The 138612-nt window shown below is 45.1% G+C and overlaps 10 protein-coding genes and 3 long non-coding RNA genes across 22 annotated transcripts in view; 9 read left to right on the forward strand and 4 right to left on the reverse strand.

The window, feature by feature from the left end:
• The window catches only part of cant1a (calcium activated nucleotidase 1a), a 4095-nt gene extending 952 nt beyond the window's left edge, over positions 1–3143 (reverse strand). Inside the window, exons 1-4 of one of the 3 annotated variants that reach the window (XM_077734415.1) lie at positions 2979–3143; positions 822–1469; positions 544–747; positions 1–358 (exon numbers count right to left, since the gene is read on the reverse strand). The exon at positions 1–358 is cut by the window's left edge and continues 952 nt beyond it. In XM_077734415.1, the coding sequence (XP_077590541.1) occupies positions 1–358; positions 544–747; positions 822–1446 (1187 nt within the window). In that variant the 5' untranslated portion in view covers positions 1447–1469; positions 2979–3143. Of the gene's footprint in view, positions 359–543; positions 748–821; positions 1470–2246; positions 2411–2860 lie in introns of those variants that run through there. The other 2 variants (XM_077734416.1, XM_077734414.1) reach the window with 2 other exon arrangements.
• Positions 3144–3641: 498 nt separating this feature from the next.
• On the reverse strand, positions 3642–5791 carry syngr2a (synaptogyrin 2a). The gene is made up of 4 exons (XM_077734417.1): positions 5575–5791; positions 4951–5188; positions 4740–4873; positions 3642–4641 (listed from the first exon to the last, which is right to left on the reverse strand). The coding sequence occupies exons 1-4, from the start codon at positions 5671–5673 to the stop codon at positions 4459–4461; spliced, it is 654 nt and encodes a 217-aa protein (XP_077590543.1). The 5' UTR covers positions 5674–5791; the 3' UTR covers positions 3642–4458.
• Positions 5792–6033: 242 nt separating this feature from the next.
• cenpx (centromere protein X) lies at positions 6034–7115 on the forward strand. Its single transcript, XM_077734419.1, has 5 exons — positions 6034–6107; positions 6436–6487; positions 6593–6646; positions 6736–6824; positions 6981–7115. Exons 1-5 carry the CDS (start codon positions 6072–6074, stop codon positions 6993–6995), a joined length of 246 nt encoding a protein of 81 aa, XP_077590545.1. The 5' UTR covers positions 6034–6071; the 3' UTR covers positions 6996–7115.
• Positions 7116–22562: 15447 nt separating this feature from the next.
• notum1a (notum, palmitoleoyl-protein carboxylesterase a) lies at positions 22563–28517 on the forward strand. Its single transcript, XM_077734858.1, has 11 exons — positions 22563–23248; positions 24632–24684; positions 24795–24890; positions 25080–25140; positions 25220–25278; positions 25609–25711; positions 25779–25970; positions 26477–26574; positions 26637–26784; positions 27281–27328; positions 27411–28517. The coding sequence occupies exons 1-11, from the start codon at positions 22827–22829 to the stop codon at positions 27712–27714; spliced, it is 1584 nt and encodes a 527-aa protein (XP_077590984.1). The 5' UTR covers positions 22563–22826; the 3' UTR covers positions 27715–28517.
• Positions 28518–28927: 410 nt separating this feature from the next.
• myadml2 (myeloid associated differentiation marker like 2) lies at positions 28928–30582 on the forward strand. Its single transcript, XM_077734803.1, has one exon. The coding sequence runs from the start codon at positions 29292–29294 to the stop codon at positions 30201–30203; it is 912 nt and encodes a 303-aa protein (XP_077590929.1). The 5' UTR covers positions 28928–29291; the 3' UTR covers positions 30204–30582.
• A 525-nt stretch (positions 30583–31107) lies between these two features.
• On the forward strand, positions 31108–34360 carry LOC144208589 (pyrroline-5-carboxylate reductase 1, mitochondrial-like). Its single transcript, XM_077734517.1, has 8 exons — positions 31108–31204; positions 31972–32043; positions 32111–32181; positions 32281–32460; positions 32523–32744; positions 33252–33344; positions 33597–33760; positions 33824–34360. The coding sequence occupies exons 2-8, from the start codon at positions 31977–31979 to the stop codon at positions 33993–33995; spliced, it is 969 nt and encodes a 322-aa protein (XP_077590643.1). The 5' UTR covers positions 31108–31204; positions 31972–31976; the 3' UTR covers positions 33996–34360.
• Positions 34361–34528: 168 nt separating this feature from the next.
• Positions 34529–42787, forward strand: LOC144208712 (transcription factor MafK-like). Of its 2 annotated transcripts, none has more exons than XM_077734702.1 (3): positions 34529–34681; positions 41483–41540; positions 42060–42787. In XM_077734702.1, exons 2-3 carry the CDS (start codon positions 41505–41507, stop codon positions 42498–42500), a joined length of 477 nt encoding a protein of 158 aa, XP_077590828.1. In that variant the 5' UTR covers positions 34529–34681; positions 41483–41504; the 3' UTR covers positions 42501–42787. The 2 variants fall into 2 exon arrangements, with proteins under 2 accessions (XP_077590828.1, XP_077590827.1); XM_077734701.1 differs by lacking the exon at positions 34529–34681 and adding an exon at positions 34899–35228.
• A 4247-nt stretch (positions 42788–47034) lies between these two features.
• On the forward strand, positions 47035–51227 carry LOC144208713 (ethanolamine-phosphate cytidylyltransferase-like). The gene is made up of 13 exons (XM_077734703.1): positions 47035–47440; positions 48231–48319; positions 48589–48750; positions 48820–48886; positions 48962–49046; positions 49117–49158; positions 49522–49654; positions 49803–49885; positions 50047–50124; positions 50190–50255; positions 50322–50387; positions 50471–50559; positions 50638–51227. Exons 1-13 carry the CDS (start codon positions 47241–47243, stop codon positions 50726–50728), a joined length of 1251 nt encoding a protein of 416 aa, XP_077590829.1. The 5' UTR covers positions 47035–47240; the 3' UTR covers positions 50729–51227.
• A 308-nt stretch (positions 51228–51535) lies between these two features.
• Positions 51536–54809, forward strand: LOC144208740 (guanine nucleotide-binding protein G(o) subunit alpha-like). The gene is made up of 10 exons (XM_077734743.1): positions 51536–51707; positions 52116–52251; positions 52344–52435; positions 52518–52610; positions 52689–52849; positions 52943–53071; positions 53216–53345; positions 53428–53499; positions 53737–53824; positions 53903–54809. The coding sequence occupies exons 1-10, from the start codon at positions 51669–51671 to the stop codon at positions 54088–54090; spliced, it is 1128 nt and encodes a 375-aa protein (XP_077590869.1). The 5' UTR covers positions 51536–51668; the 3' UTR covers positions 54091–54809.
• Positions 54810–62122: 7313 nt separating this feature from the next.
• On the forward strand, positions 62123–81402 carry LOC144208329 (uncharacterized). The gene is made up of 4 exons (XR_013328871.1): positions 62123–62242; positions 76676–76816; positions 80356–80451; positions 81348–81402. It is a non-coding gene; the product is annotated as an uncharacterized LOC144208329 (long non-coding RNA).
• Positions 81403–81405: 3 nt separating this feature from the next.
• On the forward strand, positions 81406–95910 carry LOC144208327 (transcription factor Sox-9-B-like). 5 transcript variants are annotated; one of them, XM_077734102.1, is made up of 5 exons: positions 81406–81464; positions 89305–89433; positions 93145–93596; positions 94335–94588; positions 94983–95910. In XM_077734102.1, exons 2-5 carry the CDS (start codon positions 89362–89364, stop codon positions 95726–95728), a joined length of 1524 nt encoding a protein of 507 aa, XP_077590228.1. In that variant the 5' UTR covers positions 81406–81464; positions 89305–89361; the 3' UTR covers positions 95729–95910. The 5 variants fall into 5 exon arrangements, with proteins under 5 accessions (XP_077590228.1, XP_077590229.1, XP_077590231.1 ...); XM_077734103.1 differs by having other exon boundaries at positions 94986–95910; XM_077734105.1 differs by lacking the exon at positions 81406–81464 and adding an exon at positions 92529–92607.
• Positions 95039–106412, reverse strand: LOC144208328 (uncharacterized). Of its 2 annotated transcripts, none has more exons than XR_013328870.1 (6): positions 106272–106412; positions 97749–97983; positions 96384–96462; positions 95989–96085; positions 95737–95823; positions 95039–95277 (listed from the first exon to the last, which is right to left on the reverse strand). It is a non-coding gene; the product is annotated as an uncharacterized LOC144208328 (long non-coding RNA). The 2 variants fall into 2 exon arrangements; XR_013328869.1 differs by having other exon boundaries at positions 95985–96085.
• A 7665-nt stretch (positions 106413–114077) lies between these two features.
• On the reverse strand, positions 114078–128705 carry LOC144209072 (uncharacterized). 2 transcript variants are annotated; one of them, XR_013328989.1, is made up of 4 exons: positions 128676–128705; positions 122331–122435; positions 117523–117607; positions 114078–114183 (listed from the first exon to the last, which is right to left on the reverse strand). It is a non-coding gene; the product is annotated as an uncharacterized LOC144209072 (long non-coding RNA). The 2 variants fall into 2 exon arrangements; XR_013328988.1 differs by lacking the exon at positions 128676–128705 and adding an exon at positions 125265–125416.
• Between the last annotated feature and the right edge of the window lie 9907 nt (positions 128706–138612).

The following is a 138612-nucleotide window of genomic DNA, read 5'->3' on the forward strand; positions in this document are numbered from 1 at the left end:
AGGCCCTCGTACTTGACGTCGCCGATTTTGGTCTCGGGCAAGACGATGCGTCCGTCCAGCGTGAAGGCCAGGATGTAAGTGGCCACCGTGCCGGCGTCCTCCTCCGACTTGAGCGCCAAGATGATCCGGTCGTCGGTGTCGGGCACGAACTTGAAAGAGGAGAAGCCCCGGGCGGGGTCCAGGGGGCCCACCCGGCTCACCGTCACGTCGGCAAAGTCCGGCGAGCAGCTCAGGAGCAGGTTGGTGCCGCGGCGCTCGTCCGCCGTCTCCTCGTAGCGCTCGGCGCTGGCCCGGCGTGGCAGGAAGAACCAGCGCTGCAACGTCTCGCTCCACGCCGCCGACTCGTGAATCAGGTAACCTGCGGGGGACGGACCAAGGGGCCGTGAGGGGAATCCCCGGATTACCATGCCCGCGACCGAAGACGTTTTCCCCACGGACTGGCTATTCCGTTTTGAGGTCACACATCATACTTCATTCTGACTTTCAACGTTTACAGTGAAGGTAAGACGAGGACACCCGCATGGTCATTTGAAGTCATCTGACCTGGAGGCTGGAGTCCGGCGGCCGCCTTGAGCGACTTGTAGACGGGCACCCAGTTGTGGTGTTCCACGTCCCCGCGGTGGCCCACCACTTTCACCCACTCCGGGTTGTCGTTGACGAAGGCGCCCGAGGTGGTGGTCCACTCCTTGCCCAGGCCGCCCACGTAAAGGCGCTCGTCCTTCACCGCCAGCCACTCGGCTTTGAAACCTACGGATGGAAAAAAAAAAAAAGGTGCGTTTCCTGGAAAAGCACTCGCAAATCATTCCAAATAGTCTTCATACCTTTGGCCACGTTGCCGTCGCCGTCGGGCAGGATGACCCAGGGCACGACCTTGTCGCCGTCAATGCGATAGACCACGCCCGTCCTGTCGTCCACGCTGTAGAGCTTTCCGTCGAAGACGGTCAGCTCCGACAGCTCCATGCCCCGCCCCTTCTCGGCCAGGTGTCCTTCCAGCTCCGTCTTGTCGGCGTCCCACTCCACGCGCAGCCGCTCGCCGCCGGGGGGCACCAGCAGGTGTCCGCGCCGCATGTAGCTGAACCACGTCTGCGCCTTGAAGCTGACCGAGTCGGCGTCCAGGTCGGCGATGACGGCGATGCGGTAGCGCGTGCCGGCCGCCGTCCGCTGGGGCGGGCTGAGCGGGTAGGTGCGGTTGTACCCCGGCGTCGTCCGGCGCTCGTGGGCGGTGCCGCCGCTCTGGCCCCGCCCCCGGCCGGGGCTCAGGTGCAAGGAGAGCAGCAGGAGCAGAGCCAGCGTGACCACGCCGGCCGCCGCGATGGGCCGCCACTTGAGGCGGAAGCGGGGGTCGCTGGCGTTGGCCAACATGGGCAGCCCCCCGACCGAGATGCGCAGGCCGTTCATGGCCGCCTCATTTTGCTCCAGTCGAGCGTAGCCCGCCGGCGCGCTCATAGAGGACGGGGGCCGCCTCCGACCTGCGCAACAAAAAGACAAAAAAAAAAGTCCAGTCAAAAATGCACATATCCTTTTATCGCCCTTAATCTCAACGAAAAGTTATTTAAGAATGGTAAAAGCAGCAGGAGGAAGAAGACACGTAAGCGCGGAAGTCAAAAGCAAAACAAGCAAAACGTGTTTCGAATTTCAGTGTCATTGTTTTAAAGAGATTCCGCCCCACCCTATAATAGCAGGAACAACAATCATATTTTGTGGTCATGTCTCAAAACCTGAAAGCAAAAGTTTCTGTAGCTTATAACTAAAAAAAAAATAGCAGACGACTATTGACATTCTCCAATGAGATAATGTAGCGTTTCAACTGTGAAGACCAGTCTTGGTCTTTTTTTAATCCATTTTTGCCACTGACATTCCACCAAACAATCAAACTACAGGACAACAACTTGAAAAAAATCTACAAGCGTCACCTGTTCTGCTGTTAGGCAACTCAACGTCAACAAAGCCATTTTTGGGAGCACAAAGTTCAACCAAATTCTCCTTGGTTTGACTTTGAGAGTTCACAAGTGGTCGGCATTGCGTGTTTACCTCCAGGGGCCAACCGGTATTCGCCAGCATTAATTATTCGCCCTAGACAGTTAGCCATGGGTTACGGGATCCAGCGTGGGCCGGAAGGCTCCTCGGGGGGAAATTGCGAAGGTCTCTGCAGCCTCCTTGCGGCCTAGTCAAAGACCCTTTCACAAGCGGCTGGGGAGGGGGTGCCGCAGTAGCCCGTGAAAAGCGCCTATGTTCTGGTGGCTTACCTGTCCGTCTCGTACGGTTGGAGCGCCGCTGACACTGCATGAGCTTCGCGTCCCGGTCGGTGTTGGACTTGAACTAAGCCAAGAGGATCACGAAGCGGTCCAAAGGTGAGAGGGCCGGCCGGGCATGGGGGGTGCATACTTTGCACTAGATGCATATCATCCAAATCTTAACTCTTAACTGACTCGTAAATGGACAAACCCTTCGAGTAGTAGTACGGAAATGTAATCATTTTTTTTCAGGGACGTGGGGCCAAAGTTCAACAATCCTTTAGTTTGTTTAGATTTGAGGCAGCTTCATGCAAACAAGGAAGAGGAAATATTCGAGGAATTTTGTTGCCGTGCCATCTATTGCAATAATTGTACAAACATGCTAGCATGTTTAGGTATGCTATTGTGTTGCGTTCAAGTGCATACATCTCATATTTGGGGGGATTAAATATACAAGGTATTTGCCTTAAACAATGACGTAAGCCAAACGTGTTTGTCGTTGTTTTGAATGTGTGGGGGCGTAAAATAGCTCAGCCATTGCTACAACTGGACAACCCACAAACAAAGACTGCCGTCCCCCCGGAAAAGTCAGTGGAAACGGTCAGAAAGCGGCAACCCTCAATTACCTGAAGCTCACACAGCCGTTCGGGTTGTTAGCTCCGATGCTACTTCCTTTCGTTCCAACACACAAGCGGCTTTTCTTTCGACATGGGTGTCATTCGCCAGGAAAGGCGGAAAACTCACCGTTAGCACACACTCACGCCGCCAGTTGTACGTCCGCCGCTGGGTGGAATTCTAAACTCATCGTTGGTCGGCGTTTAGCCGTCTTCGGTTGACACTTGACGACACCTTGGACACGAAACTGCCGCCTGGGATCTTCACTTCCTGCTGGTCCAGGAATTGTGACGTCATCTCACGTCGCCTTGGTGCTACCTTTAACGACGCTCGGAAATAAAGCATTCATCATTTCCTTTGAATTGAATGTACGTATTAAATAAAATGACTAAGGTTTTCAACATTTAAAGAACCACCTGGCCTACTTCCTGATACCTTTATTACTATACTATTAATTTGCCATCGGCTACAATATTACATATTTTCATATGTTCATCAACATGAATATAAATATGTTCTGTCCCTTATCAAATAAATCAATCAATAAAGTTTCCCTCCATTAGCTCAATGATTGGAGGACAATCATCATCAATGGCTTTCAATAATTTATTATATGCTGAGCTGTTTATTAGTTCACATTACATCAACAGTGTAGATTTACTCCAAAATATACAGTTAATTCTAAGTCCGGATGTGCAGTCATTGTCACAATCATAATATCAATATTTACCCAAGGAGCAAATGTCTGCTTAAAATCCTGTTGGGTGAGGTTATAAACGAGGAGACAAAGGGTCAGGATTTTTTTTTTTATTTGGCAAAGAGAATACTGCATAAGGCACACAAAAGTGAGAATTCTCAGCAGAACAAAAAAAATCAAAATCCAGAAAGTCATGTGACGTGATCATCATGTGATTGTCTCGTGCCTCATAAAATGGCAGCCGACGCATGGAAAAAAAGAAAATGACATTAAAGCACGGCACGCCGAGCACTAATGTGGCCATGGAATTTTTTTTCCATTCAAAAAGCAGAATACAACAAAAATGCACAAGGTTTCTAATATACCCTAAAAAAAATCCAAACAACGGGTAAAGCACAGCTTCCGTGGAAATAAATGAATCTTCTCAACTAAAAAAGTTCCTTTGGCATCAATGAAACAAGTCGGCATCAAATAAAATGACCGTTTTTTAAAGTCATTTCTGCTATTGACGGCGACACTTTAAAAAAACTCCACCAAAGCTTTTACCTTCCTTTAAAATACTAAAATATCACTATATTGAATCACAAACAGTGCACAAAATCCATTTTAGTGATTATTAAATAAAATAAAAAATAAGTACAGTAGTATGTTTTGTTTTGAGGGATAAATTGTAATTAATATTTCCAATAGATGTTTTGATACTGTGCAAATGTGCTCACATGAGCAGTGAAGTGGTTTTGGCTTCCAGAAAAGCAACTATACTGTCATTTTTGGACTATGAGTAAATATCATTTTAGGTTGAGTGATTGGACATGTCCTGCTGGAGGAGACAGGAGGACAGGTAGGTAGGTGTCTATGAATTTGGACAATTTGAAGGCCCTCACGGCTTCTGTTGGAATCTCAAAATGTCTCTCAATAGGGCGGCGGTTGGTAATCTCCAGAATTTTCCGGATTCGGGGGGAACGGAGACTGCTGGTAGCCGGTGGGGGCGGAGCTGGCGGGGTACGTCGGGTCCACGGCGGGGTCTGTGTACTGCTGGGCCACGTCGCCAACGCCTTGGCGATAGCGCTCGTAAGCAAAATAGGACAGTAGACCCTGCGGAGAGAACGGGAATTAAATGTATCAAGATTAGCCAAAAAACCATTGAATTTTTATTGTTGGCTTTTGCATGACTCATGTTGTGGAAGGCTCACCCAGCTGAGGATGGAGAAGAAGGAAAAGGCCAAGACGGCACGGGCGGCGTCGCCCGGCACGGCCACCATGGTGGTCCAAGACCACTGATTGGCCAAAACGCAGAAGCAGATGAACCACAGGAACGTCCATGTCGCTGCCAAGTCACAATAAAATCAGCAAAACACAAGTGACGACTCTTAAGTTCCAAGTTTTATGGCCTCCCCTCCTCACCTGAAAAGGCCAAATCGCCAATGATGATGTACTTCCTCTCCTTGGCGTTACTGATCCGCGGGAAGTAGACGTCCAGCACGAGGAGAACCATGCAGGCCAAAAAGGCCAGGACGCCCACCCACATGCCGTAGCCGCAAGCACTCTCTCTTTCGTTGAACATGCATTTTGGCTCCGGATCCAGGGATGAGTTGATGTAGCCCTCCGACGTGATGGTGGCAAAGACCACAATGGCGAAGAGCTAGCAAGACATCGGGCGTCCAAATCAGGATGGGAGTTGCAAATTTGACCTCAGTTCCTAAACCAGAGGTCACCAACGGCAGTCCTCGAAGCTTGGTGACCTCGAGGACCAATGTTGGTAACCCCTATCCTGAACAACAAAAATGCCTTCCGTGTTTGCACAACGCAAGATGCTATTAAAACAGCATTTGACGCAATGACGTGTGTATAGCGCAATATAAGACCTACTAACCAAATTCCTGCCTTTATTTCTCCCATACAATTAGTCCAATGGTCAGACCATCAAATGTGTTGTCCTTATTTACCAAGTCACGTTAATTTTAGTTTGGATATCGCAGCTGTTGACAGCTAACCATGCTAACAGCTTCTTTCGCTTTACTCACTCACCCAGCTTAAAAATCGTAGAATTGTCTGCGGGTTCTTCACAAAACTGTCCAAATCGAACGTGCCGCCTGCCAGCGGGGCTCCATAAGCGCTGCTTTGCATTTTTTTCTTGTTTTGGGGAGTTACAAACTTTCTTTGTAAACTAAACCGACAAACTTTCTTCCTGGGATGTCACACGGCTTCCTGAAAACTTTCGTTAAGGCCGCCCTCTTTTGTCACGTTTAGGGACCCTCGGATGTCTAAAGTTTCCTATCGTCCAAAGAACAAATATGTTATATCAAGTTTTTGTTTTGTTAAAAAAATAAACATACCCAAAACAAGTTGAACATACACACATGTATATTTTCGTTCATATTCATTGAAGGATACAATAAATGAAAACAAAAACAAAAATAACAAACGGTGAAAGTCGCATCTTTATTACGATCCCAGCAACTGCGTCATATCTAACTAACCAATCACATCACAGTGCGCGAAGTTCCTCCCGGCGAGTCAACAACATGGCGGAAAGAGACACAGAAATTACGTTTAAAAAGGTACCTTGCATTGTTTTTTTTCTTGGTGTTTCAGTGCGATTGCATTTTTATTATTTTTCATAACAATTAATCGTCATAACGACTGCTAAATCATCGTTTTCGTTGGTCAGTTCGCCACTGCACAAACCAAAACATTTTAACTATGAAAGTGCGGTCTTAACGGACATAGGTGGTATCTTTTAAAAAAAAATGTAGTGTACAAGATGGGGCTAGATGCATCGATCATTGCATTTCAAACCAACCAGGGAACATATGGAAATATATATCTAAAACGTTGTGTATGTCCTGGTAAAGGATCTCCTTTTGACTTTTTGTGCTTCACCCACAGGAGACGGTCAGCAAGCTTCTATCTAGCTTCTTCAAGGAAGACAAAACCAGATGTAAGTAAGGGGAATTAACCCATATAAACAATGGCCGACAGTGAGCAGCTAATTAATAAACATTTAGGGCATATAAACTCAACTGTTGAATCTCTTTTGTGGCAGTAAGTGTCGAGGCCACACTGCTCATGGCGGAGATGCTGAAAATATTTGTCCAAGGTAAATATTGCCATCACAAAGATAGTAGTACTTTATATGAGTCAAAGATGATGATGATGAGATTTTCATGTGTTTTTTTTTTTTGTCAGAGGCGGCCGTGCGCTGTGTAAAACAAGCAGAACGGGAGGACAGTGACCAAGTGGAAATCGAACACTTTGAAAAGATCCTCCCTCAGCTGGTGTGTACAGTTAGTGTCTTATTGATTTCATCTAAAATGTTCTCCAAAGTACACCAATTTAGCATATTACATGGTAAAAGTGGAATTTCTATGACTAAGAAGTAGGCCTCGACTTGTACATGTACTTGAACGTTTCCCTTTTCTTTCCCTTTTCAGCTGCTGGACTTCTAACTACCACCGGATGTCGCCAGAGAATCTATCGCAAGGTAAATGCACTTTTTCCCCTCCGTCCTCGTGCGTGTACCAGTCCGAAAAAAAGCAGCATTAAACACCTAGCCTAGCGGCATTGTTTTAGTTTTTGGCCGCGTGCCTCTTGTGGGGGGAAAAAAAGCGAGGCGCAGCACCCCACCACCACCTGTGCTCCCAACGCAACAACAGGTGCTCCCAGCATGTTCGCCGGGCGCCCCGCATCAAAGCTTCCCGCGGCAGTTGGAAGCAATTAGAGTAATAAGGGGAGCGGCCGCTCTCTTAGATGATGACAAGTGCCAGGAACCCCCTCCCCTGCCCTCCCACTAAAAAAAAGGAAAAGAAGTGTACCCCCTCCGGCCACTTTGAAGTTCCCTTTTGCTGTCCTGCCATGTTTAGTTAGAGGTGGAGGGAAGGCCAAAGGGGAGCTCTTCTAAAAGGGGAAAGTTCAATGTAAATGTGTGCGTATGTTGACCAAACACGCTCCGTTAGACCACACGCGTAGACTTTCCGTTTGAAGGGAAACATAAGAAAACACACTGGAAATTGCTCTAAAGACGTGCAGGGTGTCATTGGGAAGGTAAATAAACGCTAAAACCAAAATGGCGGTGCTTTTGAGGAGGAGTTCTGGTCATGTTTTTGTTTTGCTCCGTTGTGAGTTGGCGCTACTTCCCCGTGTGGCTCAACGGTCCCATCTGGAAGCGAGTCAGGCGGGGGGCAAAGGTGGAATTCCATGCGGAGGTTTTTTTTTAGGGGGTGGGCTTCAGGTTCTGCAATTTTGCCGGCACTGATTTGTTGGGGTCATTGTGGCCCGTGCTCGTTTTGGTCACTTTGCCAATGGAGCTCACCGGTGGGTGGATTGGTGCTAGCTAGGCTAGCAACTGATAGAGATAGCAGAAAAAATGAATGGACGCTAATGAATGCCCTATAATGACCAAAAGTGTTGTCAATTGGAGTCATTTTTGGGGGTATTTCTGCTCACTTTAGTTTAAGTTCAACTATTGTCGCCCCTGATTTCTTAAAGTGGAAAAATCCCACTTAAAAGGCCTTCATAGCCCCGACCAAAATGGTCTTGAGGCAGCAATGTTGGTAAGGGCAATCCAAATGGCCTCAGGGTGGCCATGTTGGCAGGGGCAACGTTCCCGTCAAAATACTGACATTTGAATGAAGTCAGAATTGCCTCAGGGCGGCCATGTTGGTAGGGGCAACACACTCCTGTCAAAACACTGACATTTGAATGAAGTCAAAATGATCTCATTTCACTCTCAACCGATTTTAAAAGACCGCACCTGACATCCAATCAAACGGCTGATAGACTTGTTTCAAGTTGTTCCTTTGCGGCGGTCTATGGCGGGCCCCTTGGCAAACGCCAGCGGGGATTAGAAGCGACACCCCAAGGCGGCACGCTCTTCTCAAAACATGCGAAAGCAGTTAAGGAGGACGAGAGTGAGGCGGGGCTGAGATGGGGAGGGACGGGGTGGTCCACCCGGTCCCGACTTGAAGCTTCTCTTGATGGTGACATTAAAGGCACAAGGGAGGGTCCAGACAGACGCTTTGTTGGAGCGCGAGCTCGCGTCTTAGCCAGCGTCTCCAGGCTTGCGGCGGCGGCGGGGCGGCGGCGGGGCGGCGCTGCCCAGACCGCACGCTCGCTCGCTCGCTCGCTCGCTCGGCCTCGGCGGGCGCAAACTTGATTTATGGTTCTTCCACAGAGGCATCATAACAAGTTCATCCTCCACTGGCAGCTTTCGCAGCGCCTCGCTCCATTTGTCATAAAAAGTGGGATATATTATGGGAAAATGACTTTAATGGCTTGTATACAAATAGTTGCTGGTGTGGAGTCTTCGTCCAAGCAGGTGTCACTTTTGATGGATTTGCCACAACGGCCTCTCTTTTTTTCTATCTGTCCTTTTGCCATTCATCCCTCCGACAAAACCTCCTAAACTTGATCAACTTCCTTTCCAATTGGCCAATGGCTAACCCGCCGGTGTCAAAGGTGCGGCCCGGGGGCCAAATCTGGCCCGCTGCATCATTTTCTGCGGCCCGGGAAAGTCAAACATGACTTCTGACTTTCTGTTTTAGGATTTCAAATGAAGAGTATAGATGTATATTACATTTCCTGATTTTCCCCCTTTTAAATCAATAATTGTCATTTTTTTTATCATTTTTTTCTGCGTTTTTAGTTCAAAAATCATTTAGTAAAATTTAAAAATACATTTAAAAAAAATCTAAAATAAATATTGTTTTAGATCTAAAAAAAAAATCAGAATATTCTGGGCCTTTAATCCTTTTATAAAAAAAAATTAAAAAAATCTAATTATTTTACCTAAAATGGTGTGGCCCACACGAAATGGAGTTGACGTTAAAGCGAGAGGTCGGTGGACCCAAACGGAAAATATGCTTAGGACGAATAATCCACAGGTGTCCCTCGTTCTCGTCACTTCAAGCGCCGCTGTAGCAAATCAGTGGTGGTCCGCGGGGGGCGGAAAAAGATTCTTCCGGAACCGTTGAAGCGCGTGACGGGGTCGGGCGACCTGGACGTGCCGCCGGACGGGGGGCGGAGTTATTTCTGGCGCTAAATCCCCCTCCCGGCGCCCCCCCTTCCCACCACTGGCCCAGTGGCACAGTAATCTTCTTACATAAGTGCGCCAACTTCAAAACGTTAAGGCGGCTAAAAATAAACAACAAAGTGGAGGTGACGTCCGCCGCGCCGTCGGGGGTCGGCGTGGCGCTCTATTTTTAGGGGACCCCCCCCCCCCCCCCCCCCCCCCCACTGGTATGACTGCCAAGATGCGGTTTAGCTCAGTGACCGTTAGCAAAGGGAGGGTAGGGGACCTCGAAGAGGGGGGGACGGAACTCTAAATTAGCCGCGGTGAGTCAACGGGACGGCTTTCATGCAGGGGAGGTCAGGGGTCAGAGGTCGCGGTGACGCCGTTTGGTTTTTAACCGCTTCCTGCCGGATAACCGCGGAATGCATTTTGAAGGAATTTTGGATTGGAACTGTTGTTTTTTAAGTGTTTGGCTCATTGAATGGACATCAATGGACTGTATTTGTCTACTTGGAAGGTGGCGCTATTTCCCCAAATGTTGAATTTTAGCAATTTGTCTTGTACAAAGACAAAAAAGGCGAATCGGTATAAATGGTCGATAACGTTTTTGACTGTAATTGACTAAAAGATGAAAAAAATGAACTGATTTTGATGAGTCACGATGGGCGCCGCGTCCAGTCACGAGGGAGCAATCTCTCTCCACCTGTGACGTAAGTCGGCAAAAGAGATACTATGAGGGACTTTTTGGGGGTTTTATGACTCTTCTCCATTTTCTTCCTCTTGGCTTTTCCATCAAAAGCTTTTATTCCAGTCTGACGGGATGTCTGGCCCTTTTTTGTGTCTATTAAAAAAAAAGGCAGTGGCGAGATCAAATGTGTCTTGACGAGGTCAGCTGGTCGCACCCTCCTCCGTTGATTTCCTTTCAAAGAGGGTGTCCAAACTTTTTTTTCCCAACTGGAATCACATTTTTTTGTCATTTTTTTTCTTGGTATCCGTTTTGACTTGGAGGTTCGACATGTCACATGACCACTCAATGTCCACCTTCCCAGTCATCCTGTAATCCTTACTGCAAAACAGAAAATAACCAACAAATAGTACATCTTAATTTGCCAACATCTACTGGCGAAAACGAGTATAGCAACACTGAAAGTCCTGTGCCCATACAAGCCCTAATCTTGATTCAGTCATCATTATTCTAGTTAAAAATACGGCTTATATGCGAGAAAATACGGTAAATACGCATAAAAACACAACCAAGATGACTCGCATTTAAATATATACATTTTAATTCCTACTGTGTGTTTACTATTTGTGTTTAGCTCCATCTAGTGTTAAAATGAGACGTTCGACAGTATGTAGGTTGGATTCAGGCTTCTTGTGGGGATACATTTGGAAATGTTCATCATTTGCTTATTGAACTTCCCCTTTATTTCCACTCAATGTTCTGTGAGTGTAAAAAATCAACAATCGGAAGTAGAAAAGTGAGAGAAAAAAACAATAGAAGGCCATGCGAAAAGTAAATAGAAGTTGTAACCGTAGTGGAGGCCAAACATTGTCCATCCAGGGCGCGTTGTGCGTTTCCCGCGCCATCAAAGCGCCGCTGGCAAATCTCATGGAAGCATCACGTCAGCCGCTTTTTGATCTTTTCCTCGTAAAGGTTATGAAAGCGGCTCCAACAAACGCTAACCGCCGTGTGAAAAGGAAGACGGACGGACGGGGACCATCCAAAACAAAGCCTCCGTCCGGTAGCCGCCGCCGCCGTCCCTCGCTCGTCGCCAGCTGAACAAACCGCACCAGTATCTTGTATCTCGGCCGCGGGGAATTTGGATACCTCCGTCAATCCGTTCGTTGGTTCGTTTGTACGGATGCGGTGGCTACGCAAACAGACCGTACAGGCCGTCCTTTCACCGACAGATTTCCTTTTGTTATTTGGGCGCGTTTGAAGTCTTGGGAAAGGGACTCGGCCCTTTTTTAATTTGTTTTAAAATACAAAAACACACATAAAAAGGTATAGAAAAGAATAGAATAGACTTTATTGCAGCCCTCTTCATTCTAAAAACCTTTTAAAGGCAGTCAATTCAATTTAGCAGACAAAGTCAACAAACTATTGCCCTGTTTTTATTGGCCAGAAGAAAATATACCGCACAAGAAGCTCCAATTCAGCCTACATGGGCTTGTAAGCCAAGTACTGTATTATTTTTTGTGGGCGTATACGCTGTTTGTTGCTTTGATGATCCATCTATGAAGGAAAATTAGAGAAAAAATAAAGCGTATCTTGCATACAATGTGATAAAAACCCTATTAAAACCCTCAAAATGGAGTCGAAACATTATTATGCATCAAATCCAAGCATTTTAAAGCCATTTTAAGGGTGCGGCTTATACGCAGATGCGGCTAATATGCGAGGAAAGACAGTCAAAATTCCAATTCACCAAAATAAGGCCTCATTCAATGGTGGAATGTGATGATGATGATTGCGTGACTTCCTCCTGGGTGTCCCCGCAAAGCAGCTGTGTTGAGACGAGCCGTCGTATCGGCGTAAACACGCTTGGCCGTGGTCGGCACGCCGTTTGTATGCGCACGTGCGATGCCGCGCCGTCTTTTCCGGCCGGACGGACGGACGGACGCCATGTGCCGAGCTTGCCGGCAAATAAATAAGACGTGCCGCTGATCAACTTGAGCGTGCCGTAAACACAAACCGGACAGAACGGAAGAAGAAGGGAAATCAAAGGATTCAAACGCCGCCATTCAAACTTGTTTTTGTCTGGGTTTAAAAAAAAAAAAAGGATTTTCAAACGCATTATATTTTGGTTAAAAAAAAAAAGTCTAATATTCACTTTGATTCTTTCTCCCATCCTTGTTTTAGCCCCGCCCGCCCGCCACCGCCACCGCCATCCCTCACATCCATCCGACGGAAGCTCTTTTGTCTCACGGCGCCCGGCAACCACATCAAAGAGAAAAAGCCGGGACTTGAAGGCGGGGGGGGGCGAGATGAGCGCCACGGCGCCCCCGCGGACAAGAGCAACGTGGATGGCCGTTTATCATCACGCGCTCACTAAAGCGCTCAACACCACCATCTGTAAGTGGCGCTTGCTAAAGTCTTAAGTCACTTTTGAAAATTAGAAAACAAAAAAACTGTCGGGAAAAATATTGAGCGCCGAAAAAGTTCACTTCAGTTCGGCCGTGTAAAGACTTTTCTTCCCGTTCAAGTCCATATTGAGTCCATTTGATGACAAAGAATAAAGTGGCATTAGACTTTGTGACGCTGTCTTTGTGGCGGATCATCAAAGACCACGAAGCGCCCGTCAAAGGCGGCTTCACCTCCTCGTCGGGGAGTTTGACGGACGGATGGCCCTCCTGTCTTTTTGGGACTCTTTGAATCTGGCCGGACGCCCTTGAAGCGCCACAATGTTAACCGGCGAGCTTTCATCTCCCGGCTCCGCCCCCTCCCCGACAATCGCTTGAGAATCTCAAGTCGCGTCGATGGGCGTCTCACTTACGTCTCACTCGAGGTCAGCGTGAGCTCACTGGCGAGGCGGACTGCACCTCGAGTCGGCTGGGATGGGCTCTAGCACCCCGTGGGTGGCGTTAAAGATGAACCAATGGCGCAGGCAGACGACTTTTTAAATACGACAAATCCATCGTTATTATTATTTGAGGACCATTGATTTCTCTTGGAAGTCTTGAAAGAGGAATCTTCCCCCAAAAGGAACGATCCCCCCCCTAAAGCCCCTCAGCCACATCTGCAACGGTCTTCTCCCTCTAAGAGCCCTCCCGATGACGACGGCGTCTTTGGAGTGTCCCGCGGCTACGGAGGCTTGACATCAAGGCATGCCAAAAAAAAAGAAAAAGAAAGAAAGAAAATGTGCCCCCCCCCCTCCCTCCCTACAAAAAAGGGGGCTCTCATCAGATAAACAAGATAAACAAGGCCCATTCCCAGCAGGCCCCATCAAAGCGGCCAAACGTTAACCCCGAGTAGGCAAAAATCAAAGACAGATGAGGTCACGTGGAAGCAAAAAAAAAAAAAACAACAACAAAAAAGACTTCCTTCCCTACTGGAAAAGCCCAAAAGGAGAATTTTGCGCGAACAAGTGCGCCGAGTGCGCAAAACACCAGACGCGCTGCAGCGTTTGATGTGAAATGTCAATAGACGTCAGCGCTCGGCGCCACATTGGCAAGAGATCTTAGCCGGCCGGCCTGCAGGGCGGCGACGTCTGTAATTGAAACGTTAGACGCCACCGGCTCACTCACGCCCTTCGTTCGCGCCGGGCGAGTTTTTTTTTTCCTGGCAGGTAAATAGAAGTCGAGCGGTGGCGGAGGCTCAAAAGCATCCTCCCTCCCTCCCTCCCTCCCTCCCTCCCTCCCTCTGAATCACCACCTCCTTTCTTCTACTGCCATTTTCCCAGACGCAAACAAAATTCCAAATGAAGCAGGTGCTTCACATATATCACATTTCGAGCACGAATCCGTCCCAAAAAGGGAGAGAAAAGGCTTCGTTATGAAATGAGATCCTAATTTTCTCAACTGCCTTGGCCCCGCCCACTCCCAAATCTTCTCACAGCGATAGATTTTTGCTAACATGCTACCGTTGTTAACCTTCTGACTTTCTGTGTTGCCAGCTGGCACGGCCATTGAATGCTAATGGCTAATTCTGGTTTTGATGTCATAACCAGCATTGCTGAAAAAATGTGGTTTGGGTGCTTTGGTTTTGGATGAAAATCTCTAGCACGGCTCTCTGTCAATTTTGGTTAATTTTGACACAAATGGTGTTTGATTTCATCTAATTGGATTTTTGTGGGCGGGACAACCGTGGAAAAAAAAAAAGCCAGCCAAGATTCTTTGGCGTCGGCGTCCAAAATTCCAACACGCGTCGTCTGACGAGCGGGGCCACCCGACAGCCCGTCGACTTTCGGGGTCGGACGTGTGGCGGCTCGGGCGCTGACTCCGCCCCCATCTCGTTGTCTAATTAAAGGAACGGCGAGGTTCCCGAGGAAGGGCGGCATGGGTGTCCTCTTCTGTCATTCCTCAAATTGCCAAATTCTGTTATTAATTATACATCTTAAGTGTCTTTGAAGAAGGCCGCACGCCATCTTTCATGTCTGGCGCCCACCAAAAAAATAAAGAGTCTTCAGAAGTGGCGTTAATTGGGCCGAGCCGTCCCCGGTCCACCAGGTTACAACTTTTTCTGTTGTCATTATTATTATTATTGTTGTTCCGCCTGGGGATTCTTTTGGTCTTTTTTTTTCCCGTCCGGCATCTGACGCCAGCACGCCGTGGTGTCAAAAGGCGCCTTGTCGCGGAACTCCGACGAGCCGCCCCCAAGCGCTACTTTGAGGGAGAAAAACCACGGAACCGCAGATAATTCTTTGCAGTCCGCCGCCTGTCGTCACGTTTTCACTTTGCGAAAGACACTCGGGAAGGAAGCGCCCTGGGGTCCCCCGCGGAGGCCGAGAAGGCGGAGCCAAAAGCGCCAAAGGACTCTGCGAGACGTCTCAGGGGTGGAAAGGCGCCGCGGACAAACAGAGGCGGACGGCTCTTTGTCGAAGGCTTTCAACTGGCGACTTCCGGGAAGGTCCAAGTCGAGCGCTTAATTACAGAACGGGCCTGCTCTGTAAATTGCGCTTACGCTCCAAAACTTTGAAGCAAATATATCCTTTGTCCCCTTTCTTGGGCTCTATTGTGGCTCTTTGGGAAGTCTGCTTCCGATTCAGTGAGGTGGAGCATGTACCGGCTCTTTTTCTCCCATCTGACTCTTTTTGAGAGTCATTTAGTTTCCTTCATTTTCCTTTATTTTCACTTCATTCTTTCTTCTTGACTGCCCTTTCACCAAAGCTTGACCCCGTCGTTTCTTTGTTTGGAGCATCCTCGGCTACAAAAAAGAGTCTGCCGGCTCTCCTCTTTGCGTTTATGAGCGCCGCGGCACATGTTCCATACATCTCCGTCACGGCGCGGACTTGTTTATGACGGCCGAAACTCTTTGCGTGTGAGCCAAAGTAACATTTGTCTGCCCGTGGGCCATGCGATGCCATACGATACGATGCCAAAGCCGCCGCCTTTGACGCTTTCACAATAATTTTATTAGCACGTGTGCAAGTGACGCCGCACATATTTCTTTTTTCTTCCTCGTTTATTGTCGTTCATTCATTTATTTCCGCCAGCCGACACCTCCGCCGGATCCCGGCCAAACGTCACCTGCGCTCGCCGCGAGGGACGTAGAGGCTGTGTTGGGAGGGGCGGGGCCTGGCCCGGCGCAGATGCCGCATCTTTAATCGTGAGCTAATCGTGAGGAAATCGTTAAAGCGGCGTCAGTCGGCCACGTACGACACGGAGGAATGAGCGGCGCTGTCCGACAAATAGCATTGACGCCCCCCCTCCCGCCGGCTGTTTTTCATTTGCGTTCGTCGTGACCTTTCGCGATGATTCACCTGAAAAGTAGCCCGTTTTAATATGCCCGTTCCATCAACCAATCGGTTGGCATTGTTGGCAACGCTACGCTAATGCTAATCCATGAGGCTCAATGGGATGCGCTGGATTATAATGAAAAAATACAAATATTCCTATTGTCTTGGCCTAAAGTTTGAAGTTGTTATGAATTTAGCGCTTGAGCACCTTCTGATCATTGGAATTGTTCGCATATGTGAAAATATCTGTTCTGGGTTATTCCTCAAAAGCACCAGGAATCTTATTAAGGCTGGAGAATTTGCCAATATTCCAAGAAAATGGCACAAAAGGCAATATTATTTGTCTCTTGTCTTTGTGCTTTTCAGAGACAAGCAGGTGTTTGTTTGTTTCCATTGTTGTTTTTCTTGGAGTTGTTATTGCGCAACTTCTTTTGATCATCACTTGATCGTTTCATCGTTTGGATTGAAGACTAAATACATCATATTTGATTTCCCTGGACAAAAGCAGACTGATTACGTTCAATTCATCAAAAGAACAAAACATCCGCTTTTGTTTTGGGATTTGCCGAATGACGTTGGACGAATAGTCACGTAATATACCCGCTACAATTTTTTTATCATACAATATATTTTGAGTCCAGAGTACTGTATTTTTGGGACTAGAAGTCACACAGTGTAAATATAAATTAAGCTGGAGTTGCATTTTTATTTGATGGGAAAGCTGCAGCTCACATATGTTAAAGTCACAATAAAAATGATGAACTATGTGCGAAATAGGCGGTTAACGTAAAGGCCCTTTTTATATAAGGAGAGACTAAAAACAACTTACTTGAACCATGCTCAAAATGAGAGAAAAAAAACAGTTGCCCACAAAAATGTGTGACTTATAGTAATATTCGCTAGTATAACAGTCAATCACATGATTTATTAGTACGATGTGTGCCTAATTATAGAAAAAAACATCTGCGAAGACATTTGATTCAAGAATTGGAGTCAATCTATTTTAGGCCTTGCTGAAAAACCCATGACTCGGCTTGTTTTCATATGTTAGCATTTCAAAAGTGGCTTCGGCACCCCCGGTGGGAATGTTGACGTTAGCTTGAAAGTAGCAGAGAACAACCAGAGAGTCTCCGGCACCCCCAAAACCAGGATACATCCTTCTAACAAAGTCCCAACGTATTTTAGCAGCTAGTTTAACAACGCTAACAATTAGCAGGGTCGCTAAAAGTCAAGCTAGCATTGCAATGGCTAGACATGGCCATGCTAAAATGCTAGCAAGAATGCGGGCGTCTTTTGCGTTCCTCTGGAGCCATTCCGAAGTGACGCTGGCTGGAAGAACAATTAAGGGCGGCCATGACAAAAGCGCGGGGCAAATTACAAGGCGCGCCGGCTATTCTGGAGCCAGACACCGACCCGGTCCGCCGGTTCTCCTCCTTTTAAGAAGACGAGCCGCGGTTTTTGTTCCACGTGACGTTCCGCGGCGCTTTCCGGCGAGGGAGGCGGAGCGGGGGCGACCTGGCCTCCGGCTTTGCCCGCCCGTAATGGCCGGCTGACACGACAGCGCGGTTTAGCCGCTATTTACGTTTGTTTACCTTCGCCTGATGGCTTGGATATTTGCACATGCCATCTGGACATGTGGGCTCAATATTTCAAAGAGAAAAGAACACGAACGGATGGAGGGACGGACGGAGAGAAGAAAAAAAGAAAAAGGCGGCCTGCTCGTAAAAAGCGTCTCGTCGCCGACGTCTGTGTTAAATGTCAAATTCCTGTCCAAAGCTCTTTTTGAGGCTAGCCAGAGGAAGACAAATGTTTCCGGCGCTCGCCAGTACAAGTTGTTGGATAGCATTTTTGTGTGGTTGGAGAAGGGTCGGCAGTAAGCTCGTTTAGGGAAAGCCATCAGTTGCTTTAGCGCATTTTCTTGTCATTGGATATTTCCTCATTCCTCTTACTCATCTTCTGCTTATCAGCTTGGACAATGAAGCCCCGCCCAGACTTCCCTCCCCCAGCCACTTCATTCATCTCTTAGTATCCCAAGGTCTCCCCAGCTAGTCCTGGGTCTTCCCCGTGCCGATGAGATGTACCCAAAAGAAGCATCCCAATTCGATGCCCGAGCCACCTCATCTACTCCGAGGCCCTCCTGCCCGAACTTCTCATTCCGTTAAGCCCTTCCCAGCCATTTTCCTCAGCAATTAGAAGAAAGCGAGTGAGACCTGGAGCCCTCCCTCCAGGCGTTCTGATCAAAATTGTGATGATTTATTTATTTTTTAAATTTTTTGGCTCTTCCCTACAGTCTGTAAAGTTTAAAGCAACATTGGAGTCCCCCCTCTTTGACGTTCACACGCTCTTTTTTTTGGCTTCCCATCAAGGAGCCGTCCATCTCGGGCCCCGGACGCAAAGACCAGGCGCCGACCTTCCACTTCAAAGCCTCGGGACGGACGGTCCTTCCAAAGCGGGGTAACCAACCCGGGGATGAGCCCTACAAAAAGGGGAGGCTACCTTTTTTGCCATCCCACCAAGATGAGAGGACGCCAATCGGTTGGCGTGCGCCACAACAAGAAGTACAAACGGGCGGCGTGGTCTTTATTGGCCGGCGGCTGGCGAAACCCGAAACCCCAAAGCGTGTCAAACATAATGGAAAATATTTGAGGTCTTCTTTTATTAACCCGCAGCGCCTTTGATGTTTGACGTCTTTATTTGTTTTAGAAGAAGAAAGGGAAGGGGGCAACGTGGCACGCCAAGCCGCCAAGCCGCCAGCGAATGAGCGCACCCAAAAAAAAAAACAAGAAGAAAAGGAAAGCCGCACGCTCATTCTACATAATCAATTAAACATAAGTATTGGCCGCATCAAAGAGCGGACAAGAACCATCAAAGTGGGGCTGCTTTTTGTTGGAGCGCTAACCGCTTCCCGCTACCGTGTCGACCCGCTCCTGCCGCCGGGGAACTTTTCTTTCCAGCCCAGCGCTGAATTTCGTGGCGTCTTCTCATGGCAAAGTAACCAGGATCATTCCGGCAATCAAAGAGGCAAAGTGCTTCAACATCCTCGCTCCTGATTGGCTCCCGGACAGAGACACAGAGAAAATTTCAAGGCCGAGCCCGTTAAAAGCCACGCCCATCAATGTCAGAAGAAAGGACGGAACAATCCACAAAATGGCCTCCACGGAGAGCCCCCCATTTCCAGTTTCCATCTCCTATGGACCTCCTCCTCCTGGTCCTTCTTTTCCTTCTTCTTCTGGCATATAAAAGCGCACATAGGGCGACAGTTGGTGCCCCCGCAGAGAAGAGAAGGAGAGCTTTGAAGAGATTGACCCCTGGGGAACAATAAAACGCCACCATCAAACGCTTGGGCTGACCCCCCGGCAGTTCCGTGTCTCAAAAAATGCCAGAATATGGGCCTTCACGAGGCCGGAAAAGCGGGATGGGGACTACTTTCCCGGCCCACGACTCAATTAGCGCTCCTGTAAAGTTAGCATCCATATTAGCATGGAAGATGTAGAGTGATTGGGCGGCGTGACGGTGAGGCAAACGCATTGGACAGCTGTGCCTTTTGCGGGGCTCTTTAAATGAGGAAATGAAGGAGAAAGTTCTCCTCGAGTGAGAATTGCTTGTCCACCTGTCCTCCAGATGTGAGGGTGCTCACGTTGATGGAATTTGGGCCCATTCAACAAGACTTTTATTCTCACAACAAAGACATTTTGACTCGTCGCCCGCCAATCAGGAAATGCCAATAGAACCTTTTAATATTGCTAGTTTACTAAATAGCTGGCAACAGATTTCTACCAATTTAGGTACATTTTCTTTAAAGTAGTACTACCATATTAGCAATATTAAAAGAAAAGGGTGTGCTAGGTCTATAAGAATATTTGAATCATTTAGTTTATTCCCCAACATTGCAAACTCTAGATTGCAAAGAGTTTGAGTGCAAGAAAAGATGTCGAAAAGGTCAATAAAGGCCAATATTTCCAATATTTTGGCAAAATCAGCATTGCCAGACATGTTTACTATTTTAGCCAATCAAATGCCAGTATTTCTGGATCCAAGAAGTGCAGTGGGATTCCCACAGGGAGACAGATTCCAGAACTCGAGTGTGTTTTTGCTTATCCAACTTTGACATATTCCAGCGTTTCGGCGCCTCATTTTTTTGTGTTTAAGCGTCATTTCCCCTCCGCCATCCCTGTCTTCGCAACCACTTTTCACATGGTCATTTGCGCTAGCTAGCTAGCTCTGGTCTTTTCCTTCGCTGTAGAACTCTGTCTGCCGAGTGTCCCAAGTGACTATTATCGCCTTGAAAGCCATAAAGCAGTCGCGTCAACTGTCACACGCGTGAAATAAAATCAACCGCTAACGTAACGTAAAACCCTCCAACGCAAGGCGCGCGTGCTAACTTGTGATTCAAAGTGACAAGCGCGTGGCAGGGAGCCAGTTGGCGGCTAGCCAGTTAGCGTGAGAAGCTAACGTAGCCGCTGCGGTGCCCCTTCTCATCAAATATTACAAACAGATGCGAGGGACTCCGAGTAAAGTCTTTTGTTTGGAAAAACGTCGCTCGACAAAAACATTGACGGCCAATTTTGATCGTTGAACTTGTTAAATTGCCCAAAAAAGGTTAAGTAAAGGAATGAATGAAATGAAGTTGAGTTGAGAGCCAGGCAGCCATTTTAGGACAGTATTGCAATAAGTCAGTGTAAGTGACTGTAAATGTGACGAGTGCGCGATATATGCTAACGTGCGTGTCAGAGGGTGAAAAGACAGCGGCGATGATGATTTAACTTTCCTCCCGGGAAAAAAAAAAAAAAGAAAAAAAGTCGACTCGTTGGAGGCCTGGACGAGCCCACGGAAAGTAATCAAGTAGCGCCGTGATGTCACGCCGCCTGTCAGACGCTTGGCGAGCCACGGCGCTCAATGAAAGCGGCTAACAAGAAAGCTACCGCTGATTATTTCATCGCCATACAGTCTAGTGTGGGGGAGGAGCCTGTTTTCAGCCTGTTTAGCATGTTGCCGAAGGATGTCTGTCCATTTTTCTTTCCCGGCGCATCCGTCGGCCAACAACAAACAGCTGAGCGCGTCCAGTCCTACCTCATGCAAGCTGTCCTCTCTTGAAAGACTCCTTCTTTCGGGGTTTGGGAATTGGGTGGGGGGCTTGGGGGGCATCATCTGCAACCAATAGATGGCCCCCTCTTACGAAATGGGAGCCTGTTACGCAGATGTCTGGTGCCTGGCTTACTCTCTCCGGCTCCAAAGCCGGTTGCACGGACATCTTAGATGGCACCAGCTGATGGGCCTGAGTGGGGATGGAGGTCATGTCTAAAGGTGGAATTTGGGGGGCCATGTGGCTGGCCCCATGGATGAAAGGGCCCCTAATCTAGCTATGACTTTGTTTTCAAAGCCCGACCAATAGCTAGCCAAATTCACTTGCGCTTTCCACCAGGTGGCGCTTTGGTTTGGTGTGCTTTTGTGGCCCCCGATGGCAAAGGATTTCAAGGAACTCCCCCGTGGAACATAAATTCTTCACGGACGGACGGGGATCTGGCCTTTGTTCTCCCAGCGAGGACCTCCACCTGTTTCTGATGATTTGAGCCAGAGAGCCCGTCCCTTTACAGAGGCCCGTCCGTCTCTTTGATCTAAACTCCACCCAGCGGACCGGCCCGCCGCGACAATGGCGAGCGGAACCCGTGGCCGTCCGCGGCGCGGTTTGAGCGCTAAAAGGCGCGCGTGCGACAGATCGTAGATGAAAGACTTTGGCCCTTTGGGGGGATTAGACGGGGGTCCATTCACAACAGCTGGGTCATTTTCAAATGAGCTCATTCCAGGACCAATCCCCGCCCGCTCGTCCACTTATGTCGGGAGGCGCTCTCTTCAAAGAGAATGCAAATTTGACTCCATTCTCGCTGGGAAAGTCAACTTGCCAAAATGGCTACTGTGCAATTTAGGACCGCCCTAAATTGCTCTCTATTCCCGAAGCGCCCCAATATGGGCCGAGATTTTCTTTAGAGCATATTGTGAGGCTAATGTGACCTAGAGCGCTGCTTTATTCTTTTTCATTATACTCCAGCGAATGCATGCTACTCCCATTGATACCCATTGATGAGCAATAACGTGAAAGAATTCTGACTTTTTGCACTTTAAATGTGACGAGTTCATTTAGCCTGACGTTAGGGTCCTTTTAGGGTACTTCCAGGTCATTTTAGATGAAAGGTGGCCCGAGTTACGGAGCAGGTTCACCCGACGAGACCAAATCAAAGAAAACAAAGCGCTCTCGGGATGCTTCGCATCTCCCGGAACGTCACCCGGGAACGTTTGTAGCCAGACAAAAGTGGAAGAAGAAGACTGATGTGGGAAGGGGGGGATGGATGGGGGCCGGGGGGCGGCTGGGGGGTATGTGATGGTCGCTTTGATCTTTAAGAGGCCCTGTCTGCATACAAAAAAAAGAAGAAAAACAAGTATGCCATGAGAGGCGGGATGAATAGTGGACAGATCCATTGAAAGGCCGGTTTGAAAAGATTGGACGTCTCCAGCCGTCAATCATAATCAAAGGGCGTCGCAGTGGGGAAATGGGCAGCTTAAAGCCAATAAAAGACACCACATGAAATAAAAGAGCCCAGATCAAGAGGAGCACGTGTTGTTGTTGTTTTTGGGGGGGGTGGGGTGGTCATCAAGCAAACCCCCCTCCCCTACTTAAAGGGTTGTGGGCGTGTCCACGGTCGTTCCTACTACGCTCGATCGTGCATCGGTCCTGCCCACCTTCTTCTGATTGGCTAGACTTACTCCCGAGGGGGGAAAGTTTGAATAAAATCCACGAGCGCGCGAGGAGGAAAAGACTTTTGCACAAGAAGAAGAAGAAGAAAGAAAAGAAGAATTGCTCGAAAGGATTAAAGATGACGGCCGTCCGGATCGCTTCGTCCTTGCTGCCGCTCCTCCTGGTGGTGACGATGCGGGTCGGGACCGGAGAGTGCGCCAGGAGATTCCGTGGTGCCGGTGGTGCCGGTACTGGTGGAGGTGGTGCCAATGCCGGTGCCGGTGGTGGCCGGAGCCCGCAAGCGCGACGCTCGCCACCGCCTCCTACCTACCGGGCGACCGGTGGAGGCGCAGGTGGTCACCGGGGCGACGCCGCCGCCGCCGCCGAGAGCTTCCCTCTGGATTTCACGGCCGTGGAGGACAACATGGATAACTTCATGACTCAGGTGAAGAACCTGGCGCAGTCGCTGTACCCGTGCTCGGCGCAGAAACTCGACCACGACATGAGGCTGCACCTTTTGGACAACGCCTCGGTCACCTGCAACGATGGAAGCCCCGCAGGGTACGTACCTATGTGGACGGCGATAGACGTCCACTCTGGTCAGTGATTGGACGTCTATCGTCTCAAATGGAATACATTGAGTTGAACATGCACAACTTTTTAAAAAGTGTTTATTGGAAGTGTTTTTCAACTTAGGGATCAGGGTCCGAATTAGGGCACATCCAGATTTTAATGGGCCAATGGTTTATTTACTTGTATGATTGACAAGGCCAAATTCTAAAGAATTTGGGTCCTCTGCTTCAAAGATTAATATTCCATTCAAGAATTTGGCACATTTTTTAGACCCTTTTTCATCACTTTATGGTTTTTCCGGGCTAAAAAAAAGTTGTGCTTGAGTAAAAGAATCATTTTAATAGTAAAGCAATGGAAAGAAATGTCGATTCCAGGAACATTGGGTCTACTTTTATTTTTACTATTTGGAGGTGGTCTAATTGGTTTGTGATTTACTTTGACGTATCCTGGACTGCAGTCGACACGTGCGGACGTGACTAAAAACGATACGCGCTCGCTCGCTCGCTCTATTGGCGGATTTAAGAGTCGTAATTCTGCGTAATTCCTCCTTTTACGGGAGCCCGTCTGCTAAAGCTCTTTAGAGAAATAGCGCTTGGCTAACAGATGGCCCCTTTTTTATTCATTTTTTTTTCTCATTCAGTACTTGTCCGAGATGCTAAATCCATCAGCTCTCATTTGCTGATGAATAAAATCATTTAATATGTGCGAGATGGCCTTCCCGGGATTGGATTCCAGTCTTACTAATTCCAACGGGGGAAAGTCACCAAAAAAAGCCAAAGTGTGATGAAGCAAAATCAAAAATTGTTCAATTAATTGGCACAATTTAGACGAGATGCAGTGACACTCCAATGACGCTAGATAGAGCAAAATCTAGACGGCACAAACCATTTTAGGGAGCGCCCTCCAAACAGATTGTGCCCTGAGCGCTCGCCCACATTGCCCATTCCAAAAACCGGCCCTGCTGTTTAGAATTTAATCGATTGGCAAACCCGTGTTTTTCCCACCTCGCAAAATCCACCCCCATATTATGGTTCTAATCTCTAAAATACCGATCCATTTGCTCATCGCTGTCGTCGCCAGATCATCGGCAAAGAATGACGAGCGCAAAAAAAGTGCAATTTGACCCAGGAGAGCGATAGGGGTGATGGAGATAAGCCATCTTTTTGCCACCGCCGCTGCCAATTGTCACCTTTTTTTTTCCCGCAAGATTATGACGCCAACATTTGAGATAAAACATAAAGGCCAAAGGCGTCTTATCTGTGGCGGGGAAGTCCAACTACGATGTTTAAAAGTGTATCTCGTTACGCTGGCGGAAGGCCAGAAGATGGCGTGTGTTTGTGACACAATGGTGTATTCTTGCTCATCCTTTAGGTATTACCTGAAAGAGTCCAAAGGAAGCAGACGCTGGCTCATATTCCTGGAGGGTGAGTCAAAAAATATTCTTCACCTCCACTAGCGCTGAGCTAACTTACATTACAGCAAGAAAAGAGATTGGACGTCCTTGGCTGTAAAAGACACGTCTTTTTGTGCGCAGGCGGCTGGTACTGTTTCAACAAAGAGAACTGCGACAGCCGATACGAGACCATGAGGAGGCTGATGAGCTCGTCCAAGTGGCCTCAAACCAAAACAGGTGAGTTCAACTTCTTTTATCAACTGCCATTTTGGCTCCAAAAACTCATTTGGAGCCAATAGATGAACACAAAGTTATTGAGTTTGTCTGAAGTCGCTGGCCTCGGCGCCCGCCTCCGTCTTTCAACGCGGCCTAATGACTATAATCGGCGGGCTAACGGTAATGATATGCGGCAATTTGTCTGCGCAGGCACCGGGATCCTGTCTCCGCTGCCGGAGGAAAACCCTCATTGGTGGAATGCTAACATGGTGTAGGTGGACTCCTGTTTTTACCAAAAAATACATAATTATGACAGGTTTCCTATCATTGATGAAATATTGTTTTGGCAGGTACGTCCCGTACTGTTCCAGCGACGCGTGGAGCGGTGCCACCGCCAAAAGCGAGCACAGTAAGTCTGATGAAAAAATATATATTTATCATTAGCGTCGCTCGACTTAGTGTCAATACCACAGTGGCAATATGACACTTCGATTGGTCACCAGCCGTTTCCATATTTTAGCTAAGAGCCGTATGCACCATCAAAAGTGCCACATGTGGGTCCTGAGCCGTAGGCAAAAGTGCCATAGCAAAATAGTCGAAAATACTCAATCGTAATTTGCTGTGTTCTGTGAACACAAAGTGAACTTACTACTTTGGCCACAAGACGGCGCTCGCAAAGGTTAAGAGAGACCGGTTTAAATTGTAAATATATACGTTTTGTCTTTTGTCCGACGAGCAGGCGGCTACGCTTTTATGGGCTCGCTGATCATTCAAGAGGTGGTGAAGGATTTGCTGAAAAAGAGCCTGGACAACGCCAAAGTCTTGCTGCTGGCCGGGAGCAGGTAAGTACGCGGTGGACGGATAAGCCCGACTAAGCAGAAGTTGGAAAAAATGTCCTTTTGCGTCCAGCGCCGGCGGGACGGGCGTGCTGCTGAACGTGGACCGTGTGGCGGAACTGCTGGAGGGCCTGGGACACGGCGCCATCCAGGTGCGCGGCCTGGCCGATTCGGGATGGTTCCTGGACAACAAGCAGTACGACTTGAGCGACTGCTTGGACGCCGTCAGCTGCGCGCCCACCGAGACCATCAAGAGAGGCATCAAGTAAGCTACAAGTTGAATTTTACATATTTAAAGACATATTTGTGTGTATGTACATGCACAGTACTATGTGAAAATAATCATCTCTGGCACTAAATTTCATTTTAAGTCGTTCGCCCATCTTAAATCCAAAAGATGTGACGTCCATCACTGTCAGAATTCGGACGCCGCACTTGAGGATGATGATGAGCTCATACGACGTCATCATTGTTTGTTGTGAAAACACACCCTCCGGTGGCCATTTGGTGTACTGCCACGCGTACTTTACATTTTTCCGATGATTTGGCTGCATATAATCGATTCAAAAAACATGTCGAAATGTTGCTTTTAGAAAATAAGTGCAGTTTCACGACGTCATAAGTCACATTTTCATCTGCGCCTGAAATTGACAGGCATTGTAAACCATTCATGATCTAGATTTTCATCCAGCTGCAAATCATTAGGCTGCACTGATTGCTCACTGACGCCATTTTGCCACGACTGGACTCAATGTTTGACCTTGTGGCCAGGTACTGGGGCGGAGTGGTGCCCGAGAAATGCAAGCAAGCCCACCCAGGAGAAGAATGGAATTGTTTCTTCGGCTACCGAGTCTTCCCCTCCATCAAAAGTAGGCTCCGGCACCTCCGAATCCACAGGAGGACAGCTGGGTTTAACGGGGACGCTTCCCAGGCCCGGTCTTTGTGGTCCAGTGGCTGTTTGACGAGGCCCAGTTGACGGTGGATAACGTCCAGTTGACGGGGCAACCGGTGCAGGAGGGCCAGTGGCGCTACATCCAAAATCTGGGCATTGAGTTGAGGAACACCCTCAAAGACGTTCCGTGAGTACGCACACTTTATTTTGGGGGGACTCAAATTTAGCCATTTTAAAATGATTATATATTAACTGTATGGCTAGTTGTTGTTATTTTTTTGCTTTTCAATGTCTATAATCGGTCAAAAGAACATTGTAGTGTAGTAGATTACAATCCAAACATGCCATATTAATATATATATTTCCAGTATTGGATTTGATCTCAGTAGTTACTTTTAGCTTCTGTTTGTTTACCAAGTTATCAAGGCCCTCCCACAATAGCACCCCAGCTTCTAATATTTCAAAACACTCAATAAATAATCCACTAAGCGAATAAAATAGACCATAATAATACATTAACATGAACATTGGCGACAGCAAGATCGGTCGTATGTCTCTACGGCTAACCGGCGACCAGTCCGGGACGCCGTCGCCCGAGATAGGCTCTGCCCGGCAACCGGAAAAAAGAAAAATGTAATCGATACGCAGCCACCACATCCGATGTATTTTTTTTCCCGTTTTAGAGCTACGTTCGCCCCCGCGTGCCTCTCCCACGAAGTCATCACGAGAACGTGAGTGCCGAAAAACGCGCGCTGACCGCCATTTAGCCTAGCTAGCGGTGAGTAAAGAGCGCCCTCTACCACCGGCATACAGCTACTGGACGGACGTGCAGGTGAAGGGCACGTCGTTGCCGCGGGCGCTGCACTGCTGGGACCGCAGCCTCCAGGACAACCGCAACAACAAAGCCCCGCCCAAAGGCTGCCCCGTCCACTTGATGGACAGCTGCCCGTGGCCGCACTGCAATCCCAGCTGCCCCGCCGTCCGGGACCAGTTCACGGGCCAGGAGATGAACGTCATCCAGTTCCTCATGCGCATGGGCTTTGACGTGCAGAAGATGGCGCAGCAGCAGGGCTTGGACCCCGCCAAACTACTGGGCATGCTCAGTAGCGGCAGCTAAGCTAGCCACAAACTAGCGCCCAGTTTTAGGAAAAAAAAAAACTGAAAATGGCCACTGACTTGGTGTCAGAACTACTCCCATTTGTAAGGCAGTTTTTGAGGAAAAGTCCAAAGAACCTCCTGAAACAAACGTCATTTAGGGCCCAAAAACTTTAGATACACTTTTTGGTTTTTAGGGACTTTGTTCATTGTCCCCATATTACAAAGCTAAAAGTTAGCTTGTGGCTAGTTGGGCCCAATCCTTACAATGAGCTAAAGGGAGACAAATATTTGTATATTTTTAGATTATTTGTATAGTTTTTTTTTCTTTGGTGTGTTGACAACTTTGTGTTTTTATTCCATCAGAAAGCTCACTTTTTTTGAAGATAATAACAAAGCCGTATGGATCATTTCTCGAACCAATCGTGGTATCATTCATTGTAATTTTATTCTGTAACATATTGTTAACAGGAGAAACTCCACATATTTATTTTGTCATGTAAATCGTATTTATAAGTGCTTGTTCTTTTGCAGAGTAGTCATTCTTTGCGAAATTGTAAATACATTTTTCCTCTTTGTGTTTGCACGTCTTGCTATTAGAAAAGACGTGTTACGTTCATTTAAAAGAGAAAAACAAATGTTCTCTTATGATCATTCATGCATCTCATTTTTGGAGCGGTGGTCTCAAAGATGTGGCTCGGGGGGCCAATGGAGGCCCGTGGGACGATGGAATGTATATAAATAAAATTAACTATTTAATTTCTCCAACCAGTTGCAAATTAACCTATTGTAATACATAATAATAATATTAATAAATACATGTAAAACAAAATGTGGCCAGTTTTCGAGTTTTTTTTCTTCAGGGCTAGCTTAGCTCGAGCTAATGCTAACATAGGTGGTGCATGTTAGCCAATTAGCATTGTTAGGTCTTGTTGGGGGAATTATTCATTCCACCCTTTAGACTTTGCCGTCAATTTTTTTTTGCTGCCATCCCTCCCAGTGAGATCAGATTGGACGTCATGTACAAGACGCACTGGTCTCTCATCCAAAGCGCAACCATGACACTTGCCATGCTTATTTTGGGAAACTGCTTATTGGCGTCCACTTGCTAGTTGCTGCTTCTGTATAATTTTCCCTGTTGGCTGCTGCGTAATTGGCGTCTTAAGTGGGCGTGTCGCCCGTCCGCCCTGTCATTACGCGCCGTATAAACAGCACTTTCTTCCGGCAGGAGTCGTGACTCACCCTCCCGAGAAAGACCACTCCCCCGCTGCCCACCACATGTAGCCTCCCGCGCTCTTATGGAACACCCTTTCACCCCTATTTTTAGCACTTTCCAGTTGGTGAGCGGCGAACACGGCAGCAACTTTTCCTTTCCACGGCGACTGACGAAAAGAACATACGGAAAGATTGGAAAAGTTTTTCCCACGACGGCGAGGGTCTCGAGTGACAAAGCAGCGCACCTGTTAGCCAAAAAGGGGAGGGTCGTCCATTCCACCGACCTTGGAATACGGAAACGGATCCGAGCCTCCCACGGAGTACTGGGTCGGCTATTAAAAGAAAGACCACTTGGCGAGGGGGTTGAGGACTTGGTTCTTCAAGATGGACGCTCACGGTGGGCATTACCTCAACAAAGAAGCCGTCCTGTCCCCCTTGGGGGCGGCTCGGATGTGCCAGTTGCTCCTGGGCTCGGCCGTGGTGGCCCTGGTGTCCCACAAGGCGGACTACACCGCCGACTACGGCTACTTTTGCATGTTCACCTGGTGTTTCTGCCTGGCCGTCACGTTGGTGGTCTTCAGCCTGGACATCACCAGACTCCACGTCTGCCTTCCCATCTCCTGGGACAACCTGACCGTGTCTTTTGCCATGTTGGCCACGCTCATGTACGTCACCGCCTCGGTGGTCTACCCCGTCTACTTCCTGGACACGGAGTGTCCCGAGGAGGGATGCGAGGAGCAAGCCTACCGCATCGCCGTGACGGTGGTGTCCGCCGTCTGCGTCTTCCCTTACGCCGCCGAGGTCTTCATCACGAGGGCCAAACCCGGCGCCGTGGTGGGCTACATGGCCACGCTGTCCGGGTTGCTCAAGGTGGTCCAGGGATTTGTGGCTTGCATTATCTTCGGGGCGCTGGAGAACCGTAGTCAGTACGAAAACTTTGTGGCCACCGAGTACTGCGTGGTGGTCTACAGCCTGTGCTTTTGCATCACCGTGCTGGTGGTCTTGTTCACCATCTCCGGGAGGACGGCTTCCCTGCGCTTCCCCTTCGATCGCTTCGTGGTCATTTACACATTTGGCGCCGTGGTCCTCTACCTCAGCACGGCGCTGGTCTGGCCCATCTTTAGCTTTGACAAAAAGTACAGTTCCAGCGAACGTCCGGAACACTGTCCGCGGGGAGAATGTCCCTGGGACAGTAAGATGGTGGTGGCTGTCTTTACCAACCTCAATCTGATTCTTTACTTTGTGGATCTCATCTACTCGCAGAGAATTCGTTTCGTCTCCAGCGCTCCCGTCTGAAATGTCCACAAAGACTCTCTTTAGGAGGATTCTTTAAGCGTGACGTCAACATGGTAGACTCTGAGGGGGTCTCTAGGATCGTTTGGGTTGTTGGTTTAGTCGGGGTGCTTAAACTTTCTTTGCTACTTTTCAAGGAACCAAACTCCCTATTTTTTCCAGGGCCATTGGCAATCGCAGAACTTCTGTATGGTCATGGGTGCTTGTTTTTTGTCAACACGCCAGCACCCAAAGAAATTATCAAGTCTAAAAGACCTGCCCGTATATTTATTTATGTTGCACACAAATAAAACAAGTCCTTCTATTTCATTATCCTCTTTGCTGCCTCTCATAGGAGACATTTGGTATTACTACAGTCATCCTTAAGTGTAGGTGTACTGTTGGTTAAGTATATAAGAGGATAATTAATCACCATGCATAAAATATGTATCTCAATAGTATATTTAATGTACAACTTGGACTATAATATGTTTTTCTGATGTTTGTTCTGTTGTGTATATTTCTAAATACATTGTTTATGACAGTATTTGTTTATTAATATTAGCTCCTCTTTTTTGCTTCTCAATATGCCTAGCAGTAAATCAATGAAAACTGATTTTCTACACATTTAATTAGCTAGTTATTAGTTAGCTGCACCAAGGTTAACGATTTAATTACTGTAAATATCACTGTTTTTGAAGAGGTGATAACATTTCACAAACTTGAAATGTTTATTTGTAAATTAGTGTATTTCCACATCCAGCCGGCAGATGCTAGCATCGCGCATCTGTTGCTAATCTTCCCCCCCGCGGCACAAAATGATGCAATTGGTTCCGCCTTGGAGACAATCCTCCCGCCCTAGTTATTTAACATGATTGGTCCTTGACGTGTCACGTTCCCAAAGCGCGCAGTTTCATTGGCTAAGATAGCCCTCGCTCAATTGTGTCGCTCTCAGGTACTGTTCATAACAAGGCGAAATCAACGTGGAAAGTACCATTTCTTTCAAGAATTCCGTCGTTTTAGACGTAAGTTTCTTTTTCTTTTTCTTTTAAATAAATGTTCACCGAGCGTTTCACTACACGTTTAACAAATGGTGTTTGTTTACTCTTTTAGCTTTCAAAAACCTTCCCTTTCATTTGTCAAACTTTGACAACTGTTTTTCGAGTTTACCCCACTAAAGGACAATTATTAATGGACTTTTCGTGTTTTATGATTTACTTGTTAAGCTACAGATAAGAGCTAGTATTAAGGATACATTCTTATGAACTTTATGGCTTATTCAATTTGGTTTACTGCACATTTAAAACAATTTTGTTATACGTATAAACCTATATTATTAACATAACGTAATAGTATTAACATTTCCTCCAGTTATTTATTCAAAACATGCACGTTATACATTATTTTTCATGCTATATGATATTTACAGCAGTATTTTGTAGGTTTATGATCATAAAACTGTTCTCTGACCAAGTTTACTTCCTAAATGATCACTTTTAGGAACAATTAGTCGTGGTTGGTTAGCTTAAACTCATTTTCACAGCAGTAGTTACAAGCAGTCCAGTGGAAGTACTCCAACTCTTGATCAAAATAATCTAATAATAGCTTGAATTATGATCTTGAAATCATATTAATACCAGGATGCGGGTGTATACTACACCCCCCCCCCCCTTCTATTTTGTTGGTGCTCATTTTATTCTGTATTGATTTACTGACTCTCATTTCTAAAATGACATCTTGGGAGATGGATTTCATCAACATTTGAATTGAACTTTCTCATTTTGCATCGCAGGTAACATGAGCGTGGGTTTTATCGGAGCGGGCCAGGTGGCCCACGCGCTGGTACGAGGCTTCACATCCGCAGGTATGATTCCCAAACTCGCCCTTTTTTATTTGGACGGCGCCTTGACCCAAAATGTGGATATGTTTAGGCGTCATCGCCGCTCACAGAATCACAGCCAGCTCCCCTGAGAGCGATCTCCCCACCGTCCAGGGTCTCCGGGTGGGTTGAAAATGACTGAGCTAGTCTATTAGCCATCAGTTAACGAGAAGCAACAGGTCATTTTAATCAGGGTTTTTTTCTGTTCCGCTTTTTTTGCAGAAACTAGGCATTCATTTCACCACGAGCAACAAAGAGACGGTGAACAAGAGTGACGTCCTTTTCCTGGCGGTCAAGCCCCACATCATTCCCTTCGTGCTGGATGAGATCGGGCCCAGCATCGAAGACCGCCACCTCATCGTCTCCTGCGCCGCGGGCGTGGCCATCAGCTCCATCGAGAAGGTGAGAAAACCCGGCTCCGGCCACCGAGAGAAGTTCCTAAAGGGAAGTGTTGGCCTCCGCAGAAGCTGCTCCAGTACCGCGCCGCTCCCAAAGTCATGCGTTGCATGACCAACACGCCGGTGGTGGTGCGCGAAGGGGCCACCGTCTACGCCACGGGCACCCACGCCCAAGTGGAGGACGGAAAGCTGCTGGAGCAGCTGATGGCCAGCGTGGGTTACTGCACCGAAGTGGAGGAGGACCTCATCGATGCCGTCACGGGGCTGAGCGGAAGCGGACCGGCTTACGTGAGTCTTTTTTATTTTTGGGGAATATACCTTTACCTCCATTTCCAGTTACGTGGCCTCAGGTCAGCTACATGTATACTTTGTTTTTTTCACTAATACAAAATTTAGCTGTAACCCTAACCCGCTCATACATTGGGGCAATTTAGAGCATGTGTGTCAAAGTGGCGGCCCGGGGGCCAAATCTGGCCCGCCCCATGATTTTGTGCGGCCCAAAAAAGACAATGATGAGTGTCGACTTTCTGTTCTTTTAATCCATTTATAAAAGAAAAATCTAAATATTTTTATCTAGAATAGTCTGACATTCTAAATTTTTTAGTCTCCAACCATGCTTTTGGAATGTGGGAGGAAACCAGAGCACCTGCAGAAACACCTGACTCTTTATAATTGAGATATTCACATTTTCAGTCGGTCTTGTTTTTTTCTGCAAGCATGGAGGAACAAACGCGTGAATGCAAAGCCACGTTTATGAAGAAAATGCTAATTTTAACCCCGAGGGCGGTCTTGCAGGCTTTCACCGCCGTGGAGGCCCTCGCCGACGGCGGCGTCAAGATGGGCCTTCCCAGGAGGCTGGCCGTCCGCCTCGGAGCTCACGCCCTCTTGGTATGAACTTTCTTTACGATTGGAAAGAATTTGAGAAATGATCCCGAGGCTTGGCTCTGTCACGTCAAGGCGAGTGCCATTTCAGAAAAGTCTTTGCTATTGCACAATTTTGAGCGGCGCCTATTTGCGTACCTTCAAACGGCCAAATGAGAGAAAACCATGGTTTTGAGCGCTCTCTGAAGGATGGCCGGCGGACGGCGAGCCAATTAACGTGGGGCCGATACCATCTTAAGCCTTTTGCGTGCTTGAAAGGGTGCCGCCCGGATGTTATTAGACTCGGAGCAACATCCCGGCCAGCTCAAGGACAACGTGTGCTCACCGGGGGGCGCCACCATCCACGCCCTCCACGTCATGGAGAGCGGCGGCTTCCGCAGCCTCCTCATCAACGCCGTGGAGGCCTCCTGCATCAGGACCAGGTAGCCAGGTCGGATCCAGGCCGCGTACGTCTGGGTTCTGACCGCCTGACCTTCTGTTTCTAGGGAGCTCCAGTCCTTGGCGGACCAGGAGAAGATCTCCCCGGCCGCCATCAAGAAAACCACCCTGGACAAAGTCATGCAGCAGCCGGGCGTGACTGTGGAAGCCGGTGGCGTGCGATCGCGAGGCATTAGCGTCTTCAATGGCGCCGACCATCTGAGGACGAAGAAGAAGTGATGACATTTTAGAGCTGCGTCAATACGGTGACTGAGTTTTCTAAGTTTGCTTCTTGGCGTGGGAACCTGAAGGGGACCTTACAAAAGTACAAGCATTGGAAAACAACAAAATTCAATGTTTGGAAAAGTGCTCTACAATCATGCGGGTCCAAACTACGAGTGTTTATTTCACTACGTTGTGATGACACAATACATAATGTCATAAAGACGCAAATCATTTTTTGCGATGGATAATAACTACTATTTTCAGCTATATATGTCAAATCCATTTGAAGTGGGAGGGCTGTCAATGACTCGCCGTGCAATTGAATTGTAAATCAGTTGCTGTCAAAAAAATAAGAATAAACTAACATTAAATGAGTAGAAACTTTTTTTCCCTAATTGGAGAGTTGTAAACGCTATTATGACGAACTTATTGTGTGGTAATTGGAAAACAATTAATTTTTTAAATATATTTTTCATTTGCCACTCTTCACTACTTTCCAAGAATGTTCCTTTTTCCGAGGTTTCATGAATGAAGTCACGTGACCAAACATGATGACGAGCAGCTGGTACAAACAACAAGCCGGAACTAACAAGGAGCGTCTTTAATTGCCTGTTTTTACCCTCCCGAAACAAAATGGAAATTTCTACGATGTACGGGGTCCAAAATTCAACCGACGAAAGGAGACGCCCCTCCTGATTCAAGTGAGTTTGCCATTGTTTATGCTGAGTCGTGTGAGTGTTTGTTTTGGTTTTGACAGCGGTGCACGGTTAGCCTCGTGGATTAGCCAGTTAGCTCCATTGGAATAAAGCTAGCACCATTTTAGCGAGCTGGCAGGCTTTCAAAATAAGAGCGTCCTTTTCCCTTTGCGAACGGCCGGTGCACACGTTTTGTCTCATTTCGAAAGCGGAAGTGCTTCGCGTGGAACGATAAAACGGGCTAGTCTTGGTGGAAAAATGTCAGAATATTAGGCTCGCTGTCACTGGGGGGAGACGCGGTAGTAGCGTGCGTTGCTTAGCTCCCGAATGGAAAGCGGAAGGTAGGAAGGGGGGTAACCTACTCTCCTTCCCTGATGCCCCGCTTGTTTATTAGTAGGCGGGGGAGTTGTTTGACACTTTGACGCGTGGAGGGGGTCGTGGAATGTCCAAAGTATTGGGCTAGCTAACGTCAACTCCTGCGAACCTGCTGCCGCTCCATCACCTCGCCGTTGAAAGAGGAGCACTCCATCCCTAACTCACGAAGCCGAGCCAGGTTGGTCGTCTTCATTATTCCCCACAGAAGCGCTTATATTGTATTATTATTTCATTTTCCTCATCAAAATATTTATTTTTTTATTATAATTTTTCTGACGAATCTGCTGTCTGGCAGCGCTAATTTGGAAAGCCGACGTAGGAAATAGCTGAGGTCTTTTGTTTTGAATGCGGCATCGTTATTCTGATTAAAATTTGCTGAATCATCACAAAGGAGCCTTCGGAGGGGGAAGAAAAGGGGCTTTTATCTTCGGCTCGAGGTGAGCATCAAGTGATGAGGATGATGATCGGATAGGCATCCTCTGGGAATGTGGCTTTGTTTGTCTTTTTAAAAAAAAGCCAAAACACTCCGGTAGCAAAGAGCTGTCAAATGTGTCACATCCGTTTGCAAAATGCACGCTAAGCAATATAAAAGTACACGTGTAGGACTTTCACGATTATTTTTTTACCTTTAAATTTTTTTTCTTGAGTTTCTTGGGTTTATTTATTCCTTTTGCGAGCTACTTTCTATTCATTCTTGCGTCCCTTTCTTTCCTTCCTTCCTTAACTTCTTACTTTCTCCATAGTTGCTTTTTTGCAACCTTTTTTTAAACCGTACTCCCCCCGTTTATTCCTCTTTCCCTATTCCATACTTTATTTCATAATTCCTTCTTGCATCACTTGCAAAAGCCCGATTTTCTGCCTTGTAGCACAATATTTTGCCTACTCTGAGGAAATATAGATGAAAATATGCAAATAGGGACATTCGCCCTCCATAAATGAACAAATTAAAAACAAAAATGGCAAAAAAAGATGTCATTTGATAGGAAGAAAACTCGGCAAATATATTTCAGTGAGGTGTGCAAAAGCCAGTTTATCATTTTTAACATCTATTAGCAAACAGTAATATTTGACCTCATGACCTTTTGTCTTTCTTGACTGACAGCTGTATTGAAGCACTACAAATGTATCTTTCTGCCCTCGCATTGTCAATATTTATTTGTTTATTCTCAAATAAAGAATGCAAATGTAGTCATTTGAAGTTGGAAATGAGCAATTTCCTCCTGGGCGCCAGCGTTCATTTGCTTTTGCCCGTTTCCCGCCGTCTCTGTAATCCAGGCAAACGGCATCTCTGTGTGGCGGCGCCATTTGACACAATTTACCAGTCCATTTCTCTTATTTTGATGGGGCAGATGCTCTTGTTTCCCCCTCTGGCCCGCCAGTGGCGGGATGACATTTTCAGCCCATTAGCGGTGGTGGAGGCCAGCTAATGAATGATCCGCCGCTCTTTTTAAAGTCACCTTGGAAACTGTTGCGCATTTGGAGGCAGATTGAAGTTTCCCTCCCCGCGCTTGCCGGCCTCGTCGGCTTATTTCATCATCATCGCCGGAGCGTGCGCGCGAGCTCGCCGCTCGCCGCTCCTCCTCCTCGCGTGGCGTGGCGTGCCGTGCATTTGAATGGATTTCCCAGGGCAGGTGCAATAAAGCGCTCGGTAGAGCCAAGTAGCTGGAGTGGCCTCTTATTATCCCTTCATTTTTCTCAACTGCTTATCCTCACGAGGTTCGCTGAGGGTGCTTGAAGCTATTCCAGATGGAGGACATCCGGATTTGGCGGCCAGCCAATCTCTGGGCACGAGGAGAGAAGCTAGCGTTAGGCAACTTCGAGCACTTGTGTCAAAGTGGCGGCCCGTGGGCCAGATCTGGCCCTCCGCATCATTTTGCGCGGCCCGGAAAAGTCAATCTTGAGTGGCGAATTTATGTTTTAGGATCAAATTAAAATGATATATATATAGATGTATATTACATTTCCCGATTTTCCCCCTTTTAGATCAATAATTGTCATTTTTTAATCCATTTTTTCTGTTTTTAGTTAAAAAATCATACATTTTTTTGTGTGTGACTAACCATAGACTAAAAGAAATACACAGCATGAAATGAATGAAGCTCCCAAAGTAGTTTAGAGTGAATTTTTATTTGTAAATTAGCGGTGGCAATTTGATCCGCCTCGCTACGGCGTGACGCCGGCAGACGGCGAGATGGACGGAAGCCATATTGGCTGTGGTGCAGCTGCGCCCGGGGAGCGCTTACGCCTATTGGGGACAATTAATAGCCTCCGGGAAGGAAGGCAAACGTGGGATTTGTCCACAAAAGTGCTGCTTAAGCTACAAAGGGAAAAGCAGGCCAGCAATGGCCCCATGTATACATATATTTCTTCTTTTATTTTATGATTATTTTTTATCCCCAGCGACGGGAAGGTGATGAAACCTCTTGCAAGGGTGATTGCTAAGCGTTGCGTACCATTTGCCCTCCGCCGCCGCCGATTGCTTCAAGTGGCGTGTCTTTGATGACTTTGCGCTTAGAAACTTCAAGCGTGTCTTGGAAATGAAAAGAAACTCCCAAGTTAGCTAAAGCAAAAAAAGAAAACATAAAATAAATCAGGGTGTCACCGGAGCCCATACGTGTACGAAAACTTAAACTTGGTCTTAGTAACACCGTTTCTTAACAAAAAAATAAAGATGTAGTTGTTCTTATTGGGTCATTTCTTTTTTTAGCAGCTTTTCAGCTTGGTATTCTTAATATTGTTTTTTTTATTTTTATTTTTGTACCCCTAATCAAACCTGACTTGATTCTCCCAACTTTAAATTCAGGGACAATGTCATATTTCAATTTTATTAACTTATTTTTTCCACCTTATACTCATTGTATATTTCTTTAAAAATGTTTTTAATTCAAACTGTTGAGTATCAACCAAATTTCTTATATTATGCATATACAGTAATCCCTCGATTGCCACGTCTTCACTTATCATGATTTTTTCCGCTATTAATTATTAAATATTATCTAAAGTCTCGTAAGCAGAAGCTACTCTTGCTAATAGGCCCCAGCACTGAAAGAAAAAAGTTCTAATAGGGGTTAGCCAACTTTGCAATTTTTCAATGGTCGCGGCCACATTAACAGGACCTGCTAACCTTTCACCTTTGCCCCCCCCCCCCCTACCAAGTTAGCCTAGGACCAATGGCATTTATCCTAGCACCTGTCGACCTTATTGAATTTTTCCCGCGGACACATTTGTATAACCCACATAGAAAAAGAAGGACCGCCTTAAAGTTTGTCTGGTGACGGCTATAATCGCGGAGGAAAAATGATCAGTGGAGCCACATAAAAGGCAAGACCAAAATAAACGCCGTCTTTTTTTTTTATACTTGACTTTAGCGGCGGTGGGAGGAGGGAGGCAAGACGGCGGCGCGCGTCTCGCTGAAGAAAGAAAGACTGGTCCTCTGTGGGTGGGCGGGCGGGCGTTTGGGGCTCCTTGGGGACCCCCTTCCTTCCACCTCCTCTTTTGAAATGAGCTTGGCTCCCGTCGTTTACTTGTTCAGATATTTATTCAAGAGGTAGTCGCCGACGGCAACGCTGTGGTTGCCGTTTTTCCTCTCGCCGTGCGTGCTTTGGACAAATCCCAAAAGTTAGCATAACATCATTAACGGCTCTCCCAACTGCTGTTGTTTGGCACGCACGCTAACTTAGCTTGTGGCTCTATATATATATTTCTTTTTTGTTCTTGTTGTTTTTCTATTTTCACCAGTGGGCGTGACACCCGGATGGCACGCCTTTTTCCCCCAATAGCGCCCTCGGGCAGCTTTTTTTTTTAATTGGCCTTGAGCTATTTAAGAGAATGTGGCCCGCACAAGAAGCTTCATTTCATCTGAGATTGCACTTCTCAGCTTTAACACTAGAGGGCGGCACTCATTGCAAACAGTGCTTATCAACATCTTTAAATCAAAAGTTGATACTTTTGATCCAATTTGAAGAGTAACATAATTGCAACAATGTATGTTAATAATATTTGTTTTTTGTAGCAGTTTTTCAGCTTGGTATTCTTGGTATTGTTTTTTGTATATAATTCGAATATTATATATTTTCTGATTGGCTTCTCCTCACAAGGGTTGCCGGTGGTGCTGGAGCCTATCCCCAGCCTTCTAACAGTTGTATATAGCGATTGACGTCTTGATTTAGGCGCCATTGTTTAGTTTTTCCGGCATCTTTCCAGTGAGTCCGGTCTGTAAAAATAGCCAAGCTTTGATTGGTCTCTCTCTCTCTCTCTCGGAGTCGCCGGTGAGGAATGTAGGCTAGAGGAGAGGCAAGGCACGCTTGCTTGTCCCAGTATTCTTGTCTGCTGATAAATGAGTCCAATCACAAGTGTTCCCCCCCCCCCCCCCCCCCCCCGTGTGACATGATGCAGCAGGTGGCAAGAAGTGGCATTCTGATGAAAATGGCGCCCATCACGAGTCACCAATCAAGAAAGAGGAAAAAAAACCTGTGCCTGTTAAAAGTTGAACCTCCCCTGTCACCCTTTTTTCACGCTCTGAATAGTTAGTAGTTAATGGAGTCCCTGAATGGGAAGCCCAGCCCACCTTCTCTCTTGTTTTTCATTTGCTGCTAAGATTCACATTTTGGCTCCTGGACAACCGTGTGGGGATCCAGTAAATAATACTATTATTTCAATCAAGTGTCATGAATCGCGACCACGGAACGGATTGGACGCCCCTGGCCGTCAGCGACAGGCCCCGCCCCCTTCCTCATTCCCCATTCCCGAGACGAGGTTCCTTGTTACCTGGACACCGGCCATTTTTTCCTCCCCATCTTCGGGCCCCAATAATCCCGTTAAGGCCGCTGTCAAAGCGGTGATGGCGCCCTCCGCCGCCCCCTCTCCGCCTCCCCTCGCCACGCGTGGCCGCCCGCCCGCCCGCCCGCCCGCGCCAGCCCACTCCCCTCCACATCCCACCTCCGCCATTTTGAGACAGCTGTTGATGGAAGACCTCCTCCTCGCTGGTACCCTTGAAGAGTCACCTCCTAGACTAAACCCCGCCACCCCCCCCCCCTCCACCCCATGAAAACCCTTGCTAAATATTCATCAGACGTGGTTGTGGTGGCGCTGGGCAACAAAGGCTCTCCCAAACTATGGGATGGGATGAGATCATTAAAGCACCCGTGGAGCTCCAGACATTTTCCCAAGGTTGTCCGCTTTGGACGCCGTTTTTTTCTTCTTCCTCCCAAGCTCCTCCTCCTCCTCTGTGGCGTCCCCTCCCTCCCTCCCTCCCTCCCTCCCTCCCTCCCTCCCTCCCTCCCTCCCTCCCTCCCTCCCTCCCTCCTTTCTGACTTTTCCACCCGGGTGGCCGCACTCAGCGTTTTTCATCTCCTGCGGGTGCGATAGGTCTCTGGTCTGGCGGCTGATTTGTCAGCATCCTTGCAGGCAATTCACAAAAATTCATCCACGCCAGCCTCGCGCTCCCGGGGGCGGGCTCACTGCCATCCACCGCCCTCCTCGCCATCCTCGCCGTCCTCAATTCAGAATTTGCCATCGTCACTTTTTGTCCGCCTACCAGTTGCCGAGGGAGAAAATAGAACTTCAAACCAAAAGTTTATCAGCGTTACACAATTTGTAGGATAATGTATGATAAACAAACACCTGAATTACTTACACTAATTTCTTCTGGATAACTATGACTGGCTTACTGTGACTAACTAACCTAAAAAAACCAAAGTCTTAAAAATCAAATGTCATATATATGTCACAAACCCATCCAAAAGTGAGACTTATAGGCCGGAAAATACGGTATTGTACATTGTATTGTGCGCCAAATAGCTAGTTTGGCTATCCCGGCTCCCCCCCGCTGAACGCCAGCAGCTTTTTCTCGTGGCGATATTGCACTTTTTCCGCGTCCACTTTTCCTTTTTTTTCTGAAGCGTGCAGACGGCATCAAGAATGCAAGTCAGCGCGCGACCTCCTGTGATGTCCCCAGCTTGTGTGATGGTGTCGTATTCAGGTCATTTTTAACAAGCGTCTGTCTCCCCCCCGCTCCCTCCCTCCCAAATCCCTCCCTCCCTTTTTCTTCTTCTCTCTCTTTGTCTCCATGGAGCAGCCCACCTGTAACACCCTTCTCTTTTGTTGCCATGGAAATAGGCGACCAGTCTGGTATTTTTAATTTCATTTTCCACACGTGTCCTTCATCCGTCGATTGAGCGCGTCTTGGGGGATCCCTTTTTAAGTCTTAAAAAGTGGCACCCAGAACCCGGGTGGCTGACTTGGCGTTTAGGGGCCGAGGTTGGAAATGCGGCGCCGGAGGATACTCCATCTTAAGGTGGATTCGCACCTGCTACGTTCAAACCCCAAAAGTTGATGTTATGTGGCTTTTGGTGAATTGGCATGCGGGCCAACATTTGCTTTTTAAAGCGTCATCCATGACATCCAATGAGTAACCAGCATTTCTTTCCACAGAGCGGCCAGCAGCGCTTGGGGGATGACGACGCCACACAAGGGAAGCAAGGCCTTGAAGGTAAGGCCACATTTTCCTACAATCCTCATCTGTACTTGAACCACTAGACCAGGGGTCACCAACTCTGGTCCTGGAGGGCCTTGGTTTCTCTTCCAAACTCACCCAACTCTTCCGTGACCTCTCAAAAAGACTGAGAACCATCCTGCTTTTTCCTTTTTGGCGTGTTGGAGAAGCCAGATGTGGAAGCCAGACTGGAGTTGGTGACCCCTGCTTTACACCAAACTAAACCCGGATTAACGCAATCCACCAATGACAAATAGTAGATATTTTTGTGAGCAAAATTTAAAAAATGGCGGTTCAGTCCGATTTTCCCCAAAGCGCCACCCCAATTTAAGTCGGTTTACAGTTCGGCGCCAAGTACCCGTTAGAGAGTTTGGCGAATACCCCGCAGAAGAAGAATCGTAGCACAGCCAGTACTCCGATCTGGAAACAATGAAAGTTTTAGGATGACGAAAATAGCGGCCACCTTTGAGACGGCCGTGGCCACTGTTACTGACCGTGGGCTGACGTGGTCGGCAGGTGAAGCGGGAACCAGGCGAGAACGGCACCAGCCTGACGGACGACGAGCTGGTGGGCATGTCGGTGCGGGAGCTCAACCAGCACCTGCGCGGCCTGACCAAGGAGGAGATCGTGCTGCTCAAGCAGCGCCGCCGCACCCTGAAGAATCGAGGCTACGCCGCCAGCTGCCGGGTCAAGCGCGTCACGCAGAAGGAGGAGCTGGAGAAGCAGAAGGCGCAACTGCAGCAGGAAGTCCACAAGCTGGCCAACGAGAACGCCGGCATGAAGGCCGAGCTGGACGCGCTGCGTTCCAAGTACGAGGCGCTGCAGAGTTTCGCCAGGACGGTGGCTCGCAACCCCGTGACCTCCGTGGCCTCCGTCATGGGGCCGCTGGTGCCCGCCAAAGTGGCCGCCACCAGCGTCATCACCATCGTCAAATCCAAAACGCAGGCCAGGTCGTAAAAAGACCACGAACTTTCCTCCGGCGGACGGCCGGTGCAGCTATTCTCCACGTCCGGGACCACGACGCCACCTAGTGGACGCTAGCGCCATTAACTCCCATTCCTTTGAACCGGGAAGCGGTCCAACCGGCCTCCCAGTTGAAATGGCTTGGACGGCTTTACAAGTGTCTTCAATGTCAAGTGAGTACCTACCACAAAGTTTATTTTCCCGGATATAAGTCGCACCCTGAAATGTAGGTCAAAGGATACGGGTGGAAAAAAATTTATATTGTTTGCACATGGGCAATCTATTATCTATAATCTAAAAATTTCAGGCCGAACTGGAAACAGGGGCGACTTATAGTCCGGAAAATACGCCAGTCTCCGAATCACCTTCCCATTCAAACAACATTGGACTTTATGTCAGCCAATGAGTTAAGAGACGTTATTTGGAAGAAAAAAAATCAAAACAATGCCTTTATAATATGTTTTAAAAACCCCAGAAGAAGAATTGTAGCACATTTGACGCTACGTTAGCTAGCACGCTAACCCGAAAGCTGGCGAACTTTTACGTGAGGAAAAATGGCGGCCGAGGTAGAAGGAGGAGGAGCCGCTTTGTCGTCACGTCAATGATTTGACGTCGCCCTTTCCGATATTATCGGTAGATGCAATAATCCGCGTATGCACTGAAAAGAGAAAAAAAAAGGTGGTGATGCAAACTTTGAATGTTATTACTGTTCAATCAATTCTTAGACAAAAAGTATGGTGGCGTTTAGCTTGTTTTTGGGTTTACACGTGTTTTCCCAGAAAAGAAAAAAAATCTCACATGAGCTTTACTGTTTTTAAGGTTAAGATGTCGACTTGTTTTTGTTTATCTTCAATGTGACTTTTACAAAGGGGTGGAGCCACCAAAGATGCCCCCAAAAACCCTAAAAACTAAAAAAATAAAGCTAACTTGGCTAATGGTCTGATTTCAGAAAAAAACACGTTCAAAATTTTTTATTTTTACGATTTTCCCCTTCAAATTAACACATTTGTACTCCCTAAAACCTTAAAAACCACGAATATGGAGATGAAAATTGTGAATCAAGAGGCGGCTTAAACGTGAGAAATTGTCAAATTCAACAATTTTAATGGAAAATACATTACATTATTTGTATCCAAAGTCGAATTTGTAGTATTTCATAGCACCATAAATCAATCAATATCCAACAATGGCTTTTGGAGGCTCCTCCCCTTCTATTAATGTTTGTTAGTTTCTTTATTGTTGTTTTTTGATACCAGGTAGATTATATTGTGTTGTATTTAGAAATATGAGGTGGAAAAAACATAGTGTAGAGGGAAAAACAAAAAAGTGAGTTCTTTTTTTGTTTTTGTTTTTCTTTTGCAGTTGTACCAAAAGTGGCTTACTATTGAAGTCTGATAGCTTTTTTCTAGTGACTCTAGACGCGTACGTACGGTGAAGTATAGCGCGCTTGGCGTGGCGTGAGGTGACGTGGTGACGTGTTCTTTAAGTGACAAGTTTTTTGGCAGTGTGCTTCACTGTATAGATGTCAATGCCGTGCTATTTTTGACGCCAGTCTGTAGAGCTAAACTTAGGTGGTGGTGATGGTGGTGTAAACAAGGTCAGCTTGTCGTCGTCGTCGTCGTGGCATCTGTGCATAGCTATCCTCCTCGCGCTTATTCTCCCTCTCTTTAAAAAGCCACGTCATCATTCGGAGGGACAAAAATGTGGCATATTTTTCCTCATTTTTTTATATGTTGTTTGGAGAGTGGCTGCTGGTCCTCAGTCGCTGTCCAGTGAAAGGGAATTTAATGGAATTTAATGCATTTTTTTCTTCTTACTGGAGGGCGTGGATGAATGAGACCCATTTTTTGGTTTTTTTTTTCTTCCAGGCTCGTCTGGCAAATAGAATGATGAGTTCTGGGAACTTTTTGTACATTTTCCAATTTTGCGTTTTCTGTCAATTTGCGTTCATCCTTGACAATCGCCTCATATGCCTATTTCCTATTTATTTTATTTTTGTTTTTTTTAACCAACAATGATACTAAAAATTGAAAAATATCTCTGTATTGAATGAGTTATAATGGAACTTGGGAAATACCAGTCAAATAATAATTTTTCAATTTTCTATCCATGGCTGTAATATTAAAAAAAAAAAATTCAATCATTTTGGAAAAAAACATGATCAACTAAATTCCTGGTGCCACCTAAAAAAATGTAATTGACTCCCTTGGATGGCGATATTAGTTATTTATAGTCAATTGTTATACCTAGGTATTAAAATAAGGCTATTTCAGATATGATGGACCATATTTGATTTAATTTCATGTTGCCACACAATGGTGCATTTTTTTCAAATTATTATCTTTTTCCGCAAAGATAAGCTATTCCGCCTTTTATTTGATATTCATAAGTTGATGGTAAAGGGCTCCAATCTACTGCGCCACCACGTATATTTCGTACAATCATCATTAGCGCTTCTCGTCTCCTGCTGGTCAGGCGAGGTATTGCGTGGCCTCGGTTCCGACTCATCAAAACCATACACAAGCGTGTATTGGATGTAGCCAGTGTGTGTATTTTTGTGGCCGTGTTGTGGAGTTTGTAAGTCCGTTTAATGTGCGTGGCCGTGTATCACATTTATTGGGAATGTTTTCCGTCAAAAACGGGACGATGACGTCATTTTCAGAGGACGAGAATTGGGTTTTTAAAACTTTCAATTGGATTTTTAATTTAAAAAACGATCTGAAAATGACTCTCAATGAAAATCTGGTTAAGATACAAAAGAAAAGATGACATTTTTTTGGAACGTTAAAGCTAACCAACCTCGTGTAGGGATGCTTTGCTTTACCACCAGAGGGGGCCAAACACGAAAAATCACTGCACTTGAGAATGTCTGAAAGGGCCACTTGCAATCTGTTTTTCTTCAATTTTACGTCCGTGTGTCCGTCCGTCCGTCCGAGCGAGGTTTTTGTGCACTTCCGCTTCCTTTTTTGGTAAACTTTGTACACAATGGACTGTGCACTTATTTACTTTTTACTCCATGCAGCCGTCCGTCCGTCCGTCTGTGTTTGGAAGCTTAACGAAAGCGACTACTGATACTTTTTTCCCTCGCGAGGGTTGTAATAAAATGCCGCAGTACTTTGTATGACAAGAGTGACTTGTAACTATTTATAAAATAAATTATTATGGTACCTTTTTGCAATCTGTAGATAAGTCCCGTATGTATTGATATATATATACGATGTGAATTTAAATGTCAAGTGTCTTAAGTTATTGATGTATATATTGTATGTTTGTCGATAAAGCTTACTTTATTTTCTATAAGATCAATAAAACCATTGAGGGGAAAAAAAGAACTGGTTGACCCACTTGTAGATTTTTTTTTCAGGCGGCGCCATCATTTTTTTTTTCCACAGGAATTTTTTTTCGCGATCCCAAAAAAGCCACCGGGCGACCTAATTCGGCTAACCTCCGCGGACGCCTCGGCGGCAAGGAAAATGGCGAGCGTGGTGAAGGATGTCTAGGTGTTTTGTCCTAGATAAGGTGCGCTGGCGACTTAGTCATCCCCGCGAACCCCCTTGGGGCTCGTACAAAAGTGCCCCTGCACCCCCAGTGGGGGTTGGGCCTTGTCTCGCCAAAGCGTCTAAAGATAGATGGGAAAAATTAACCACCTTGTCTCCTACAGGTTGTTTTAAAAAGTGGACCGAAAACAGGTTGAAATGCTAAAAATTGAGTTGTGAAAGTCATCTTACATGCTAGCTTTATTAAAACAGGCATTGACTCAATATTACGGAACATTTTGGTGGGTTTAATGTGTTTCAGAGATGGGGAGGAGACTGAAGTACCGGGACAAAACCCACGTAGGCATGGGGAGGAAATGTAAAGGCAAGATTGACCCTTGACCTTAGAACTGTGAGCAAGATGTGCTAAAATCTCGCTAGCCCGTTGGCTTGGGTTTCCTCCCACATCCCACAAACATGCATGCTATGCCGATTGGGCACTCTAAATTGTCCCTAGCTGTGATTGGTTGTTTATTTCTTTGTACCAGCGATTGGCTGGCCACAGTTCGAGGTGCCCAAAGTTAATTGGAAGGGGCTCCAGCACCCCCGAGACTCTTGAGTATAAACAAAAATGTAAAATGGATGAGTGAATCATGTTTAAAATGAAACCGGTTGTTTTTAAAACATAATAATTGTCAAAATTGCATGTTTGTGTTCATTAGAAGACGTTGAATCTTTGCTTCCATCTACTGGCAACAAACTCCAATGACGACCTTTTCTTTTCAGGCAATTCAGCTCAGTGAATGTCAGACACATTAATAAAATTGAGTTATTGATGCATTTAAGAATGGTTGTTAGAAGGGTGACTCCGTCGCACGCGAGCAAAAAGAATCACCCACGTAAGATAGCAGAGTTCACGTCATTATGTAACCCGGAATGGTCGCGTGATTCTGCCGGCATCAAGTTGGAGTGCGCAAACACGGCACACTTCCTCTCAGCGGGCTTTCAAAATAAATGTCACTGTTGGATTTTGAGGACTAACTCTTTTATGACGAGTAGGCGACTTCCTGTCCATTTCCCCGCTGACTCCAGTCGAATGGAAGCGGGCGTTTTTGGCTCGGAGTCGGAAGGAGGCGTCGTTGACGCAGCGTAAGCCAACTCCGCCACCGTTGCACGACCTGCCTCGGGCTCGGGATCGGCTTAGTCTCACGACCCGTCACTTCGGCCGAACCTCGGGGAAAGCCTTGAGCTTTCAAAAATGCTGAAAAACGGACACCATCAGCAGCGCGAGCAGTGTCACCAGCAGCAGAACCAGAAGCACCATCGCCACCATCGGCTTCCTTCGACTCAGGTGAGCAAGGATGTGAGCTCCGACTCCACACCCGGATCTCCGCGCCCGGAGGCGGCGGCCAGCCCCGAGAAGAGGAGGCGAAGGGTCCGCGTGTGGTGCGATGGATGGTGAGTACGTACAGGGGCTCTGAGAAGGGGGGAGAGGAGGGGGGTTCTGGGATTCTGGGATCCTGGGATATGGGGGGCTGCTGCGGTTTTCTAATTGGGCCACTCCATTAGGTACACCTGCATCCTTTGGATGGATGAGCCCGTTTAATGAATGCGTTATGATTTGATTGTTGTAGTTGATTGAAATATGAGATGGATTTATGGGTTGGGATTGTTCCCGTGAATATGTCCTGCTTCTTGTTTTCACTTTTCAATTAAATTCTTCATTCCTGAAGTTCAGGGCAGTCTGACATCCGAATTTTAATGGGAAAAGTGTCCATATTTTTATGCAAAGCACACAGAGTTGGGTTTCTTTGTCTTTTCCTACTCGGCGTGGCAGCAAAAAAAAAAAGGATGTTTTTCATTTTCGGGCCCCGGATTACGGCCCCTTTCTCCCGTAGTATTCGGGTTATGCGTACGCGGCTTTGAACGCCACCTCGGCCCCCCGGAATGTTTCCGAATGTTTGGGATGCCGGGAGCGCTAATAGAGTGCCGACGTCAACAGCGACGACCTCTCGGGCCACGCGCCCCACCGGCATTCCAAGAACAGGGGCTACAATGCCTCTGTGTCTCCGGTTGGTCAGCCCGGCCTCGCTAAAGTCCGCCTCTGCGTTGACAAAAAGTCATGAATTGTTTCAGATTGCCTTGATAAAATTGACACATTCAGACTGTTGCCTCCGTCAAGTCGACCTTAAAGCAACCCGCGGTCCACACCTTTCCATTTATTTCCCCGTGTTTTGTTGTCTTTCAGCTACGACATGGTCCACTACGGCCATTCCAACCAGCTGCGGCAGGCCAAGGCCATGGGAGACTACCTCATCGTGGGTGTACACACAGACAGTAAGCCTCAGTACATATCTATAGGTATTTATTTTCCACATTTAAAAGGCCGCGCCTAACTCTTATGATTTATGTTCTGAAGGCCGCGCCTAACTCTTATGATTTATGTTCTGAGGGCCGCCGGTTAGCTCGTTGTTAAACGACGTGGTGCTTAAATGCGAAGCCCAAAGACCAATCTTGTTACGAAACTTTCCCGAGCAAGAACGAGGAAATGTGGTGTCGAAAAGTCCACGCCCCTGCTTTAAGCTTTGACGCCATTTTTCGCCCAGGCGAGATCTCCCGGCACAAGGGCCCGCCGGTTTTCACTCAGGAAGAACGCTACAAGATGGTAAGGGCCATCAAATGGGTGGACGAGGTGGTGGAGGGGGCCCCGTACGTCACCGCCCTGGACACGTTGGACAAGTACCACTGCGACTTTTGCGTGCACGGCGGTGAGCGCCGAGCGCCTTCCAAATAAGATGGCGACTCGCCATCACTCGCCGTGCGTTTTTTCTTTGCAGACGACTTGACGTTGACGGCGGACGGCGAGGACACGTACCGGGAAGTCAAAGAGTCGGGACGCTACAGGTATTGCCGTGGCCCGGCGAGATAAGCGTAGGCGGATGGATTGTTTTGGTGATTGTCTGGCTGGATTTGTTGCAGGGAATGTAAACGAACGCAGGGAGTTTCCACCACCGACCTGGTTGGCCGGATGCTTCTCATGAACAAAGCGCATCACAACAACATTGTGAGCCCATCGTTTGTCTTTGACTCCGTTCCAGTCGGGCTACGCTTTTCTCATGTCGGAACTCTCGCAGGATGCTTCGGACTGCCGGCAGCGCACCGACAACTTTGGGAAGGTGGGTGGTCACGCTTAATCTTCATTCTAAAATGACCTATGTGACTCTTAATGTCATTTTTTTTTAAACCAAAAAAAATGATGACTTGCTTAAAAAGTCACCTCTTGCGGTCTGGTGGACAAGTGGTTAGCATGTCGGCCACACAATTTTGGGGTCGAGGGTTTGATCCCAGGTGTGCAGTTTGCTAATTTTATGCTAGGCCAATTTTATGCTAGGCTAATTGCCCTTAGTGAGCTGGGATACGCTCAAGCACCCCCTGCGACCCTCACTTTACTTGATCATTTTCCGGAGTAGACTAAATTCTGTGTTATTTTTGTGTTGTTTTGTTTGTTTGTGATTGGCTGATGGGACTCCAATGGTTAGAAGAGTCACAGTCCCTGGACGGGGGTGTCCCAGTTCCTGCAGACGTCCCAAAAAATCATCCAGTTTGCTTCGGGCCAGGAGCCGCGGCCCGGCGACACCATCATCTACGCTGCCGGGGCCTTTGACCTCTTCCGTATCTTTTTCTCCGTCAGAGAGGGAGGAGCCTCGCAGATAAAAACAACCACAACGGGAGAAATAACAAACTCCCATTTGGCGCATTGAACTTGTTCTAGTCTTGTCCAACTAAGACAAAAAAAGCGAACCCTTGACTCTTGACTCAGACATTGGCCACGTGGACTTCTTGAGGGCGGCGCACAAGATGGCGGACAAGCCCTACATCATCGTGGGGCTGCACTTTGATCAAGTGAGTCTTTATGGGCTGGTTTGCTATCTTGTTTACAATATGTCAAAGTCCCAGAAGCCCTAGGAGTACCATGTGGGGCCCCATTTGGTGGGACCAATCCCAGAGATGGGCCAAATGAGAAACTGAGGAATGGTCTTGATTGGCTTATTTCTCCATTTCAGGAAGTGAACCGCTACAAAGGGAAGAACTACCCGATTATGAACGTCCACGAGAGGACGCTCAGCGTACTGGCGTGTCGGGTATGTCGTCCCTCCCGCTCCCCATCCTCCGGCCTAATTTAAAAGCTCCTCCTTGGGGGTCACAGTACGTCTCCGAGGTGGTGATCGGCGCCCCGTTGACGGTCACTAAAGATCTGCTGGATCACTTGAAGGTAAGTGCCAGCGTGGGCCCCGTGGGGTGACCCTCCACTGGACCAAGATGGCGGCTTCTTCGACAGGTGGACCTGGTGTGCCACGGGAAGACCCAAACGTACCCCGACAAAGACGGATCCGATCCCTACGCCGTGAGTAGCTATGGGAATTAGATCTCATTTAGACAATATAACAGAATAGCATTTTTGCTTCTATTTCATCTTTTGACCGTCAGGTGCCCAGAAGGCAAGGAATCCTTCGCACCTTCGACAGCGGCAACAGCCTGACCACGGACTCCATCGTGCAGAGGATATCCAAAAACAGGTCCAACTCGGCGTCCGCCTCTGACACACCCACGTGAGGATAACCGGGTCATGATTGGCCTCCATTGCTGGGTTTCAGGCTGCTTTTTCAAGACAGGAACCAGAAGAAAGAAGCTACCGAGATGGCCGTGATTCAGGCTATGCAACGACACCAAGTGGCAGACCAGTGATGCTGCACCAACATTCGTTTTTTTTTCAATGGGGATTCTTATTTGTGGTTATTTTGGACTTGTTCCTTGCCTCGAAAAACATTCAAACACCCGCATTTTTTACAATTCCACTCCATTTGTTGTATCTTGGAGAGGATGTTGTTGTTGTTGTTGTTTTAACACATATACAGTTTTCTACTTATATTTTCTGAGAAAAGAGCACAAGCTTCGCCATCAAAATAAACCCATAAGCTTTATTATTTTAACAGGCAACTATTGGAATGGTTCTCCTCCATTTTTTTCATTTTATCTAAGGTATTTATTTATACATATTTTTTACTGCTTGGTTGCCCTCTTCCCGGTGGATGCTTTTATTTTTTTATCTTCATGGGTCCTTCCTGTGGAACCAGAGTGCAGTTTCATGCCTCTTGAACCAGCACTAAAGTACATATGTATTTAATGACAATAATAATAAAATGCCTGTATGCCAATTTTAGGGTGTATGGGCCCTGACAAGTTATACCAATACTGTGCAAACTACTGTTGACAATTTAAACAACACTTGATTTACGACACTTTATTTGATAAAAAAAACAACTTACGTACTACGTTTTATACCGTGTAGTTGTTTATAGTATTTTTAAGGAATTCTTAAAAATATTTTATTGTAATTGTTATTGTAGTTTTTTATTGCTTAGATTATCCCAAATAGTTTGACGATTAGTTAAATTAAAATTAAATGAAAAGCTAGTTTTAAAATATTAGTTTTTGGTTTTTACGACACTACAGTCAGCTTTACGGCAATGACAGTTTCGCGCGCACCTGTGTCCGTTAGACCTAATGTGAGTGTGACGTCATCTCTACAAGCCGAAACAGCAATGTACATCGATGTTATGGTATTTAAACAGTAAATTCAAGATTAACGGCAACGACGGAGTTTGCTAAACCTTTTCAGCAAAGGATGTTTGGTTGTTTGAAACTACTGCCAGCCCCGCTGCAGGTACGTTGTCAATTGACTCTTTTATACGTGTTTTCTTAAATCCCCCTTTAAATGTTTTCCGAATAGCAGTGGCGCTCTCGGTGAAAGCGTAATATGTATTACATTTCTGTTATAATAAACGTTTGTTGGCGAATGCTAATCAAAAACAAAAGGGAAGAACGAGACAAATGTTTGCTTTGGGAAATGTTGTAACTTAGAGCATCAATTGAATTGAAATGACGATAAAAGTATCTAATTCAAAATGGCGGCCCTTTTGATGTCTTCAAAGTCATCCCGAGAAACCGTTTAAAGATGACATTCAAATCATAATCGCTCAAATATGAGTCGGCTTTCCTCTTATTAGTGATTTCTACTGATTTTTTTCCCCCCTCGACAAAACTTTTGTTACTTATTTTGCCATCTTTTTAGACGTGCATTGCTATGTGCCTTCGCCATGACGTCACCGAAGAACGTAAAAAGGCGAAACTGCGGAGTTCCAAAATCGAGCAAGACCTATCTGAGCAGGCCCGGAATGAGATGAACGTGGTTAAAATTCTCATCCTAGGTAAGTTCGAGGCATTTTGAGTTTTTGTAAAACTATGACAACACTTTAAAGGGCAGTTTTCATTGCGTCATTTTTTGTGCGTTTGTTTGAAGGAGCTCCAGAGAGCGGAAAAAGCACTCTTATTAAACAGATAAAGATTATCCACAGTCATGGCTTCTCCAAACAAGAACTCCTTAGCTTCAAGGTAAGGGCAAATCCACTAGCACTAAATTGGGAGAATGTATTCCTTGCTAATGACACACTTTTTTCCCCCTGTCTAATGGCAGCCGGCAGTCCTCGACAATCTCCTCAATTCCATGAAATTTGTCCTCCTGGGAATGGGGATGCTAAGGATAAATTTAGCCAACAAAAAGAACAAGGTGCCTCTTTGTTTAATGAGATAAATGCAAATATGATATCCGTCTGCTGTCAAATTTGAACCGTTTCCTTTCCCTTAGGTTCACGCCCACGCCATCCTCTCGTGTAACGAGTGTCTAGACGCAGACCGGGAGCTCCGCCCCTTCGTGGCGCACGCTTTCTGCGCACTGTGGGCCGACCAGGGTGTCCGAGCGGCCGCGGCCAGGGGTTACCTGTTTGAGCTCAACGACTCCGCCCTCTAGTGAGTCCGCCGCCCGCGTACAAAAGGAACGCCAGTCGAATTTGGCGTCCATGTTTCCAGTCTGAACGATCGGTTGCACTTCTATCTTTTCAGTTTCTTTGAAAACATGAGTCGCATCATTTCCCCCAATTACTCCCCGACTGAGCGAGACGTCCTCCGGGTGAGGGTGAAGACATGCGGGATCATTGAGACGCAATTCCAAGTGGACGGTACTGTATTCAGGTATGTCATTTCAGCTAATGGCTCCAAATCCAGCCAGATCACGTGACTTGAGACCATTTTTAGTTTTTTTTTTACTTTTGATGGGCTGCCACAATATCTGTTGATATTAATATGTGGTTAAGTGATCTTTAATTCTGTCTACAGGTTGTACGACGTTGGCGGTCAGCGCAGCGTCCGTAAGAAATGGCTGCGTTGTTTTGATGGCATCCAGGCCGTGATTTTTGTGGTGGCCCTCAGCTGTTACGATGCCACGCTCCCTGACGACCCCACTGTGGTATGTTATTATTAATTTTTTTTTGCCATCGTTCGCGTACAGGTTTTTGAACCAAAATTCTCTCTCTTTCCGGAAACTCAAGAATCGACTGCAGGAAAGTTGCCAAAACTTTGCTTCCATCTGCTCCAGCTCCATCTTCCAGCATACCTCAATGGTAGGCTGGCTTAAAAATGTATTAAGAGGAAAAAGTACTATAGCCAAATGTCTTTTGTCTATCCAATTTAAATAGAGCTTAGGACTTGGGTATAGCTCTCCATTTTTTTGCATTATACTTCTGGATTATATTGTAAGACAAAAACATTGGTGACTAAAGTAGTGTTTGGGGTCCAGCATATCATTCTAATTTAGCCATAAAATCTAAATTAGAATTTTTGTATTTTCCATCATACAGATTTTGTTCATGAACAAAAGTGACTTATTCCAGGATAAGATTTTAAACTCTGGAAGACACTTGAGATTTTATGATTCCACATTTAAAGGTATGGCTGATAAAAATGTCCTTCCTCATTATAGAAAATGCAGAAATAACTGAGTTTAATTCTTCTTGATCCGTGCAGGACCCGATGCAGACGTGGACTCCGCAGCCCACCACGTCACCGCCATGTTTTCAACGGGCGGCGGGGGCCACGGACCCGTCTTCCACCACTTCACCACCGCCACGGACACGGCCAGCATCCGGGTGGTCTTTCAGGTGGTGGTCCAACAGATTATCAAGCGCAATTTGGCAGCTGTCCCACTCCTCTGACAGTTGGCCTATTTTTAAATCTCTCCTATTTATGTTTTTTAATAAAATATTTATCAATGTTTTTTTTAACAAAGTGTCGGTCTGGGCTTCTTGCCTCCAAAAATGGGCTTTTACTCCAAACTTTTCTGACCTGGTTATCATTAATTTGTGTATCAGGTGATGTAGGATTCTGAAAAGTTTTTTTTGAGGGCAAGAAGTAAGATTGTCACAAGCACTCAATGGGAAATGTCATACAATCAAATTAATAGCTGGATAGTTTTATTTTTTGAAAGTTGGTTTCTATACAAAATGGATTGGCAAAAGTTTCTATCAAGAAATCTTCAAGTTGTTAAATGCAACTGAAATGTCAATTTACATGAAGCAATTGTACAATTTGTGCTAAATTTATTAGCAAAAAACACTGTACATACAGAACACATTTACTATTCATCAATTTCTCTCATCTACAGTTAATATACAGTACAAATGTTACATGCCCAATCTACTACCCAAAGTATATATTTTTGTGAGGATGTCATTTTGAAGGCAGAAGCCCGAGGCCATTTAATAACCGAAGCTCATTTCTAAATACATTTTTACAATGCATGCGGATTAACCTCTTGATAATGGGGTGTATCGGGTGCTGGAGCACCAGGTAACCATAAAAAAACTCATTGTGGAAAGTTATTAACAAAATGCTTTCCTAACTTATTTTTTTGGGCTATTTCACCGATTCATGACTATTTAATGCCATCTGCCCCATTTTTAAAAAATTGCCATTTATGGCTGTGAATGAATAAAATGTCAAATTCCGAGTAGAAATTGTTAGTGAGGAATAAGGAAATCCTTGAGTTGTTCTGAGCCCAAAAGGTTTGCAAATGTCACTCCCCACCTTGACCTTTCACCCCGCTTCTTTCCCCCCTTCAGCACAAATACACAACACCTTCTCCAGTTGCACTCCATAATATTTATCCTCCATTTTAATTCCACAGATTGTGAAGTGGACTCTTTTTGGGGGGCGCCATGGCGTGTTACGCAGCCAGCGACAGCCAGACAAAGCCAGAAGGACCTTGAGGCCCCTTCAGCCGTCCATCGGAGGCCTCCCCCCCCCGCCATTGGCTGAGGTGAGTTTCTGCGAGAACCCGAGACAATTGGCATTCTCTTCGGGCGGTACAGAGAGCAAAAATAAGCAAGGTGGGCCATTAAGAGCTCCTGAGAGCGTCTGAGAAAAAGGCCCCGTGTATATTTATCCTCGCCGCGAAAGGCGAAACCGACCGTGAAATGATTTGTTTTTGAGCGCCTTAAAACCTGTCACCCAAAAAACTGGTCCGCGCCGACATCTTAACTTGAATGCGTGGCCGAGTTCCATCCAACAAATTAATTGTTAAAACCGTTTTATTATTTACAGCCATTATTTAAATGGGTTAAACATTTTTTGGAATGGGTCGCAACCTATCATCAATTTGTCTTGTTTGTTATTATTATATATTAGGAGCTTTAGTCTGGTGCCTGTTTTATGTCATGTGATGCCTTCTTTGACTCACCTATTTGTCGTGATGAACTGATAAAGCGTCTCTAAATCTGTCTTTTTGCCCCTTTTAGTCAAACACTAACGGTAGGGAGAAATATGTAACTATGAGCCAGTATTTAGCTCAAGGCCCTTCTCTTAGCCCCCAAACTAACCCGGAATCTAACCGATTCCGTTAATACCGGCCTGCCATTTGGACAGTGGCACCCATTTGAAAGGGTCTATTGAAAATGCTAAGCGTAGCCTTGTCGTCGCCCTCCCGTTGCTGACACGTCCCAAATCTCCGAGGGAGGAAACGGCGCAACCCCCCTTGAACGACTTCTGTTTCGGGTTGATCTGTCAACGCCGTTGCTTTGTGTTAAGAGAAAAGGAAATGGCAGCTCAATAGTGCTGGAATTGGACATGTCCATCCAACAAAGTGCCTTCACGCTCGGCCCTTCGGTCAATCATTCATTTTTTTTGAACCGATTTATCCTCACTAGGGTGCCGGAGCCTATCCCAGCTGACTCCGAGTATGTACGCACTATTGTAGCTTAGCACAACCCGCCCATCCAACTTCCCGCAGTACCCCCGCTCATCTCTCGATGGCAGCCTGGCTCCATTTATCAGGCCAAAAAAAGTCCCTGGGCTTCAGCATGCCTGGACTTGCCCACCACAGTCAGGCATGTAGACGCAACAGCCAATGGGAGCGCACGTCTTCTCCAGATGCAGGGGAAATGCTCCACGCTGTAATTAACATGTGAGTCGGTCCGCACGCTTCACGAGCAGCTGCCGACAGATGAGCGTGTGATTGGCGTGCTCTTTGTTTGTCGTCACTACGACGAGCAGAAACACCCTTTCCCCCTAAAAAGTGAAAGAAAATGCACTAAATGTATGCTTTGTTCTCACTTGCAAAGGGGAATGGCCACATGCAGATAAGACGAGTCACTTAGCCCCTGCCGCTAGTTCTGTTAGTGTCGTCATTCAATTATGATGCGGTAAGTTCCAATCAATACAAAACTGCATAAAATGAAATGCTACTACACAAAGTGCGTTTTTTTCCCCAGTAAAAACATAAATAAGTAGTAGCAAGTCACCCAAGCCCTGCAGCGTCAAAGCAGCCCCAAATTATTACACCATTGATACAATGTTAAAAAAAAATTGTTGTGCTGTCTTACATTTTCTGACAGCCGTAACGACGTACTTTGCAAAACAAACTGACCCTCCAAATCCTCAACATATTTTTAAATATGTAAAAAAAGCATTCCATTTAGGATATCCACTTACGTTATACACCAAAAGTTTTTTCTCGCCATTCATTCCTTCACGACTATTTGTATGACTGACAGCAGGGCGGGTTGAAAGGTTATCGGGTACCCGGCCCGTTCTCCCAGATTTCCCCGATAGCCTCCAAAGGAGAGCGACTTAAGTTCTTAAACATTGACACCATTTCAGAACAAATTGCCCTGCTGTGACCTGGCCCGCCGCAGCCTCCCAAAAACGAGGGGAGTTCGGGAACATTTTTCTAGAAAAGCCTATCTTCTGTCACGATGCTTAAAATGAAGTATATTGTCGGATGGCAGGACGGCAGCACCCATTTTCGTCGTCTGTTTTATAGCTCGTAATAACGGCTAAGCTCATTTGTAGTCGTTTAAAAAGCTCCTCATTGGCATGGCCGCCAAGCAGCTGGAAGCCATTCCCAAAACACGGCATCCATCGGAGGAGGAGAAGGAGGAGGCTTTGGGAAAACCACACGGCTTTGACAGCGTTCTCGGCAATTTACGGCTAAAAAAGCTGGCCGTGGCCCCGTCCTGACTCGGGATCCCGCGGCGTGGGGGGGTGACGGAGCGAGAAATACGAGACGTGTAGCTACTGTAACCTACTGTATGTGTTTATATCATTCCGTAAAGAGGCACCTCTGCTTTCTTCGTATTCTTTTTAGTGACTACAATAGTTTCTTATTTTAATGCGCTGACATTTATTCAATTGGAAAACCAAAAGTGGTCATCTATTGCCACCCAAGAGTTAATAAACGACCTCCCCCAAACTAAATGCCCGTTGTTCGCTGTTAAGTTGAGCACGTCTAATAAGCCCAGTGAGATTTTTGCTATCAGATTTGCCCCTTTTTAGTCAAGCCATTCTCCAATGAGAGGGCTCGGATCAATCTTGTCGTTTCCATCACTTTGAATGGCCCAACGGCGCTAATGGCGCTTAACTACGCCACGCTCCCTTAGTAGTTTGGCTCCGCCCCCAGCTCCGAAATCTCAATACCTCCCACATGTGCGTCTTATCGGCCTCGTAAGCGTCTTTTTGTGTCGTTTTTGTCTCAAATGTTGGTTCGATTGGCGCCTCCCAGCCCAGATGGATTGGACGTCCATCGTCGTGAATGGCTTAAAGTGCAGCGTTGGGGGTGGGTGGGCGGTCATGGCAGTGGTGGCGGTCCGGGTACACGCGTGGCTGTGTGTGGGTGTGTTTTGCCGTCATGTATGGAAAGGGCGAGCATCTGAAAGTGCAAATATTTTCTTTACTGATTTTCTGTCAGCAACATTCTCCAAATTGCGCATTTGATTCATTCTGTCATGAATGAAAAGATCCTTTCTTCGGAGGGAATGGACTGCCTACTCCACTGCGACCACATACGTACGCTCAACTCCTATACAAAGCGTTATATTTATAACATATATGTATTTTGAAAAATATTCTTATTTGTCGTACCATCTACCTTCTAGGTTTTGCTTTGATCCGAAGAGAGGGACCTTATTTCTTCCGACTCTGGCTGCCAAAAGCAATCCGTTAATCAATTGCCCACTTTTCCGATTGTGCTTATTGATCGAGCATTTTTTGACAGTAGTAGGCTCCTAATAGTAAATATTTTGTAGTTGATTTTAAATCTGAAAACAGGGCAAATATTAAATTTATCATATTTTTAAACCTTTATTATTGAAAAGGAAAAAGAGTAAATTGTGTTTTTAAAAATATGTGGATCAAAAGGCCTAAATATTCCGTTTAGATTTAAACTTCTCCTAAAAGACATTCTCTCCCCACTCAAGTCTGCAAAACATTTTGATCTTATACAGTTATTTTCCCAAAAGCGATTTGGCAGGAATTCACTGAGTCAATTGAATTTGTCTGATTGGAACAGCGCGCTTTCTTTACGTCTGTTTATCCTCCACGTCGACAACACAAACGCTTGTTTCTCCACCAGGCGGAAGAATAGCCTCGCCGATACCACACCGCACATTTATTTGGTGTCGGCGGCCCTGGTTTCGACCAATCCTCGACCATTTCCCAAACAAACAATTGATTGTCTTTGGAGCGTGAGTTACAATAGGGCGTTATGAAGCCAGCCTACCACGGCTCACGGCTTACCAGTTACCCAAATGATTAGCCGGTCGGGACAGGACGCCACGCCGGGTGAATGCGCTCATTGACACCCGGCGGCGGCGTTGTCAGCGTTACGAGGTGACTGACACGAGGCAGGCCGGCTGGGCAAAACAGGTGGAGGCCCGACTCGGGAGGGAGCCGGCCGGCTTCCTTCTGGGACAAGCTATTATCCCGCACGTAAGGCGACGGCGGAAATTCAATTTCCTGAAATGCTACTGTTCAATTCCAGCTGGGTGGTGAAAAAAAATGACGTTATCTCAAAAAAGTCCATTTAAAAATGCATTTTTTGGTAAAATTGTTCGTCACTCGTACCTAGAGACAGATTAGTGTAGAGTAGTGTAGTGTAGAGACCTCGTGTTTTCCCTTACTGAGGAATAAAAATTAACATAATAAACAATGTTTTAGATCTGTAAAAAGAAAGAATATTGAGGGCTTTTGATCCAGTTCTTTTAATCCATTTATTAAAAAAAAAAATCTTCTATCTAAAATGGGCCGGCCCACATGAGATCAAGTCCCCCCTTGACCAAAAAAACTGAAAAAAACCCCGAATAGCGTCCGCTCGGTTGAATGAACGCAACAATCAAGTGATTGGCCCTTTGCGTCGTTTCCTCATTTTTATGAGGACTACTTAGTCGGCGGTTTGGCCCAGTTGGCGTCTGGAGTCCAAAATAATAATAAACGTGTCGGGATTAAGATAATTGTCGGCGGGACGGCGCTCAATTCATCAACGCTTGTGACCCCAGCGTTTTTGTAAGAAGCACAACAATCACTTTTTAGCAGATGGCAATCATTTTAAAGTCAAATGAACAGGGCAAATAAACAGCGCGCCCTGTGACAACACCAAGCAGCTCCTCTGCTTGTTAGACGCACTCCACAGTCGGGAGCAATCAAGGCCTTTTTATCAAGAGCGTATTTTTATGACTCATAATTTGACGTGGGCTCTCTTATTGTGAAAAGCTAGTGTGAAAACATGGGATTTAACCCTTGACAGGTAGAAAGCTAGCCATCGTGCCAGGTGGGGGATTTTTTTCCATCCAGAAAGATGGTGAAGTTCCTGACCTTAACCCCAACTTTCACCTTAAAATTTTGGGGGCTTTTTTTCGTTTCTGTTTTGGGCGTATTGGTGAACGTTAGAAGCAAAGTCGATAATTTTGAAGGGCGTCAAAGCTCTTAGCTCAAAGCTTTACTTAGGATGCTAATATACTTTTTACCTTTTTTTCCTGTATTTTAAACATTTTTTGATCATTTCAAATAGTGTACTTTGGTATGGGATTATTTTTGAAGTATGTTTTTTGCAAAAGTTGTATCGTTTTACACATTTTCGGCTCTGGTAGGTAGCATGGCGGCGGACCCTCGCTCATCAACTGTTTGCTTTGGCCTCCCATCACCGTCTTCGCACGTGGTCTCTTTCCCCCCGGTTAGGAAGCCCCCCTCCAGGCACCCCCGGCCTTGTCATCGCGCCGGAAAGCGCTTCCCGAGCCTGACGAGACGTGCGCGCCATTGACCCCCGCCCGCCCGCCTCGCTAGCATGGCTATGTCTTTAAAAAAAAGTTGACTTTTGGGGATCTGGTTACCTTGAGGAGTAGCAGGAGAATTTCCAGCCCATAAAGTTGTGGATTCTCAATTGTCTAATCTGCGCCGCTGTACAAATAAAGCCATCTTCTGGCGCTGGGCAAATTCATATTGGACGGAGAAGGCCATTTATCACTGTCACCAGCGGCGCTGTTTTGACAGCCCAAAGTGGGACGCTGCCCGCGGGGGGCCGCGGACGCCGCGTGCGAGTAGAGCCCTGGGCCTGCAAAGGCGGTGGCGGCGTCGGGTTAACGTGTCCCGGCAGCGCCGCGCTGTCTGCCGCGGGGCCCCCCGACTCCCCTCGCGCCACTAAAATGGAAATGGGGAACCCGTTAACCTCGCGCCGAGATGTGGCCACGCGACCGTCACCATATTTATCCCGTTTGTCATTTTAACCACGCTCATAAAGCGAGTCCACACTCTATTTTTTAATTGCGTTGATGCCTTTGTCAGGATGATTTGACAGACATCACCGTACTCAAGTCGAGTTTTGCACTCATTACTTATCTTGTACTTGCACCAAAACTCCATAGGCTGCTAATCACAATATTCTCACATTTTGTACTTGACTCAATATTGATGTGATTACATACTTATGTTGATGACTTCTTCCCTACAGTAATCCCTGGAATATGGTGGACAATGGATCAATGGTCACAAGAAGACATAAGACTTTGACAAAAAATCCCATGAACCAGTTTCGGGAGATTTTTATCAAGTGGAGAGGAACTATTTTCACTGTGAGTACAATATTTCAAGTATTTATATACATATATAAATAGATTAAATTTAGATATGACTACATTACAGTCTTTTGGTTTACATATTGGCAATTGATATTAGATAGTGTTTTTAAAATGAGGCCAATCCTTTATTCTACTGTACTTAGTGTTTGTATGTATATTAATTTTATGATTTATTATAATTGTTCTAATTTTTTATTATATTTACATTTACTTCAATTTTTATGTAGAGAGATTATATTTAAATATTAATACATTACATCTGTTGGTATGCTTAGAGATGTAATATTAAATTAATATACACTTTCTGCTAATTGTATTTCTGTATAGGCACCAAAACATGAATTGTGGAGGTGGTCTTATATGTATGTGTGCACTTTCTGGCAAAGCTTTAAATCAAATTTTACTTTTAAAGGCATTGAATAGAATTTTTGGGTGAAAATGATGGTGAAGGCCTGACTTCTTTCTATTGAAGGATATGGGATCTGTTTCCCCCTTCTCCTCCTCCGACGTCATTAGTGTCTCCGCTCATTTCCCTTTTTCAATTGAGGACCGCTCTCCTTAAGGGGACCTCCCCACCCCGAAAACCCACCTTGGAAAGCGATCTGTCAAACGGACTGACGATGATGGCGGACGCGCCAACGTACAGTGGCCAAACGTGCATAATGTAAAAGCAACATCCATCCCAGCCGCTTCTTATCAATTTGGGATTCAATTTCCCGAGATTCAATTCCCTCTGGTCAATAAAAAAACTGCCTCCGGTGGCTTTTTTCGGGGAGGGGAATGAACAATTATTGTTGTTGTATAAGGAACAATATCTAATATTGTTTTGGAATTGCTCCCGCAGGAACACGGACGATGGAAGCCTAAAATTGTTTTCCCATTTGACCCAGTGGCAAAATAAGATGGAACAAATTACTTAAAGGAAGTGGGACAAATACTTGGATGGAAGGAAGCGGAGCAGCCTGTAAGTACTTGAATTTTTTTTAAATCAAAACATTGTACTGAAGACTGTATAGACCGTTGACAAATGATAACCAGGGAAGTGAAACATAGTGGCGTCGCCTAAAATAGTGCTTTGCGTTTACATTTTTTTTTTCTCATGTATTTTTAAATAGCCTTTGCTACCTTCCTATCATTTAAATGGTGTGTAAAACTAGCAAGCCTTAAAGTATCTCCCCGTCCGTCGTTTCCTCAGCCTAAAACGCGGAGCATATTTCCAGGCCGTATCGCCCTGCGTAGCGCTAACATGACAAGACCACACGCTGTTTTTGCCGGGGCCTCCGGACTAAATTGCACGTCACCTAGGCGCGGCGGCGGCGGCGGCGGATGTTTCCTTATTACAGCCGGCGTGGCTGACTGGCTGACTGGCCTGGATGGTTGTGGCCTTGTCTCGCTCATTATAGAAACCCAGTAAGGACGTCTGCTAGCTTGCGTTGACGACAAGCAAAGGAGGACGGCGTAAAATCCCCTCAACGTCAAGTCTGTAAATAAGCCCGCCATGGGCCGCCACCTTCTCCTTTCCAGACACGCCAAAGCAGAAACGCTCTCTCGGGCCGAATCAACGCCGCATGAAGGCCGTCTTTGTCCTCTGATAGCGTTAGCCGTAGTGGCGGCGCTTTAAAATCTCGCCCGCGTTAAGAATAGGCATTGAACCGAATCGGACCGCCATGGGCGTCCAATTTGTCTCCGTAGCGGCGCCAGTCAGAACGCCAACGTAACGTAACTCCTGACCTTTTGGCGACATTGAGCGCTCGAGTCGCTCGTAAGGCTTTACGGGAAAAGGTGAGAGGTTCTGGACAGAAAATCGGGTGCGCTTTTTCCTCACCATTGTTTTGACCCCCATAAAAACGGGGCGCCCTGGCTACCGGGGAGCTTTTCCGCTCGCAATGGCTTCTCACCCTACCCTTATTATCGGGGGCCCCCCCGGGAGCCCCGGGACTAACTTGGTTAACGCTCAATTGATTGTTTCTCAGCCTTAAATAGGTGGCGCGTTGGCAGCGATATTATGACCCTAATGACTAATTAAGGTTTAGGTATGGGCCATAAAAGGGCATCGAGCCGCTTCGTTATTACTGTCAGGCTAAATAAATCGTTATTTCGACTATTATTGGGTTTCCCAATGGCCTGTTTTATGTGTGGAAGTCAAAAGAAATGATAGTAAGTTCCATGCAATCATTTTTGCTGTCAAAGCTGTTTGGTCCACTTAAACATGTCGTTTTTGTGACTGTATTTCTCAGAATATAATAAGTCTCACTATTTTTTATAGCATGTGCGACTTATATTACAGTGCAACTTATCTTTGTTATGTTGTCTTTTTAGGGTATAGGATATCCCCCTCATAAGCTTACTAAAAGTTACTATTCTTAGCTTATGGGATCATTATGGGATTTCTTTTCTTGGTTTCTGTTCAATTGAGCAAATTGCCGTTCAGAATTGAGACTAATACAGTAATCCCTCGATTATCGCGGCTTCACTTATTGCCTTCTCTCTCTAATCGTACATTTTCTCTTGCGGCGTCCAGCCTAATAATGAAAAAAGATTAGAACGTATTCGTATCAAGTGTGAAGGGGCCACAACACAACTTTTATGAACGTCCACCGTCTGTCAATCAAGCTGGCGTAAAGAAGGCAGTTATGAAAGTGCTCTTGTGTCTGGACGCCATGGGAGGGACAATTTTCTCTTCCTCCTTGTGTCAATAGCACACGCACGGCGCTTTCTCCGTCACAATCCCGCGCTATTCGCCGCCCGCTCGCTAATGGAAGCGCGGTCTTGACCGGACGTCACCGTGGCGACCCCGCCCCCTTCCCTTCGGGCGTCCACAAAGAAGCCCTTTCTGCGGGCGGCGAGGTGCCGAAAAGCCGGCCGACCGGGCCTGGCTGTCCGCATCCAAAAACCAAGAGTGTCAAAACTCGATTTGGTTGGCGGGCCAATGGGATCTCGTGTGGGCCGCACGAGTTTATTTTTGGCTTTTGAGTGGGAGGGGCTTAGCGTTGACCATCCAGTTTTGGCGAAATGAGTTCATTTTGCGTCACTTTTGACCTCATAACGTGTGATTTTTGGATCATTTTTCCATCTATTTTTGGCCTGCTACCTGTTTATTGGTCAGTTTTTGCTAATTTGGGGGCATTTTCAGGCGACTTTATCTTGATTTAGGGCTTCCTTGGTAACTCATTGGCTATTTGGCTGCTATTAAGGCAAAAGAATGACTTGTACACTCCATCTTGACTCGGAAAATTCCAGTTTTAGGGCGGCCGTATTGAAAAATGTCAAGTTTTTGCTCCCATACGTACAGTAGGAAAGAAAGACATGACAGCGGAAAAGCGTGTCTGACCTTGTTACCCCGTTTCAATAAACCAAGTACTTAGAACGTCTATTCTACTCGTATTAAAGCAAGCTTTTTATGATCCCACATTCATTATGGATTGAGGAAAATGTCTCTCTTATGTAATGGAGACCACATGTTGCCAAGAAGTGGACGTCCCAGACAATTACGGCTACAAAACTTAGTCGGCTTAAAACACAAACATGGGTTAAGTGGGGAGGGGGGGCGGGGCCAAGGCAAATGTCTTTCTGTCAGTTGTTTCGCAGTTACGCAGAAATTAACGAGCAGAATATCAAGTGACCCAAGCCAGATACGCCACGTTGTTTCTCTTGTGTCAATATGGACTTTCCCCACGTATCTTTTTGTGTTGATCTTAGTCATTCATTTAAGTTGCGTGTCTAGCTTCTTCTACGTGTGGTTTTGGTGCAAATGTAGCGTTTTTTTGAGATACGAAGCAATACTTCACCGCTCCTTTTTACTGGAAAATAATCAGGAACAGCGAACAAGATGGCCGCTCGCCCTCACCAATCCAGATGAATTGGACGCCCATCAATTGCGAGTTGTCCAAGATTTTTGTAAGGCCACACGCCTTGTTTGCCATCCAGTCACGCATTGACCTTCACTGGCGTGCACAAATGGGAACATTCTGTTTTTCCGATGGCGCCTTACCTCTGACCCCAGCCCCCCCAATCCGATTGGGCCTCGGCGAGGACGCACGGTAGCGCCCGCTCGTATTATTATGTTGTCAGCTAGTTTTTGGACGGACAGGTCTTTCTGTAGCACAAACATGGGCCGATTTGGCCAAACGTGATGCTCCTTGTTTGGTGTTTCAAGCCGTGACTTTTTAGCTTAAAGAATAGCATGTTTCATGTTCGGAAAGGCCACACGCAGAGTCAATAAACCCAAAGGGAGCACATCCTTGACACCTCGTGTGTGGTGGCTGCTTGGGAAAACAAAGCCGGCTCAAGTTGGCCCACTCCAACAACTGACAATTTCACACATTGTTTCTTTTTTGGGAGAGATAGCTAAACACGGCATGAACAAGGATACCTTTTGACTGGGGAAAAAAAATCTGTTTTGGACACGGATAATGGTAATGCAGTTTAGATGATAGTTTTTCACGTTTTGCTCATTTTTAAGTCACGGATGGCAATTGGGCGGGTTGTCAAAGGATGGTTTTAGGCTGTAAAGGCGCGGAGTTACGAGGGAGTCTAATACAAATGTAAAATATAGTAGTTAAGCCATACAAGAACCATGTCATGTAATATTTCCAAATCAATTTTATTTTCAGTTACTACAGGGAGGTATAGAAGTGAAAGATCTCGGTGGGATTCTTTTGGGATTCCGTCTCCGGATTTTGGCAATCTTGCTGCATTTAAAAAAAAAACACATAGCGTCTGTAGATCCTCAATCAAGTGGCCATCAAGGAGTACTTTTCCCCCGTTGGCCCCGACTCCCCCGCCGTCACAAGGCGGCCGGGAAAATTGCCCTTACAGTATTCCAGAGCCCGGCGAGCCCACGTCAACGGGATTGAGAACGACAACGTCGACGACGCGTGCCCGAAAAAAAAGGCCGTCCGCCGTCCCCGGCCGGTCGCTGGCCTCGGAACTCGCCCCGCGCTCTGTTTGTTGTCGTGGCGTAGACTTTAAATAAACACAGCTTTGATAAGTTAGGGGCCAGACGGTCACCTCTGACCCGTGGCACTTCCCATCCGGGTCCTCGGGACGTGAAGTTCAGCAGGTGACGGGGGAGAGCGTGCCTTCAAATTAGCGCAGGAGGGATTTGTAAACAGACACAACGGACCCAAATGGACTTTGTCCAGATTACGTTGACCCGGAGAGCGCCGGGGGGTCAAGAGGAGGAAGGACCCCGCAGGAAGTGCGCTTGTCTTTTAGCCTCCTTTTTATTATACGTGCTCAATAAATCTGCCCAAAATTCGCCGACAACAAATGAGCTACGATTGGCTTGATTCATTAGGCATTTTTATTTACTATTCCCTCAGTATGATGACAGGAAAAAAGTATAGAAATGTTTATTTGACCACAGTTTTTGAAATAGGACCATATCTTAACAATACTTAAATGTCCAACCTTACAAAAAGGTACAGTCTCTAACTAACAAAGCAAAATATACTTGGTAATTCAGCATAAATAATCCTTCTAAATCTTCACATACCAACCATAGGGTGTCGCCATTGCGCTTTCAACTGTATTACGAGACACGGTTAAAATATCTATGCTTCTTTTACTCTTATTTTGAGCAATGTTTTAGCCTAACTTGGGGGGCCATGGTAGCTTGGCGGCCTGCCAGGCTTATAAAGCACTACAGGAATTCCTGTTACAGTTAGATATACAGTTAAATGCAGTTTACCTTCAGACTATGCTTAAAATGCCCGTAAGTATTTTTTTGAATCAAGTACAGGGCCTTATTTTTACTTTAAATTGAGCTCTTTATTGAATGTGGTGATTGAAACAGTGGCAGATTTACCCATGGGCGACACCAGGGGGGTGCCAATAGACGCAACTTTCTAGAAGCCTGCATAAAATTCCTTCTAATTTAATAGTTAATGCCATTTTTACCCATTTATGCACGGCGGTTATGTTTTTGATGAACGTTTGTTTGAGTAAAATGACAGCAAAATACTTGTATCTGTATCCTACGAATCTTAGGCCACCCCCGCGTTTCCTCAACATTGAATCGGTCCAAGCAATTTGGCGGCAAAATAAAGTGAGCAGAGGGAAAAAGACAATATCTAAAGAAGAAAGTAGAGCAAAACAAAAGCTTGAAAAATGAGGAAAAATTTCTTTTCCAAAATGACTAGATTGTAATTCATCATCCTGTCTTGACAAAGATGGACATTTTTATGATGGATGAAAAAAAAAGAAGGCCAAAATGTAGATTTTTATGTCTGTGGTTTGTGTGCGTTTTAGTGGGGGAGAAAAAAAAGGAAGCATGTGTGGCGTGATGGACAAGCCGCTTTGCACTCAATAGTGACTTTTTTGCTGTATATTTGTCCAGTGAGCTATTTGCCCAAAGACCCTGTTGTAAAGGCCACCGGCGTCGCTCTCCGAGGGCGTTTCGGACGCCGACGCGTCACGTCCATCATCTCCACTTTCCGTGAAGGGGCGCCCTTGCTTTTTTTTTTCTGCTGGCGCGGCAGGAAAAGCCCGCACAAACTTACTTTTTACGTCCTGACGTGCTTGAAAAGTTGCCAATTTCCTGCTGAAAATGTTTGCCCTCCGCCTTAATTAAAACATTGACATTTTTCAATGCCCCGAAATAGTCGCAACTCGCCGTTTAATGCCGTCGACGGCCACCAAAGTCAACGATTTCAACATTAATGAATACAATCATTTAGGAGTTAGCAAACGAGCACTTTTCATCACGTCGTCGAATTCGTTTCACGAAAAGTGCGCTTTTTAGGAGGACGCCAAAAAAGCGCGGCCAAGGTGAAAGAGCTTATTGTACGGCGACACCCGTCGCCGATAAGGCTAAAGGTTACCATGGAAACGTAGCCAGCTGGAGCCAGGCACGGTCCAATTTGGCCCAAACCGCAAAGTCAACATTGGCGCGTGCTGCGAGCGAAGAAAAAAAGAAAGAACGCTGCGATTGTACGCCGTCTAATGACAAATCCAAATATATTATATGGTGGAAAAATGCTCACTTTTGGCCCCGTTTTTGGAACAAATTAGGTTCAAATCCCACTTTTATCAATTTATGAATTACATTTTTTTGACTTGATGAAGACTTTTTTTGGACGTCAGTCGTCGTCCATGGCAACCGACGTGTAAATCCGTAGCAACGGCGAGCAGCGTGACGCGTGCCTGTCAAAAAAGCGTTTTCCTGCGACACATTGTAAACTCTTCGGGTCACCCCATAAATCCCCAGTGAGAGGAGGCGGAGCTAGAAAACACAACAGGAGGCATATTGGCTATCGTTAATGATCGGCGAGGTGTAGCGGGGCGGGTTGGGGGTTTGGGGGGTGTATTCCCCCCATTCCTAACCCCGGGCTCGACCCCGAGGGCCCACGCACACAAGGGCTTACAGTCTCAAGGGGCTTGATTGTAGGCGGGTGTCGTTAAAGCCGCGGGTGGCTGGAAAAGACTTTTATTTACACGCCCATTCAGGTAACGAGGTGAAATTATTTGCCGTGACGGGGATGCCATTTTCCTTTTTTTTTCAAATATTAAGAGTAACATGTCAATTTGTGCTTTCCCAAAGATGATGTTTTTTTTAAAAACTAGTTATCTGTATAGCTTTTATATGCTAATTTAGTCTGTAGTTCTCCCTTTTACTAACTTTGATCAAAAAGAAAAGAACAAACATATGTTAAAGTCCATCTAGAAGTCAAGTAAAGTAAATCTTTAAAGAGCTTTCAAAAAAACCACTTAATTTGAACCGTGGGACTTTATTTTTTCTTTATTTAATGCTCTCTTCCAGAGAGCCAGTGACTTTAGTCTCACGGGTGAAGTAAAAAAAAACTCCTGTGTGACATCCATCTTCCTTTTTAGAGGCCCCTTATTAGCCCTCTGTGTTCTTTTAATTGCCATTATTATTCTTATTATATATTTGAACATATGGCCCTGCCGTTTCATCATGATGAAAGAGACTAATAGCCTTTCCACCAGCGCTGTCTGCTGGTAAATCACGGCGAAAAGAGCGGTCTCCAAAGGTATATCGGCACCGTCGAGGTCGGCCAATTGGCGCCGTCCGTCCACATCAAAAGACAACGGCTTTTATCACGCAAATCAAAACGTATTGTTGCAACAAAACCTCATTGTTTTTTTTATCTCCGATCAAAAAGCTTCCAATTTTCAGGCTTTGTTTTAGTCCGTCACTCAAATCTTGTCGCCATTGATGTTGAATTGCGGTCCGGAATCTTTGTTTATTCCAAATAAATCGCAAATTTGTCACGACCAACGTCTGAACTGACCCGTCAAACCGGGACTCGCACACGCGTGCCAATGAATCACCGGCGTTTGTGTACGTTTTGAGCCAATGAATGCTGACCTCATGCCTTTTAAACACTTCTAAAAATAGCCTGTTTGCGCCAGTTGCGCGCCACACCCAAAGCTGGCGTTACTACTACGATGAAAACCACTCTTTTACTTTTCATTTCTCCGAGGAAGCAAAACTATTGTTGTCTCTAGAGAAATTACAGATTTTTCGGCACCTGAGTATAAGTTGCACTAGTTAAATAATGCACGATGTGAGGGATGCGGAAATAACTGGAGGGATTATCGTTGTTTCCCAAAAATTATGGAAAATTTGTGTTTTGGTTAACTATGCCTAAAAACAATAGAAAAAACAAGTCGGTGGTCAGAGTGAAAAAAAAAGTTGCAGGGCCCAGCTAAACTACTGAAAAACTGCGGCTTATAGTCCGTACTATGCGTTATGTTATCGGAGAAAATGTTTTCTTGACGTCATTTTGAATGACCATTAAGGAAGTGAAACTGAACATGTTGAATTAGGTTCATTCACAATGTTAAAAAACAAAAAGAGCACAGCTAACAACAAAACAGGCTTTATTATGGAGACGGGGCGTATCACCTAACGTGCTTGGTCGTCTTAAAGTTTTACGTTTTAATCCGGCGCGCCCACCATCAGCGCAGATGCGCCGCCACCGCCACCTAAGTAGGCCAGTCACTCGGGGCAGTCTGGATTGAGGCCAAGAGACACCGTGTCCCAAATCTGTCACTTTGCAGGAAAATAGATAGCCGGCCGGTCTGGAAAGGAATCCCAATCATTATTCCTCTTTTCCTTTGTCAACACCAGCTACAATAATAAAATAGGAGAAGGAATATTTCAGACTTTACATACCAAATGAGGGCCTCCATTAGCATATCGCCCCGTGTCCCCATAATCCTCGTCATCAACGTCTAGTCGTGTAAACATTGTAGCGTTTAGCCAAACCTGGGCAAAACTTCAAATGCTAATCGTGTAGCATCCGTCAATCAGCGGTAGGAATTTCAATGCACAGAAAATAGGCTGATACGTACGACAAGTGGCAAAAAAAACCTGGAAAAAAACAGTTTATTGTATCTAAATCTATTTATGACTACGTATTTGTGTATGCAAACTTTAAGTTTCATTTTACTTGTAGAATGACAATATCGGCACTCAAATGACCGTATTTACCAAAGTATTTACCCCCATTGGCCCCATATTGCAATTAATGGCAGCCTGGAAAATGTTGGAGAACAATCCGTCCTTGTGAGTCTTTAGCAAATGTTTCAAAGTTGTTGCCAACGTCACTCTGCTTCGACAACAAATTACCGGTGGTCCTTTTTTTATGGACCTGACACCTTGGGCGTTTACAAGGCGGGCGCGGTCACCCGGCCAGTCCAGTCTTAATACTGGCCGGTCGGCCTCGCCCTTGTCGTGTTATTAAAAAAAAAAATGGCTAAAACAAACACTGGGAAAATGGCAAACTTTTCTGGGCTAACCCATCTTGCTAGCTGGGGTTCGGGACGGGGTCTGACACGCCCCCAAGCGTTGGACACGTTGAAGCGGCCTTTTCTGCCTCCCCAAAATATAAATGGGGGAGCGCTTAGTGCGGTGGGAGCGAACCAAGCCTCCATTCACCTGGTGGCGATGGCGGCCTGTTTATTTTCAGAAGCATTAGAGGAAACAGTGGACACGGCTTATCAGATCCAAACAGTGGCACGTCTTTGTTTTTCTACACACGAGTCCCACTCTTGCCTCGGCCTCATTTGCCCTAATTGTTTTCTTTCTTGCTTGTTGGAATAACACGGCGGGCTGCTGCGTTTAACGCCGCCTTCGCCGCCGCCGCATTCGCCGCCGCTAAGCCGTAAGGGAATCCCTCAGTGTAAACAGCCTGCCTACAATGCACACTGGGAATTTTGACACCACTTTTATGTTATTCTGTGTTTTTAAGGGGCGTTCGGCGACGATAGGGCGACCCGCTCAGTGACGACGACTTCAAATTGGGTACGACTTTTGTACGGGTTATTTTTGGAAGTACGTTTTTTGCAAAACCGATCTCATTTGACCCGTTTCGTCTCTATTCCAGATTGTTTCGGTAAATGTTAGCAAAAGAAAACGTCATCGTCGACTGCTAATATTGTAAAGCTTAGAGTCGGTCATTTCCGTCTTTTCACTGTATACAAATATAGCGCGTCAGCAAGCAATGTACCCAGACAGTCAAGGGTCATACAGCGACAATTCAATAGTCTGCCCAATATGTGCATAACGGAGATGAGTTCTTTATCTTGTGTGCATTAAAGTAGTAGTAATAGTAGTAGTAATTTGTGTCTTTTGACCCTGTAGTACGCACCCTCAACATAGTGGCAGTATTGCACTATCCCGACCGGTAAGCGAGTGAGTGACAGTCTGTCTTGGCAACACAGGCAAGTCTTGTTTGAGTCCAGCCGCCTTTGGCCAAGCTTTTTAACCCCCCACCCCCCTCCAAAATCCCAACAAAGCCACGCCATTCTCCTCGTAGACACACAAGACAAGACCACGTTACTAGCCAATAACAACAAATCACATTTATACTATGTTACTCTTAGTCAGTTAGACACAAAGAGCTAAAATTTCAAACTGTATATTTAAACATTTTTTTGTAAAATATCCTTTATTATTTGTTTTAAACTGTCCCTGATGAATTGGAGTATATTTTATCACCGGATAAAAATAAGGAGACATGAAACAAGGCAAAAAGCCAAAGTATATCCAAAATCTAGAGCCGCATGTAGCTGGAGAGCCACGTTTTCGCCCACACAGTCCACGGCACTTGGATGAACGTACATTGACTTCAGTTGGGAGTTAAAATCACAAGATTAAACGCTAAGAAGGGAGTCTCGATTGGTCGCATTCTTTCCCATTGAGTAAAAATGTTAAATAAGCAACAAGAGTGAAAAGCAAAAGGAAAAGCGGTCGGTCGCTCGCTAGGTTGGTCGCCGGGTCACGCACAAGCGACAACGGCGGCCTTGTTCGCCCGGGCGCACCTTCCAAATCCCGCACTTTATTTTGCGGCGCGGAGGCTCCCCTCGGTCCCCGATTGCGCCCCAAAAATAAACACGGGCTAAATCCACCTCGATTAACGTTAATCACCGGCGTGGCGCTCTTTTTAATGCCACGGCCTCAATGCCGTCGCTCATGAACGCAAACCAGTGGCTCCAGGCAAAGCCCTTTTTGATATGATTTCATAAATGAACTCATTCGCGCCTCCAAATGTCCAATCTCTTTAGACTGGGAGGGTCGTGGCCATCGTACGGACCCCGGCAGGCTTCCAATTGTCATCAATAGTTCAAATATGTTTGTGTAGAAGGCCAAAATGCAAAAATATAATAATAATTAATCACAAAAAGTCATTCCAACTTTTATTTCCAGCCCCTAAAAGTGCATGCCCTCTAGTGGCCTACTGAAAACCTACAGGCAACAATAAGTGCGATTAATCAGCGCTGAGGAGGAAAGCACTGTAGTGGGTTTATATATTTAAAAAAAACAACTGAACTCTTAATCGAAGCACTTTTTCAGTAAACACTAGAGGGAGCCCGTGTGCAACTGGTGGAAGTCGCTTTGTAAACACTTGTCACTTGTAATCAAAAGTTACTCTTTTATGCGTATAAGGCGGATAAGATTTTACAATAGCGTTTGAGTGCAAGTAACTACTACGTGACAGTTGCTGAGCTTAACTTGACCTTTGGGGACTGGTTTTACTGGTCCGACTGGGCCGGCACTGCGACAGCGCCAGTGCGACAGCGCCAGTACGACAGCGCCCGTCACACTTGAGCTTCTATCAACAGCTTTGTCTTGGATAGGGCTATCAAACGCGGCTAGTTTTCCTTCGCTTTAAGGTTCCTGCTTCACTCATTGGCTGCTGACCTTTTGAAAAGAACCAATTGGACGCAGAAGAACCGCTAGCATTAGCAATTAGCGTCCTGGCTACTTTTAGGAAGAAAGTGTGAGCCGGTCCGTCGTTAGCGTCTGTCCAATTTGTCCAAAAGTGTTGAACACCGAGTCTCTCGGGACTACTTATGGTGCGCCATTGAAGTGATTGATGACAACATTTAGTAAACATCAACTTGTAACGCGGATGCTAATGCTAACATTTCAACTGTAAACCATACGTCGTCGAAACAGGCCAACTTGGCATTGGATCACCAACATTGACTGCTCTATTTATCATTATGGCTGTTTTTGTGGATTTGATCGGGGTTTTTAGAAATGAGTCACGCCCAAAAGTTGCCAGTTTGAATCCACCGATTGGCTAAACCGTTGGATTTGGAACTGTAGGGTTGGGGGTGAATTTTCATGTTTTTCTACATAGATTAATGGCTACAGCCGTTTCCATCTTGTTACTAGGCAGAATTCGTGGGGCACAAACATAACTGCCCCAAAAATTGAAATGCGCAAAGACTACTAGATTTTTTTTTTTCAATACCAAAAATACATTTTATGACAGAGCGACGATGGGCCGTCCTTGACGTGGCGCGGTGCATTCTCTTCTTCTATTGGTCGCCTTTGAATGGCTCCACCTGCCGAATCACAGTAGTAGACCTCCTTCCCTCTTTATCAATAATGTTGACAATAATTTTTCATCTCCAGCTGGGTCACTGTACTGGTGATAAGGGACATTAATGAGGCCCAACGCTAAAATTCGATCGGCTATATTTGTTTTGACGTAGGAGGCCGGACGGCTACAATCGGATATCAGTTTGCGATAAGCGCAGCCTTTTTATTTATTTCTAGACCAAGTGGAGCGACACGGCTCTGTGTTGTCCACCGCCCCTCGTTACATTCCTCGGAAGGGCAAGTCGGATCAAGGTTCAGCACACAGTTGCGCTTTCAGTCATTTTAAAGGGGAAAACCAAGCATACGTTTACTGACTGACTCATCTAATGACTGCATTTTCCGGACTATAAGCTGCATTTTGTTTTTCATTGTCAGACTGGGTCTGCAACTTTTTTTCCACTCTCTCTCTGACTGTTGTATTTTTTAGTCCAATCAAAATAGGGCCTTAAGCTTACTGGAGCGTCATCAAGCGGGGAATTTTCCTGCGCATATTTCACGTCTGGTCTTCTATCCGATCTGAATAGACTTCCGACTTGCCCCCTCCTCCCACTCGTTTGACCCGGTGGAGCCTATGGATTGGCCGCCATTGAACTTGAATGTCAGGGGGTCGCCAGACGCCAATCAAAGCGATACGGCGCCCCTTGGGAAAAGATAGATGGCGGAGCAAAACAATGGCCGCTCACTTCCCTCCGCGGCGAGAAGGAGGCACTCGTCCTGGGCCGTCCGGGACGCTTTTAGACCGGTCGCTGCATTTCCTGTCTATAGAAGGCGTCCCATTTACTCTGATGGATGAGCGGATGATGGCCATCTTAGTCCGCCCCCTTCGCTACAACTCAAATGACGTGGCGCTTAAAAAAAATGGTGTCAAGTAAGAAAGCGTCCGATCAGACAGTCAAACAGCGTTTTCTTATGCCCCGGAAAAGTCAAAATGTCTCAAGTTTCAGGTTTCGAGACTGATTTGAAAGGAATCTTTTCTCGTTGCCGCGTCGACAATACGACAATGCGACAATGTGACAATGTAGTGAAATTTCCCCCTCGCGCTACGCACGGCGCTTATTTACGTCTGCTCCACGTCACGTCCACACCAGACGTCGTCTGTATTTTGCAGACCAGACAAAAACATGCGGTTTTCATTTGATTGACGGCAACAAACGTCCAAGCCAGCGGACAACTTAATAAGTAAATCACATTAAGGACATTAGCATACTTGTTGATGTACAAAAAGTCTGTTTCTTTAAGCCACCAAAAGCATTTGGGCATGCTATTTATTGGATTTTGGTATTGACCGCTCCCCAAAATCATTTGCCAAATAACACCAGGTCGCACGAAATCCTCAAGTCAACCTTTCCCTGTCCAAACAGCGACTGGTCGGCGGCGAGGTGTTCTGCTCGGCGTTGTGCTCGGCGTGGCAGCCATGGAAGTTCTCAGCCATGAAATCCACACCGCGGAACCCCGCCCCCTCCGACTGCGCTGATTAGCACGCACGCTAGCGTCTCAAAAATCCGAGACAAGGCTGTCGCTTCCAATTGTCCCAATTGGACAAAGAGCAAAGTCACCAAAAGCCATATCCATCATTTCCATTTTCGGACGCCGTTTTCAATCGTAGCGTAAAAGTGGCGTGCATTCTCAGCCAGCTACGATTTAAATAATATATTTTTGGGGTGCTTATTTGTATGGGAGGTAAAATTGAGGGTGCTGCGGTTGTGCCTGCCACTACTAGATGGTCTTTCAGGGGGCCCGCAATTTAGCCGTGTTGTGCCGGGCGGGCGGGCGTGCACGCTTGGGTGCTTTGATTTCAACAAAGTGGCTTCTGGCCTTTGTGAGGCCACGACGCCCACAATCCTTGTTGAGGGACCCCAATCAGGACGCCTCAGCTCAGACCACCACACTCAAATTTCAATTTGTTTGCTTTTCCCAAGCAACGTTTTCCTTCGGGGCGTGTGGCTTTTCTCCGGGTGCTCCTGTCTTCTCTCATATGCTAGGCCAGGCTAAGTGTAGGCTAAAATGCTTCTGTTCTGTTGGAGTACGGGCTTTAATGACAAGGTTGTGCGTAAGGGGCGGGGTACGGTAGTTTTTTCCCTACTTTCTGCGTCTATGGTTATTAACAGGTGATGTCATTGGCGCTCTGTTTACAGGGGGCGGCAACCACTTTGATCCGGCTGTAAATCTGGATTTGTCATTGTTAATCCTGTACTACAGTCATCCCTCGATTATTGCGGTAAATGTAGACCAGACATGGCGGCAATAAACGGGTCACCCCTATTTAAAATAATTATATATATTTTTTTATGGACTTTTGTGCTGAGTTCTAGTAGCAAGCAAAGGACAGCTGGCGAGTTTCAGTGTGGATTTTCACATTTTTATGAGTTCACAAAAAAAACATTTAAAATTTAATCCCCCAAAAAATCATTTGCGCTCTCGTGAAGCCGCAATATTCGAGGGATTACTACAATTAACTGATGTTGGAGCAAAAGATGACAACTGCTCATGTTTTCACAAAACTAATAGACAATTTGTGTGTCTTTTTTGTTCCAGAAAGAGTTCAAAATGGGATGTCGGCAGCGGGAAAGAGATTGGACGTCTGGTGCCATCTTGGGGCAAAAGTGAAAGAAACTCGACGTCCGTTGGAAAGACGGGAATCGGACGTCGGGACGCACGCTCCTAAGTGCTCAGATGGTAAACAAATCCCAGTTTATTAAATACACACTTGTCACTCTCCACTAGCCATGCGTAGCCAAATTTATTTGGACAAAAGTTGCCCCGCTAGACTTAAGTATCCCAGGCTGACGCCAACAGATAAATAGCCCACAGTAAACCCCCCTAAACCCCCCCCCCCCCACACACACACACTCCCTCCAATTAGGAACTGTTTTGAATTTAGTATGCTTTTAAGGCGGCGACTGTAGGCAGGCAGTTAAGTCCATATCTCAGGTCAATAAACAGTCAATGAGTGACACGTCCAATTGCGCCACCGTATTGTGATGCACAACTCCTCCTACTGTACTTTAACTCTTCTTTTCTCCTATCCCCTATTTGTATATGTATTTAACTTCTGCTGCTAAATTTACGTGGGATTCAAAGCCAAACACCCCCCCCCCCCCCCCCCAAACCGTAACTATCGTCCCTTTGTGGCGTACACGAGGCGCAAATTTGTGTTTAGCGGCCTTCTTTCCGAGGAGGCGTAACGCTGCCCCGATGAATGAAGCCTTCTTTTGCTCTTTGTTTCCCGTGGCTTTCCCCTTCTTTCAATTTGCCCCGCAATCAACTTTTAACACGGCCTTTTTTTTAGCGTGTCACGCGGGCCGCCCCATTAGCATCACAACGGGGGGGGGGGGGTATACTAAAGACCCCCAAGGCCCCCACAGTAGACCACGTGACTCGTAGGAGCCCGTCGAGTAAGCGACGATGCTAATATGTCATCTGCAGCTGGCCCTCTTTTTTGGTTGTTTTGTCCCCCCTACCCCGCAGCTGGGAGAGACGGGAACGGCGGCACCCGGATTCCCGCGCCCCTCCGTCGGCATAAATCTGGGCCCGGTTGTACCCACAATGCCCGGCGCTCTTTTTGCGGCTAAGTTGTTGTCGTTGTGGCGACTCAGACGTCTTTTGTTTTGTTTTTTTCTTTCGTTTGTTCATTCATTCCCGCGGGACGCATAGATTTGTCATTTATCTTGGAAATGAGAACTCTAATTATTCCTTTCAGTCCCGCCTGCTATTGTCCGTAGACGGCGGCATTGCCAGACGAGATGACGACGGCTACGATTCCGTGGCGAGCATCAGAAACCGGCTTTTAAAAAATCGACCTACTCGTTGACGTCGGCCATTTTCCCTCCTTTATTGAAACAGCCGTCTGAGCGGCAAAGTTTGAAAAGCCCGACGTTTGTCTCCGTCTTTTCAGGCCGCCATTAACCCAGTGATAAAGAGCTCTTTATGAGCGACGGACAGTGGCACGTTTTTTTTTTTTTTTGGAGGCGCAACTTTGAATGGCGCGATGCGAGCTTGAATGCGTCGCAGCTGGGCGCGCCGGGGCCACGGCCACGCCGGGTACGGTGGCGGCGGCGGCAGAAAGGCCACCTTTGTTGGGAGCCCGGCCCAGGTGCTCTGCGTGGATGGATCCCGGCGCACATGGCCGCCCGCCGCTCATCCATTATGCATCTGGCGCGTTGGAAATCATGAGCTTCCTGTCAAAAGCTAGAAAAGGAGCAGGCGGAGCGGCCAAGTTGGCGGCGGACGGGGCATGCGGCGCCGCTGTCGCCTTCAAAGACTTGATGTGAAAGCCGTTGTCACTCTAGCCCTCGTTAAATAGAAAAAAAACAACATTAAGATGCGACGCTTTTGCGACAAGAAACAAGGGAGCCTCCATCCTTTTCTCATTTGGAACACTAATTGTTTGTCATTTTTTGGCCCACAAACATCATTTAAGAACTCCAAAATCATTGCGCGCATCTCCATCAAGCCTTTTTAAATATTTTTAACATAGTGTGTAATGTCCACCATCTGAAATCAGGTCAAAAATATGCGTTTTTATGTATTTCTGTGTGGGCAGTCCGTTGGGGGAGTGGTGAGTATTTTGGGCTCGCAGTTCTAGGGTCGAGGGTTCGATCTCAGGTTGGTCTTCACTGTGTGGAGTTCTCCCTGAGCTTGCGTGGCTTTTTTCAGAGTATTCCGGTTTTCCTCACGCCTCCCTAATAGTCCTAAGGTAGGCTAATTGTAGGCTAAATTGCCCCTAGCTATGATTGGCTGACCACCGAGTCGGGTTGTTCCCTGCCTGGTGCCCATAGTGAGCTGCTCCAGCACCCCCATTGTGAGAATGAAGTGGTTCAGAACTTCAGAGTAGCGTCTCCAATCCCTCATTTGCCGCCAGGGATCGTAACTTGTCCACAATGAGGAGTAGTAGCCCCAAGGCGCTGAAACAATTGTTCCGACACGTTAGCAGTTAAAGACCTTCCCGCCGAGCGTCTGACGGAACGCCGCGGTGTCTCCGGACCCTCGTGGGGCTTGACATGATGGGCCAAAGAATTTGAGGATAGGATTGTACCCGGTGAGACCCCTGTATCGGGAGGGGGGGCTTTGGCAGGATGAGAGCGCCGAGCTGCTTAAGCTAATCAATCCCTGTGGAGTGATCCTTCCCCACGACAGATAGGATCAAAGAATAAGTAACAGTTGCTAAACAAGAAACTCCAAACAATACTTAAGACAGCAGCAAAATCCGGACCAAAAAGCTCATTCTGTACTTTGGGCGCTCTTGGCCATTTGGCTACTTTGCGCCTACACGCTAAAAGCCCCAATGCTACTTTTTAACCATTTTCTGAACCACTTTATCCTCATTAGGGCCGCAAGGGGTGCTGGAGCCTATCCCATGGGTGGCCAGCCCAGGACAACCATGCACACTCGCACCGGTATTAATTTAGAGCCTTTGCATACCTGGGGAGAACATGAAATGGCCTGGATTTGAACCCAGGACCCCAGAGCTGTGAGCCCAAACACTTTTTAACCATCTTCTATTGATTTTGTCCGTCTCAGCAGCCTTTGACACTCTTTTCGGACCGTTTTGTGTAAGCGCCTCCTCCACATGATGTCGGCCACATATGCAGTCATAATACCCGTAAAGAATGGCATCAGTCACAGTTAAATGGAGTCGGGATTACAACAAACCCCCCCACCGTCATCTGTCCGTCTCCGTTGACCCACCGGACCCCGAGGCCGGACCCTGGCGGCCGGCCGGGTCTCCTGGTCTCTGCCTTTGTCGTCCCTGGTGACCCTTTGCTTCTGGGCGCCCGTGTGGGGACCCCGAGGGGGGGGGGGGGGGGGACCCCGCTAGGTCCTGGTGCCACTTATTGGCATGAATTTTGTCAAACGAGCGAGCCATTTGAACTCTGCTTCTTTGAAAGTGGCCCCGATCACGCCAACGGCTCGCAAGGTCCACTTAAGAGCGCAGTTAGGTCAGAAGTAGACCCCCCGCCGGTAGTCCCACCCCCTCAGGCGCCCCTCAATTTAGGAGATGAGAAAGTCGTGCATCTTCAGGCCTTTTTTGAAAGTCTAAATTAGCGAAACTACAATGCCAAATACTCTAAATGCCGTCATTTGTAGACGCGTCACTTTAACGAGTGTCAAGAAGAAGAACATTTCGAAACAATCACTCAAAAATGAAGACTAACATATTTTAATAGAAATGAAATTGTGTTGTGATATTAATGATTCATTTTTCTTGTTCACAGCTCAAGTGGGTCGACTGGGAGAATGAAAGAAAGTCCAGCCGCCCCTTTCAGTCAAAATCAATTGGACATCCAATACTACCATTGACAACTACTGAGGTAAAGTTGATTACTTTATTTTATTTTTTTTAAAAACAGTGTATATTAAATAGGAGAAAAAAATCTATTTTGCATGGGTTTCTAGCACTTAGCACAACACGGGTGTTGAATTAGAAGTCGGGGTGGGGGGCACCCGAAAAAAAGCGGCTATCTGATGACGGCCAGCAAGCACTTAGCCAGCGCTTGTGTTTATGCATTAAGAGAGAAGGAATAATGAGGTGCGGCCCCTCCAAATGGAATTCCCTGGCCAATTACCAGGAGATTTGCTGGACCGACCTAGCCACGTTAATCTTGTCTTGCCATCTCCACCATGTTTGTGTATGTGCCTTCTCTCTGGTTTACATCCTTTTTTTGCATTGCCTGTAGCGTCCATTTGGCGTTTTTTTAGCCCCTGGCCTAGCTCAAAGGCTACAAAAAGGGAGGATCGAATAGCTAAATATTTGTGTCGGTCGCATACGAGCTGCCACAGCGTCAAATTTGGAGGTTTGAGACCTCAAAAGTGGTTTGGCTCGGTTCCAAAAAAGCTTCTCTTTTATTCGCTGAGCTTGGGTCATTCCAAAATTAGGGAGAGAGTTTTAGAGGATTAGATTTGGACCTTGAATTCTTTATAAAACAAAAATGCAAATTTATAAAAAAACTAAACAATTGTTTGTTATAAACAAATCCGTCAAAACGGATAACAAGAAGACAGAATTAACTCAGTAAAATGTAAACCACATTTGGCTATGGTTCAGTCTGTTTTAATGATATATCAATAAAATGCCATCATTATTTTCACGTAACTCATTATGTTTAATTATGCTGAGATGGCCAACAAATAACAATGTTTCTCCCTCCATTGTACATGCAATTTTCATGTGGCTTCACATTTATGATATCAAATCTTCTTTTTCCAGGTATCTTCTCTGATAACCTGACTCCGCCTACTTGCTGATCCCACAAAGGACAGATGAAATGTGACCCCGAATGACGTCTTATATAATCCATCCCTCGAAACATCCCCCCCATTCCCGGTAAGTGCGGGACCCCCGCCGCTGTGCAAGCCGACCTCGGCTCTCGTGCAAACAACGTCGGCGGTTCTCACGGTCAACACCCCCCCCCCCCCCCCCCTTCTTGTCCCGCGTGCTGGGACGACAGATAGAGTTGCAAATGTGCACTTGTAGCGGGTCCGAACGAAAGAGGGTGGCACACCGCTCTTCTTCTCCCAATAATTGACGGCCACTTGATCTCACGGGCTGAATCGGGGGCCGGTCTCTCGGGTGAGGTCTCCCGGGTCGGTGGGTCTGGTGGGCCGGGCGCCGCTCTTGCTGGTATGTGTGGGAACCGGCGCGTAGTCCACCCGGGCGCACCTGCCAAATGGCCGTGGGCGACTATTCCCAAGGCGCCCTGGCTGGCCATTCTTTGCTATTTATACTGGCGTTACGTCTCGGATGGCCGCGCCGCATCGCTTTACTTTTCGAAAGTCGAACCTTTTATGGTAGATGTTGACGGCGGATCGGTTCAATTTGTGTTTAACGCATTTAACGCATGAGTGGAATGAGTAGGGAGGTCACGATACGCAAATTACTCGTTTTTAGATTATCCTATTCTGTGAAAAAGACTGTTTTGAAAGGTAATTTATTGATAATGTATATATAATGTCCGCCATCTGAAATTGGGTAAAGGAGTTTTTTTTTAACTGTATTTTCACATGGGCAGCCCGATGAATGAGTGGAGAGCATGTGGGGCTCGCAGTTCTAGGGTCGAGGGTTCGAGCTCAGTTCAGTCCTTGCTGTGTGTTGTTTGCATGTTTGGGTGGGCTTTCTACGGGTACTCTGTTTTTCTCCCACATCCTTGCTGGGCTAGCTAGATGAACATTTGAAATAGCCCCCAGCTATGATTGGTTGTCCTTTGTCTCCTTGTGACCTACAATTGGCTGGCCCTCGATTCAGGGTGTCCCCCACCCTAGTTAGCTGGGATAGGCTCCCCCCCCCCCCCCCCCCCTGCGCTCCTAGTGATGATAAAGCAGTTCAGAAAATGAGATGATAGATGAGATGAGTTATTAGCAACCACATTAAGCCTTAATGACAGGAGCATTGGCCCTTCAGGCCTCCCTCCTTCTTGGATGACCCCCGTGTCGTGACAACCGGGAGGGCTCCTCTGTCAGTGTGGGCTCGCCTTTCCATTCGAGGTGGTCGGCCAGATCAAAGCCGCAGGTGGGCTGCTTGAAATCCTAATGACAGGCAGGTGCGCTACAATGGAACGCTAACGCTAGCCCCAGAAGCTCATTTCATCGCTTTGCTCGGTCCTTCCCGCCCGCGTAGGAGGAGCGGCTTGAAGATCGAACCTTCTGTGAGGCGGACGTGCTAACTACTAGCTAGAATGCTAATGATTACTGGAATTTGTCTAAAACCACCTTGGCAATAGCTCCAATAAGGCTGAATTTAAATACGTTTTTTTACGATGGAAAATCGATGAATCCTGGAGACAAAAGGTCCAGCGGCACGCATGGCCACTCCAGAAAAGTGGCCAGAGGAAATGGCATCATCCCAAGGCCAAATAAGTGGAAAGGGGTGAGCGAGGGGTGACGTATGCCCGAAGCCGGTCGGCCGGCGCTTCCAAATTAAGGACAAAACAATGTGTCAGGCCATGATGGATCAGCGCGGCGGGGCTTTTTGTCAAAATTCAGCCGTCTTGGCCGGCCGGGCACTTCCTATAATCAAAGGCCGTGCCCACCCATGGCTAATGAGACATTAAGCAAACGTCAAGAAGGAGAGTTTGAGTGGGGGGGCGGTGGGCCGGGGGTTTGATTTAAAGCAGACCCCCGCAAAACAAAAGGGGGGCTTCCAGGGACAGATTCCGATCAATACCCAGCGTAACGCCGCAGTGGTCGGGACGAGTCACATGACCGGGCTGGGGCGCCCTTATTTTCCCACGGCTCAGGGGCTCTCGGCACACCTGGCCTGACAAAGCCCAGGAACTAGATGGACCCCCAAAACCAGACCCCCACACTCGACGCTATTAGATGCTTAGATATGATATCGGACCTTCTAGTTAGCAGGATCTCTTTTTTTTTGAAAGATGATATTGGGAAAATAACTAGAGAAGGAGCAATCCAGTGGTTGAGTGGTTAGCACCTTGGTCTCACAGTTCTGGGGTCGTGGGTTTGAATCCCGTATGGAGTTTGCATGTTCTCTCAGGGCTTGTGTGGGTTTTCTCCGGGGACTCCAGTTTCTTCCCACATTAGAAAAAAAATAGGTATGCTAGGCTAATTGTATGCTAACTTTGATCCATAGTGGGAGTAGCATTAGCTGTAGCCAGTACCACAAAAATATCCGTGCATTTTCTGTTAGATTGCCAACGTTGCCTCCTCCGTTTCCTCCTGACGCATCTGCCCGTCCCGTCCCCCCGTCCCCCCATAGCGGGCCCCCCCTGCCCCGCCAGGCCCAAAACTGTCACTTGTCACACTGTGCACCTCTGGACTCCCCTAGCTGGTTTCAATTTGAGCTCCCAGCAAAGTTAATAAGTTTGAGATCAATTCCGCTCGGCCTGGCGGGAGCTGATTTGGGGGTGGGGCGTTCGGTGTACACTTTCACCCCCCCCCCTTTCCCAGCCTGATTAGCCCTGCTCCTTAACTTGACTGGCCAAGCACAAAGAGCTTGTCTGTTCCCCCCCCCCACGCCACGCCACCTCGCTTCTAATGCGGCGTGACCCCACGCAGTGGAAGGAAGGCCAGCTCCACTTCTCGTTCCCGTTTCCAAAGTTCACGTTACAGGTGAGCCAGATCGTCCCGAGATCGCTGACAAACATGGCCACCACCTTGCGTCCCATTTGTACCTTGAGATATGAGATACCACAACATTTTGTTCGGGGAAGCGCACGACCAATCACGCTCGTCGTACCTTAAGGCCAATGTAAGATAAATAGGGGGGTGAAACATACGGCTCGTGGGACAAATGCCACCAATCGCATTCATACCTGAGGACAATTTAGACAAATGCAAATTCAAAAAAATCTTACTCTTTCAATCAAAAAGTAACCTAGAAAAGCTTGAAAATCCTCTCCATGTCATACATCAAATTTGACAAGCACCCCCTCCACAAACGTCCATTTTTTTGTATTTTCTTTAGTTTCCCAACCGACAAGACATCATTGTACCCGCCGTCTCATTATTCATCGTCAAGTGGCGCGGGCATTTAGTTAAATAAACCTCACCTCCAGCTAATATTCGTCCATCCGTAACCCCAGGGCTGGCCGGGGCGGCCATGTTGGTAAGCACCCGTCGGGGCGCTCATTAAGCAGCTGGAAGTGACTATGGAACTTTTTCTGCCGCCGCGTGATTGGAAGCAACCCCCGGTAACCTAAAGCACGGCCCAATTACAGCTCATTTAAGACCAAAGCAATTTGGACAGATTTTGGGGGGGAAATGACTGCAGAGGTCCCCCGTCGGCGTGGCCCGGCGCGCCGCGCAGGCCGCGCAGGCCGCCGGGATATTTTGACAGGTTTCCACCACAAACCGCTTCACTGATACTCGTGGGGCGGAGTTTGCGCCGCCGTGGCTAATATCCATGTGTTGATTGGGCCTAAAGTCGGGGGGTTAAAGAAGGTCTGAGGAAAGTCTGCGCTAGGCCCGCCCGGCGCCCAATTAGCGCGGCGAGAGGTTAAGCAAAACAGCGCCGTCCCGCCGTCCCACCTGTCCCCACAATTACGGCTACGTAAACACCGGCGTGCGTGCGCTCGCCTAAAATAAATGGACGTAGGTGGTCGGACTTCCCCAATTAAGGATTTTGACAACTGACCGACTAAAAATGGGCTATGCTAGTAACTGCGCTAACTCTCTTGCTATATATGTATATATATTTTTGGTTATATCGTTGTCATTCTCTGTGAAAGTGAACTAAAACTTTTGGAGTGGGAAACAAATCTATTTACCAAATTGAAGTTCTTTAGAGAAGTTTTACTTTGAAAATCCGAAACGTATCTAAAATGCATGTTGGCTAGGGTGAATCGATCGATATAAGTTCAGAAGGGAGCAAATAAATAGTGATTTTTTTCAGAGAGCCCAAGTCCAAATCCAACTTATTTTCCCCAAGCCATTCAAGAAAATCCTAAATTGATTTTCTAGATCCACTTGGCTCAAATAACCGACTTTGCTTAGGACACTGCCTCATACTGCCTGGAGCAAGACGTTGACCTCTGACCCCTAACCCGAAAGTACTTGACAATTTAGGCATGCGGTTGTAAGAAAGCCTTCTGAAATTTCCGTATTATTATGCCCACTTTTGATAGTTTTTGAATAGGGCTTTTTGAATACTGTTCCCATTTTCTGGAAGCATGTCACTTGGTCATTTCCATCTCTCTTGCTTTTCACCACCGTCTAATTGTTTGACACCCAGGTGACACGTGTTTGTGTTTCCCTTCGCCCAAAGGCCCAAAAGCCCAAAGGCCGCTTCCATTCGGCCTTTCACGTCCAGGCGACGCTGGCGGGGCAGGAGGAAAGCGTCACGGGGCGCGCTGAGTCATCCGTCCTGGCCCACTCGGGCGTCCCGGCCAGCGCCGCCAGCTGGAAAATAGCAGAGATGGCGACCGGCGTACACCAAAGGTCTGTTAGGGATCACCCCCCGGGTCCCCCGGCCCCTCCGGCCGGCCCTTCCCCCTGGCCTCCTCCTCAATGTCATCTGAAACCCAAAACTGGCACATTTTTTTTGTTTCTTTTGACAACAGCTAAGTCCCTCTTGATTATTTTCTCATTCTGTAGTCATGCAAAAAAAAGCTAGAAAACACCATTTTTTCCCACTAGATTCCCATCTAAAAATGTTGCGTAGGACGTTACATTTTAGACATAAATAAATAGGTCATAAATGAAAATAAATGAATAAATAAATTTAAATAATATACATAAATAAATAAACAAAAATACAAATAAATTGATTATAATTGAATATAAAATACATACAATAAAAATACACTAAAATACATAAATATAGATCCATAAATAAATAAGCGAGTTAATTTAAAATAAAAAGCAAAACCAAGGCAAACTACCAAACTTTACTCGTTTATTCCCGATTATTGCATGATTGGCATTCTGTTGACAACTTTGCTTCTCGCAGGCAACCAGTCAACCTTGCCATCCCCTTGAAATACAAGCGCTGCTTCGACAGTTCTGGAGATTGCAATAGAAAAAAATGAAAAAACTGTGGCTGGGGGAGAAGATAAATCTCCCGTTGTTAATTGAAATATTTCAATGTTTGAGTTTTTGCTCCATCGGTGGCCAACCACTGACGTGGCTCTCATTTCTGGCCTGGCGGGCAAGGCGGGCCTTGCGCGCTGTCTTGGCGGCCGCCTCTCGCTTAGCGTCCAGATGTTGCTTTGGCTCCGGCGCCCCAGACGTGTCAAAGCCAAGCGCGGGTGACGTTTTGGCCCGCAATTACTCTCGGCCGGCCGCCGTAAGCTGCGCAAATACAGGGCTGAAATGTGCCAATAAGTAATTGTTTCCATGTAGCTGCTCATTACTCACCTACTTTTTATTAGCGCCAATCTTAGCCGATGGATTTTGCATTTTGCCGCGTGCCCGCTAAATTGTTGTCTTATACTTTCGTCTCCATTGGCGACCGCAGGTGGAAGTGAGTCACGCACATTTCGTCTTTGGCCTACAAATTGCCTGCTTGCTTTTTTTTTTGGTTTTCCATTGGGCTTATCCTCACAAAGGGGCGCTGGAGCCAATCCCAGACAACTATGGACTGAACGGGTTCCCAGCCAATGGAAAATGGACAGCCACTTGCACTCCTAGCTAAGGACAATTTAGCTTACATTTAGCCTAGCATGCATGTTTATGGGATGTGGCAGAAACGCAGTACCCGGAGAAAATCTAGTAGTTTAAGATCCAGATTCAGTGCAAGAGTATCAGATGTGATCCAGCCGTGCACCGTAATGATGTCACCGAGCGGAAGTCGAAAAGTGCATTAAAATGTGTGTTTGCGTCAGGTTTCCTTTCTTGCAAGAATGTGGCCAGCTTCTTCTTGCTTGACTGGTCTTACCACTAAAAATGTCTGCACCCTAAGTAAATGGATTGTGCATACCAGCCAAGTAGACACGCCTGCCTGCCTGCCTGCCTGCTTGGCCACGACCCTTTACAGTAGTCGCAAAACTACATAAAAGTTGCCTCGTACCACTCTCCTGCCCTCACTTAAACACGTGATTTGAGGAAAATGAGGTCCCACACACCAAAGTACTACTACTACTACTTCTACTACTACCACTACTACTACTTTTACTACTTTTACTACTTCCACTAGTACTACTACAGTTTATTTTTGTGGAAATACCTCCAGATTCAAGGGTATGCAGTGTGCGTATATTTGTCTAGTGTATGTTTACTGTCAGCTTAACAAGTTAGCTAGCCCTATACTAAGGCTAATATGTTGCTCTTGGCAATAAAAATAATTGCGCGGGGCATTGGTATAACATTTTTGGGGTAGTTTTTGACAATGTTTTTACTGCTCCCTTAACTTTTTAAACAGTTTTTCAGGAAACACAAGATTTGGGATACTCCCGTCTACCGTTTACAAAATGCTAACTGAAAATGGAAAATACATGTTCAAAACGCTAGCTTCCATAAAAAAAGCATCACTTGACTGTTAGCGCACTTCTAGAACAGACTCTGAACAAGGACATGAAGCTAACTAACTTTAGCTAATAAACAGCTACACTTATACAAAGTTATAATGATGCTAAGGTATAATATTTGATGACAGTCACAAGATTTTTTGCTATATTATTGCCTAGAGTGCAAGTTGGCAAGACAGCTCACTAGTTAGCCCCTGGTGTTAGCTTAATGTTAGCTTTACAGAACACTATTTATTTTGGAGACGTTTGGTTTGGGAGTGACGCCGCACGTCCAGACTCTTTAATCCAGTCGGAATCCACTCGTTTTTGCGCTAACTCATGCCCGCCTTTATCTATCCACGTGCTTAGCAACATTCTAGGCTAGCTAGCGAGAAACAAGTCCAATGCAATGGCTCCCGTCTAAAAATAATTATAAAGTGGAGTGTGTGTCTAGCATTGAAGTCTCCACCGAGTTAAGCTGTTATCTTTCCCGTCCGTAAGATATTTAGGCAGGACCGCAGAGCGCTCTGGGAGCGGGAGTCAGTTTACCGCCGCGATAAAAAAGAGGCTTCGGGCGGCGCCCGCTGAGGAGGGGCCCGCCGTCCGTGTTTGCGCTGTCACGGCCAAGGTCAACCGCTAGCACCTAAAATTGGGATTTCCACCTTCACGCTCACTTAAGTTTTGCCCGCCGCTGAAACATAGCTGAAATGTGCACGTTAGGGTCTCAAGGACGGCCGACAACGCTCATTAGCAGAGGTTGCTAGCCGTAATCATCTGTAGCCCACCCTCCGTATTGTCCACCATGTTGTTTCTCGTCACCCGTCGCTTTAAATTCGATTCCCCCGGCGACAAGTCGTTCTTTTTCGCTTTCCGGATCTGGGCGCTAATGTGTCAGGGGTTGAGGGTTAGGGTTTCACGCCGGACGAGTGTCAAAATATGGTTTCAAGAATATTATATCTGTATTATTCTCAATATCATATGTGGCATATTTGTTTTTATAAAGGATTGATTTCAGGTTGGGCTCAAGTTGAACAACAATTTTGACAATTTGTTTAAAAATTTGCAAACTATTTTCTTTGGGCTCCTCAAGATGAAAAAAAATGGAATCAGTTTTCACATTTTTCACCCAAAACTCAGTTAAAATAGTAACAATCCTTTAAGTGTATTTTAGTCCCCTAACCTGATCCCAATCCTTCATTTTGTGGATGACAGTAACTACTTTTTTGACATGAGATACTGATCAGTCGATTTTTTTGTTTTTTAAAGGTCCACCATCTGCGGCACCCCGTCATTAGCAGGACAGGCCTGAGCGGACGACTTTTCATGGCGTGGAGGTCCGTCGAAGCCACAGTTCCAGATCTCCAAAGCGCGGCCGGCCAGATGGACCCGTCACAGGTAACTCTAGATTTTTAATTACATAGCGTGTGAGCTAGCGCCACGGACGGGTCAGCGCTCCTTCAAAAACCCACCCACCATTTGCTCAATAGCCGATTGTCACCCCGAGAATGGCCCAATAAACTATTTCATTCGATTTTTTTCCCTTTTGACAGAGAGAGCCTGAAACAAATCCTATTTTCAAATGTTATGACTTGAAAGCCATATTCCAAATTTTATCTTAGAGGTTAACAAAGAGCCACACGTGGCTCACGAGCCACAGATCTAGATGTAACGTGCGGCAACCCAGTGGCGCGGTGTCTTTCTTTTTTAATGAAGAGCGTCATTCCACGGCGGCAAATCTAATAAAATAGTGCAAAGCAAAGAGGCGAAATATTGGATCTGGGGGGAAAAGGGCCAGCCAGAGACAATTTCCGTCCGCCGTAACATTAGAACATTAGGTCGGGGGGCCAGCGCCGACGGGTCGCCCCAATTAGACGGCGCTTTCCCGCTGGGTCCCGAACGCCGGCCGGTCGGCCGGCGAGCTCTTGTTATGGTTGGCGCCGTTTCCGCCCGGCGTCTCCGGGTAGTCCGCCGCTCGGGCCGCAAAATGACAAAATACATTTATTCGATTGAATTTAATAAGTTTATTCTTACCATACAAGTAGAATGAGATTTAAAGCTTCACTACAAAGTTTAAACAAATAACAACAAACAAAGAGACAAATAAATAATCAATAAATAATAACGCTAAATGAACAATAAAGAAATAATCTATAAATAATAATGCTAAATAAACAATGAATCATTCCTTTCGAACCAGAAAGTTCATTTTTAGCTCTGGCAGGTCGTATGTTTAGCCGAGGTCCCCGAGCGGAACGCAGGGGACAGTCCCGTGGAAAGCGATTGCGTATCGCTGCTCTTTCATGGCGGTGGCGGCGGTGGCGGCGTGTGGGAAGAATGCCTCTTTTCATTGCCCGCTCTCAGACAAATGAAAAAAAGAAAAAAACAGGCTAAGGAAAGACAGACGTTTGTCACACTGACACATCTTCTTTCGAATGACTTCCACCTTGTCCCGTCGGCTTATGTTGTCATCGGCATGGCGGTGGCGCTATTTCATTACATCCTATAGGATTGGTTGTTTTATTTTTTGAAATGGCTTGCTTATTTTTAGGATTTTAAAAAAAGTCATTTACTTTAGGGTTTATTTTTAAACAACCATAATTTGAAACAAATTAAATTTGATGTCTTTCCATAGTTTCATTACCGTATTTTCCGCACTATAAGTTTAAACTCCAAAATCTGTATTTGTAGGCTGTAGTTATCCCCAAAAATGCGTTAATATGTGACAATAACAGGCTTATTTTGTTTCATATTTTACTATTACTTTAGTTAAAATAAAATGACATTAAAATGTAAAATTTAGCCCCTAAAAATACAATTTTGACTCCATTGCGACTAATATATGTTCCTAATATAGTATATCCCTGAAAAAGTACACTAAAAAAACAATGGGGGCCATGGATTATCTAAACAAGGAAGTACATTGAGTTTTAAATAAGATCTGATAAAGAAACCAGAAATGTAAGCGTGGGAAATCCGTCAGTTTACGCAAAGGGACGTTTGAACGTTCTGCCGCCCGCCGACAGTTTCACCTGAGATTCCAGACAGGTGGGCGGTGGGCTCGTCAAAAGTTCTCTTGTCAGATTTGACGCTGACATCATTGAACCTTGCACAACTTTCTTATCCTGTTGTGTTTATGCTTCTCTTTCTAGTATGAAATACATTAGATTAAATGAGTTCCTAATTTGTTTTCTCTCTCAGGTAACTTTACTGACTTTTCCAACCAACTGTTGTTATTTGGACATTCATTACGTCGGACAGGTCACGTTTCACTCAGCGCTGTTTAATTCCCGATGATCCCGAGTCGCTCTGTTTGGCCTTGCGATAACGAGACTGATGTTGCCGTTTTTTTTTTTAAGCTGGTTTATTTTGTTTGGCCCGATAGGCTCCCGGATTTGGATTGTGTACTTCCTTCCTTCGATAAACTATCGCGGTGCACAAAGGCAGAAGATAAGGATTACTGTCAAGCTACAATATCTCCCCTTTGAGCTAGAAAGTAACAGTTAGCGCTCACCGCTAATTCCGTCATATTTTGATACAGTAGCATCCGCTAATGTTTTTTTTTTTGGTACTTTGCGTAAACTGTAAGCAAAAACTGGTCTGTCATTTGTATTTTTTGAACCGTTTTAGTTGTCTAGCGCCCTCAACGGTAGGTAACGAATTAGCTAGGAACAGCTAGGCTAATTTGAAGGTCCATTTTCAATGGAGGTGTTGTATTTGTGGTGTTGCTAGTGCAGCAAATCTTTGAATAGTGTTCCCACTTTTCCAAAACAGAGGCTTAGGCGGCGGACTTGAAGGTCTGGGATGGAATCTCGGGGAGTCGGGAGATGTGGAAGACATGATTTGCCAGTTTACCTTCACTGTTTGCCCGGACATTTTAACGCGGCGGCTCGAAGTGGAGCTGAGAACTTTCCCAAGGCCCGCCGGTCCCGCCGTCTTGCCAGGCCCCTCCCCTCGCCGCCCGGTGGCTCCAAAACGCTTAGCCCGCCGACCCTCTGATGTGCCTGTGGTGGTTTTTGCGGGATGGCGGCGTCCTATCGCGCCGCCGTCCCGAAAGCACATACGTCAGGAACTTACACAAACGGGTGGAAATCACCAAAATAGAAACTAGCCGCTCCATTGCAAAAGCCCACCGGAAGTGATGGCTTGGTAGTCGTAGTTGAATACTAGGAATCAGTTTTTTGTATCTACGTGGAGGATAAAGAAGGTTGGAATTAATAGTTTTTCCGTCAGAAGATTGTATTTCTTAAAACATACGAATAGAATCATTCAATTTGTATTCAATCTTTGCACTTTTTTATACCAATACCTTCGCAAAATTCCAAACTATTTATACTTTAAATGCACTTTTTACTTTTACACGGAATCAAACCAAAATACCCCCCCCCCCCCCCCCACGAGCAAAACCCGCACGTTTAAACAATATAGACATTTACTTTTAAGGGTGAATTGAAGCCTGTTGATTATATTTGACTTGTCCTTTTTTTCCCTAGCTTCGTTTTTCTGGACGTTTGTCGCCTCCTGTTGGCCACCGCGAGATTGCAGCCAGTGACACCGCACCCTCCAACTAAAGTGAGTAAAATGAAAACTGTTTTTATTTCATCGATTAACACGCAATTTGACGGCTTCACGTGACAATTCCACGTTAGAAATGTAAGATTACACGTGTAAATGCGTTAAAATGATATTCTTTAGCTCCATTTTTGTAGTTGTACTTTCCCATTTCATGCAAAAGAAGCCTTGAGTGAGCGTTTTTCTTTTTTTTTTTGAAAGAGGCAGACTCGTGTTACTTTGCCCCGCCCACCCGCTCCAAGCCCCAGCCCCCCTCCCCGTTCACTTCCTGGCCCTTGGAATAAATTCTGCGCGCCCGAGAGCCGCTCCGTGAGTCACGTTCCCCCAACTTGTGGAGTAGCCATCGCACTTTTGCAAAGGACCGGCTTTGGAACTTTCTCTTTTCTATTTTTTCCGCTGGACTTTTTCCTCCTTTTCTCGGCGTCATCCTTCGCAGGAGGCCAACACTTGGGGTGGGGGTGGGGGCGGGTTTTTCTTGTGCGAGCGCGCCTGCGGATTTCAACAAAGTTTTCCGTTTTTATTTTTGTTGTCGCTCAGGGTCCGTCAGTCCACGTTCGCATGAATCTCCTCGACCCTTACCTGAAGATGAGCGAAGAACAGGACAAGTGTCTCTCCGACGCGCCCAGTCCCAGCATGTCCGAGGACTCGGGCGGCTCCCCGTGCCCCAGCGGCTCGGGTTCGGACGCCGAGAACGGCCGGGCGTCCGACCTGCGCCTCCTGCACGCCGCCGCCGACTACAAGAAGGAGGGCGAGGAGGAGAAGTTCCCCGTGTGCATCCGGGACGCCGTGTCGCAGGTGCTCAAGGGCTACGACTGGACGCTGGTGCCCATGCCCGTGCGGGTCAACGGCTCCAGCAAGAATAAGCCCCACGTCAAGAGGCCCATGAACGCCTTCATGGTCTGGGCGCAGGCGGCCAGGAGGAAGCTGGCCGACCAGTACCCGCACCTGCACAACGCCGAGCTCAGCAAGACGCTGGGGAAACTTTGGAGGTGAGTCTGCCCTTCGCGTTTGGGATTGGAATAGAGCGCGGGTGGCAAAGTGGCGGCCCTGGGGCCAAATGATGAGTGCCAACTTTCTGTTTTAGGATCAAATTTAAATGAAGAGTAGAGACGTATATTACATTTCCTGATTTTCCCCCCTTTTAAATCAAAAATAGTCATTTTTTAATCATTTTTCCATGTTTTTAGTTCAAAAATCATTTTGTCAAATCTAAAAATATATGTAAAAAAGCTCAACTAAACATTGTTTTAGAGCTATAAAAAATGAATATTTAGGGCTTTTAATCCAGTTCTTTTAATCCATTTATAAAAAAAAATCTTAATATATATTTATTAATAGATTAAAAGAACTGGATCAAAATCCCTGAATATTCAGTTTTTATAGTTCTAAAACAGTGTTTATTTGAGCTTTTTAAAATATATTTTTAGATTTTACAAAATATTTTTGAACAAAAAACAAAAAAATGATTAAAAAATAACAATGATTGATTTGAAAGGGGAAAATCAGGAAATGTAATATCCATCTATACTCTTCATTTGAATTTGCTCCTAAAACTAAAGGTCAGCACTCATTTTCTTGGGCCGCACAAAATGATGCAGCGGGCCAGATTTGGCCCCCGGGCCGCCACTTTGACACCCGTTTCATCGAACCTGCTTTTATTGTCATTATACGAGCGCCATGCATTCGTGCAAATGTGACAAATGTTCTCCTCCTCTTTCTGGTCGCAGACTGTTGAACGAGTCGGAAAAGCGTCCGTTTGTGGAGGAAGCGGAGCGCCTGCGGGTGCAGCACAAAAAGGACCACCCGGACTACAAGTACCAGCCCCGGCGGAGGAAGTCGCTGAAGAACGGCCAGAGCGAGGCGGACGACGGCGAGCCCGCCACGCACATCTCGCCCAACGCCATCTTCAAGGCTCTGCAGCAGGCCGACTCGCCCGCTTCCAGCATGGGGGACATGCACTCGCCCGGGGGGGAACACTCGGGTAAGGAAAAAAAGATTTCTTTCTTTCATTCAGTCATTTCTTTTAAAATGTTAGTGTTAAGTCTTTAAAGTTATGCACTAAATTGCAATGTAATTTGTAATTATAGCTTAAACACAGCATAGCGAGTACAAGTAGATTGCTAGTAGTACTTATTAATGTTAGTCTTATTTTGAAATGTGTTTAAATAGCAAACGTCATGCTAAAATTAGTCCTAAATGGAAAGTCACATTTTGAATGTAAAAATAAGTTGCAAACAGGTATGAAAGTAAAAGAATTTATTTGCATGTGTTGATAAAGTTACATTCATTTAGATGACACATTGTAAAGGATTGAAGCTATTGACTTAACTTTTGTTCAGGATGACAAAGTTAACACTTGTGTTTGTCTTTTCCAGCAGGTCAGTCCCAGGGGCCCCCCACCCCTCCAACCACCCCCAAAACGGACCTCCCCTCGGCCAAGTCGGACCTGAAACGCGAGGGTCGCCCGCTCCAAGAAGGGCGCCAACTCAACATCGACTTTGGCGCCGTGGACATTGGCGAGCTGAGCAGCGAGGTCATCTCCAACATGGGCAGCTTCGACGTGGACGAGTTCGACCAGTACTTGCCTCCTCACAGCCACGCCGCCGTCGTGGCCGCCGCCCAGGGCGGCTACTCCGCTGGCTACGGCTCCTCGGTGGCGTCCCAGGGGACCTGGATGACCAAACAGCAACAATTAGCGGGAGAAGCCGCGGCGGCGGCGCAACAGCGAGCCACTCAGATCAAAACAGAGCAGCTAAGCCCCAGCCACTACGGCGAACAACAAGCAGCAGCCCCCCCACCGCCATCGGCTCCCCAGGGAAGTTCCCCCCAACACGTGGCTTACGGCTCCTTCAGCCTGCAACACTACAGCGCCTCGGCCTACCCGCCCGCCAACCGCGCCCACTACGACTATCCCGAACACCAAGCGGGCGCTTACTACTCGCACTCCCCTGCATCGGGTCAAGGATCGGGCTTGTACTCCCCCTTCGGCTACGTCAGCCCCAGCCCGAGACCCATGTACACCCCCGTGGCCGACAGCACCGGCGTCCCCTCTGTGCCGCCCGCCCATAGTCCACAGCACTGGGACCAGCAACCCATTTACACCCAACTAAGCCGGCCGTGAGGACTCACCAAGACGCCACGTCCACTCCGTCCTCGGCCGGTGTCGTCTGACTTGGACACGGGGCAGGTTCGAATCCCACTTGTTGCTCTTGTACACTGTAAAAAGAAAATATGGTAAATATACTGGCAGGACAACACGTCCACTTCACAGTTTTGAGATAAAGTCCCCCAGTATGGAGTTGATACCTGTGTGACTTTTTTTCTCCCAATCGGGTCAATGCTAGCTAGGCTAATTGTATGCTTAACTAAGTAAGTACTTGCAATTGGTGGTCCTTCTGGTAGTGCCTTGCGCTTTAGCTGACGATCAGTTCATTCTGCCTTAAGTTAGGGTGGGATTGGCTCCGGCATCCCCGCGACGCTGGTGAGAAAAATGAATGAGTGAATAGTATGGTAGCTGCGGTTCCCAGAATTTTACCCTTAAAGACTTAGTGCAGTACTCGACAAATTAAGTGATTGTTTTTTTTAACTGTAAGCAAGAGTTTTGAAGAAATCTGAATACTTTTACACTGTATGGCACTCCCTTGGTCATTACTCTTGACCCACTTAGTTAGTCAAACGTGCTGACTGCTGAGCTACTGCTTAGAAACAAGTGGTGTGCATTGTTAAGAGTTAGGAAAACATTCTTTTACAAGAACTAAAATGGCAGCTAAACTTACCTTGACAGTCAGCGTTCTTGATTGCTGTCCGTCCATCTTCAAGTCTTGTGACCTCTGACCTTAAACTGGATACTTTTTCCTGTGAACACAAAGTGAAATGCAGTTTGTTATTCATTTGACACTAAACTTTAAAACCTTTTTTCAACTCTGGCAACCGCAGCTACCGCAAATTTAAAATTTGGGGGTATGTTTTACAGTGTATATATTTCAGAATGGGTAGTTCAGGTTGACGCCGGAGTTTTCTCCGCCCAGCAACAGACGGTCAGATTTTTCCGGATTGGCTCCCGACTGTGCCTTTTTGTAAACGCTTGGAACGGCGATGATATTTTTCTAGATATAATGCCAACATAATTCCTCCGTGAGGACATAGTGCTTTGAAATATTTTAGTATGTACTGTGTATGTGTTTTGCTCTTCAGCTAATCCGTGCCATGGCAAAAAAAAAACGTCTTAACTCTTTTGACGCAAACGCGAAAATTACCCGCAGTGGCCTTGTCTTTTATTTTTGTTTTTGTACAGACTGACTGAGTTGTAATTTTTGTTTTTTTTGAAAGTTTTTTTTTTTTTAAACTGTACATATTTTAATCCCATCTGGGGCGGGCTTAGTCGCTCAAATGCGGGGAGGGGGAAGTTGGGTTAATTTATGTATTTGGGCTTTTTTTTTTTTTTTTTTTTTACAACCGCTATTTTGTGGGTTTTTACCCGGTCTGCCTTGATACCACTGGTGCCTGCGGAGGCGCGGACGGGAGACTCCGCCCATCTCCGTTCCCACTTCCTGCTCTCGGCAGCCAGCAGGTCTGAGCCCCGCCCAGTCGCCACGCCCTCTCTAACCTCTCTTAATTTATTCTTTAGCATTTAATTTTATTGGAGAATTAACTTTTTCGGGGCGCAATTATCGTCGGAGTAGATTTTTTTTCTTTTCTTTCGTGGTACGGATGTTTTTATTTATCGTTTGTTAATGATATTTCATTCCGATCGTTGGAGTCGAACTGGAATTTTTTTTTTTGCAAAAAAAGTTGCTGGAAATGGACATGTTATGTTTATTTTTTGTTGAGATTTGGTTTCTGGCTTTTATATTGTGTATCGTTAGACCTGGTTTTGTGTCGACTCTTACTGCAGTTTTCCTTTTAGGTAAACATGGCGTTGTCTTTAAAAAATTGAAGCATATCTTTTTTGTATCATATTGTTTGCAATAAAAAGAAAACACTGTAAACTGTCATTGCCTCCGTGTCATTTCATAGAGTTTATCTATGGTTTTTATGATTAAATACTATGTTTTCCTGTCAATAGATGCTGTTTAAATTTTTGGAACGCTTCGAAATGGTAACTTTTAAGTCAAATTTTGTGTATTAAAATCTTTTCTTACCTTGCGTGTGTGTTTTTAAGCGAAGGGAAAGTCGCTGGGTCGCTGGGCTGCCCGCCGACCAAGCAGCGGGAGGGAGGAAGGTCGGACACTTGATGAATGATTGGGAGAGGGGATCGGAAACGAGAGCAAATTTTTCTCCTCCAGACGGGCTTTTCCACGGGCACTTTTCCCAGGACGGGGCCATTATTATTCCGAGGAGACGTCTGCCCCCATCCGAGCTCTGTGGGTGGTCTTTCTGATGAAGGCAAAAAGGAAAAGGACAAGAAAGGATCAGAAATGGACGCCCGGCCCATGGATACACACACTGACAAACTGGAAAAGCATCAAATACATCCAGAGAGAGGCCATTTACATCGTGCAAAACTCAATCTTTGGGCTTTTCTAGAAAAAAAAGGACCATGTATAGTAAGGCATTTTGATGTTCAAAAACGACATAGTATAGTAAGGCATTTTATGTTCAAAAACGACATAGTATAGTAAGGCATTTTGATGTTCAAAAACGACATAGTATAGTAAGGCTTTTTTCTTCAAAAAAACGACATAGTATAGTAAGGCTTTTTTCTTCAAAAAAACGACATAGTATAGTAAGCCTTTTTTTCTTCAAAAAAACGACATAGTATAGTAAGGCTTTTTTCTTCAAAAAAAACGACATAGTATAGTAAGGCTTTTTCTCTTCAAAAACGACATAGTATAGTAAGGCTTTTTTCTTCAAAAAAACGACATAGTATGGTAAGGCTTTTTTCTTCAAAAAAACGACATAGTATAGTAAGGCTTTGTTCTTCAAAAAAAACGACATAGTATAGTAAGGCTTTTTTCTTCAAAAAACGGCATAGTATAGTAAGGCTTTTTTCTTCAAAAAACGACATAGTATAGTAAGGCTTTTTCTCTTCAAAAACGACATAGTATAGTAAGGCTTTTTTCTTCGAAAAAACGACAGTATAGTAAGGCTTTTTAGTTCGAAAAAAGGACATAGTATAGTAAGGCTTTTTTCTTCAAAAAACGACATAGTATAGTAAGGCTTTTTTCTTCAAAAAACGACATAGTATAGTAAGGCTTTTTTCTTCAAAAAAAACGACATAGTATAGTAAGGCTTTTTTCTTCAAAAAAACGACATAGTATAGTAAGGCTTTTTTCTTCAAAAAACGACATAGTAAAGTAAGGCTTTTTTCTTCAAAAAAACGACATAGTATAGTAAGGCTTTTTTCTTCAAAAAAACGACATAGTATAGTAAGGCTTTTTTCTTCAAAAAACGACATAGTATAGTAAGGCTTTTTTCTTCAAAAAAAACGACATAGTATAGTAAGGCTTTTTTCTTCAAAAAACGACATAGTATAGTAAGGCTTTTTTCTTCAAAAAAACGACATAGTATAGTAAGGCTTTTTTCTTCAAAAAACGACATAGTATAGTAAGGCTTTTTCCTTCAAAAAACGACATAGTATAGTAAGGCTTTTTTCTTCAAAAAAACGACATAGTATAGTAAGGCTTTTTCTCTTCAAAAACGAGATAGTATAGTAAGGCTTTTTTCTTAAAAAAAAACGACATAGTATAGTAAGGCTTTTTTCTTCAAAAAACGACATAGTATAGTAAGGCTTTTTTCTTCAAAAAAACGACATAGTATAGTAAGGCTTTTTTCTTCAAAAAAACGACATAGTATAGTAAGGCTTTTTTCTTCAAAAAAACGACATAGTATAGTAAGCCTTTTTTTCTTCAAAAAAACGACATAGTATAGTAAGGCTTTTTTCTTCAAAAAAAACGACATAGTATAGTAAGCCTTTTTCTCTTCAAAAACGACATAGTATAGTAAGGCTTTTTTCTTCAAAAAAACGACATAGTATGGTAAGGCTTTTTTCTTCAAAAAAACGACATAGTATAGTAAGGCTTTGTTCTTCAAAAAAAACGACATAGTATAGTAAGGCTTTTTTCTTCAAAAAACGGCATAGTATAGTAAGGCTTTTTTCTTCAAAAAACGACATAGTATAGTAAGGCTTTTTCTCTTCAAAAACGACATAGTATAGTAAGGCTTTTTTCTTCGAAAAAACGACATAGTATAGTAAGGCTTTTTAGTTCGAAAAAAGGACATAGTATAGTAAGGCTTTTTTCTTCAAAAAACGACATAGTATAGTAAGGCTTTTTTCTTCAAAAAACGACATAGTATAGTAAGGCTTTTTTCTTAAAAAAAAACGACATAGTATAGTAAGGCTTTTTTCTTCAAAAAAACGACATAGTATAGTAAGGCTTTTTTCTTCAAAAAACGACATAGTATAGTAAGGCTTTTTTCTTCAAAAAAACGACATAGTATAGTAAGGCTTTTTTCTTCAAAAAAACGACATAGTATAGTAAGGCTTTTTTCTTCAAAAAACGACATAGTATAGTAAGGCTTTTTTCTTCAAAAAAAACGACATAGTATAGTAAGGCTTTTTTCTTCAAAAAACGACATAGTATAGTAAGGCTTTTTTCTTCAAAAAAACGACATAGTATAGTAAGGCTTTTTTCTTCAAAAAACGACATAGTATAGTAAGGCTTTTTCCTTCAAAAAACGACATAGTATAGTAAGGCTTTTTTCTTCAAAAAAACGACATAGTATAGTAAGGCTTTTTCTCTTCAAAAACGAGATAGTATAGTAAGGCTTTTTTCTTAAAAAAAAACGACATAGTATAGTAAGGCTTTTTTCTTCAAAAAACGACAGTATAGTAAGGCTTTTTTCTTCAAAAAAACGACATAGTATAGTAAGGCTTTTTTCTTCAAAAAAACGACATAGTATAGTAAGGCTTTTTTCTTCAAAAAAACGACATAGTATAGTAAGCCTTTTTTTCTTCAAAAAAACGACATAGTATAGTAAGGCTTTTTTCTTCAAAAAAAACGACATAGTATAGTAAGCCTTTTTCTCTTCAAAAACGACATAGTATAGTAAGGCTTTTTTCTTCAAAAAAACGACATAGTATGGTAAGGCTTTTTTCTTCAAAAAAACGACATAGTATAGTAAGGCTTTGTTCTTCAAAAAAAACGACATAGTATAGTAAGGCTTTTTTCTTCAAAAAAAACGACATAGTATAGTAAGGCTTTTTTCTTCAAAAAAACGACATAGTATAGTAAGGCTTTTTTCTTCAAAAAACGACATAGTATAGTAAGGCTTTTTTCTTCAAAAAAACGACATAGTATAGTAAGGCTTTTTTCTTCAAAAAAACGACATAGTATAGTAAGGCTTTTTTCTTCAAAAAACGACATAGTATAGTAAGGCTTTTTTCTTCAAAAAAAACGACATAGTATAGTAAGGCTTTTTTCTTCAAAAAACGACATAGTATAGTAAGGCTTTTTTCTTCAAAAAAACGACATAGTATAGTAAGGCTTTTTTCTTCAAAAAACGACATAGTATAGTAAGGCTTTTTCCTTCAAAAAACGACATAGTATAGTAAGGCTTTTTTCTTCAAAAAAACGACATAGTATAGTAAGGCTTTTTCTCTTCAAAAACGAGATAGTATAGTAAGGCTTTTTTCTTAAAAAAAAACGACATAGTATAGTAAGGCTTTTTTCTTCAAAAAACGACATAGTATAGTAAGGCTTTTTTCTTCAAAAAAACGACATAGTATAGTAAGGCTTTTTTCTTCAAAAAAACGACATAGTATAGTAAGGCTTTTTTCTTCAAAAAAACGACATAGTATAGTAAGCCTTTTTTTCTTCAAAAAAACGACATAGTATAGTAAGGCTTTTTTCTTCAAAAAAAACGACATAGTATAGTAAGGCTTTTTCTCTTCAAAAACGACATAGTATAGTAAGGCTTTTTTCTTCAAAAAAACGACATAGTATGGTAAGGCTTTTTTCTTCAAAAAAACGACATAGTATAGTAAGGCTTTGTTCTTCAAAAAAAACGACATAGTATAGTAAGGCTTTTTTCTTCAAAAAACGGCATAGTATAGTAAGGCTTTTTTCTTCAAAAAACGACATAGTATAGTAAGGCTTTTTCTCTTCAAAAACGACATAGTATAGTAAGGCTTTTTTCTTCGAAAAAACGACATAGTATAGTAAGGCTTTTTAGTTCGAAAAAAGGACATAGTATAGTAAGGCTTTTTTCTTCAAAAAACGACATAGTATAGTAAGGCTTTTTTCTTCAAAAAACGACATAGTATAGTAAGGCTTTTTTCTTCAAAAAAAACGACATAGTATAGTAAGGCTTTTTTCTTCAAAAAAACGACATAGTATAGTAAGGCTTTTTTCTTCAAAAAACGACATAGTATAGTAAGGCTTTTTTCTTCAAAAAAACGACATAGTATAGTAAGGCTTTTTTCTTCAAAAAAACGACATAGTATAGTAAGGCTTTTTTCTTCAAAAAACGACATAGTATAGTAAGGCTTTTTTCTTCAAAAAAAACGACATAGTATAGTAAGGCTTTTTTCTTCAAAAAACGACATAGTATAGTAAGGCTTTTTTCTTCAAAAAAACGACATAGTATAGTAAGGCTTTTTTCTTCAAAAAACGACATAGTATAGTAAGGCTTTTTCCTTCAAAAAACGACATAGTATAGTAAGGCTTTTTTCTTCAAAAAAACGACATAGTATAGTAAGGCTTTTTCTCTTCAAAAACGAGATAGTATAGTAAGGCTTTTTTTCTTAAAAAAAAACGACATAGTATAGTAAGGCTTTTTTCTTCAAAAAACGACATAGTATAGTAAGGCTTTTTTCTTCAAAAAAACGACATAGTATAGTAAGGCTTTTTTCTTCAAAAAAACGACATAGTATAGTAAGGCTTTTTTCTTCAAAAAAACGACATAGTATAGTAAGCCTTTTTTTCTTCAAAAAAACGACATAGTATAGTAAGGCTTTTTTCTTCAAAAAAAACGACATAGTATAGTAAGGCTTTTTCTCTTCAAAAACGACATAGTATAGTAAGGCTTTTTTCTTCAAAAAAACGACATAGTATGGTAAGGCTTTTTTCTTCAAAAAAACGACATAGTATAGTAAGGCTTTGTTCTTCAAAAAAAACGACATAGTATAGTAAGGCTTTTTTCTTCAAAAAACGGCATAGTATAGTAAGGCTTTTTTCTTCAAAAAACGACATAGTATAGTAAGGCTTTTTCTCTTCAAAAACGACATAGTATAGTAAGGCTTTTTTCTTCGAAAAAACGACATAGTATAGTAAGGCTTTTTAGTTCGAAAAAAGGACATAGTATAGTAAGGCTTTTTTCTTCAAAAAACGACATAGTATAGTAAGGCTTTTTTCTTCAAAAAACGACATAGTATAGTAAGGCTTTTTTCTTCAAAAAAAACGACATAGTATAGTAAGGCTTTTTTCTTCAAAAAAACGACATAGTATAGTAAGGCTTTTTTCTTCAAAAAACGACATAGTATAGTAAGGCTTTTTTCTTCAAAAAAACGACATAGTATAGTAAGGCTTTTTTCTTCAAAAAAACGACATAGTATAGTAAGGCTTTTTTCTTCAAAAAACGACATAGTATAGTAAGGCTTTTTTCTTCAAAAAAAACGACATAGTATAGTAAGGCTTTTTTCTTCAAAAAACGACATAGTATAGTAAGGCTTTTTTCTTCAAAAAAACGACATAGTATAGTAAGGCTTTTTTCTTCAAAAAACGACATAGTATAGTAAGGCTTTTTCCTTCAAAAAACGACATAGTATAGTAAGGCTTTTTTCTTCAAAAAAACGACATAGTATAGTAAGGCTTTTTCTCTTCAAAAACGAGATAGTATAGTAAGGCTTTTTTCTTAAAAAAAAACGACATAGTATAGTAAGGCTTTTTTCTTCAAAAAACGACATAGTATAGTAAGGCTTTTTTCTTCAAAAAAACGACATAGTATAGTAAGGCTTTTTTCTTCAAAAAACGACATAGTATAGTAAGGCTTTTTTCTTCAAAAAAACGACATAGTATAGTAAGGCTTTTTTCTTCAAAAAAACGACATAGTATAGTAAGGCTTTTTTCTTCAAAAAACGACATAGTATAGTAAGGCTTTTTTCTTCAAAAAAACGACATAGTATAGTAAGGCTTTTTTCTTCAAAAAACGACATAGTATAGTAAGGCTTTTTTCTTCAAAAAAACGACATAGTATAGTAAGGCTTTTTTCTTCAAAAAACGACATAGTATAGTAAGGCTTTTTTTCGTTAAAAAACGACATAGTATAGTAAGGCTTTTTTTTGTCAAAAAACTACATAGTATAGTGAGGCTTTTTACGTTCAAAAACGACATAGTATAGTAAGGCATTTTTATCTTCAAAAACGACATAGTCTAGTAAGGCATTTTGACGTTCAAAAACGACATAGTATAGTAAGGCATTTTGACGTTCAAAAACGACATAGTATAGTAAGGCGTTTTTTTGTTCGAAAACGACATAGTATAGTAAGGCATTTTGATGTTCAAAAACGACATAGTATAGTAAGTCATTTTGATGGCTTTAGGCTTTTTTCCTTAAAAAAAGGCCATTTAGAGTAATTGGAAAGCAAGTATGGCAATGTATCACCATTGCGCCATATTGTCACAGCCACGGTGTATATCGCTGTGACACAATTCGTCTGCCCGAGACACATTAAATGGACCTCGGCACCGAGTTCCTTTACAAACGCTCCATAAAATTCCTTTGGAAGCCAACGGAGGAGGAAGCCGTGCTAAATCACGGACGGGTTTCCATGGAACTTTGTCCCGGCGTTCAAGAAGCGCCGCACATTTCCCTCAAGCAAAAGCTCAAAAGACGGCCATTTTGATTCATTTCGCCACGGCATAAAACACATGGGGGATTCCACGGATTCTTACATTTTGGTGGAAACCCATTTTCGACGGCAATTTAGCCAACAAAAATGTTGGCGATGCTTTTTTTGGCGGAACTGCAATTTCACGCAAACATTGTCCCGCCCCCGCCAGCCATCCGTCTTGGGCTCGGCCCCACGGGGACGGAGGTTGGTGCCAAGTGGCTAGCCCCGCGGTCCCGAAAAGCCCCCGCGGTCCCCCCCGCCCCTCGGCCGTCTTTGTGCGGCCATGTGTAAGAAAGCTGGCAGCGGCCCGAGGTCAGCGTCCCAAAATGATATTAGCATAATCCCATTAAGTGTGTCAGAGGCCCGGCCAGGTCCGGAGACCACTGCGCCAGGAACTTTGGGAGAAGCAAAAACGGATTAAACCACAGTATTATGACCTGAAAGATTGGACACATGGGAGGTCGTTTGATCAAGACAAATAAAATACTTGAAAAACGTAGTACAGTACTTTTGGGTTGTGTTAAAAGGGAAACAATACTACTTTAAGATGAAGGTTAAGTTCCTCATGATTGAATTAATGAACTGATTCTATATACAGGGCATTTTTTAACCATTTTTAGTGAACAATATTTGCAATCCTCTATTTTTTCGAATACACAATCTTCATATAGTTGAACTTTTGAGCCATTTGCATTACTTTTGTTTTAATCGCAAAAGTGCATGTTTGCAGTTATATAAAACATGACATAACAGGCATTATTTTGCTACTATTTTGTTACTTTTTAGCATTTTTTTAACAGTCAAATAATCCTAGGCAGAGTATTCATTGTCAGACATTTTTTAAAATACAAGTATAGTATGGTATGAATAACAAGGTGATCCTATTTTGCGATATTTGAGGGATTACTGTTTTTTTTTAACGAAAAAAAGCCTTACTACCCACTTTTTTTTAAAACAAAACTATAAAGAACAGCAAATGTTTACCGTAACTGCACGTCATCGTGTCACTGACGTCAAAGTACGTCAATTTCCGAAAAAAAAAAAAACAAACAAAGCGATTGTAAGTGTGCCGAAACCAAAAAAAGGAGCGCATTACCCGCCCACCCGCCATGGACGTGAACGGCCGTCCGAGGCACGTGAACAGGGAGGGCGGGCCCGTCTCCTGTCAACGGGACTCGTTGGCAACCGCCCAGTCAAAACGCCGTCGGGCCTTGTTTTGTTACTTTGTTGACATTGGTTACCGCTGTGAAATCGACAACCCGACCAAATGCCGCGGGCCATCGGTCGGAATAATCCCGATGACAGCGAGCGACGTAGTAATTGCGCTTGTTTTGTCTGCTTTTGCGTTTCCTATGTGACAACCTTGCCTTAATACAACTAATCGGAGGATTAACTGGTGTAAGTTTCTGTCCGTTTGCATTCTTTACTTGTAATTAACGCGCTTGCTGCCCAATGACGACGCAACCAAGGCTAAGTCGGTGTGTCAAAGGTACGGCTGGCGGGTTGGAAGTGGTCCACTAGGGGGTCCGATACGGCCACTTGCTAGCTCATTCGTACAATTTAATGATTAATTTTTTGAGAATTTTTTGGTGAATTAAGTCATAAATTTCTGTTCGCAAAGGTATTTGTTCATCCGTTAAAATGGCAGCTAATGAATTAACAAAGAACTGAAAATGTCTCAAAACTAATAGAAAGTCACCTGACATGGCCAAAGAACAGCGAGAAACGAAAAAAACGCACACCAAAAGTCCCTCAAAATCACTAAGAAATGATCCAAAATTCACTGAAAGTGACCTGCAAATACCTTGAAATGGAAACAAAATGAACTTACTTGTTATTGATAATGACAGATGTCCAATTCACTTCTACCAGCTGTCTAGGCTCATCTTTCAGTGCCATTGACGGTGTCCATTACGTTATGGTTGGAAGGGTGAGTGACCTGGAAGGACCCTAAAATGACAAGAAAGACATGCAAAATTAACTCATTGCTTGCTGATGACAATAATAGAGGTCAAATTCCCTTAAAATCAAACTTTTTAGTGCTGTTGACGGCACTAGACATCCAATCCCTTTTGTTGATTAACCCCTCCAAGTCAAAGGGATTGGACGCTTAGCTAGCGCCGTCAATAGCCTCTAGTAAAAGAACTGTATGAATGCTAACCGGCGAAACAAACCAAGTTTGAACCCCTAAGCTAACTAAATTAACATTAGCACTTTGCATATTGTCAGGCCTATTTTGTTTGGTCGGTTTCTCAGGCCAATCGGCAAATATTGCGAGCCTGGCGGGGCCTCTGTTTGGTCATTCCGTGTGTGAGACAAACGGTAGCGCGGAACGCTTAACTCCAATAAGTTAATACCTCAACTAACATGTCCAAGTTCAGGGCCAAACACAAATTCCAGAGTGACAGATGCGGTCCAACCAGGCAGCAAAACCGATTAATGACATGAAGGCAGTGACTCACGCTTACTCGTGTAACGAAAATAAGATTTTTATATGCCGACGGTTATTTTTCTTGCTAAATATTTAACCCCCCTAACCCTAAGCCTTTTAGGAAATAAAGCCTTACTATACTATGTCAACCCTAACCAAACCCTAACCCTAATTTAGGGTATCTGACTAACCCTAATTTGGGGCATACTGACTAACCCTAAATCTTTTGTATTTAAAAACACACAAACCCTAACCCTAAGTCAAAGACTTTCCCAGGGCCAAGGAGTCCATTTTGAGTGTGGGAGGGGTTCTCGTTGGGACGTGATGATAAAATGCAGACGTGGTTAGGCGGTCCGGTGTAAAAACACGTCATTTTTCCAGCCATTCTGGTTGGTCGCTGGCCCAATTGAGGGAATGTCCGACGTGGATACAGAAGGAAGCGATTTTGACAAATGGGTGCAAAAGGCAGAACTGAAAGAAGCCATGTCTGCTCTTCTTCCGTCCTCCGGCCCAGAGACGCTTTTGCTAGCTTGCTGCGAAATTCCAGAGACACGTCAGGCAGGGATCAAATACATAAAAAAACGACCATTTTTGCCTCCACTGAGGTGATCGGTCACAGGTGCGTGGCAAGGACCCTGGCAAGAATCGGCACCCCCCGCCCCTGACTTCCGCCGTGGTGGTAATAAAGTCCGCCGGGATTGGCGTGGGATGAGGCCTGGGAAAATGGCTGCCCTGTCCTGATTTACGAAGGCCGCGAAAGCTTCCGAATTCTCTCCCCGACGTGTCAACAAACATCACAGAGCGGGTCCATCGGGCTCGTTTGACACCTCGTTCAGGGTACCCCCCCCCCCCCATGTCTGTCCAATTGGGGCCCTTTTAGAGCTCACCCTGACTGAAGCGTCTAGGTTAGCCACTATTTGGTCTCTGCATTATTTTTAAGTCAATATCTTAATTGTTAGGACCTACCGTATGCATACATGTACTTCTATGTGTATGTATATGTATGTGTATGTATATGTGTATGTGTATGTATATGTATATATATATGTGTTTGTATATATATATGTATGTGTATGTATATATATATATATGTATATGTATGTGTATGTATATGTATGTATGTTTTTATGCGAGTAAATACGGTGATACATTTCCTAGTTATGGGACGGTCAAATTCTAAAAAATCAGTCACATGCCAAAAAAATAGTGACATCCTTAAATTTATAGTTTTAATTTTGTTACTAGATATGCGTTGCGGGGTGCGTCATAGCGATGTGATCTATTCCCCCCGCCCGCCCAGGGAAATGCAGTATTTCTAAATTGAAGACGGATGGGAAGCCATGATGATGATCAGGCAGGCATACATACATACATAGACTTACTTACTTACTTACACTTGTGCACGCAATCCCATGAAATATGACGGCTTGGGGCCAAGCCATATTGGAGCAATCTCCTTCTGCGGTCATTAATCGCATCCTGCTGTTTCGCAGTTGGCCCTGGCGTCATGTCACACACACACACACATTCAACCCCAACCTGGTGGCTATATTGCAAACACACACACACACATTGGATCATCTTAATCTAGTCGGAATAGCTACCGATCCCATAAGACCGTTAGAGACACATCTATAACAAGACTCAACATTTTTGGTTTCTGTTTTTAATCTTTATAAAAATCAACTTGGCCGCATTCAATGTCAATTGGCACTCAATCCCACTTTTGAGGGTCGATCTGGTTTCTGTTTTTAGCTTTGTATAAAATCAAAATCTGGATTTGGGCTTGGCTTTGGTACTGCGTCCGGTTTTCGCAATGCTTTTCAGAACTGATTGATTTAGTGTGAAAGTCTTCAGTCTACAGATTGATGGGATTTCCATTCATTTCAACGGGAAAATATGATTTGGAACATCATAACGGCTTCTATGGCCCAATCTGTTTCAAATTGAAGTTCCCATGTCACTAAAGGCCTTCAATCTCACGTCTCCCGATTGTGAGGATCCCGCTACGTATTTTCATGTCAGGATTTGTCGAAGTGACGGATGGGCTCCTCGACACATTTTCCACACCGCTTGTCAAAAGCGCTCTCGGGTTTCTGGCGCCCCGGCCGTCATTTTACGCTCTCGCAAAACTGCCTAACTAGAAATATTTCTCAGTCTAAATGGCGGTTTTGCTACTAGGCCTTCCGAGATGGAACGGGAACTGCGGGTAAGTCCTTCTTTCCCGATTGGGCCACCTTGGCACTTGTCAGTCAGAATGACAAATGGCGGCGCATGATGAAACGCGGGGGTTACATCATCACTTCCCTAATGAGGCCGCTCACAGCAGGAGGGATGGGAAGGTGGGGCTCGAGGGGGGAGTTGGGCTAGCTTGAGTACAAGTAAAGATAACAAGAGGGACAGCTAGGGAAATTGCTAACCATCTTTTTGGGGAAAATGTGGATTTTTGGGGAAGCTAACCACATTAGCTTGGCACTACTAATCCCAAGCCTACTTTGAACTCTTTACCCTTACACAAGATCAAACTTTTTCCCTTAAGAAATAGTTCACCCAATCAAAATGAGGGCTACAATCATTCATTCGTACTTGGGCACGGTACAGTTAGCCTAGCATGCATGTTTTTGGGATAAGAAAACCCACAGAGAACTCTACACAGTAAGAAGCGACCTGGAATCGAACCCAAGAACACATTGGTGAGCAGAAATGAAGGTATTTTCCCCAGAGGGAGCCCAAAAAGTAGATGAGCTCCGTCTCCTCGACCCAAATGAGGAGTTGCTAGCTCCTCCACGTCAGTAAACATTTCCGAAGCCTTCGGAGATGCCCCGACGGAACCTTTAACCCCGCGCCGGGGCCGGCGGGATTGATGGATCTGGCAGACTCGGCTGGACGTCCAGCAAAAGTCCCCTCGGCTCCGTGAAGCCGCCCCGCCCATCCATCAGCGTCCCAACCCGGGGGGAGAACGGACATCCAGATGGAGCGCATCGTGTTGCCGGGCGGGCCACCCCCAGAGGACATCTGGAGCACCTCGGAAAATGGAAGGAGGTCATCCCCCAAAGTATGGACTTGTACTCGGGTCGGCCATGGACCCGGACAAGGGTCTCCCCCGTCCTGGCCCGGTCGTGTCGTGGCGAGCGAGCGAGCGTCGAGGCGGAAGGGGATTTAATTGCGCTGCGGGGACAAAATTTTGCGGCGTGGTGGGGACAGAGAATTGTACAGCGGCTAATGAGTTAATTCCAAGCCGTTCATCCATGAGGAGAAGAAACAAGTTCTCGGCGGCGCTAATTACGCCAGCGCTCATTAACCTCCGGGAAGAGGACCGCCACCGAATATGCTCACTTCACATGAAAATGCGTCTTAACTATGAGGATTTTTACAAAGCAATTGATATAAAATCATTTTTATACAAGTCAATTGACCTTTATAGGGTCAGTCTTATGAATACGCAACTTATTTGGGAACATAAACAGCGTATTTTGGCTTTACTTCACATTTTAATTATAATTAAATGCACAGAAAATGATATATTTATAATTTAGATCCTGGGACCCTTGTGAGGATCAGCAGGAAAGAATGAGTGAAATTAACAGTTTTTTTAAGCAATAAATCTCTTAGATTTTTGAAGCAATAAATGTCTTAGTTTTTTTTAAGTAATACATGTCTTTGGTTTAAACATATCAAATCTAATTTCCGAGTATTCTAAATTAAAAAAACCCTCAAACATGAATTGGACTTCAACTCAATGTTTTCCAAGCCAAGTTTGCTTGCCAGCTTGCGAGCCATGTTGACAGGTCTGGACGCATTTTTCTGGGAGGGGCTTTATTTTAGTCGGGGGGTGAGGGGAAATATTTAGGCGCGCGGGTGGGTGGGGGATATATGTAATCCCGTGACCCCTCTACGACAGGCATCACGCTGCTCTCTAGGTACTGATATCTTCCATATGGAGCCGGAGACGGTCAGAGAGCCACCCTCCCCCCTTGCAAAATGTGTTCCCGGACGAAACCCGCTATAACAAAACCACCCCCCCCCCCTCCCACCCCTTAGTCCTTATCCAAGTTCCAGTAACAAGACAGTGGCACCAAGCGACATTTCAACCTGCCAAAAAATGCTTTGCAGGCGATCTGTGCACAAAGTCAGTGCGTTTTGACGGATTTTGATTGGAAACCAATGAGCAAGTTCTGTTCAACCCCTTTAAAGGACTGTCATTGAACTCATTTTGGCATATTAAAGTCAACTGATGCTAACGGTCCAGCATAATAGAGGCAATCCCCTTTACGGGGTTGGACCTTGAGCCTGCGATGCATGCTAACCGCCGAGCTAAAAGCCCTAGCTAGCGGCGGGGAGGTTTCCACGGTTTACAGTTGAAACCGAACCGCCAAATAAAAGTCTGCGCTGAGACTAAGGAAAAGAAACAAGGACGGTAAAGGTCCGATCCATGGTGAAGGTACGGCATTTCCGCAGGAAGGGACTTGGTTTTTCAACCTGGCCGGTCTGGTGGTTTTACACGAGACCCCGGCTTCCCCTCGGGCCTCTCCGTCAACGGGGTTGCCTGACCTGGCCTCACATGCTTGGCCTGCTGGATAAATGCTGACAATTGGTGAAAAATGACCTGCTCACTGCGCGCCCGTTGTCCCGAGAGACGGGATTGGGGGGGTGTTTAGGAGTGGGGGGCTTGCCAGGTGCCTTGGAAGCGGCATGGATGAGGTCCCTGATTGGCCGTGACAGGGGCAGAGCGCTGGAGTGTGGGAGTCCGCTGAGTGCCACACACTGCTCAATTAAAGCATGAGGGGTCAGAAAAAGACAGGAAGAGGCCAAGTAGTGGGGGCTGGGGGGTGGGCGGGGCCTTTAAGGGAATGTACGTATCCTCCTGCCCATTGTGATGATTTGACAGCAGCACGCTTTGGACAGTAGAATCAAGATATGAGGGAAATGGAGATGGCGTAATATTAAGAAGTCACAATATCATGATTTTTTTTGTCTTGGAATATGACAGACTTTCACTCAAATCGATATCTACAACCCTCTCATTCTAAAACTGGAGCACCAAGAGAATACCCACAGAGGCATGGGAGAACACCCAAATACACCCAAACGTCACACATGAAGACTGGGTTTGGGATTGAACCTTCACTCTAAAATGGCTAGACGGATGAAATAACCACCATGCTGTTTTACAAAAAAAACGACTTAAAAAAATCCCCTACACAATTTGAAAAATGATCAAAAACCGTCTAAAATCCATATAAGTCGAATTAAAGCCAAAACGGAGTCAAATGAGATCAGTTTTACAAAAAAAACCACTTAAAAAAATCCCCTACACAATTTGAAATGATCAAAAAGGGTCTAAAATCCATACAAGTTGACAGGTATGTAATTGTGTAGTAGGCTCCACGCAATTAGAGGCCTGGCAGACCCTAGAAGAGCGGTCGCCACCACGTCACATTCTTTCCAACGGGCTGTCGGCAGATTTGACGGACTAAAGTTGGGCGCGTTCCCACCCCAGAGTGAAAGCCCTTCCCACATATGACAGTCCAAATTAATCAAGATTCCAGACGATCCCTACGCGCAACAAAAGCATTTTTTTTCCCTTGGCCTCACCAGGCAATTAAACCACATGCGCCTTTTCGTGCTACGCTAACGCCGTTGCGCGTTCGACCCCCGTCCCGCCGTTCGATAGCACAAATGTTATACGAGCGTGTTCGCTTACGTGTGTCTTTTTACACGGTGTGAACCGGGGGGCAAACGGGAGCGGCGAGTGGGCGGGGGCAATCAGCTGTGTGCGATTTCGCCGTCTTTGAGGGGGGGAGGGGGGGGAACCACGGCGGCCCCGCCTGTGGGAACCCCGCGCTCCTCACTTCTCATACATTGTTCTAGCGCTCCTCCAAACCGTTAATGCCACAAAAGATGCTCGGCCTATTGTGGCTCGGGACAGCTGGGGGGAGGAGGGGGAGTGGGGGGGATAACGGGGGGAGGAGGCGGTAGGGGGCGGGGCCAGGGGATCATGGGCGATATGCGAACGGACGTAGAGATGCAACGAGTGGCCAACGTGACCCGATGGGAGTCAAAATATCTCGCCGACATTTTTATTCCGTTTTGAGTAAAGGCGCACCTGATGCGGCGGGCCAGATATGGCCCCCGGGCCGCCACTTTGACAACTGTGCTCTAAGCTTTCCTAAAGTTTGATGATTATCGTACTTTTTGGTGCTAAAAAGCTGTTGGATAGTCACCAGAGTCCAAAGTTTTGAGGCATTTGTTTATATTGTAGGTATTAGATGCTACATTATTTGTCAATATGTCAAATGTAATCATATTTGGAGAGTTTGAATTCATTTTAATCTGATTTTTGGGGAACCATAAAGAGAGTTGGATTTTTTAACTATCAAAAGTCAGATATGACTCTTGTTTTGTATTAATTGCGCGCATAAAACTAAAACTAAACAAGCCCTCGGTTTTGTTAGCTTCTGTTAGCATTGCTCCCTTTATTAGCTTTGGTTGTTTTGTCCCGTTACGTGGTTTAGCTAAGTGGTGGTCATGCCACTCATTTTTGCAAAATCAATACACCCTTTGGTTGGGGTGGGGCGTGGGGGGGGCGAGTTTTTCAAGGCAGAAGAGTTCCCTCATCCCACGGCTAATCCCAGAACCTGTGAAGTAGGGTTGAGGTGATGTTGAATTTTCTTTGGAGCGGGCCGTGACAAACGAGCCACTAATGGTAAGGGCCCCCGGGGGCCATTGTCATGTAAATGCTGATTATTTCTTTAATTAAAACATTGCAGAGAGCCCCAAAAAAAGAGAGAATGGGGCGGAGCAATGGAGGCAGCTGACCCAAAACCCCCCCTTCCCCGGTTCCTCGCAAAAACCAGATTCTCACGCCTGTCCCAGACTGCCGATCTGGGGCTTCGGGGGATTTGGCGGCTCGGGTTGGGACGGATTGAGGCTGATCCTAGCGACGTTGTTAGCCAGGTACTTTCCACTTGGGCCAAAGGAGAAAGGGCTTCTTCCATCTGTCGGGAAGTGGACGCCATTTTGCTTTTGTGCTACTCGGGAGAATTGAACCCTCAACTGGGTTTGTTCGATGTTTAATTTGATAAATTTGGAGAAAACCAGACCAAAATCTAATAGATTTATCCCGCTACAATGACATTCGCAAAATATTTATCTTTTAACATCTACAAGTTGATGAAAAAGTATAAAATGTATCTTGCTTACCATAGAAACGTTCACGCTAACGGCTAGCTCCCAAGGTTATTTTCCATCGTTCTTTAGAAGCCTTTTCGCCTTTTCTGATCGTTTGAGCTAGCAAAACCTGAAATAAAACCTAAAACAGAAAAACAAAAATAATCATCAGATCACTCCCGTCTAAAAAAAACCTGTAATTTTCCCGAACAATGCACAAACAACAGCACACCATCCCGGAGCTAAAAAGATCTCCAAGATGCTTCCATTTGTTCCTGCACCGTACCCTAGAGATGAAACACAGACGGAAAGACAGACATTCCGCCAAAAAAAAAAGAGGAAAAACATTGACAAGACCCCAAGGATCTGTTTTGTTTGTCCTCACCGTGCTCGTGGGACCGCTGTGTGCGATCGCCGGGCGGCGGCTGGAGACCAGATGTTCCGAGAAACGTCACGATTCCTCGGAGAGCGCACGGTAGCGCACCGCGGCACCCCCGGGGGGGGCGGTCCATGCGCACACACACACTCAAAGGGGATGTGGATTTTCAATTATAACACCTACTTTTCCAAATAAATTCAATTCCAGACGTCCAATCTATTTAAACTGGGATGGCGACAGTGAATAGTGGACGGATGTTCAGTTCATTATGGCGACCTCCCGGGAGTTGACATCTACCGCAGATAACGCCAAAACGTTCCAACCGATACGTTCATTGATCTCGGAGCCAAGGTTCGCGGTGGGTGCTGAAGCCTATCCCAGCAGATAATTGGGGGGGGGGGGGGGACACACTGAATTGGCGGCCAGCCAATCGGGGCACAAGTACACAAAAGGATAACCAACTATAGCTAGGGTCAGGCAATTTAGAGTGTTCAACCAACTAGCCTAGCATGCATGTTTTTGGGATGTGGGGACTGCTACATGCCAAATACTTGGGGAAAACCCACGCAAGCCATGGGAGAATGCATTGAGGACCCACTTGGGGTTAGAATTGCTTTGACATATTGACATGATATTTCAAAGTAATAGTATATGTGAAATGCTATTGGCACTGTAGCAAAATGGCCGACAAGAAGTTATGACGCTCTAGCCATTGGCTTACAGCGCACGTCAAACATTTATCATTCTTTTTCGACACCGTTTTCGCCTGTCAGGGGGGTCCCGGGTTCTATCCCAAAAGGCGGACTACACCCTAGACTGGTCGCCGGCCAGGCAAAGAGACAAACCACTTTTGAGATCACAAAGAAACACATTTACTCAGCCCAAACCAAAGAACCAAGCCCCATTGGGCGGCCATTGGATATTGACCATCATCAATACCCCATATATTTATATATTTTTAATTTAGATGTCACACTTGTTGCCGGGCAGAATTGACTTTCAATAGCAACCCACCTGGCTTACAGGTGAGGTTAGAACGCCAAACGAAAAACAGGAATCCCTGAGAACTTTTATTTTTCAATTTTCTTTTTCCAAAGGGCTAGCCCCCCCCCCCCTTCTCCTTTCCATCTCTCTTTTTATTTTTTTATTTTTTTTTGTGTTGCTCCAGGACGGTGGAGTGTGGCCCCCCTGCAGCTTAAGCCTCTGTCTCTTTTTGTCCCCCGGCACAACAGCCTGTGGCATTCCATGGCAGCAAATCTGGCTGTGCTGTCACATGGGAGAGATTAGCCAAACTAAGACCTCAATAGAATGCTCACTTTACTCGCCGGCGCGCCCCAAAACACCCAATTTAACCGTTCCCTGTCTAGACAGGAGTGCAAAGCGATTATTATTGGCGTTATTAAGACTTATATGCCATGCTCTTTATTTTTTATTTTCATTCTTATAGTGGGTGGGGGGGGGGGGGGGGTTGGTTATTTGTGATGATTGTGTCACATTCCCGGTGGCGTACATGTGCTACACCAGCAATCAGCCTCATTTCCCACTGACACTTCCTGGTTAGGACGGCTTTGGGCTAAGTATTTTTATTTTTTTCTCATTTAATAGCATGTAGCAGTTCCCCGGAGCTCCTCCGGTACCCCCCCCCCCTTACAATTTACCCTGATGTGAAGATGTTCCCGGATGAACCCACGTAAGAAAAGTGCACTTCCACACACAAACAAATGCAGAAAAAACAATCCCATATGGTTCATGTTTGTAGCACATTTTCTGCTACTCTTTTACATATAACCTCATTTGCACATGTATTTTTTTCCCATATGAGAATTATTATATCGGCATGCTGGGAAAAATATGAGGACTTTCAATAGGTTGGCAATGAGCTTTTGGGGAAATTGATAAAAATAAAGGAGGACAGTTCCAATTGAAAAAAAATAATAAATGGGAAATTACTTTTGTTTCTATCCGCGTTGGAAAATAAGGCAAGACCCAAAAAATTTTATCAACGCCATTCCATTTATAATTCATTATATATAAAGTCAATTCAATTTTAGGATCGAATTCAAATGAAGTGTAGAGATTTATATTAAATTTCCTGATTTTCCCCCTTTAAATCAATCATTTTCATTTTTTAATCCATTTTTCCTGTGTTTTTAGTTCAAAATAAACAAATAAACTTTGTTTTAGATCTATTAAAATGGAATATCGCGAGCATCTGAATATAATTATCACCAATTTGTAACAATGTTTTCATATGAGATCATTAATTTGCACCCACGTTCCATTCTTAGTCAGAAATAATCATTCTCTATGATGGATTAGACATCATAAATACATTTCCCGTCGCACAATTAGAGCGCAACCCAAAAAACTTTGATTCCATTCGCCGCCAATCACAGCAACCCTTGCCAATCCCTTTAAAAATGCGAAGAAACGCACGTCTACGGAGCCGGAAATGGACGCAGACCTCAAAGTGTTTAAAAAAGTCAGAAAGAAGAATCCCAGTTGGCCAGTTGGCATTTTGCAGTGGTCCCCCATGTGGTAACCCTTTTGCCTAAATAGCTCCCCAAATTAGTATTCATGAAGCGGGCTCCTCTTCTTTTTTTTGTGGCTTGTTTGCTCGCCGCTGTGTTCTCACCATAAATTTTAGCTCTCCCAGAATGGTGAAAGGTTAAAGAACCTCTTGTTTTTTGGGGGCTCTACTTATGCGCACGCAAATTTACATATTGTCTATTTATAAGCAGGTTAAGCCCGTATCGGAAGGTCATCGCTTGCATCATCTTTTTTTTCAAATTGTCTCGTTCTCAAGACCAGACAAAGACCAAAATTGAATCTTTTAACTTTAATAAGTTCCACATAGACTTTTTGAGACATTTTTTTAGGCCAAGTCATATTTTTTTGCATATAAGCCGCATCCGAGTATAAGCCTTATCTTTAAAATGGCCTTAAAATGTTTGAATTTGACAAAAATAGCATTTAATTGGATCGTTACATTCCCTAACTGTCTCTGAGTAATTAAAATGGCTTGTGGTTTTTTGGGGTGTAATAAAAAATACCTGATGACAAAAATAAAAAATAAAAATAAAGTAGGATATGACTTCTTACCTTTGATTGGTGGTCTTTTCAAAGCTTCTGTTTTGCCTTCTGGGTAATTTTGCTTGAACTTCTGGAGAGAATGTACCTAGCGTTCCTGTAAAAATAAAAAAATAAAAACGGTTAAACCTGTGGTTTATTGAAAGGGAATAAACAGTAATGAACATTAGTTATGAGAAGAAAAACTCTTGTTTTTGGTCTAATTTGCCTCCCGCAGAGTTTCGCTGACGCAACGTCACCATGCCCCCCTGACATTTAGACTCAGGTGTCACTAAGGTCGACCTCCCACGTGTTAGCGCCGCTTCCGCCCGTTGGCGAAGACGTCACTGGCCGTCGAGCTCGTCAGATTTTTTTCTCTTCTTCTCTGAGAAGAAACAAGCTCCCTGACAGGTGTCATCAAAGCTTACGAGTAAATCCACCCGCCAGCCGCTTATTAAAGAAAACAGCGGGCCGTCGCCATGGCGATAGCGGCGCTCCACTGACGGGCCCCCGTCAGGTTCGTGAGCACCGCGCGGCTACAAAAGCGCCAGCGTTTATTTTGGGCCGAACCACCGAGGCTGAGTTTGACAAGATCCATAACTTTTGCCAGCGACTTTTGAAAAAGAAAATGGGTGTGGTATTCCCCAAGGCCAAAAGCACCCATTTAAGGTGACACGCTATTCTGCCAGTAGTAGGAATCTATGGATCTGGGACCCAAGGGTCAGCGGTTCAATCCTGGGCTACGACTGGCCGATGAATAGAAAATTTGAAGAGAAATTTCCTGAACACAGGATGAAATAAAGTTCCTTATCTAATGTAATCTAATGTAAACTGATGTCATCTAATGTCATCTAATGTCATCTAATGTAATGTAATATAATGTAATCTAATCTAATCCAATCTAATGTAATCTAATCTAATCTAAAGTAATTTAATCTGAAGTAATATAATCTGAAGTAATCTAATGTAATATAATCTAAAGTAATCTTATATAATGTAATCTAATATAATGTAATCTAATCTAATGTAATCTAATATAAAGTAATCTAATATAATGTAATCTAATATAATGTAATATAATCTAATGTAATCTAATATATTGTAATCTAATATAATGTAATCTAATATAATGTAATCTAATATAATGTAATCTAATATAATGTAATCTAATCTAATATAATCTAATCTAGCCACCTTGACCAAAATTGAAAATCCACATAAACAAAATGCCCGTATTATTTTTTAACCATAAATTTCACATCTCTCTCGATAATGCACCAAATATCCGAAAGCTATTTGGACACGACCATATTTGGTCGAACACGTCTCGAGTGGATTACAAATGGCTGCTCAATTCATCTGCAAAAATTTGAAACATTATGTAGGTTTCGTAACACCCGCAAAAAAAAACCCTTCAGCCGGAAACGTTGTGTACCGCCTGATCCGTCAACTTGTGTCCTTATTAGTGTCAATGTCTCGTAAAAAAAAACAAGACATGAGAAAAACTAACGAGAGCAAATGAAAGGAAACGTTTAGGCAAAAGTGACCTTTGACACCAGACCTTTTATGCATATGCTTTTGGCTTCTAGCTTTTGAAGGAGGATGCCATAAATCATCCTGCCCTGGGTTTGCACGGCAAATGACGGATTAGAGGGCCGCTACGTCGGGCCTCCTACGCTTTACCACGTGCGTGCGCGTGTTCGATACCCGTCGGAGAAGATGGGCGGGCAAAAATGTGTCGCGCGACCGTCATTTCCCGGAGTCGGCGACTGGTCCGACCAGTCACGACGGACGGTTCCTGCTCCGCAACATGTTTCAAGTGGCTTTCTATTTCCAAGACTTTATAGTGATGATTGACAGTTATGGATTTCAATTTTGAGGACTGACGGTGACGAATGGTCGTCTTTTAATGGCGGCGAATGTGCTAAAATAAAGAAAAGTGGGCTATCATATAACAAAAATGTAATTAGAATACAGTTGGAAATGAATATTGGAATACATTTTAGTTTTGTTGTGGTCGGGGGCTTTTTGTGAAACGCCTTTTTATGTAATGTATTTTTTTAGTAGTATCAATGGCATTTTATGACCGGGTTAATTATAGGTTTGCACAACCGGAAAGTAGGTAAAGTATGCCTTCTTAGAAGCAATCAACTCAAAAATTCTTCCAGTGTACAATTAAACTCAAGTACTGATGCATAACATTGGTCCATAGCCAGAAACGCGGATGACCAAATGCTAGCATAACCGACCAATAGGTGCTAATAAAATAAAACAATAAAAATAATGCACTCCCTACTCTGAATAAGACCTGCAGATTTTTTTATAAATTTGCCTTGAAGCCAAAAGTTGCTGTATGAAATAAAATAATCAAGTGAAGACATCATAACCATTAGCAAGCAGACCATTTTCAGTATTGTCGGCCATTTTGGGACAGTGCCAAGATAACAAGTTTAAGATTTTTGCAACATTTTCAAAACATGTTCATAAAATGGGAAAAAATCTTGATATCAAATCAGACAAATATTAAATGCTGTCCTAAAAATAAATAAAAACAACAAATATAAGACTAATAATTGATATTGATATGACCAATTTCCATCCTGTCCAATCCATAATAAATGCAATACATTTTTTCCTGCGACATTGACGTCTGTTGGTCTGCTATGAGCGTTTTTTCTGATGTCAAATTTGTATCTCGGCTCAATAAAAGTTTAAAAGCGCTGCTCGAACCCATAAAACGTGACAGATGGCCAATGTGGTGGTGACGCGCCAACCCTCCGCGTCTTTTCTCGTGCAAAAGAAAGAGAAAAAAAAGCCATTTTGACGAAGATCCAAAGCGATTGGACGACGAGTGACGTACGTACGTCCCCGATACGGAAACCACATGTTCGTGACGATGAGGTGCGCGAGGGGTGCAAAAAAACCCGAGTATTCCGACGTGGTTCCCATGCTAGCTGCCAAGCGCTAGTCCGGGGGCACGGACGGACTAGCGGATGACCTCAGCGCTCTGCGGTGAAAGTTACGGCAACCTCGGCTTTGCGGTTTTGTTAGGGACGCTTCAAGGAAGCCCAAATGGAGCAAACGGGAGAAAAGCAAGAAGAAAAAAAAATGAAAACAGCCGTTTGTGGTCGTCTAGTCGGGTCAATCCTGGTCAGGGAGGCGGCTTCTGTAATGATGGTGTCACGGCCTGGGAATCCCGCCAGGCGGGATTACAGACTGCGGTTACACAATTTGCGGGTAGAACTCAATCTGTGGCAATCAACGCTACATTAAATTTCATGCTATGTCATATTTTACTCAGCAGGAGAGGTGTGGCGTATATAGTATGTGTATCCATTGTATTTTTACTGTTTATATGGGGTTGTGGAGTGAACTCGCATCTCCCTAACCACTTGGTTCAGTTCTTCTAGGACCTGCCCACAAATTCTTTAGAGTTTGCCTCCCGAGCGCTCGGCATATTCTTCTTTTAAACCAAACAATGACCCGCATTGATGGGCGATTGGCGAATGTTTAACCCGGACGCAGCGGCAAACCGGCCGGACGGGAAAGGCCAAATAAAATGGACGTCGGTGGGAGCGCCTTTCCTTTGGGCTCCCGCGAACCTGGGTCACGCTAATCTGCTATTTTCCGCCTGATTGGCCGGCCGGCCGCGAGCATTGAGCAATGGCTTTTGTTCTGGGCTCAAACAGAGGACTTAGCGAGCGCGGGCAAACAATCGAGGGCCGTACGAGCCGCGATACCAGCGGAGATTGGAGATTTTGGAACGCACGTGCGCGGAACTCAACTGGCTTGAGGGAGGTCAGGGTTTAAGCCACATCACAACATGTGATTGACCACCATTAAAAGTTTTCGATTGGATCTTTAAAGTGCTCCAAAGTTGCTCTTTCTACACGTGGGCCAGGCCACTGACTGGCGACCAATCTAGAAAAATAGAATGTCATAATTTTGGAATATGGAGTTGAAAATTGTGAATCAATTGAAAAATCAATTTATCTGGGAATAAGTACAGAAAATCTGGGTGATTTTTGGGGCGTTGTCAAGTACAAAAGTAATCCAATCACATGGGTGTCAAAGGTAAGGGTGGTGGGCCAAATGGGTCCCTCAGAATCAAAGTTAAGTCAATCCTGTGCATCAACTATTTGTGGCTAAGGAAAATTTGATGAAATGCTTAAAAAAGGGAATGTAAAGTAGTTTTTAAAAAATGGAAAGGTTATTCTCAGATACAATTTCAATTGAGTGGGCGCTGGCTAGCATTACAACATTTTAGAAAGGCTAGCAAACAACTAAAACTGAGCTTTGGATTGTTCGGTAGTAAACCCTAAAAAATCCACATAAAAATATCAAGATCTGAAATAAGCATCTGCAAAAAACAGTGTCTGCAATTTTTGAGGTGACGCCGTCCCATACTGTGACCCATCCGTTCCCTACCCGCTACACACCCACGTTTCCGTCTCCATTTCAACGTCTTGCCACTTAAAAAAAGGTAGCGCTGGTTCCGCGGTGACATCATTCGTTTCCACGACGACGGTCCTAAAAAAATCACGTCCAGCGTCGTTATCACCCCGGGGCCGCTCCCGCGTTAAACATTCCACACCAGCGTACGTACACGAAAAGAGGCCGTTGGACCGGAATAAACGCGCTCCAACTTCAGGCGCGCAAACCAAAGTTAAACAAAAGGTTTGGACAGAGATTACTGGGGGACATCCCACAAGTTGGAAAATTGGAGTTGGACTGTTTGTTCTGTTCTCAGTTAAAGACAGACTTCTTTTAGCGTGCTAAGTCAATCTGGCTACACTTGAGAGTTTTGAGATGAGAAACAGAAGACGAGAAGTGGAAATTACCTGGCTGGGGAAATCCTGGAGAAATCCTGGAGAAATCCTGGAGGAATCCTGGAGGAATCCTGGAGGAATCCAGGAGGAATCCACGTCCCGCCAACTTGATAGCATCTGGAATTGGGAAAAAGGACAGATGACATTCATCAGTGGGTCCATTCGTCTTTCAATGGGAAATCACATTTTAAAGGCTAACTAAGACGAGGTGCTAAAGTTGGGTTAGCACAAAATGATGCGGCGGGCCAGATTTGGCCCCAGGGCCACCACTTTGACACACATGCTCTAGATTTTTAAAGGCTTCACTTTCAAGAATATGATCATATTTATGGATAGACTAGAAGTTTCGGAAAGGTGACCTACATTTCCTTCAAATGGTGACTTTAGAAGCTAACTATCATTGATAAACTTTCCATTTGGCTCTGAAATGAAGTCTTCAACTTCAGTCGTCTGATTTTTGGGAACTGGAAGTTTAAGAACCACCATCGAATCATTCATTGGTTCCGCTTGTCGTCAGATAAACCCTCCACCATGTTGTCATCTGGCAGCTGTGGCAGGTCAACCGCGGGTTACCTGATGTCATCCCATTACCAAGTCTTGATTTGTCTTGTCAACAACAATATAACGATAAGATCCTTGTCGAGGCTCACGACGCATGACATCACCAGTCGCCGGGAATTTCTGAGACACGCGTCAACGGTCGGAACCTGCGGAACGTGAGCTGCCGGGAAGCTAACCCGCACTTTTTTGCCCTTTCTAATCTGGAGGCCTTTTTGACGTGTGTCAAACAACAACCGCAAATTAACGGTGCCTTGAGCTGTTGAAAATTAAAAAAGCTTAAACTATCGCAGAGGAATTTTTTTGGGGGGGGGTAAATTAATAAAAAAGACAAAGTCCACGCTGGAATTCGCAAGCAGAAGCCACGCCCCTGTCCTCTACTTGCTACTATGACTCAGCACTGAATTTATTTTTTTATTTTTTTTAAATAGGGGTGACTCTACTTTGTGTTTTTTTAGTTTATCGCGGTCGTGTCTGGTCTAAATGAAGCGCGATAATGGAGGGATTACTGTAGTTGGCAGGTGCGGGCCGTGTCAGGAATCATGGGTGGCAGGGCTGGAAGTGCAACCAAGATAATCCCCGGCTTTCCCCAGTTAAGTCCGGAGCACGTTGGCCAGATCAGGGAGCGGAGTGCGGTGGGTGGTTGGTGCGCGGGGGGGAGGGATGGAGGGGGGTGCGAGGGGGGTGCGAGGGGGGTGCTACCCTGCGCCAGTCACCCGGACCGGAGCCGCAAGAGATTTCATTTTCATTTAGCCAATTGGGGTTGGTTAGCTTCTTCTGAGGGAGGCCGTTGCTAGCGTTAAAAAACAGACCTTGTCAACCGGTGTCAATCAAAATCTTAAAAGTTATGGGAGGTCTAATTAAGGTGTCAAAGTGGCGGCCCGGGGGCCAAATCTGGCCCGCCGCATCATTTCATGCGGCCCGAGAAAGTCAGCCATTTCTGTTTAAGGATAAAATTCAAATGATTCTAAATGCATATTATATTTCTTTTTAAAATCAATAACTGCAATTGGATTTATCCATTTTTTCTGTGTTTTTAGTTCAAAAAGTATTTTGTAAAATCTATAAAAATATTTTGTTTGCCACTTAAATTTTGAACACCAATCAAAAAAATGTTTTGTTTACTTTTGAAATGAAAGACAATTACCACGTGGAGATTGCGCCACCGTGAGATCGGTGTCACGTTTCGGTCTCCTGCGAAAAGCGCCTTGATGGGATTTTTCCCCGATCGCCACTCTCAGGAGGATTCCCTCACATTTACCATCAAATAAAAGAAAATCGCACGTAAAAGGGCGCCTGAGCGGGTTCTCAGGGTGAGAACAATGAACAGGTGGGTTCTTGAACGCAACACGAAAGACCGGTCTGGATTATCTTAATTTATATAGGAATTCTGCTGGGGTCATCCCTAAAGGGCAAATTTCAGTCACGTTTGTACGGGTAGTCCGTCTCCTTCTGACATTCCAAAACATGTTCGGGGGTCAAGAGTAAACTGTCAGTTTTTTTTTTTTTAACTCCCAAAAACAAACTTGCAAGCGTCGAATGTAGCACGACGGCGCCATCTTGTTTGTCCCTTCAGCGTGATCGATGGCAGCCGCGGCCTCTCGTTGTTCGGCACCCTGCTGCCAGTTCTAAGCGTCGGGAGACGAAATTCAAGCACGGTGTGTAAAAATAAGAAGGGTCGAGAGGTCTTTGCTTTCCCTGACCGCATAAAAGACCAAAAACAAATGGCTGAAAAAAAATTAAAAAATATCGTCAATTTCATTCATGGAGCCACAAACATGAAATTTGAAATTCCTGTCTTGTTACACAAATTAAGATCACTTTGTTTAGGTAAGAATAGTGTAATGACAGACTGGATGTTGTTCTAATAATTATATTATTATAAGCAGGAGTCATTTAAATTGGTGCATTCAATTGTAAACAAACAAGACACACTCAAATCCATAACTACTCAAATTGTGCCATAAAATAAATAATGTAGAGATATCATTCTAATATTCGTTTCAAAATGGGGGCAACTGTAACAAAACAAATATGTATTATATTTTTATAATCAAATATTTCCCTCTATCAATAAAGTTTTCATCCTGAGCCATTCTGCGCAGAAAGCGGAAATGCGTCATAAAATGGCTGCCCCCATGGCAAGAAAACAAAACAAACGAAGCGATTACGATCGTCTTCATTGATTTTGCATCCCATCATCAAAACGTTACGCCATCAAAACATAATTACCAGCCCAAAAAACACAGAGTACTTGGCTGCCCCGAGCGATCGATCGATCAATAATATAAACATGCGTGCTTGCAAAGTTTGATAAACGCTTCTATCAGAAAACGCTTTAATCATCAGCAAAATGTATGGATCATGCTAACATAATAAGCGACTTACCGATCGCTACATTTTCTTATTTGTTAGGGATGCGCAATGTATTTATCAAAGGTTTATCGTTCCGATCTCTAAGGACAAAAGTTTTCCACAAATGTGCTATCTTGGCAATGTAATCAATCGATTACAATCAGGTGCTTCCCGTTTCAGCAGCAACCCCATTGGCTTAGAAGTGAAAAACTTTATTTATCATCGTCACAAGTACAACGGTCTAACTTGGTCTAACTTCAAAATAAAGGCATATTAGGGCACGATTTTTCGAGTTTATTTGATGCATTATAGCTCATAAAAATCCAATTTACTGAATTCGGTAAAGTACTCAATGAGCTAATAGTCCAACTTTAAATAAAACATTTTTTAGACCACATCCCTTCAACACAGTGTCCACTTTTTTCCTCCCATCTGCATAGTTTGCTGTTATTTTTAACACATATTTTTCTTTTTTTACAACCGACATCTTAACACCCCGCGTCTAAATTCATCAGAAGCGTAATGACACGTCCCCAGACGTCGGAAGAAGAAGAAGCGCCCGCCGGCTTGACCCGGCGTTGACCCCCCCAGACGAAAAAATAACGCCCGGGTTAAGTGATGGGGGAAAAAAAAAAACACCTTGAAAAAGTTTTACGAGCCGTCGTTTAAATGTAATCCTTCCTCGTCGCCAGCCGCTAAAGGTCACGCCTGGAAAAAGCCGCATCCCGTCGGAATATCTGATATTTTTGACTGCAAAAAAGGGGGGTCGGAATTTTTACACGCGGCCCGGAAAGACACGATTTTTTTGTCAGACGTTCAAAGTCGGCGTGGGTGATGTCGACGGGGTTTGACACGGCCTCACGGCGGGGATTCCGAATCCAGGAGCGAAATGGCCTGTCGGGGGGGATGATGTACAGCGGAGGGGGGCGGGGGGCTTCCAACCACCCACCGTGTTAGCTATACAGCCACATTTGGTTAAACTTTGCACTATCGGGCGATAAACAATAGTGGAAAAGGATTTCATGCTAAGCTAGCTACCTAAAATGCAGAAAAAATAACAAATTTTGACCCAATAAGAGTATAAATATACCAAAACATATGTAAACAATGTAAAATGCACCAAACATCACCTGCAAAAAGAGACTATGAATTAATGCACTCTAGGCAGTTGCCCACATTTCCCATAGCAAAAAGCATCTCCGAGCTAAGCCCCCTCTTGAACGGAAACGTCCATCTAAATCCAAATATTTGTCTGAAGGTCAAGCCGCTAGCCACTCGAGCGATTGGTCCCCACCTTGGCAATTTGTCCCGACGCATCTCTGGTCGGTCGGCGACCCCCTCCCTCCCCATCCTATCCCATAGCGCTCTTCCCAAACTCTCCCACACCCCCTTGCCCCATCCCAACGCCTTGACACTGCCTCTCTGCATTGATGCCCGTAATTAGCGCTGAATGGATCGGCGCATTTCCCATGGATGTCAGCCCAGCCTTTGGCGAGCTTCGTCTCGGCGGCCAACCCCATAACACCCCCCCCCCGAAAAACCCCACTTCTCAATGGGGATTAAGAGCGGGATGGAGAGGGTGAGAGAGGCCACTTGCCCGGATGGAAGGATGCTTTTGCCACACTACTCATACACATAGACAAGTGGATTACCTCCATCCCAAAATTTCTCATCCCAAATTCAAACACCCGAATTTACCAACCTCAAGCCCTGTCATTTTCTTCAAAAAAAATCTATCAGTGTCAATGGCGGTTGACTGGAATGATGACAGGTCATAGGAATTTTGTTGATAGAAATTCAGGACATTTTTTAGCTTGCGCGTTTTACTTAAGTTTTACAAAAATTTCTAAAAATATAATATATTTTTACTGGATACATTAAAATGTCCTTTGTTTGCACCCCAAATTTTTTCTGCACCACGAACATTGAAATAAATAGATAATACAATAATATTTTTTAAGCCATTGCCCAACCTATCAATGAAAAACAACCACTTTTAGCTCCACCTCAATCATCTCCCGGGGTGTGTGGCCAAGATTAGCACGCTAAAAAAAATGATGCCTACACGCCCATTTAAACGCTAACCTTATTAAAGCATCCACTACGTTTTGAAGTACGACACAACATTTTGTTGGGTAGAAAGTTGGGGCGACGGGGGCACGGGGATGACATTGCATTAGCTCCTCCCCCTTCGTTTGCTCTCACTCTATCACGTCCCACGATTGTTTAGCGGGCGCACAAAAGACGCGGCGGCCCGAGCTCATTACGGCTCTAATAAGAGCGCCCGCCCCCGGTCGGCCCGGTTACCCGGGGCCCGTCGTCGTGGCGACGCAGCATCCGAGAGAGGGGGCGGGGCGACGGGGGCGGGTCGCATGATGTCATTGCCAGGCACGGCGGGGCCCAATGGAAGCCTGAGAAAATGATGTCAGCTTTTGTTGAGCCGCTCCATTGAGGACTAAAGAAGAGCGCTGAATTGAGAGGTCACCCGAGAGGGGGCGGAAAAAAGAAAAAAGAGGGCCACGCTGCTGGGGGAAGTGCATTGTGGGCATGCTAATGTTTTTGGGGGCGCCGGCGAGATGTCACGAGGCTCAACTTTCAAAACATCAAACCAATCCACGCTATTTTCTTTTCCTTTTTTTGTTTTTGCTTTTCAAAACGGGGCCTGGCAAATGCGATTGGTCGTGCGGAGACATTTTGTCCGTCAAGATTCCGTATGGACGCAAACAATAACCCGCTTTTTTAAAAAAAAAAATTGGGAATAATTAGCGGCTTGGCAACAGCATCGTTTAAATCTCACATATATTGCTCCGGCCCAATCAAAGCATGGCAACGGATCGCAATTAGCCCGCGTGCCGCAGTGTGGACACCAATTCCAAAACAGAAGCCTATTGTCATTTCTTCAAAAAGAATTACATCATTTTTGGAACAAAAAATGATTACATTCATCAGTAGGTCAGAGCAATATGGCTTTAAAAAAATAAAATCTGTTTTTATTTTCACTTGGAATTAATTTGAAATGATTTTATGCTTATTTTTATTTAGAAAAGGGCATCTTTAGGCCCTTAACGTTTGGGTTTCCCCTCGTCCTCGACGCCTCAGCGCTTTGGAGGGACGCCAGGGCCGCGTCCCAACCTGCCTCACGACCTCGGAATGCCGGCGAACGTTCGCCGGGGGGGCCGTGAACGGCCCCTATCTCGAGGCATTATTTCCCGCTAGCGCAAAAGCAAAAACATGCCGAGCCATAGTTGCACGTACGCAGGGGTCTTAAGGGGGGCTTTCGAGGTCAACGGCGCCGCGGGGGGGCCTCGCCGTCATACCTGCACGGCGATCCCGAGTGATACGATTGCGTCGCCGAGCACTATCGGTACCATCGCGAGGGAGCTTGTTTACATCGACAGATTTGAGTTTATATAAGAAGAGGGCATGGAAAGAGGTGGAAATTACCTGGCTGGGGAAATCCTGGAGAAATCCTGGTGGAATCCACGTCCTGCCAACTTGATAGCATCTGGAATTGGACAAAAGACAGATGACATATGTCAGTGGGGCCAACTTGCATTCATCTTTCAATGGCAAATCAAATTTTAAAGGCTAAGTGCTAAAGTTAGCAAATTGGAAATTCGACATTTAGCGCCTAGCTCTAGGCCGCTTTATCGTCAACTCAGTTTCATGTGGGCGGGCCCAATTTAGATAGAATATTTAGATTTTTTTTATTTTTATAAATGGATTAAAAGAACTGGAATAAAAGCCCTGAATGTTCCGTTTTTTTATAGATCTAAAACAATGTTTATTTTAGTTTTTTTAAATATATTTTTAGATTTTACAAAATGATTTTTGAACTAAAAAAACAGAAAAATGGATTAATAAATGACAATGATTGATTCAAAAGGGGAAAATCATGAAATGCAATATACATCTATACTCTTCATTTGAATTTGATCCTAAAACAGAAAGTCGGCATTCATCATTGACTTTCCTAGGCCACAGAAAATGATGCGGCGGGCCAGATTTGGCCCCCGGGCCGCCACTTTGACCTAGCTCCACCTGCCCCTTCTGGCCTCAGTTTAGCGCCACCAACGGGGGCTTTCCGCTAACCACGTGTCTGGTTGACTATGTTCACGGATCATTACATGAGTCCGAGACGTCCAGTCTCGAGGAGGAGTGACGTACGTTAGATCATCGCGAGGTCCACATGTTAAGCTAACGTTGACGATTGAAGTTGTCGGAGGGGCTTTTCTTCTCTCAAGTAAATGATGTGTTGGCTTGGCCTCGTTCGGACTTGGATTTGAGTCGACGTTGGAACGACAAGTGGCAGGATTTTCTCCAAGTAGACGTGTTTAGGAGCAAAAGTAGGAATTTTGGACTGGAAGACCCAAGTGGCGTTGCCTAGGGAACGAGTGCGTTGTTTCCCCCGTGACGCTCAAATGGAATCAAAGAAGTTCCTGCGAAAGGAACGAAACGTACTTCCAAACATGCTCCACACCCTCATGTGAACCCTTAATCCAGCCCAGTCTTAAAATCTTACTTTGAAAGCTGGATCGTAGCTTCATAACACTTAAAACCATACTTTTTGAAACACGCGTCTGTTTGCAAATCCAATTCCAAATTCCAATTTTAGCTTGCAAGCCCACCCATAGCGTTAAGTTTCTCCCTCACTTAAAATATACTTCAATTTGAAAAATACATCCCTAAATCTGACCTAAAAAAACGATACCCTGGAAGAAAAACCTAATTTAAAAAAAAAAAAGTCTCATCTCAAGAGATATATTTGCTCAAAATTGTACTGGTATCTCAAATTGTACTGGTATCTCAAATTGTACTCGCATCTCAAACTGGACTCGCATCTCAAATTGTACTCGTATCTCAAATTGTACTCGTATCTCAAACTGCACTCGCATCTCAAACTGTACTCGCATCTCAAATCGCACTTGTATCTCAAATTGCTCATATGTCAAGGTACCACTGTATTTTGTTTTAATTTTCCCAACCCGGCTAAAACATTTTGACCAATAATCGAACCCTGTTTGCAAACGCGTCGCTTTTTTATCCAATCCTGGATCGCTAAAACGACCAATCATAGACCAAATGTGGACTTTCCTAGTTTGAACTTTAACCTCTCAAAATGAATCTCATGCGGAGCAGCTAAGGGAGGGAGATTTATTTTTGTATTTTTTTTTTTTGTGGAGGTTTTTGTAGTTTGAAGCCGCATGCGGTTGGGCTTAGTCTCCTCCCCGAGATGAGATAATAGTCGGAGGGCTGCTCCGGTCTTGATTAGCTGGAGGGTAGGGGGTTCTTTTTTTTTTTTTAATATTGCGCCACTCTTTGTGAGCGGCCAGATTACGTCTTATGAAAAAAGCGCCCCCGTGGACACGCCGGATGGGATCGGAGCCTCCCTCCCGCCTGACGCATCGTCTCGCCTCAGAGTGGTCCGAAAGGAGCTTTCGGTCTGTCCACAAATTGAACTCGAGGCCCGCTATTGACGGCGGTAAACGTCCAATCTGTTTGGACTGGGCTACGCGGTATGCCTCGCCTTGAAATTCCATTTTAAATGAATTGCGTGTCAATGGAAGGTCATTAGTTTAAAAAATTAACTAATTTTGAATGTTGTTTGGGGGGCAAAAGTATTTTGAAAATTAATGTTGTTTTTGATTGACATTTTATCAATTTATGAACATGAAATTAACAAAAACAAGGTCCTACATGTACAAAAAAATCAATAATCTACAGATTGTGTACATATGCACCAAATTTCACTCTTATCCTTCTACAGATACCTTTGTATAAGTGTACACATGACCAATAACAACAACAATGAGTGTAGAGCAAGCCTGTAAAATCTAGTGTTTCACTTATATTTTATTCCTATTTTGTTTTACTAACATTCTACAATACTAATTTGCGAACTTGCTATGTTATTAATATTGTCTTCCTATTTTTATACATTTACATATCATAATTTACTTTAAAAATTGTACAAAAACCAACGCGAGAGCACTATTGGGGGCCATAAGTAAATAAATACAAAAACAACAAAGATCCAAGAGATTGAACTGATCGACCATGACAGTTTGTATTATTGGATATGATTTCTGATGGTCCATTAATTTACCATTTCCTTCCAATTTTTGCCAGATGCGTAAAAGGCGCTCCTAATCAGGCAACTTTCAAGAAAACGCTTCCACAAAGCACAAGTACACAAATTTCCGGCCTCGGGAATCCGTCGCCAAGGAAGACAATCAAACGGAGACAAATAAATACGGACATGTGCGCACCAAAGCCGTGAGCAACCGCCACCACCAAAAAAAGCGGCCGCAAAGCAGATTACAACTTCAAACCGACTTGCCTTCGTGTTCTTACAATTTCTTTTTTGGGAACGAAATGGCAGAGCGTTAAGCGGCGTTTCGAGTCATGCCGGGTTGCTATTTGGCGAGCTGGCCCGTGGAATGAGACGCCTGCAGTGACATGTTCGCCGTGAGTTTGTCAGGAATGCAGAAAGAGAGAGGACGCCAAAATGATTCGCTTTCCATGCGGGTTACTGAGTGAAGGGGGAAACACAAACGCCATCTGATTTTTGGTTTTAACCCAAACGGAGCCCCTGTTACTAAAAAAAAATTGAAATAGACCAAAAAAGTACTGTTTTCACTAATACAAGGCGCACCACATTATAAGGCGCACCGTCAATGAATTACGCATTTTTTTCCATATATAAAGGTCACTGAATTATAAAGCTTTTGGAGAAAATGTAAGACTTTTAAGATTTACGCACGGTAACTGAAAAAAAGGTGGATAATCCATCATTTCCCAGAAGTTTATTGGTCATTAAAACACTGTCGAACTAAAGTTCAGACATCCGTGATAAGAAAAACGGTTGAAATTGGCACACCTTCACACGACTCGAGCGTCAAATAAATAACCGTGTCGTATCGTTATCTAGGGAGCATTTCCTACCCTTGGGCTAGGCATTTTTTTTGCGTTACGTCATCCCCAAACGATGCAAAAACACCCAAATTTAGAGATGAGGAACTTCAATGTCATACCTGAACATCTGGATTAATTCAGGATTGGGATTAGCCCGGTTTAGAAGGGCGTTCTGAATGTTATTTTCTTAGCAAGAAGCAGATATGCGCAATCATCGGGTCCAAATTTCAGTTTGGGACGGGAATTTAAGAGGATCATAAAATTAGAGTGAGGACAAATGACAAAATTGTAAAGGGATGCTTTCAGAACGCAACAATGGCGGACGAATATGACAAAACATGGCTCTTCCTTTATTCTCTGGGACCGCGGAGAAGTAGTGAGCGGCGTTGTGGTGCCCACGGGAGCCCTGAAATGTTAGTTTTGGAGTCTAGGTAAACAGCGGCTCGCTCTCCCATGGTGGCCTTCTGCCCTACAAGTCCAGTAAGCACATGTTTCCCATTGTGGTTAAAAGGGAAAAGAGGGGGGGGGGATTAAAGTGGTGCAGGAGCCAAAATGGTGGCCGCGTAAGTCCCATGGTGGGCTCAGCGTGCCGTTGGGGAGTCGTTGGCGCAAATATACGGTGGACTCGGAACGATTCAAGGCAATACTTTGAATCCCTGGGGAGCCAATCACACGGCGCAATGAGATAAAGGTCAACCAATCAAAGATAGAGGCGATTTAGAGTGATGAATTAGCTTAGCATGGATGATTTTGGGATGTGGTACCGGGAAAAAAACAAGGGAAAACATGCAAAACTGAGTACTGACCCGGAATCTAACCCACGACCTTAGAGCTGTGAGACCGACACACTAACCACTCCCACCCCAGGCTAATTGCAGGGCATGAAGAGACAAACATGGGCAATTTAGTAGCCTTATTAGCTTAGCATGCACATTTTTGAGGATGTAAGAGTACCCACACAGTGAGGACTGACCCGGGATCGAACCCACGACCCTAGAATTTTGACGCTAATCACGCGGCTACTGAACCACGATGTTGAAACAATACGGGTGGGGCTTGTGCATAGCCAATCAGCTCACGGGATGAAGTCACTCTTATTGGTGGTCTCGTTGGTCGATCATAACGTGGTTGACAATTTTGAATAATAGAACTGTCCAAAAAATACTGGTTTAAAATAGAGTTTGGGCTCAGATGTAGAAAAACACGTCAGCCAAATTATGGGATGGAAGGCTGCCCAGTTGGGACCTTTTGGCCACATGCAGGTAAATACAGAGGACACTTTAAAGAGCCACAATGTGTGAAGCCAATTAGAGGACAGTTTGAAAAAGGCCAATCATGCAACGGGGGCCATTGAGGAAGCCACGCGTGGTCAAGCAGATCCACATTTCCACCACAAGCCGCCAATTAAGAAACACCCCACGACATTCGCCCGCCCGCCCGCAAAATTCCTTCTGGGCTACGTCGAGTAAAAAAAAGATATTGTCAGGAGATTTGGACTGTTGGGAAAACTTCACGTTATTGTCACAATTTTACAGGACCTGACGTTGCCAGATCCAAAATTCAGCCTCGTGTTAATTGTCGGCTGGAATAGGCTCCAGCACCCCCTCATGAATTGAAGCGGCGCAGGAATAAATACACTTTATGCACTACAAATGATTAAATACAAAGTTATTCTTCCAAACGCATGGAAAGGAAGCAAACAAAAAAACTGGAATAAAAGGCGCATGGCGCCTAATCCAGTAAAGGATTAAGAATAGGCAAATATCAGGCACCATAAACAAATGACGAAGGTTCCCAGCGTGTGCGGTTGGGCGCCCCGACGAGGTCTGGATCCAATCCCACAGTGTTTATCAGCGCGAGTGGACGCCGCCCCTTGGGAAAGGCCCCGGAGACCAGAGTCCCAAAGCCAGAAAATCCATCAGTCCCAGACTGGCTTCTAAAGTTTCAGCGTATCGTCAAGCCGTCATCGCTTAACTGACTTTACCTGTGATTTCCTAACACTTGACGTCAATGCTTACTATTTCCCCGACGTTAATACACGGGCGGCTATATGGAAAAGGAGCAATCAATCACAAGCGTGCATTTTGTAGCTACAATTTTAGGGCCAAACAAACCATAAATGCTGTAAACAAGGGTGTCAGACTCGGGTTGGTTGGCGGGCCGCTTTAACGTCAACTTGAGGCATCGTGGACCATTTTAGATAGGATATTTAGATTTTTTTTTTTAAATGGATTAAATTAGCTGTTTTTTTTATAGATCTAAAACAATGTTCATTTGAGCTTTTTTAAATATATTTTTAGATTTTACAAAATAATTTTTGAACTAAAAAGAAAGGAAAAAATGGATTCAAAATTACAATTATTGATTTAAAAGGGGGAAATCAGGAAATGTAATATACATCTATACCCTTCATTTGAAATTGTAAAAAATTGGATATTTACACTTGAAAAACTCCCTGTACAACAATTTGAAAAGATAAAAAAAATGCAGAATAATAAATAATACTTAAAATAACTACTAATATAATTGAAGAAAACAATTCTCTCCAGCACCCCTATGCAGATGGCACCCAAGGCGGTCATCCAGATTGCCCATAGCAAAAACCGTTAGTATTTACATTCCGAGTCAACATTGGGGACTGAGGCCCAAATTTTTGGGTCATTTTTTGGCTGAATATTGATGGTTAGCATATTGCGCGACGCCCAGGAGTCGATTGAAGAATGCCGATGATGGACGATGTATAATTGAGCATTACTAGACGGCGACATCTGCTCCAGCCCGGTTTCGGGACATTGCAAAATGTTTATTATTCTCGCCTTTTTTTTTTTTTTTTTTTTTTTTTGGTGGCCGCTCACTCAGCGCAGCGTACAGTGTGGCGGCTTGTGTCAACACGGAAATGTGCGACTAGCAAAATATTGACTTGCTGTTGGAAATTTAACTTGACAAGGACACACAACTATTTTTATCCCGGGAAGAAACTTGATTGCACGTGGGCCGGAGCATTTTCAATGTAATATTTAGATTTTTTTTTAATAAAAGGATTAGAAGAACTGGATTAAAAACCCTGAATAATCCACTAAATGATTTTTGAACTAAAAACACAGAAAACATTGATTAAAAAAATGACAAAATACATTTCAATTGCAGAGCACCCATTAGCTTAATGCTAACACATTCCTAAAACCACTATTAAAAAAACTTTAAAACCAACTTTAAAAGAACCTAAATCAAATTAAATGTATTTTTTTGTGCCAGATTAACCCAGCAATACACAAGTTAACTTTTCGAAGCCCGAACAAGACTCCCCGCGCCGCAATCCTATTTTTTTTGTTGGAATTGAGTAGCGTAAAAAAGCCGCCATGCCTTCCACGGCCGCCTGGCTCGCAATTCTTTGCCCGCTGGGTCGAGTTCCACCAAGCTTGAAGGACTTTGGCTACACAAAAGCCATCTGGAGTGCGACTTATCCTCCAAATAACTTTTTTGGTCGGGCCTGTCGGGTAGAGGGGGGTTGGACGCTGGATTCGCCACCGCCGCCACCGCCGCCACCAACGCCGCCTCTCCTAATCCGGGCCTACGTGAGCGGCTTTTCCCGAAAAGGGGCCGACGAGACCACCTGCTCGTCAAACTAAATTGCAGTCGGTGGCGAGGACCACGGGGGGAACGGAGAAAAAAATGAAAAGCGAGGTGTCTGAAGCGCTCTGTGATCTCCACAAACAAAAGAACCAATTGCGTCGGCACGGACGGGCCTTTCTCTCCCCCGGGGTCAAAAATCGGGGGACGGAAAGGTCGGGGCGAGGCTTCCAGAGCCCACCTTTCATCTGGGTTTCTTTTGTGTTCCCCGCGCCACTTCGGCGGGTTACAATTGGACGTTATTATGATTTCAAGCCGCATTATTTTCGTCAGAGATGCGTGTTTCAGCACTCTTCGGGAGATGGACGGCGGCGCCGTGGCGGCGGGCAATTTAGCGGCTGAGATAAAAGAGCCGTGGACGCTGGAAAATATCGACGTCCAAGCGTACTTTCATCTTTGTTTTGGTCACAATAATGGCTTCGGAAGGCCCAAGTGCGGGAAATCACGTCCACGTGGAAAAAAAATCCACTTTATCCAGGCAATAAAAACACTTGAAAACCCACCAGGTGAAAACGGAGACTTGACATTGTGTGGGTTTTATCCAGGTACTCCAGTTTCCTCCCACATTTTCAAAACATGCATGCTAAGCTAGCTGGTTGAAGACTAAATTGGCTAACCCTAGCTACAATTGGTTGTCCTTTCTCTCCTCGTGTCCTACAATTGGCTGGGCACCGATTTAGGGTGTCCTGAGGTCCGCTGGGATCGACTCCAGCACCCCCTGCGACCCTTGTGAGGATAAGCGGTTCAGAAAATGAATGAATGAAAAGTTAGAATGAGGCAAAATGTCAATATGAGACAAAAATACCTTCAAATTTCAACATAAAAGTTGAAAAGCAACACATTTTATGGAGCCGTGACCCCGCCCCCGATGTCAAAAGGCCTCGCCACTTTCACGATTCCATCGGAAGTGTAGCCATGCAATAAAAAGAACGACTCGGGCACCCCATGGCGAACACAACGCCAAGCGGCGCAGTTAATGACGTCCAGGTTTCCCCAAAAGTCGCCCATGCGTGACCGGTTGTTTTAAAGACGGCGCGGCCAGCCGACGTGTGGCCTGGGCCGGGTGAGTGGGCGGAGTCAGGGCTTAGGGTCCGGGGCCCCTAACCGCCCCGCCTTATTGGAGAAAAGCTCGCTCCGCTGGTCACACTGCATCAGCTCCCGTCCCGAGGCCGGACACTGATTTATGGGACAGGAGGATTACGGACAAGCCGGCCGTGAGGACCACCCAGATGGCGGCGCGGGGCGGCGTGGGGCGGTGTGGGGCGGCGCGGGGCGGCGTGGGGCGGCGTGGGGCCAGTGTCCCCACGACCGCCGTGCACAAATCATACACGCTTGAAAATCAAGAACTTTACACGTCATAACAAATAAGGTTCTTGAAAACATGACGTCCCGGGATTTTGTTTTTCTCGATTGGACACCGTAGAGTTGATCGGAATACGTCGGATTAGGAATAAACGGGTATTTTTCAGGCTATAAGTCGCATTCACAAATGTCTTTGCATTTCTTATTGATTTCATTAGCTTAATTATTATTATTTTTGGCCTACATACACTTCTGGAACCAAATCATTTCATAAGTAGAGGTACTATTGTAGTTATTTTAACAGATGCCATTGTGTAATCTTTGGCTATTATGACTTATCCTCAGGCGCGACTTATAGTCCAAAAAATACGGTAACCCACATAGTTCTCAGGAGAAAATATGTTTTTAATTTTTTTGAATGAAAAGCTTTACAAAAGGAGTAGGCGACTGTGAATTTCATCAACACTGATTCAACACTATTGCAATGTTTAGTCATTTAAGCGACAGGTTCCGACTGGCCTGACTTACATTCAGCGTCTGTAATAGTTTTCTCATTGTCTCCAAAAAATAAAAATAAAAGAACCGGGGAATGAAAGTACATATTTGTGAGTTGCCGGGGCACATCGGAGAGATGAAGTCAACGCCGTGTCGGATGGGATGTGGCGCATTCCTTCGACATGCCAGACGAGAACGCCGACCGACTTACGGATGCTCACCTGCCTCGGGGCGCACCACCACAAAAAAAAACGCAAACAACACAGGCGCTCACTTGCCTCTCCGCGTACAGGAAACACAAACAATGCATGTGTGTGTGTGATCCACATATTTTTAGGCTTTTTATGTGAACGCTTGGCTATGAGTCTAATACACGGGTGTCAAAGTGGCGGCCCGGGTGGCCAAATCTGGTCCGCCGCATCATTTTTTGCGGCCCGATAAAGTCAATCATGAGTGCCGACTTTTTGTTTTAGGATCAAATTATAGTATAGTAGAGATGTATATTACATTTCTTGATTTTACCCCTTTTACATCAATAGTTGTCATTTTTTAATCATTTTTCGGTGTTTTTAGGTCAAAAATCATTTTGTAAAATCTAAAAATATATTAAAAAAGCTCATATAAACATTGTTTTAGTTCTATAAAAAGCCTTCCCAAGCCGACTTTCTGTTTTAGGATCAATTTCAAATGAAGAGTATAAATGTATATATTAAATTTCCTGATTTTTTCTCCCCTTTAAAGGAAAACAAATCCCTGGTGGTTTCCAAGGAGACGAGGCAACAGCGTGTCAGAAGCTGACCCGTGGTCGGGGAACAATTCATCCCTGTATCCGGCTCCCAAATGATTGGACAAACAGACGAGTCAAAAGGGGCCCCGAGTGGGGGTGCCGTTGGATGGCTCGCCCCCTGACGTTTGGACGACGGCCAATCACCCGTGAGCGTGCCCGACCAACATCAAACTTCACTAAAAACTTTGGTTCTATAAAACGAAACCATTTTTTCTTTAGAAAAATAGTGAAAAAATCTATTTTTTAAACCAA

The sequence above is a fragment of the Stigmatopora nigra genome, chromosome 15 (genome assembly GCF_051989575.1).
Source record: "Stigmatopora nigra isolate UIUO_SnigA chromosome 15, RoL_Snig_1.1, whole genome shotgun sequence".
Classification (NCBI taxonomy): domain Eukaryota; kingdom Metazoa; phylum Chordata; class Actinopteri; order Syngnathiformes; family Syngnathidae; genus Stigmatopora; species Stigmatopora nigra.

What these genes read in the sequence shown, in the direction of transcription:
- syngr2a (XM_077734417.1), bottom strand. Translation starts at nt 5,673, where the DNA reads ATGCAAAGCAGCGCTTATGGAGCCCCGCTGGCAGGCGGCACGTTCGAT. An exon ending in TTCTACGATTTTTAAGCTGG is followed by an intron (nt 5,189 to 5,574) that starts GTGAGTGAGTAA and finishes ATGTCTTGCTAG; the next exon opens with CTCTTCGCCATTGTGGTCTT. An exon ending in TGGCGATTTGGCCTTTTCAG is followed by an intron (nt 4,874 to 4,950) that starts GTGAGGAGGGGA and finishes GTGACTTGGCAG; the next exon opens with CGACATGGACGTTCCTGTGG.
- cenpx (XM_077734419.1), top strand. Translation starts at nt 6,072, where the DNA reads ATGGCGGAAAGAGACACAGAAATTACGTTTAAAAAG. An exon ending in CAGAAATTACGTTTAAAAAG is followed by an intron (nt 6,108 to 6,435) that starts GTACCTTGCATT and finishes CTTCACCCACAG; the next exon opens with GAGACGGTCAGCAAGCTTCT. An exon ending in CAAGGAAGACAAAACCAGAT is followed by an intron (nt 6,488 to 6,592) that starts GTAAGTAAGGGG and finishes CTTTTGTGGCAG; the next exon opens with TAAGTGTCGAGGCCACACTG.
- notum1a (XM_077734858.1), top strand. Translation starts at nt 22,827, where the DNA reads ATGACGGCCGTCCGGATCGCTTCGTCCTTGCTGCCGCTCCTCCTGGTG. An exon ending in ACCATCAAGAGAGGCATCAA is followed by an intron (nt 25,971 to 26,476) that starts GTAAGCTACAAG and finishes CCTTGTGGCCAG; the next exon opens with GTACTGGGGCGGAGTGGTGC. An exon ending in AGTCTTCCCCTCCATCAAAA is followed by an intron (nt 26,575 to 26,636) that starts GTAGGCTCCGGC and finishes GACGCTTCCCAG; the next exon opens with GCCCGGTCTTTGTGGTCCAG.
- myadml2 (XM_077734803.1), top strand. Translation starts at nt 29,292, where the DNA reads ATGGACGCTCACGGTGGGCATTACCTCAACAAAGAAGCCGTCCTGTCC.
- LOC144208589 (XM_077734517.1), top strand. Translation starts at nt 31,977, where the DNA reads ATGAGCGTGGGTTTTATCGGAGCGGGCCAGGTGGCCCACGCGCTGGTA. An exon ending in ACGAGGCTTCACATCCGCAG is followed by an intron (nt 32,044 to 32,110) that starts GTATGATTCCCA and finishes GGATATGTTTAG; the next exon opens with GCGTCATCGCCGCTCACAGA. An exon ending in GCCTCCTGCATCAGGACCAG is followed by an intron (nt 33,761 to 33,823) that starts GTAGCCAGGTCG and finishes TTCTGTTTCTAG; the next exon opens with GGAGCTCCAGTCCTTGGCGG.
- LOC144208712 (XM_077734702.1), top strand. Translation starts at nt 41,505, where the DNA reads ATGACGACGCCACACAAGGGAAGCAAGGCCTTGAAG. An exon ending in AGGGAAGCAAGGCCTTGAAG is followed by an intron (nt 41,541 to 42,059) that starts GTAAGGCCACAT and finishes CGTGGTCGGCAG; the next exon opens with GTGAAGCGGGAACCAGGCGA.
- LOC144208713 (XM_077734703.1), top strand. Translation starts at nt 47,241, where the DNA reads ATGCTGAAAAACGGACACCATCAGCAGCGCGAGCAGTGTCACCAGCAG. An exon ending in ACGGATCCGATCCCTACGCC is followed by an intron (nt 50,388 to 50,470) that starts GTGAGTAGCTAT and finishes TTTGACCGTCAG; the next exon opens with GTGCCCAGAAGGCAAGGAAT. An exon ending in CAGAGGATATCCAAAAACAG is followed by an intron (nt 50,560 to 50,637) that starts GTCCAACTCGGC and finishes GCTGGGTTTCAG; the next exon opens with GCTGCTTTTTCAAGACAGGA.
- LOC144208740 (XM_077734743.1), top strand. Translation starts at nt 51,669, where the DNA reads ATGTTTGGTTGTTTGAAACTACTGCCAGCCCCGCTGCAG. An exon ending in TCCCTGACGACCCCACTGTG is followed by an intron (nt 53,346 to 53,427) that starts GTATGTTATTAT and finishes CGGAAACTCAAG; the next exon opens with AATCGACTGCAGGAAAGTTG. An exon ending in TTATGATTCCACATTTAAAG is followed by an intron (nt 53,825 to 53,902) that starts GTATGGCTGATA and finishes TGATCCGTGCAG; the next exon opens with GACCCGATGCAGACGTGGAC.
- LOC144208327 (XM_077734102.1), top strand. Translation starts at nt 89,362, where the DNA reads ATGGCGTGGAGGTCCGTCGAAGCCACAGTTCCAGATCTCCAAAGCGCG. An exon ending in ACGCTGGGGAAACTTTGGAG is followed by an intron (nt 93,597 to 94,334) that starts GTGAGTCTGCCC and finishes TTCTGGTCGCAG; the next exon opens with ACTGTTGAACGAGTCGGAAA. An exon ending in GCCCGGGGGGGAACACTCGG is followed by an intron (nt 94,589 to 94,982) that starts GTAAGGAAAAAA and finishes TGTCTTTTCCAG; the next exon opens with CAGGTCAGTCCCAGGGGCCC.